The sequence below is a fragment of the Eurosta solidaginis genome, chromosome 3 (assembly GCF_040869045.1).
Source record: "Eurosta solidaginis isolate ZX-2024a chromosome 3, ASM4086904v1, whole genome shotgun sequence".
Taxonomy (NCBI): domain Eukaryota; kingdom Metazoa; phylum Arthropoda; class Insecta; order Diptera; family Tephritidae; genus Eurosta; species Eurosta solidaginis.
Genome location: NC_090321.1, coordinates 261,681,053 through 261,794,884, shown reverse-complemented (window position 1 = coordinate 261,794,884; position 113,832 = coordinate 261,681,053). Strand labels below are relative to the sequence as shown.

Below are 113,832 nucleotides of genomic sequence, written 5' to 3'. Positions count from 1 at the left end.
CGTATAACCGTTAACACGATAACTTGAATAAATGTTGAGATATCTTCACCAAATTTGGTACACGAGCTTATCTGGACCCAAAATAGATTGGTATTGAAAATGAGCGAATTCGGATTATAACCACGCTCACTTTTTATATATACCTGATTATTTAGGGAATAAAACACCTAGAATGTTAAAATTTGACGCGTGGACTGATATTGAGACTCTTGACAAAAATTTTATAAATTTTTTTAAATGGGCGTGGCATCGCCCACTTGTGATAAGATCAATTTTTCAAATATTATTAATCATAAACCAAAAATCGTTAAACTCATCGTAATAAAATCCGACAGAGGTTGCCTTTATTATAACGAATGCTTTGAAGAAAAATTAACGAAATCGGTTAAGGACCACGCCCACTTTTATATACAAGATTTTTAAAAGGGTCGTGACGAATAAAATAAGTTATATCTTTGCAAAAGAGAGCTTTATATCAATGGTATTTCATTTCCCAAGTGGATTTATAACAATAAATAGGAAAACTTCAAATTAAAAAAAATGGGCGTGGCGCCGCCCCTTTTATGACTAAGCAAGTTTCTGTGTTTTGGGAGCCATAACTCGAAGAAAAATTAGTTCATAATAGAACCATATACATATATATGTATTATTGCGCAACCTTGTAACACTATTAAGCACACAAAACAAACAACAACAGTATTTCAAGTGTACAGCTGGGTATGTAATGTTTGGATTCACCCGAACTTAGTCCTCCTTACTTGTTTTTTTTTTTAATTTTGACATTTTTGAATACTACTCTTAAAGAAACAAAAATAGGATTTGTTATTTTGCAATTATGTTATCATTTAAAATCTGCAGCTACGAAAATTAAATCTGCAAAAAAATGTAATAGTGCTGTTACCTGCATCTGTTATTTTATAAACATTGCAGTGGCACTGTTATTAGCAGTTCGTTCAAAAGCTAAAATTTACTGTTGTAAGCTTTTGCGCAATGTACAGAACTTTGTGGTTCTGTGTCGGTTGCTGCCTTCAATAAACTTGCTTGTATTTACACAGTAAATAAAATTCCGAAAATGCCATACTTATGAATATGTGGGCACTTGCTCTGCCCCAAGCATCTCCTTACTTTCGGACGGTTGAGTGCAAGGATCTTCTTGGCATTCACAGCGTATAGTGCTGAGCTAAGTATGAGAAGGCTACAACCTGAGAAGGCCGCTGCTACATAAGCTATTTACGTGATTACTGGCATATTTCTTAGGAAGCATCTGGTGCTTATCTTGAGTCAAGTGGCTTGATCAACTTTTTCCCGCAGAGTTAGATTTGCAGTGGGCGTTCAGCGTCCCACCGACGTTCTAATAAATAAAGCAAAAAGCCTAGGGTTATTAGCCAAGGTTTTTCTTTTTAAGAAGAGCATAGCAAAGTTCCACAATTTGAGGGCATTTACCTGGAATGTGTGTTCAATTGCCTCCGCCTGGCTAATTGAACTTTACTAGCCATTACTACCATTTGTACCTTTAGTATAACGTATCATTTCTTATCGTACAAAAGTTATGTTCATGTTGTTGTAGCAGTGCTTCGCCCCATCCAATAGGTGTGACCTATCACAAATTGTCATCAATAGCCTCTAACAGGAGTCTAAGGAAACTTGCTGTGACAACAGGGGTGGACCATAATGAGAGGGGTGTTAGAGGCGATGCTTGTACAAAGTTATGGTCCTTGGTACCTCATTCAGATGAGCTAACGCACCGTTGGAGAACAATCACGAAGTAGAAAAGCATGCACTCTACGAGAGCCGGGAACCTACATACGAGCACTGCCTCCGATATGATATGCAAGTATGTTAAGCTTGACGGCAGCAACGACGGGAAGGTGTACTTAGCCTCCACGATGAAACATTCCCTTATAGTTACAGCTGATCGACATCGTCGCAGCTTGAAGCATCAGGAAAAGAATGAAATTTATTAGTTATATCTGTATTTAGGCGGTTAATATATTTCAATCAAATTTTAGTACAAATTTTAAACTTCAATATCACTTCCACATAAAAATAGGGTTGTTTTTATAAAATCAAAATACATATATTAAATCATTCAGCGGTCGCCGTGGAGTGATGGTGGCATACGCTACATACCGCAACCAAGATCTTAGGTGCAAATCCCGGTGAAACAAATATGACAAATTTAGAAACAAGTTTTTTTCTATTAGAAGCAAGTTTTTCTATGCGAGGTCGCCCCTCGGCAGTGATTTGGCAAATAGTGGAAGTATATTTCTGCCATGAAAAAATTCTCAGTGAAAACTCAGACTCGACTTGCAGATGCCATTCGGAATAGGCATAAAACATGAAGTTCTCCTACCCGCCAATTCATAGGAAAAATTAAAAAAAAAAAACACGACGCAAATTGGAAGAGAAGTTCGGCTTAAGATATATTCGGAGGTTAACGCGCCTTGTATTTATCTATTTATGAGGTGGGTTTTGTCGAAAGCTGAGGTAACGCTCAGTCAATCCAGAGTTAAGTAAAGGTCCCACAAACCCCTACTGAATAAAAACACAGTATTTTTCTGTTACGAACACACGTAAACACGGCTGGAGGTGTTAGGAGGACAGCAGCTTTCCGTGCCAAGATGGTGGGGAAGCAAAGAGCGCAACGGCTAACGGTCGTCGTAGCATTCTTAATTGCAACCTTTCACAATAAACGGTTTCAATGCTTTTCAAAGCTATTAAAGAACAATAATACTGCGTGCTTCAGCTTTTATTTCTCGAACATTCGTAGTACTCTGTCGAAAAGATCCTCTCATACCTTTTTTACTTACTTCCACAAATTCTTCGCTTCGCTTAGTTTCGGTCCAGCAAAACATCTTTTTATAGTAGCTCACAGGTTTTCTGTGGGGTTGAAGTCAGGTGACTTGGCAAGTTAGCGCAGAGCCTCAGCTCTCCTATTCCAAGAGGTGTACGAAATGATTGGGTTCACTAAGGCGCGTCTAACAGTTGTCATTGACACTGTCCAATGGGAATCCATTCGGTACGTCTCAATATACTGGAAACCCTAAAATGCTGCGAATATATGGAGGATGCTGAGATGGAATCATAGTCACTTTAGTAATTCGTTCGCGACTCACTTGAATCTCCGAAGGATTTATTCAAGGTTAAGATCGGTCTCATTCGAAACTATATCGTTGCTACGTCACGACTCTAAGTAGCTATTGCGTATATCACCGTTATTTTATGTGGTATCACAGCAGATCTTCATGTTAGGTAACATTTTTTTTTAACACTAAAAACACTGAGAACACTTACCTTTTCCCTCTAAACAAGGTGAGATTGAACTGGCCGGTCCATGAGGACTTCACATAGACTGAGTTAGTCCGAGATAGATTTTAACGACCAAACTGAAAAACCCTAGCAAAAATCAGAACCTATGTTATAAAATAATGCCGTCAGTTGACAAATACTAGAAGCTTTCTAGGACTTAAGCCACTTGCTGCTTCTAGATCTGGCAGCTGTATCACTCCTAATAGCTGGAATCGTAGCCTGGCAAGCGCAGGGCACGAGCACAAAACGTGCTTGATCGTTTCCCCCTCCAACCCGCACTTCCTACATCTGCTATAAATGACCAAGCCTAATTTAAAGGCGTGTAATGCCAGAAGGCAGTGTTCAGACAGACTACCCGTCATGAGTCTACAGTCCTCTCTTTTTAATGACAGAAGCAATTTTTTTAGTATAAGGTTGTAAGGTTGTGTAGGTCACATAATCTTCGACACTTTACAGCCCCGCGATTGAATCCACGTCTTTCCCGCTTGGTCGACCATATGCACCTCTCGCCTTCTCTTACACTCGCCAATCTAATAATCTACGGAGCAAGTTTCAAGGGATGCGCCCCTTTCAGCTGGTTCATCTTCTTTTTCATTCCCATCTGTTCCCATGTGCCCTGGGACACAATATAGATGTATGCTTCTCCCTATGCCGATTCTCTCCAGATACTGCTTACACTCTAACACGCATTAAGATGATATGCTATGTGAGATCATCGCCTTAATTGCTGCTTGGCTGTCAAAATAAAAGTTAACATGGTTGCAGTTGAAGCTATTCTCTTACGGCACAGTATACCGCAGACCCTACTCCTTCCACTACTTTGGAACCATCTGTGTACACATGTATCGCGCGTCCATCATTTGAGCACCCTCGGGCCAACCATCCACCTCTATTGTGGCTGTAAGATCTCCCTCGAAGCGCAAATAGGGATTCAGGTATTCTGTTCGTCCTGTAATTGATGACGCTATACTACTACTTACTACCGTATGATCGGCGCTCAAGCTGTCCCGGGGCACTGAGACTGGTTGCAGTTGTTAACGCTATATTCTTTGCTAACAGGTCTGCAGGTGGAATGTGCAAAATGGCATGCAGTGCAGACATCGGGGTTGTTTTCAGGGCTCCGGTTATGCTAAGCATTGATAGTCTGGAGGGTGGGGCCGTGTGTAGAAGTCCACGAAAGTGGGGAAAGCTTCTGACCGCCATTCACCTGGGAATGGCCAGAGCGATTCTTTTGCATGCGGTTCAAGCAGCTCACTACTGCCGGTCGCTTGCGGCCAAGTATCCTCTGGGTAGCCGCTAAACACCCGTTTAGCGGTGAGCTAATGTGAGAAGGCGACAACCTGGCTAGGCCACTCTGACATAATCGGTTTAAGGGCTAGCCGGGGGAGATTTCATCGGCAGCGTCTGTACACCTCTAGGTGCGGCTGCAAGCGGGCGTCTGTCTTGGAGCAAGCGGCTCGCTATATAAACGTGCCAAGTAATATTTTCACCCCCGCTGAGCGGGTTGTGCGCTGGGCTTGGGACCCGCCACGTAAAACCATACTCCAATGAAATATAACAACAAGCCTCGGATAAATACACTCTCTATTGTTGACGACCATGGCAAACGTTTGAAGGACAATGAATTGAGGGCATGCACCTGGAACGTCCGCTCCCTGAATGGGATTGGTGCAGATGCCCGGCTGGTTGATGTCCTCGTCAAAGCAAAATCTGACATCACCGCCATCCAAGAAATGCGTTGAACGAAGCAAGGAAGAAAGAAGATCAAAAATTATGACATACATTGGAGTGGCCATGCGAATAAGCGCAGTTACGGCGTCGGATTCGTGGTGGGAGAGAGACTTTGTCGCCAAGTTCTGGCGTTCACGCCTGTGGACGAGCGTCTCGCCGCTATTCGAATAAAAGCAAAATTTTTTAATATATCATTCATCTGCGCCCATGCGCCGACAGAGGAGAAAGACGATGAGGTGAAAGACACTTTTTATGAACAATTAGAACGCACATACGAGCGCTGCCGCCGTCATGATATAAAAGTCGTGCTTGGCGACTTTAACGCCAGGGTGGGCAAAGAAGGTGTTTTTGGCCCTACAGTCGGAAAGTTCAGCCTACACAATGAAACTTCTCCTAACGGACTGAGGCTGATTGACTTTGCCGGTGCTCGAAACATGGTCATATCAAGCACGAGGTTCATGCATAAAAAGATACATCAAGCTACATGGCTGTCTCCTGATCGAAATACTCGCAATCAGATCGATCACGTTGTGATAGACGGACGGCATGCCTCCAGTGTTTTAGATGTGCGAACGATCCGAGGACGTAACATCGATTCGGACCATTATCTCGTTGCAGCCAAAATACGCACCCGCCTCAACGCGGCTAAAAACAAGGAACAAAAAACACAAGGAAAGCTAGACGTCGAAAAGCTTCAATCACAACAGACTGCCAATGATTTCACAACTCGACTCTCACACCTGCTCTCTGAGGGCACAACTCATCCTGAAGGAATACAGGAGCAGTGGGAGCATATCTCCAAAGCACTTCATACTGCCGCCGAGGAAAAAATTGGTTACCGGCGGCCACGAAAAAACAACTGGTATGATGAAGAATGCCGCGTTGCAACCGAAAGAAAAGACGCTGCCTACAGGGCTACGTTAAAAGCGAGCGCGACAAGAGGAGTGTGTGAACGCTATCGTGAGTTGAAAAGGGAAGCGAGACGCCTTTTCAGGAAGAAAAAAGCAGAAGCAGAAAGGCGCGAGTGCGAGGAGCTTGAGCTGCTAGCCACCAGGAATAACGCCCGAAAATTTTACCAAAAAATACGGCGACAGACGGAAGGTTTTAAGACCGGGGCAAACTCCTGTAGGAATGAAAACGGCGACCTTGTAACTGATGTCCAGAGAGTGCTTAGATTATGGAGGGAACACTTCTCTGTCGTCCTAAATGGAGGCAGCAATTCACCGCGCAGAGATGAAGAACCCGATCCCGCAATCGATGACGATGGAATATATGTGTTCTTTGCCCAGTCCACAAGAAGGGGGATACTGCAAAATGCACCAACTATCGTGGAATCAGCCTTCTTAATATCGCATATAAGGTCCTTTCAAGTGTATTGTGCGAAAGATTGAAGCCCACCGTGAACCGGCTGATTGGACCTTATCAGTGCGGCTTCAGACCTGGTAAATCTACCATCGACCAGATTTTCACAATGCGCCAAATCTTGGAAAAAACCCGTGAAAAGAGAATCGACACACATCACCTCTTCGTCGACTTTAAAGCCGCCTTCGACAGCATGAAAAGGAGCTGCCTATATGCCGCTATGTCTGAATTTGGTTTCCCAGCAAAACTTATACGGCTGTGCAAAATGACGTTGAGCAACACCATCAGCTCAGTCAGAATTGGGAAGGCCCTCTCCGAGCCGTTCGAAACTAAACGAGGTTTCAGACAGGGTGACCCCCTATCGTGCGATTTCTTTAATTTGATGCTGGAGAAAATTATACTAGCTGCAGAACTTAACCGCACTGGAACAATATACTATAAAAGCGTGCAATTACTGGCATATGCTGATGACATTGATATCATCGGCCTAAACACCCGCGCTGTTAGTTCTGCTTACTCCAAGCTGGAAAAAGAAGCGGTAAAGATGGGTTTGATGGTGAATGAGGACAAAACGAAGTACCTGCTGTCATCGAGCAAAGAGTCAGCGCATATGCGCCTTGGCAACCACGCTACTGTTGGCAGCCATAATTTCGAAATAGTAAAAGACTTCGTTTATTTGGGAACCAGCATCAACACTAGCAACAACATCAGCACTGAAATCCAGCGAAGAATCAATCTTGCCAATAAATGCTACTTTGGACTAGGTAGGCAATTGAAAAGTAAAGTTCTCTCTCGGCGAACGAAAATCATACTCTACAAGTCACTTATCGTACCCGTCCTGCTATATGGGGCAGAAGCATGGACCATGACAACAGCAGATGAAGCGGCTTTGGGAGTGTTCGAGAGAAAAGTTCTTCGAAAGATTTATGGACCTCTACGCGTTGGCGATGGCGAGTACCGAAGAAGATTTAATGATGAGCTGTACGAGCTATACGCAGACATCAACATAGTCCAGCGAATTAAAACGCAGCGACTGCGCTGGCTAGGCCATGTTATGCGATTGAAAGATGATGCTCCGGCCAAGAAAGTGTTTCTATCGGAACCCGCCTATGGAAGCAGAGGTAGAGGGCGGCCCCCACTCTGTTGGAAGGACCAGGTGGAAAACGATTTAAACTCCCTTGGTGTAACCAATTGGCGCCGGTTGGCGGAGCGAAGGAGCGACTGGCGCGCCTTGTTGGACGGCCATAACCGTTTAGACGGTTAAGCGCCAATTAAGTAAGTAAGTAAGATAGTCTGCATACCCCCTCTAATTTTTTGAGGGAAGATATTTAGTGTGTGGCTTTCCACCATACAAGAATTCCATAGTATAAAATATGGTTTACAATCGCTGTAAAAACCCAATGAGAAAGAGAAGGTGATAAACCCCACGTACATCCCAGCATTATTTTACATGCATAAAGTTCCGTTGAGATCTTCTCACCCTCTCAACCACATTGACAGCTTACTGTCTAGGATGATTCCTAGATATTTTGTGCTCGCTTTCTCCTGTAGGGTCACCCCTTCTTACTTAGGCCTGGTCCAATTTGCGACCTTGTACCTCTTTGTAAACAAGACTATTACATTAGATGCCCAGGTGTGAATATCCCGAAGTCCCTTTAAACTAAATAATACATATTTTCTTCGCTACTGCATCATACTCAATGCATATCTTTTTTTTTATTTGTAATCAAATCTTTTATAATACATTTTTAATTAGAATAACACATTGAAATGAAAACATGTTTGTTGTTTTGTAAGGGTCAAGAGAAGCCGACATTAGATGGCGGCTTAATTTGTTGTACAACTCTATGACTAAGGGCTTCATTCTATATTGCGAACGATAGCTCAGACGAACGATTCGCCTCCAAACGATTTCATCTAGCAATGGTATTCTTTATCATTTTCGTTCGGCATTTACGTTTCTTACTTTATGTCAAAGAGGAAGGCGAAAGCAATAACACGAAAGCAAATACACTAGCGATTCGACTCTGAGGTGAAACGAATGTTCGTTTTGTAATAGAGAATGAGGCCCTAAATTTCGAAAACCAGGTTTCACATTACAAACGATTTCAAATAACTTCAATATAATGCGAGTTATTTTAAAAATATTTTTAATATATTTGAAAACCTTAGATAGGTGGTTCCCATGATTCAATCACAAGAGGTTTGCTCGACAGACATATTTTTTGACAATTGCAGCCATTTTGCTCCCAAATCCAATTGACACCCGTTACCTGTGTTTTTCTTTGCGAATTTTCGAAAAATATTAGTAGTAGAAATAGGAAGCAATCAGTTTACAAATACCCGACAAGTTCTTAACTGCATAATTCCTTAGAACATTTATTTTAATTTTATGATGAATTTATTAACTATGCCATCATCTATTAGTGTGGCTGAACATAGGTTTTATGAAAAGTACGGACACCAAGGAATCGTGTACTTTCTTAAACCTATGAACATACGAAACCTAAACCAATTCAAAATTCATCGTTCAACGTCAAAACATCGACTATTAAATCGATTCACGTAAAAATGTCATTAGTAAATAATGGAAATGCCATAACGAAATGTACTTATTGGGCATGCTAACTTATTCAGGTAAAAGTCTAGAACAGGAGTCTACTGCTAATACGCGTCCAAAAATATCGAGATAGGTGACCTCGACAACAATAATCCCAAGGCGGAAAAGAAAAATTGTATCTCTGTCCGGAGATATGTGCAGTTGAAAGTTGCCAATTTTCATGTGTTTGTTGTAATGTTTTTGTGCACTGAAAAAGATTTTGTGTACAAAGGGATTTTGCACGCATTTAATTTTGATCCGACCTCATTTGTGGACCGGCCAGAGTAATTTTTTATAAGCTCGGCTGAAGGCCGTCAATGAAACCCGGGGTAATTTTCGGTTTTTCGTCAATATCTTTTGAACGAGCTAGAATATTTGTTTCCGCCCTCGAATTATTGTTATCGAGGTCAATACGCGTCACTTCCCTTGATATTTTTGGGCGCGTATTAAAAGTCGACCTTCTATTCTATTAATTCCGTATGTTGGGAACATTCGTCTCCATTTAAGAATTTGCAGAATCGGTTTATATTTGGAATATTATGTATATTCGGACCTCGTGAGGTAGTATCAAATGAACATATTCCGAATATTCTAAATTAACGGTTTATACGTAACGCTTCCATGAATAATTAACGGAAAAGAGCTTTCCGAAATTTCAGAATAAAAAGTTGAATACTCCCTGTGTAGCGGCAGGACCGCACAAAAGCTTAACTCTTCTGTCAAAGTCAAAGTAGGAATATAAAGTTCTAAGACAATAAACCATTTTCTTTTATTTTTGTTTTTGTAAGTTCATTGCGGCTGCTGAGTAGCGTATCACCACATGTCGGCTGCCTCTCAAAATATTTTTAAAAAATTTCCCAAATCTGGATTTGTCACAAAACCGACCTATATTAGAGTTAAATTGAAGAACGCTTCATCTCAGAATGTTTTTCATTAACTCCCTCTTATGACAAAATGCATTGAACTTATGCTCATGTAGGGAGTTTTGGAAACAAATTTTGAGATAATGCATTTTTGAATAAAATTCTAACGTACGGCTTTCTTCAAACAATTTCTGAAAGAATGACCAAACCAACATAACTTTATCAATTCACGAAATATTTAGTAGAAAATGAATTATTTCCCCAAAAACTTTTGGCATTTACAAATTTATTATCACTACTAATATACTACCAAAGATACTTGTCTACTACAAATTTGCTGAAGGGGATTGAATTACTCCCCTTTTTCTTTATTTCGAAAAAGCAACCCGTCCAGATTTTTCAATTTGGGAGTGTCAAAGATCTGTCATCATTGAAGAACAAACCTCTAGTAATTGAATCATGGGTGTTCCTTTATATATTTTTGAAGTTATTTTTTGAAATAAATGCCAATAAATTTTTGAATACATATTCAGTTTGCAATTAAACAAAATATACGTTTTTTTATAAAAATAAATTTTATGCGTAAGCCAAATATAAGCATTTGCATAACTTTTTAAATATTACTAATAATTAGTGGTGGGATTATTTTCGAATTATATCCGAATAAACGTTATTCGAATAAACGAATAAATTTATTCGTTTCAAATAATCCGGATAATATTTATTCGGATTTTTTATTCGTTTATCCGGATAGTACTATCCGGATAATTTTTATTCGGATAGTACTATCCGGATAATTTTTATTCGGATAGTACTATCCTGATAGTACTATCCGGATAGTGCGCACTATCCGGATACTTGGAATAGTAAAATAAAAGACATTGCGTTTATGTTACGCTCATCGCTTGTGCAGATGAGCATGCATATATATTTATACGTACATATATTTATGTGTGTATAGATGCATATATGCAAGTTAGCACCAACTAAGTCAACATTCGAGCTGACGCTAACGTAAAGAGCTTAGTCAGCAATACGCAAGTTGATGGCTCAAAATACTTAATAATAATTTTGAAGCAAACAGGAAAAGGCCCAGACGCCTGATCAGCAAAAACACAAATATTGTGAACGACATCCGGAATTGAATTGGGAACAACATCCGCCATGCGCCGAACGAAATAATGCTGGCACAGGTAGAATTAAGTTATATTTAAAACTAATTTACCATTTTTAAGTCAGTCAGTTGTAAGCAGTTAGTTGTAAGCAGTTAGTTGTAAACGTTTAGTTTTAATTAGTGAGTAACAAAGTAAGGTCTTACGACCAATAATTAAATTAGTGAATAAATAATAATAAAGGTCTTGAGACCCAAAAAAATTATTTTTTTAGTATCCTTAACAAAGGATGCAATAATTGGCGCCCGAGCTAAAAGGCTTGGCCTGGTAAAGTTATAGTGTTGTAAAATCGGTATAAAGCTTAATAAAGTGCCGCGAAGGAAACTGTTATCAAAAAATTCCAAAAGTGCCACCAGTATAGCATTAACTTTCAAAAAAAGTGCCACAATACAAAAAGTGCCACAACAGAAAGAAAACCGGTAGAAAAAAAACTTTCAATAAGTACCACAAATAATAAAGTGCTACGAAAGAAAAACTATTCCAGTTTATATTACTATAAGAAGAGGCGTGAAAGGGGTAGTGAAAACTTACAAACTTCCCGGACGCCCCAACGATACCAGCCAAGGAGCCACCCCCAGCAACAAGGTATAAGCCAGTGTACCACGAGTACCGCCAGGAAAAGGAAAAAATATACACTTATCGAGATGGAGCTGAAATTAATGTAAGAAAATATTTATATATTTAAGAAAAATATTTAAAACAAAAAATTCAAATCTACTAAATTTTGAAATTTCATCTTAAAAACGCATATTTGAAAAATTTAGAAAGTAATGAGCGAAAAAAAAAAATTTTTTTAAGGAAAAAGAAAAATATTGAAAAATAAGTAAATTTCAAAAAGATTTATAGGAATTAAAAATTATAAAAAATAAGAGAAGTAAATTACTACATAAAAATTACAATTACGAAATTCGAATACTTATTGTGGAAGTCAAAAATTTAAATAATTTAGAATTTAATAACTTAGATATTTCATTTTAAAAGTGAAAGTGCGGAAATAAAAAAAAAAAAAAAAAAAAGAAAAAATTTAGGAAAATCCTTTTCAAGACAATCGTAATTTTTTTTTGTGATTTAAGAAGTCCAGAAAATCAAATCCCTTACCGAAAGAAAAAAATCAAAAATTCCTTACAATGTCGAACCCAAACAATTTGATTAGACCCTCAATGCTTGGAGCTAACCCTCCTGCTGCACCACCAGCACCGCCAAGCGCTAATAACCAAATTTCACCAGACTTGGCCAATATGATAAAAAGCATGATATCCCTAGCCATAGAGGCAAGCGTGCCTAATATAGTACAGAGTGTCCTTAACAACACAACAAATCCCATCATAACTGATCAAACTATAGACGCCCAATTCCAAAATAATATGAGTGAAATGGATAAGATTCCAGATGTTGTACGTTCATTAAGAGAATTCTCAGGAAATGCCTCAGAGTTTAGCTCCTGGAAAAAGAGTGTTGAAAGAATTTTGAGAATTTATGAACCATCAAAGGGCACACCTAGATATTTCGGCATTTTGAATGTTATTAGGAATAAGATAATTGGAAAGGCAGACATAGCTTTAGAATCATACAACACCCCTTTAGATTGGACAGCAATTTCCCGCTGTCTAACTACCCACTACGCCGACAAACGAGACATAGGCACTTTAGAGTACCAAATGACATCTCTCATACAAGGACGAATGTCCATTAATGAGTTCTACCAGAAGGTATACGGACACCTATCACTACTTTTAAATAAAATAGGCTGTATGGAGATAGGTGAAGAAGCAGTTCACCTGTTAACTGAGAATTACCGAGCTAAGGCCCTCGACACCTTCGTCAGAGGACTTTCGGGTGATCTCCCCAGGTTACTTGGCATAAAGGAACCAAAGAGTTTGCCAGAAGCCTTACACCTTTGTCTGAAGCTCGAAAACCAAAACTTCAGGGCATACCACGCGAACAACCAGATGTCTAACTCCCGTCAACAAAGCTTTAATTCTCCGAATCCACGACAGCAGCACTTCACGGTAAAATACCCCCAGCCGCAATCTTACCAACAACTCCAACCACAATCAAGGTTTTATCCCGAACTAGCACACCTACCTCAACCCATATCAAATCCCATTCCACAAAACTATCATCAACAAAATTTGAATCCTCCCAACTATCAGCTATACGCCAACCAAAACCCAAACCAGGTAAATAGATACCAACCACAAAACCCTTTTAACCAACAACACCACGCTCCTCCAAGACCACCTAAACCACCTCAACCCATGGACGTAGACGAAAGCGTCAGGACAAGAGCGGTAAATTATATGAACCGCCCTAAAGCTCAAGAAATGGGCAAACGGCCACCTAATACATCAATGATAAACCATCCCCCTATCAAAGTTCAAAGGAACTTTCACATAAACACCGACGGAGCGACGGATAGCCAACACTACCATAACCAACACTACCATGACCAATACTACCAAGACCAATACTACGAAGATCCAAACGACCACAATCAGAACACAACCTTTAACAACGAAAAGGAAGAACCGCAGGATCTGAGTGATGTACATTTTTTAGATTGAACAGCTCTTCGTTACCCTACTTTAGATGCAGGACGAAGAGCGGCGAAATTTTAAACATTTTAGTGGACACTGGATCTAACAAAAATTATATCCAGTCCAGCTTAGTAACAAAATCAATAGAAAGCGACAACCCCTTTTTTGCAAATTCTGTCGGGGGAAAAATCAAAATTACCCACCACACATATCTCAACCTCTTCAACTTAGAAAACTACATGCTTAAATTCTTCTTGCTACCCACTCTCAAAACCTTTCATGCAATACTAGGCAATGACAGCCTAAAGGAACTCTCAGCGGTCATACATACGAAAGAAAATTTTATGGTTATAGCAAACATAAAAAAAATCTTTTTAAGACAATACAGTGTACAAAATGTTAACACAATACAAATTCGGGACCAACACATGACCACGGAAGAAAAAAACGAAATTAGACAATTAGCACAGAAACACCGTAATTTATTTTCAGAGCCAAACGAAAAATTAACTTATACAACAAAAGTAGTTGCCGAAATTTGCACAAATTCTGACACACCAATCTACTCAAAATCATACCCATATCCCATGAGCCTTAAGCAGGAAGTTGAAACTCAGGTAAACAAACTGCTAGAGGACGGAATAATACGCAAATCAAGATCCCCATACAACTCACCCGTCTGGGTCGTGCCTAAAAAGGACGATGCCTCAGGGGAAAAAAAATTTCGAATGGTCATTGATTACAGGAAACTTAATCAAGTAACAATCGCAGATAGGTACCCAATACCCGAGATAAACGAGGTACTTTCCCAATTAGGAAAGAATCGAATTTTCTCAGTAATTGACTTAAAAAGCGGTTTCCATCAAATTCCTCTTAAGGAATCTGACGTGGAAAAAACAGCTTTTTCAGTGAACAACGGAAAATACGAGTTCACGAGACTTCCTTTTGGCTTAAAGAACGCCCCTGCCATCTTTCAACGGACACTGGACGACATACTTAGGGAACACATAGGTAGAATTTGCTATGTATACATAGACGATATAATTATATTTAGCGAGGACGAAAAAACGCACGCTGAACATATTGACACAATTTTCGAAACTCTAAACAAGGCAAACATGAAAGTCCAGATTGACAAATGCGACTTTTTCAAAAAGAAAGTCGAATTCCTGGGATTTGTCGTCTCTTCTGACGGAATCTCTACAAACCCAGCCAAAGTACAATCAATAACAGACTTCCCCTACCCCAAAACAATTAAAGACTTACGCTCATTCTTGGGTTTATCCGGATATTATAGAAGATTCATCCAAGATTATGCGAAATTAGCAAAACCACTGACATCCCTACTTCGAGGAGAGGAAGGAAGAATGTCTAAAAGCAGTTCAAGGAAAATTCTAATAAATTTGAATGAAAAAGCAAAAGAAACATTCAATAAAATTAAAGCCACCCTCACATCCAAAGATGTTATCCTACAATACCCCGATTACAGTAAAGGTTTCGACTTAACTACAGATGCCTCACAATATGCCATAGGCGCAGTTTTGGAACAGAATGGCAAACCGATCACATTTATTTCAAGAACATTAAACAAAGCTGAAGAAAATTATGCAGTAAATGAAAAGGAAATGCTTGCAATAATTTGGGCTTTAAATTCCTTCAGAAATTACCTATACGGCACAGCAAAAGTTATTATACACACTGACCATCAGCCACTCAACTATGCCTTAAGCAATAAGAACACTAACTCTAAATTGAAACGATGGAAAGCAATACTAGAGGAATATAACTATGAAATACAATATAAACCAGGAAAGGCTAATGTAGTTGCAGATACATTATCAAGGCCATTTGAGTTAAATTCTTTATCAGTCGCGACGCACTCAGACGAGAGTTCATCGCACAACCTAATCCCAGCAGTAGAAGGACCCATAAATGCCTTCAAAAACCAAATTTGGATCTCGCTAGGAGATGAAGACAGCTATCAGTTTAAAATACCATTCCCGATCTATCATAGACACTTAATTTGTAAACCCCAATTTTCAACCGACGATTTAACAGCACTACTAAAACGTTACCTAAATCCTTCAGTGATAAACGGCTTATTTACCTCTGAAGAAATAATTGGAAAAATTCAGGAAATCTATCCCCTTCATTTTTCCAATTACAAAATTCGCTATACCCAAACAAAAGTACAAGATTTAGTAAACGAGGATGTTCAAAATGAGGAAATATTAAAAGAACACACACGAGCACAAAGAAACAGGGATGAAAACAAAAAACAACTAATACAAAAATATTACTTCCCAAAAATGACAGCAAGAATAGAAAATATAATTAAACAGTGCAAAGTTTGTAAAGAAAATAAATATGACCGTCACCCTAATAAACCACATCTACTTAAAACCCCAATTCCACAGTACCCTGGCGAAATAGTTCACATAGATATCTATAATACGGAGAAACGCCTGGTACTAACAGCAGTAGATAAATTTTCTAAATATGCCCAGGTAAGAATAATACAGTCAAAGGCAATAGAAGATATCAGAGAACCTTTGCGACAAATACTCTTCGCATTTGGTGTACCTAAGACAATAGTTATCGACAATGAAAAGTCCCTAAACTCACTATCCATACAATTCATGGTAGAAGATCAACTTGGAATTAAAATCTTTAAAACACCCCCATACGCAAGCACAGTTAATGGTCAAGTGGAAAGGTTTCATTCCACCTTATCGGAAATTATGCGTTGCCTCCAAACAGAACGCACCCATCGTTCATTTCAAGAACTATTAGATAGATGCACATATGAATATAATTACTCCATACACTCAGCAACAGGAAAACGACCTATAGAAACATTTTTCGGTAGACGAGTCTCGATAGACCCAGAACAATACGAGAATTCAAGGCGAGAAAACATAGAAACCCTTCGGAAAAGACAAGAAAAGGATTTAGAAATCCATAATAAAACACGGAAACCCATTAAGATATACACTTCTGGTGACATAATTTATGTTAGGATTAATAAAAGAATAGGATCAAAACTCACTGCTAGATATAGGAAGGAAATTGTGAAAGAAGATAAATCTAGTGTAGTAATTACTGAAAAAGGAAGAATAGTACATAAGAGTAACATTAAGACTTAATATGATTTTAGTAAAATAAGAAACTCCCCCTTCAAAATTCTCTCTTACAGACTTCTCGTGCACCTAGTGTACGCGGACTTTAAAATAATAGATTATTCCAACTCTCAACTTGCAACATTTAATACGGGACAAACCAAAATTCAAACAGGAACTTACAAAATTATACATAAAATAGATCTGGACGTATGCCAAAAGACACTAAATGAACTTAGCCATACCATTAGGACACAAATCAATGAAGGAAACCCCCTCTTGCCCATTCTCAATAATGAATTAAGATCAATACAAGATTATTTGAATAGACTTAAACCAAGGAAATTTAAAAGAGCAATTAATGAACTAGGAACCATCTGGAAGTGGATCGCAGGAAATCCCGACCACGACGACCAAGTCATCTTAGAAAATGAAATAAATAATATAGTTGAAAATAATAACCAGCAAGTGGTAATTAATAAAGTAATTTTTGATAAAATAAATGAAATTACAGCAATTTCTAATAAAATCGCGAAATCCATACAAACGAATGAACACACTCAACATAATTTTGCTACTGAAATGAAATATAAGTTAAAAATTATAAAAGAAGAAATAATTAATATAGACTATGCGATACATTGGGCTAAGGCCGGCATAGTCAACTCCTATATATTTTCAAATGAAGAAATTATGTTAATTAAATCAACATATGAAAAAAACAATTTTACCCTAAGTAGTATAGAAGAATCACTAGAAATCGCAAGCGTAAAAATTGCAACAAACGATAAAATGTTATTTTACATAATAGGATTACCAATAACAAATGAAGACATTTGTGAGTCAATTTTGATAAAACCTATAAAGATAGGAAAATTTATTAATAAAGTCCCTTACGAGGACATTGTAACATGTAATAATAACGTAGTATATGGAATTGAATCTAAATGTAAAGAAAACAATAATGTAAGAATATGTAACCGTAAGGCTATAGTAGACATTAGCAACACTACCTGTGTCCCACCTCTACTGAGAAGCAAGCCAGCTGAATGCGTTTTTGTTAATAACCAGCACATCCCAACCGTAGAAAGCATCACTCCTGGCATCCTACTACTAAATCAATACAACGGCACTATAGATATCGACAACCAAAAAGTAAACCTGACAGGGTCATACGCAATACAGTACCATAATTCCACAGTTCGTATCAATAAACAGATATATTCTTTTAACGAACTACTAACCAGCAAACCACTACCTGCAATTCTCCAGTCAAATGTCCCATCAAAGCAAGAAGAAGAAATCCTAAGTTTGGAAATGATGAAGGAACTCCATATAAATAACACAAATCGTATAAATTCATTGCGCACAAAACACAAAGCAGCCATAATCACAAATTTTTCTCTAATAATCATGATAATAATCTGCCTAGGAGGACTCATATTCGCACCAGTAATAAGAAGACATTTTACAAAGGAACCAGAAGAGCTATCAAGCTACAAAGTAAGCATCCAGGTAAACGATAACAAGGAACCTGTAGCATCCGAAATACCTACCTTAACAAACGAGGACGTTCGTTTTTGGGGTGGAGGAGTTAGCACCAACTAAGTCAACATTCGAGCTGACGCTAACGTAAAGAGCTTAGTCAGCAATACGCAAGTTGATGGCTCAAAATACTTAATAATAATTTTGAAGCAAACAGGAAAAGGCCCAGACGCCTGATCAGCAAAAACACAAATATTGTGAACGACATCCGGAATTGAATTGGGAACAACATCCGCCATGCGCCGAACGAAATAATGCTGGCACAGGTAGAATTAAGTTATATTTAGAACTAATTTACCATTTTTAAGTCAGTCAGTTGTAAGCAGTTAGTTGTAAGCAGTTAGTTGTAAACGTTTAGTTTTAATTAGTGAGTAACAAAGTAAGGTCTTACGACCAATAATTAAATTAGTGAATAAATAATAATAAAGGTTTTGAGACCCAAAAAAATTATTTTTTTAGTATCCTTAACAAAGGATACAATAATTTGCATATATTTTTGTTTGTTTGGGGTTGCTTTGTTAATATTCATTTATTTGGTTACATATATTTACGTAACCAAAGTTGTGCTTGAGGCTTAAGCTAGAAATAGTTATCGGGGTCGTTTACAACTGTACTGATCATAGAACTTTGTTTATTAGTAAACAGGTGTGGAAATGGTAATATGGTAGGGATTTTTGTTTCCCATATACATACATATATACATATGTATGTATGTAAGTTGAATGGAAAATGTTTGTTTTGATATCGTTTGGTTTGTATAAACATCTAATTGGTCGCCATTAAAAAAATAAGTTTACATGTCATTGTCAACATTTTTTGCGAAGTCTGATGGATCAAAAGTTATTTAAGGTCAATGTTAACTTAATGAAAACTTTTGAAAAAATTTCCTAAAATAAAGTTTGAAGCAATCAATTTTAAACGTAACAAAATTCTAGTGGAATTAGTGACTAGTTTCAAAAACGGCTGTCTGTCTGTTTTTGCCGCTCCTTAAAATTTTGATTGTCCTTGAACGCGTTAAACGCTGTAATATAAATACCCAAATGTGCATATAAGCATATTCTAACATATGTACATGTTGTATTCTTGCAGATTCCTTTGAAATTAGATTCATATACAAGTGTATGTATGTGTATGTATATGTATTCAAGAAAATGCGCAAAGGGTGATATGAAATAAGAATCCCACCTACTTTTACGGTTAGTGTGGGTATTATGTTTATTTTTTTATTTAATTTTGTTGATGCTTGGACTAGCTGAGTATTTTTGCTTGCGAATGAAATTCTTTTCTTTTAAATCTTTTGGTTGTTGCAATACTTGTATGTGGGCATACTCGTGTATTCTACCTGCTACTGACTGACCTAACTACTGCTACTGACTGATCACAGTCCTACAACCATAAATACATACGTGTAGGTAATTCTAAAATAAATTTGCATATACATAGATGGAAATATTCAGGCAAACTTTTCCTTCGGTTTTTAGTTGTGGATTTTTAATCGATTATGTATATGTTCTTTGTCTTTCTTTAAATGCCGCGCTTGGAAATTTCGTTAACAATAAATATTAACCAGCATTGTCCTTTTATATCCTGCATCGCATTGTTTATATGTACATAAGTATGTACGTATTTCATCGAATAGAATAGAAAACTTTAACTGCTACTGACTGACCTAACTACGAACGTTACAGCAGATCGCTTAAAAAAAAGATGCGTAAAGTAAAAGAGTTTTACACCTCAAGCAAGAACGTTCTGTTGATCCAAGCATAAATCAAGACATTTAAAAAATTACAATGCCCAGAAGCAAAGTTTGGCAACATTTTACAATCGTGGAAAACACTGGTGAAGCCGCCTGCAATTATTGTAATGCTGTGCTAAAACACATGGGATCCACTACTTGTTTATGGAACCATTATAACTTCAAGCACAAACTCAGTTATGGAGTTGATTATCAGCAAGCAACTTCAAGCAGCAATGCTACTGATGATTTTAGAGAAATTTTGCCACCAAACCGGAAACGGCAGTCACGAGTTAGTACATCAATCAGCAATTCCTGCAATATCAGTCAAGACCGGCAGGAACTGTTAACACAGGCGTTAACAAAAATGTTGACATTGGATATGCTGCCGACGTCGTTTGTTGAAAATGAAGGATTTAGGTCCTTAATGAGTACTTTGGAGCCAAGCTACAAAGTTCCTTGTCGGAAAACTATTCGGAAACGAATTGAAGCTCTGTACTTTGACGAATTAGCCAAAGCTAAAGATGTCATTGGCAAGGTTAATGCATATATAGCCCTAACCACAGATGGTTGGACTTCAAGGGCGTTAGATTCCTACGTCACAATAACAGGTTAGTTGTGTACAATATATCTATTTATGGTTGGCTTGCGGCCAGTCTAATGTAAATAATTTTTTTCATACGTGGGATTTTTTCGAGCGTTCTAAGAGTTATGGCAAAAAATAATTTCTTAAAATAAAATTTTTTATATTGTAATTGAAAAACTCGTTTGGAAAAATAAAAATTTATATTATATATACATTTTTTTTATAAAAATATTTGTCTGTAGCGCATTATTTTGATTCTGATTGGATCCTACATTCAATGAATTTGAAAACAGATGAATTGGGTTCAAGTCACACATCGGAAAACTTGCACAACTTTCTTCTGGACTCCAGAGAGGAATGGGGAATTTCCGGAAGAATATCAGCTGTAGTGCACGATAATGCAAAAAATGTGACAAACGCGGTTCGGAATTTGCAAAGCAAGGAAATAGGCAACGTGGCTTGTGCAGCACATACGCTGCAGTTAAGCATTAAAAAAGCCATGGAGATGGAAGACTGTAGCAACCTCTAAAAAAAGGCATCAAATTTAGTAAGTGCCTTCAACCATTGATCGAAAAGAACTGCAGCACTAGAGAAACACCTTGAGCAACTTGGAAAACCCGCACTGTCTCTAATACAAAGTTGCCCCACAAGATGGAATTCCAGTTTTTATATGGTCGAGCGGTTAATAAACCTGAGACCATCATTGGAAGCAGTGCTCTCAGATAGAGAATTTTTTGATGGTCAAACGGCCCAAAAAATGGAAGTCTTTGAGGGCGAATGGCTGAAGCTAAGTGACGTCTGTAATTTGTTGCAGCCTTTAGAGAAAGCAACAACTGTGTTGTACTCTGAAGCTATTATAACAATATCCTTAGTTCAGCCAATTATAAATAGTTTAGTATACAAACACCTCAGACCGAACTGCAATGATTCCAGTTTTGTAATGGATATCAAACACAAAATTTCTGATGACTTGGTTCAACGGTTTGGGCTTTATACAACGTTGGAAACACGATCCGTCGAACCATGTCACATCGCATCATTCTTAGATCCGCGATATAAGAATTTACTTTTTGAAAGTTCAGAGGAGTTCAGAGCGAAGATATGTGCAACGGCAAAAGAACTATATAAATCCGGCATAAACACGCCGTCAACTTCGGTCGCTCAGGATGCACCAACAGTGATGGATATACTTCTTTGTGGCGACAACATAAACGAAATGCAGGATGAGTACGAAAGATATATTTCAGAGCCTCAGATAATCCACAATTTAGAGGCAAGAATTTGGTGGAAGGATCATGAAAACCAATATCGCTTACTTTCTATGCTGGCAAAGAAATATCTTGCCATACCAGCTATTTCAGCAAGTTCCGAGCGAGTTTTCTCAAGTGCTGGTAATATTGTTAAGCCTTCAAGAAGTAAACTTAAACCATATCTTGTATCAGCTTTAATATTTTTACACCAAAATAAAAAAAGTTAAATATTTACACAGATTTTAGAACTAAGTCATCATCTACATATATATAAATAAGAAAATCAACTTTATGTGACACTGAAATGAATAATTAAGCAAAGATTGTTTTTATTGTAAGTATGTATATAAAAGAAATAAATAAATAAAATTTTATCATGAAATTAAAAAAAATTGTTCACTTTGAACGGCAAAGGTTAAGGTTTTTTGCTTTTTGAATGTCTTATAACTCGAAATAAGCCTCAAAATACTACTGATTATTTGTGATAAGTGATTTGTCTTCTGTTCAATACGGAGTATAGGTACCCACACCATCAAAAAAAAAGAAGATGGTATCCTCATTTTATACTTTCCATTGTTTCGTTTTTTATTTATGAATAAGTTACGCGATGCAGGATATAAAAGGACAATGCTGGTTAATATTTATTGTTAACGAAATTTCCAAGCGCGGCATTTAAAGAAAGACAAAGAACATATACATAATCGATTAAAAATTCACAACTAAAAACCGAAGGAAAAGTTTGCCTGAATATTTCCATCTATGTATATGCAAATTTATTTTAGAATTACCTACACGTATGTATTTATGGTTGTAGGACTGTGATCAGCCAGTAGCAGTAGTTAGGTCAGTCAGTAGCAGGTAGAATACACGAGTATGCCCACATACAAGTATTGCAACAACCAAAAGATTTAAAAGAAAAAAATTTCATTCGCAAGCAAAAATACTCAGCTAGTCCAAGCATCAACAAAATTAAATAAAAAAATAAACATAACACCCACACTAACCGTAAAAGTAGGTGGGATTCTTATTTCATATCACCCTTTGCGCATTTTCTTGAATACATATACATACACATAGAGATACCCACATGCACTTGTATATGAATCTAATTTCAAAGGAATCTGCAAGAATACAACATGTACATATGTTAGAATATGCTTATATGCACATTTGGGTATTTATATTACAGCGTTTAACGCGTTCAAGGACAATCAAAATTTTAAGGAGCGGCAAAAACAGACAGACAGCCGTTTTTGAAACTAGTCGCTAATTCCACTAGAATTTTGTTACGTTTAAAATTGATTGCTTCAAACTTTATTTTAGGAAATTTTTTCAAAAGTTTTCATTAAGTTAACATTGACCTTAAATAACTTTTGATCCATCAGACTTCGCAAAAAATGTTGACAATGTCATGTAAACTTATTTTTTTAATGGTGACCAATTAGATGTTTATACAAACCAAACGATATCAAAACAAACATTTTCCATACAACTTACATACATACATATGTATACATGTATGTATATGGGAAACAAAAATCCCTACCATATTACCATTTCCACACCTGTTTACTAATAAACAAAGTTCTATGATCAGTACAGTTGTAAACGACCCCGATAGCTATTTCTAGCTTAAGCCTCAAGCACAACTTTGGTTACGTAAATATATGTAACTAAATAAATGAATATTAACAAAGCAACCCCAAACAAACAAAAATATATGCATATATGCATCTATACACACATAAATATATGTACGTATAAATATATATGCATGCTCATCTGCACAAGCGATGAGCGTAACATAAACGCAATGTCTTTTATTTTACTATTCCAAGTATCCGGATAGTGCGCACTATCCGGATAGTACTATCCGAATAAAAATTATCCGGATAGTACTATCCGGATAAACGAATAAAAAATCCGAATAAATATTATTCGGATTACGAATACCTGGCGAATAAAAGAGTTTATTATTCGGATAATTTTTATTCGGATAGTCCCACCCCTACTAATAATATAGTGAATAAAAATTTATTTGAAGCCTAAAAGAACAAAGCGAACTAATCACAGCTGAAGAATATTTAAAAATTAATTTTTTTTTCTCGTTTTTTTATTTTTTTAGAAACTTATGCCTAAATGTACACAAACTGATATAATTAAAAAACACATTGATTCATATGTAAATAAGAAAATTTTTTAATTCAGACATATATTTGCATAATTTGTGAGTATGTAATTGACAAATATTAGATCTCTTTCCCTTTCAAGGTTTCTTAGCGTTGCAGCTGAATATTTCCTTTATTTGCAATTTTATTGGCTGCTAACTAAATGAAAATAGAAAACATTAAAATTTCATTTTTATTTTTTTATCTCTTATTTTTTGTGTTTTTAATGAAAATCTTTACTAACAAAAGAGTGATAGTTAAAATATACTTTTTCTATTTTGGTTTGCTTTACATTCTACTTTTTGCAAAATGTAATAAGTCAAAATATTATTGTCATATTTTTGCATGGTATTGAATATTTAAGTGTATATGTGATTTAGTTATTGCGAAAACGGGATATTGTTAATATATTAATACTTTGTCTTACTCCGTTTTTAAGACTTTCTTTGTTTAACTTACATTTGTACTGCCGTTCATAGCAAAAAGGCAATAAAGTTCACTTATCTTGTTTGGTTGATTTTCCGACAGGGTGGATAAATGATGTATATTGGAACGATTTTCCGTCATCCCTTGTCAAATTTGGTTTTGAGACAAACCGGTTTCGACGTTGTGCCATCATCAGTGTCGATTTTCGTTCTGATCTGTTGTTGTCGTTTGTCCTGTATTTATAGTTCGTAGGTATATGAGCAAGTATTGTCAAATTGATGCTTGTGTATATTTAGTTATGTGTATGTGTTGTGTGTTCATTCAGAACCGAGGGTGGTTTACTAATCGATTTGTGTGACTGACTGGGGTAGGTAGAAATCTGTGAGTTTAGTCGTTTGACCTTCTTTGTCGGTTTTTTGTTTTGGTGTGTTAATTGTTTTGTGTTTATTTGTTGTTGTGTGTTTGTCTGTTGTACCGGTGTGAATAAGTTGTTTCCTGTAAACAAGTTTTAAAGGCTCGAATATTGTGTCAGAAATTGTGTTTATCTGTTCGTTTATTATTCTACCGTCGAATGTTTTCTGTTTGTAGATTTCCATGTTTTCGAGTACGTTGAGACGTCGGCCCTTTTCCTGTATGTGAAGAATCCTAACTGTTTTATTGATGTTTGCTGGGGAACATTCATTCTCGACCATGTGATTCGCGAAGTTAGACTCGGGTATAATGTTTGGATTCCGTATTTTTTTGTTGTAATCTCTAATATGTTCTCTGAACCTCGTTCTTATTTGCCGTCCTGTTTGTCCTATGTAACTATGCTGGCATCCGCACGTAAGCTTGTACACGCCGTGGCTGCTAAACGGATCCTCTGAGTTAATGTTAGTTCTTAGTTTTCGCCCTAGATTGTTCGATGTTTTGAATGCTGTTTTAATGTTGTATTTTTTAAAGAAGTTTGCCAATTTATATGTTGCTTTTCCAGTATATGTCATAGTCGTCCAGCTATTATTTTCCTTTTCATTATTTCTTTTTGGTTCTCCATTTGTCCTTCTGAGCTTATCTACTAGTGCTTTTTTATATCCGTTGTTTGCAGCGATATTATATATGACCTCAAGTTCTCTCTTATATGCCTCTTGTGTAAGAGGTGTTCTTTCAAGTCTATGTACCAAGTGCCTTAATGCTGCATTTTTATGCTGTTGAGGATGATTTGAGGTATTGTGTATTATTGTGTCGGTGGCCGTTGACTTTCTAGATTTCTACCTACCCCAGTCAGCCACACAAATCGATTAGTAAACCACCCTCGGTTCTGAATGAACACACAGCACATACACATAACTAAATATACAAAAGCATCAATTTGACAATACTTGCTCATATACCTACGAACTATAAATACAGGACAAAATATAACAACAGATCAGAACGAAAATCGACACTGATGATGGCACAACGCCGAAACCGGTTTGTCTCAAAACCAAATTTGACAAGGGATGACGGAAAATCGTTCCAATATACATCAATAAAGTTCACTTAGTGCTTTTTAGAAATTTGAAGGTCAATAAATTTCTGCGATTACAATTTACTCATTAACTAAACAAATTCTAATTTCAAACTCATATCGCAATTTAAATAAGGTTTTAAATTTAATGTTTACAAAAATTTTAAATTTCTCAAATAAAAATTAAATTTTTTACGATTCCACTTTTTTACAATTTACTGCCTTTTTGCTAAGTACGACAGGGTAGATATTTAGTTGGGTGGCGTTTCAGTATAGATATATCGTATTTTGCTTTCAACGCACAAAACATTACAATTTTTCGAAAGTCACATGTGTTTTTAAGTCTCTTTATTATTAAAAACAAATTTAAAAATTAAACAATTTTTTTTTTTTTGCTTTTTATACCACTGTGCGTTTTTAATTTTTACTTAAGCTGCAGACATTGGTGCCATATCGGTAACCGTATTGGTAACCTTATAACAGCTGCTTCGACCAACCTTATGGGATTCAATGCAATCGATTATTGGTGCCGCTAAGGTCGTAACCGTATCGTAGCCAACCAATTGGTTTTTGGTTTTCCGTCGTAACGATAAACAGCTGATTACGTTAGGGATACGACTACAGCGTTACGAAATACGGCACCAATGACTCTTACTTTACTTAAAAGGCATGGTTCAATTATGTACAGGTTGGCTCATCTCATCAGCTGATTTTATTTATGTCATTGCATGGTCGAAGGGATTGTCAAAAGGAGATGGCAAACTCAAAATGAAACCAACAAATTGGCAACATTTTACTTACACATACAAAAACTGCAAGTTTTATGTTTCCATTCCATACCATTCGCACCAATACCAATACACAGATTTTGACAATTTGAACAGACATATTTTGTTGCTTTACAGATGAGCCAACCTGTATATAGTTGAACCATGCTTAAAAGGTGAAACATTTCTAAATTCTGATAAAACATTAAAAGCTTAAAGCACATTGTTCATTTAGACTGTAGGCTGCAGCTAAAGTTAGTGAAGCATTACCTCCTAATGGAAATCTTGTTTATGCAAGCTTTTGTTTGTTAATATCAAGAAAGCTCAAATTTCAAACATAAATAAAAGAACGCTAAGCAAAAATGTGAGAACCCTTTTTCAAAATTTTCTCTCCATATTTCATAAAGTTTACATTTTAACAATGGAGATGAAAGCTTTAAAATCGTGTGAAACAGAAAATTAAAGGTCATAAATTGCTGGCTAATACTGTGACAAATTTTTTGCCTCGTTATTCTAAAACCTTTACTTCAAACAATAAAAGTTTTAATTTCGATTATATAAGCTTTTCACTAAGTTTTTTTCTCTCCTGTCACAGTGTTGCGACGTTAATAAAAAAAATCAGCTGAAAAAGCTTGAACCTTATTCTCTTTCGTAAGTTAACAAAAAATAGAAAGACTGTTATTCATTTGACAGTGAAAGCTCTTAGAACTACAAAAAAGCCTACTTAAACTTCCAAACTTTATGCCAATAAATAATAGCCCATTATTTTTGAAAAGGTTCAGCACCATAAAATTCACACAGTTCTAAGCTTCGGTAGAGCTTTACAGCAAGAGACATCAAATTTATACGGCTTTTAAAACGACTACCAACATGAAGAAACTGAATAATTATCAGTAAGCTTGTGCTCTCCGAAAGCTTATAAAAAGCTTGCAACTACAAAAACTTTGCTGATTGATTTTTTAAATCATTCTACAACCAACTCTTAATAATAGAGCATTCCAAGCATAGCACAATAGTTGTATAATTAAAATTGGAATCTCCCACAAAAGCTTTCAAGAAGTTTAAGATTTCCTTAAATTATAAAAAAGGCTTATCAGTAGAGAGATAGATTTAAATTTTGTTTAAGCTTTTAAAGTTAAAAATAGCTGTAACGATTATGAGATAAACGAAGCGCCGAACAATTCAAGCAGCGCCAAGCTTCGATGCAGCATCCTAGCAAGCAATGGCTAATGAAGAAGTATTTTTTTTTTTGTTAAGCTTTTAAAGTAATTCCAATATTAAGAGGAATCAACAGTATTGCCAGAAACCTGCTGCCCTTAGAAAACTTCTTAAAATTTTGCTGCGTAAAAGCTTTTAGCTGACACAGCTATCCGAATTGTTAAAAGCTTTGCACTTTAAGGCCTATCTGAAAAGCACGACCGATGAGAAAAAGTCTCAATAAATTTTCACTTATTTTTATTATAACATATTTATGGAAAGCTTTTACTTAATAAAAACTTTGGTAATATCTTAAGTCCAAATTTAACATTTTGCAAAGTCCATTTTAAGCTTATACGATATAATTTACGAATACAGATAATCAAAGCCCTTTACATATCATTTAACAATTATAAGAAGCTTTTATATAATGCATATTTAACTTGCTTTAACCTATTATAAACTTTTCAAAACTTTTATTCATAAGAGCCTAAGGGTTGAAAATTGGAGCTAGAAATAGATATCTGATACTCGAGCTTGCATTATTTTTGATCGGTATAAATTCCTCAAAGCTTTTGATACATTCAAAAAGAGTTTTACTTATTAATATCCATTAATGAAATTATCTCGGAAATGTTTAAAATTTGGTTTTTATTTTTATTTATATAATTTAAGAGCTTTCAAAGCTTTAAGTAAAAATCGCATGACCCATTAAGAGCTGGAATTGAATGTATCGTTCTATAAATCTGTCAAAGCTTTTTATAGATTTATAAAGCTCGAAAAAAAAACTGTTTTGGGAAACTCAAGTCGGATTTCGACTAATATGTACTATATTATGACAAACCTTAATTTTCGTTAACAACAAAATATTTAAAACTTTGGTGAGAAAAAATATGCATAACATGGCGAAGTTGCTACAATTTTTTTGGAAACTTTTCATCTTGCGCATAACCAGAGCGAATTCAGTACAAGGTGATGTATGCTTGACTACTTGTTCATGAGGTTTTTTGTGCAAAATTCGGTACAGCCGAATGTCAGCAAAACGAAATCAAATCCTATATTTGCTTTGATTTGACACTCTATTTTACGGCGAAATGTGTTGAATGCGGTTATTCGATCAGTTTTAAAGCTTTATGTACTCGGGATTCAATGAGCTTTTAATAAATAAATCGTGATAATTGACACAAAGGAATACATAAGACCAAGGTAAAGCTATACAAGTTGAAAGCAAAGAAGCGGAAGACACCCGACTTTGCTGGCAAGCCTACTTTGAATGCGAATTGGCCGGAATAGTCATAGGTGCCGCACGAATGCATTATTGAGAGTACATCACGCACGACTTCGGGACGTAAAACTTTCTCTTCGGTGGTGGGACAAATTCCACCGTTAGCTAGTGTGGCGGCAATAACGGACATAGCTTCGCAGGTTGTCTCCATGGAGCAGCACTGTTGAGGAAAAGAAGTAAGAAAGTTTCGGTTAGAAGTTTGCTGATTTGTTCGTTTTAATATATGTCCCAAAAATTAAAACAAATTTCAGAATAGCATAGAAGAGCTTTTTTCCTTAGCAGAGGGCGCTGCAGTGACGTCAAAGTTCCAATTGATGATGTGAATGGCAATATTTCGGCTAAATGTTTCTAAAGAAAAACGATGGACAACCACTGAGCTATTCAAAAGCGGAAGTGAAAAGAGGTAAAGAGGATTAACTCGGACGAAATCTTGTTTCCAGATGGGAATTTAAGTATGCTTCTCCCATACAAAAGGACAATCCCACGCACCTCGACAGTTAAAGCTCTATTAGCCTATAAGAAAAGCTGAAGCCTAAAAATTAAATGAACTAGTTGGAGCTTTAGATCTATTAACAAGAAAATTTGTATGAAATGACAAATCTTGTAGAAGATACACCCAATAAAGTTCTCGGCTTTTATTACTGATCGATTAGCTCGAACTATTTTAGGACATAAATCATTTGTCTACAGAGACCAGCAAAGTCCTCGGAAATCACCACATGAGTACTTGTGAGCCGAACGAGGTGGGTCTGCCTATAAGTCTATCAGAGAAGCAATAAATCATACCTTACAGATGCTTTAAATGTGATGTGCGATTTCCCGCCGATTGATCTCGTTTTAAAGAAGACAGCGGTAACTCAGGCTTTGAGAGTTCGGTCTCTGGCAATCGCGTACATATAGACAACGTCATATCAGCCACAATGAGTCAAGGAGCGCAGAATATTCCCGTGGTAGGTGTGCCTGTTGTGAAAGACGACTGATTTTCTAGCACGGCGAAGCAGTCCGACCCAATTCATATTTAGCCAGGGACTGCTCACATCCCCAACACTCTCCTAAACCTTCGAGGAGTGTTTTTGTGGTTACAGCTGACAAACTACAAGAAGGCAGGAGAAGCTCGTTTAGAGATTTGACAGTTCAGTTGCCATGTTCGGATTCAAAAAACTTTCGAGGTAGGGATTTTGCAACACGTCCCTATCTATGTGTCTTCCGGACTCGTCGAGTGTGGTAAAGCCCGAGATTTCGACTATATAGAATGCACGTAAAGCATTACTGATTACAAATCGTACCGTTAACAAGATAGCCGTCTTCCCCGATAGCTAGACCAATTTTTGCGCTTTCCAATTATCCAAAATAACATAAAGTCTGGTTGGTCAGTTAAGCCACTCCCCATGAAACTGACCGGAAGCATAGTAACATAGAGGGCAGCGATATAGCTCATGAGTTAATACGGTTAATTCTGCCATTAAAAGCTTCTCAGCTTCTTTGCCTTACAAATGCACTCACGTCACATCAGTTTGTAAGAATAATTAAGAAGTAACATTACGCCAAATTAGAAGGAAAGCTTGGTTTAGATCTGCTAGTGCCAAGTTATTATTATTATAGGAGGAAGTGGTGGAAAAGAACAACATTCTTTGCGAGACTCCCATCAGTGTGCTGGCAGCATTTTTCATTGGTTAATTCACAAGATGTGCATTCAAAATGTTGCATTTCCGCTTATTGAAGTAAAAGGGAATGTGCCTCACCAGCCACAAAACCAACCTGATCGTGACGGGAACTTAGTCATTGGCGGCTAATATAACACATGTGATTGAAAGTTTTAAGGACCACGGTTTTGCGGTCTGAATCAAAGTTATTGAAAGACCTATCTTTATGGAAAATAATGAGGAGAAGATATTGTGTCCTTGGCTTCCGCGAATCCTCGGAGCACTCATCCAAGGGTGGGCACTTTTTTATTCATACTTCATTATTATCATAAATTAGCGCTTAAGAACCTTGGCGATTTTGGCCGTTTCGTAACAAATCACGCCAGTTATCCCTGTTTCGAGATATTTTACGCCAATTGGGAGCACCGAGGGAGGTCTTCCTCTACCTGCCTTTCCCAACTCAGTGGAGGGCTCCTCCTTTTCTCTCGAATACTACAAAAGCTCATCGTCCATGATTCTGAGACATATATCAGGACAGGTATTATGAGCCACATATAGGGTGTGATTTTCGTTCGTAGAGAGAGGACTTTACTGTGTCCCAAAAAGACGTAATCCTTCACACTCTAGAGTTTATGTCCCTCAACAGTGACGTAGCTGCCAAGGCGCAGCAAGTACTTCGTCTTGTCTTCATTTGCCACAAGATCCACTTTTTTGCTTCATTGCCTAATACCAAGAAGGCAGAACTCACAGCGCGTTTATTCTGGCCAATAATATCAATATCATCAGCATACGACAGTAATTACGCCCTTATAATAGATTGTACCAAAGCAGCACACAATCAGCTTCTTTTCGCGCTGTCAAATGCTGCTTTGAAGTCGACGCAAAGATGGTGAGTGTCGATTCTCTCATCATGAGTTTTCTCAAGGGTCCAGCCATTGTTAAGATCTGGTCGGTAGTAGATTTCCCATGTCTGAAGCGCAACGACAAGGTCCAATTAATTTGATGACTATGTGTTTCAGTCTTTCGCATAGTACGCCAGATAGAAACTTATAGGCGATATTAAACAGGCTGATACTGCGGTAATTGACGCGGTTTGCGGAACCGCCTTTATTATGGATTGGGCAGAGTACCTTAAGCCCCAATCTGATGGCATGTGCTCATCCAATCTTATGTGGCAGCAGCTCTTTTTTACTTAAAAACTTCATTCAACTGCAAGCATAACTTGAGCTCGAAATATGAATTCCGGTATCAGTACTGACTCTGTAATGAGCTCAGTAAATTTCCTGAACTATTTAGTTGAACGACTCTTAAAATATATTTACATATGTAGTCCACACCAAAAACTCTTTTTTACTTCACTTTTTAGCTCACCTGAAAATAAAAGTCCATGACTTCCTTTAGATTAGTACGCTTGGGATAGCATTTATTTTCGCGCATATAAAAGCCCAAAGCATAATTACGATCAGCAGCCTCGCGTTCTGACAAAAATACAGCGTTATTGAAACCAATATTTTCACCACCCGACAAGCGCTTGAACCACTGCAAAGTATAATCAAATTTCTCAGCTGCTGTCATATCAGGCTTAATCAAAGCCTGTAACAATGAGCAGGTAAGTATGGCGCCAGCGTTGATCATGGGATTGTGTGGCTTATCTGGAGATGAGAAGTGAATAAAGAAAATTCAAAATTATGATTCTGAAATACAAATACATACAGATCTAAATGAAATCAAATTACACATCTTCACAAACTTACTATTTTGATCCAAGACCAATTCATTGAAATTACGGCCACTTGGCTCTTGCCCAACATACGAATGCACCACTTTCGGTCCCAGCTTCTCCAAGGCGATGGCGTATGTCAACGGTTTGCTGTTAATATAAATTGTGCAGTGATTTAAATCGATTGAAATAATTACGAACCTTTACATTTTAGTTTTCTGTTTGCTCGAATTTCGCAATAAAACAAACAAACAAAGAAAAACAACACAAAATAAGCGAAGTGGCGATTGCAGAAAGGAGATGGGTGAAGCGCCAAAGGTAGCAGAGTATCAGATTTAGTCCAAGATCGCTGGACTTGCGTCAACAGAACAGATTATCACCTAAGCTTTTTAAAGAAACTCGATGAAGATAATTTTCTATAGCGAGATTTTGTCCATTACTGATGCAATACAAATGTTGTTCTGTAAAATGTATAATTAATTCAGAAACAAATATACAAGAAAGTAAGTATTCATGAGTGTGTACTGAATGAAGGCGACGCGTCCGTTTGCGTTGATACTGCTAACATCCAAGCTTTACATGCGAACTCGGTGCGACAAGAGGGCAATTTGGATAGAATTGTAGGGTCGTCGAATGCATGAAGAGATTTTTCGAACACTAGTTAAAATATACGTTTCTTAGCCTGGTAATTACCTGCAACTTTGCAAAGTGAATGGTATGTCCACATCGCCAATAGAGTAGCGTTGACCATCAATCGTACAGATGCTTACACCCCATGACTCTGAACTGTAGCGTGCCAATTGTGGTATGTAATTGGCCACAGCACCATCACCATTTGTTTTACATTTCCAATATATATCCTCGACATCTTTGACAAAACTTACGAAATCGGGTATGATGAATTGTTGACGGAAAGCTTTCGCTATTAAAACGATATTTTGCGCGACGACACTGAAATAAGAAGAAGAAAAAGAAAAGGTCAGTAAAGAGACATTTTAAAAATGTTTCAAAATTAATGATGAAGCTGAGGTGGCCAGAACAAAAATGTGTGATCTTCTAAGATCTCTTTCGAGAACTTCTTATATCTTCTTTTGAAACTCCCTAACTACTTATAGGATGGCTGAGTTTTAACGGATACGACTGATATCAACCTTGCCGATCTGATTCAGATGCAATTAGACTGATCTTTATGATGTACGAAGACTCCGAAACCGAGCAACCGAGCATTACACTAGCCAAATTTGCGGAGTTCGTACCTAACACTAGTTGACTTGATAATTCCAGCCCCTCATACACTTCCACGCAGCTTTATTGAATAGTGGCCTGAGCTTGTGCAATATCTTTTCAGGCGCAATGACATGTGTTGAAAGCGCTTCTTGCAAGAAATACTATCTGACCCAAAGCCCATCTTTTTTAAGACATACTACGGTTGGTAAACGGAACTCCCAACAGAAAGTCACGTCTAGTACGGAAGTACGTCTTGAATAGATTTACACAACTATGGTGCGTGATATGCCCTAAAACACACGTGATTTTATCCTAAAATATTTAGAGGTGATTGCAAGCGAGATGAAACATTCCCAGACTATCTTCGACCACAAGATTGATAAGATCAGTTCCCAAATTGACATTTATTTAACCGCGTCACTATAAAATTACCTAGCTATAAGATTACTGAATAGGATTGCATAAGAATTGGTTATGTTTAAAGGAGTGAACTAGAAAATAATTGTTTTCAGTACGACTCTTTGGCTCTTAGATCCCTTGCTGTACCAGATCCTGTGGAGTATGTAATTGATGCATGCTTTCCTCCTTCTAAATACATCTACAGCTGTGACAGTAACCGCAAAATTCAATGCCAATCCTGGCAGGGGATATAAAAGGCAGCAAATGTAGAGGCGCTGGAATTCAGTTCAGTTTGATTTGAGCTATCAAGCAGTTATTGATTAAGCACGCAATCTATCGGGCAATAGTAGAGTTTCATTTGAGCTATCAATCAGTTTGGTTGTTAAGCAAGCTAGTTGCAAAGTATAAGTGTTATTGTGAAGTACTTTAATAAAGGCCATTTTTCCATTATTCAATAATGGAGTTATTTATTCAACAGTTTAGTGATTCGAACTTAGCAGAAGGGCAAATAAGAGGATTTGCAAGTAAATTCGTTACAATATAATTCCATGCAAAACTATTCATTTTGGACTTTTATATATTTGGATTAAGATAAAAATTATTTTTGGATTTTTTTACCTGAGTCCGATAGAACTAGTTAAACTCGGACTTTTAAAAATAAAAGTTCGGAAATAAAAGTTAAATCCGGACTTTTATTTTTTAAGACCAAAATAAAAGTCCCGCTTGATAACAAAGAAACGGCTTTTTTTTGGTCTTAAAAAATAAAAGTTCGGATTTAACTTTTATTTCCGAACTTTTATTTTTAAAAGTCCGAGTTTAACTAGTTCTATCGGATTCAAAAAATAAAAAATACAGATTTTACTTTTATATGTGGACTTTTATGGAAAAAGTTCGAAAAATAAAAAGGATGCATGATTCGACATGATATTGCTATAAGGATACCCGGAAATTCAAACATTTTGACCAGGACTTTTTCGACTCCGAAAAAAAAATCATTATTTTCCGTCCCTTAACAAAAGTGTGTTTGTGCGCCCTTTATCATAATAGAAAGTTCAATGGCTCACACATGGGCAGAGCTTTCAAGAATAAAAATGCCATTTTTGAAGTCAAAAACGGCCGTGTATACCTTTTTCATTTTGTGGACGCTTTAACCTTTCCAGACCAGCTCATTTGTTCTACAGTTGCATTCAATATTACTGTGTATCAGCACTCATATAAGGCTGATACATAAGTGCTGCTCTACCTGAGTGCAAAATATGCAGCGTTCAGTAGTCGACTTTTGTTGTCGACCCATTAGATCATGGACTTTACTGCATCCTGACTGTTTGGGAAAACTGGAGTCCGTATTGCAGCGACTTTAACTGGCAAGACACTAGAACGATCAGGCAACTTGAATTTCTGGTTTTCCTTTACGTTGCGAACGTGTGGATAAATTGACTTCACACAACTATAGTGCGTGATAGAGAGTTCATAACCTACATTCGTGCCAAAATGGTAGAACGTGTTGAAGTTATTATTCTGGACAATAAAATACTCATGGAAATCTCTTTTGCCCGCTATGAAGTAAAATCTGACGAATTATATTCAGCTTTAAATTCAATGTCAATGCAGGTGTTTTTATATGATCTGTGCTGAGCCCAGGGTTGTTCGCTACCCAACGTTCCAGCAGTGCTTAGTGCGCTTCCAGATACGTGTCATATAAAAGAGCATAGGCTTAATCAAAATTTCGAAGTGATAGTGTACAGTACTAAGGGAGAGGCTCAAAAAATTTCCGATTACCATCGTGCAGCGTAGCAAGAGCCTCGAAGTTCCTCAAGGTTATACTCTCCGGGTAGGTATTGGAGTGCCTTTTCAGACAAATTTTGCTGAGTCTGCCAGTAGCTCGTTTAATGAAAATGTAAAGACGTTTGGGAGCCTTTGCCCTAGGCAAATAATTCCGTGTAGCCTCTGGTATTTTAGTTCACAAACCACTGATAGTCGCCTTGGTGTGGGCTTGGTCTGTCCATGGAAAGAATCTGATCCGAAAAAAGCTAATTTTGCTGCCTGCATTTTCGAAACTTTTTTTTAAATAACAGTTTAATGCATGGATATCTGGGCGAAAAATAGAATGGTAGCTTTCCATTGGTATTGATATCTCATATATCGGGCAATAAGCACCACCTTACATTGGTCGACCAACACTCAATCAAGGTAATTAGTTCGACTATGCACTTCGATGTCATATAGGATCCTCACAATAGGACCTATAACTGTATACTTGAATCGTTTCTTATATTTGATATTTATTATTCCGGAGGAAATGTTTCAGACTTTCCTTCATATAAAGTGCGCATAGTTTTATTTTTTATATGGAAGAAAATCTGAAACATCCCTCGGAACAAAAATTTTCAAAAATCAATGAAAATTTTGAGAGACCTAAAACTTGTACTTTCAAGGACTAACAATTTATAATATTCAAAAAACTCTGAATAAAAAATTCGAAGTTTTCGAAATTTTTTTTCAAAACTGTTTTTGGGACTGGCTCTCATAATTTCATTTACAAAATTCATGGAAGTTTTTTTTTTTAATTTTGGAAAATAAAAAAGGAAAAGTGTACTTGACGACATTTGATAAAAATTGCCACTGCTAATTTCTTGTTCATTGCTGTATATTGAAATTGATAGTTCTTTCTGCAGGTGGCAACACTTTTGAATATAATTTTCACAAATTTATAATTAACATAGGTTTAACTTACCCTTTAAATGTTTCACGATTCAAATTTTGTGTCTCCGCCGATGAGCCAGTCTCATAATTAGACAACTTATGCACTTTCTTTAAATTATCCATCATTTCGCGTACGCGTGGATCAGTGCGCCTAATGCCGGTGGTCTTGAGTGCTGCCAGAAATTTGCCCATCGAAATGAGACCCGTCTCCTCATTGTAGAACATATCGAAGAGTACATCCTCGGCATTGCGCTGTTCTTGTTCGCGATGGCTGTTTTCAATTTGTTCACAATTTTTTAAAAACAAAGAAAGAAAGTAGTGAAATAATTTAATAAAAATCTTGTAGATAGTTAAATTAGTAGTTTGTTTTTATTGTTGGTTAATAACAGTACAAGCAAATGTGTTTAACGTTAGCAAAGTGAAAAGTTGTTAGTTAAAAAATGTTGATATATACGGCAGTTTAGCTAGTATCATTTTGAACGACATGCAAACCTACAAGCAACTGTTCAACGCCTAACAATTGGCATGCTGGTAGGGGTATTCACTAAGTTGGGTAGCAAAGAAAATTTGTTTGCTTTGTTTTGCGCATACACCTTACTTACTCCCCTGACCTAAATTAGGACTTAAATTCTTAAAATAAAAATAAAAAAAGGTTTTCATCATTACCTGAAGGATTTAAGTTGCTTATGAAATTTTCTTAAAAAATTAGCGAGGATAAGAGCAACCAATCAAAATTGTGCATCATTTCGCTAGGCAGATTGCTTTGCCGAATGCTATGCTTGTGCAGCGGTAACATCACAATTTTAATGTTGGTTTGATCAGTAGGAATGAATTAGCCATAATACCCATACAGCAATCGGTATGCATATATAGGTCTCTATGAAAAGAGTTCTTCTACATTTGCGGTTTTATTAATTCATCATTTTCGGAACTAATCAAATTATGCTTCTGGACTGTTCCAGAATTTATTATGTAATGAAATTAATTTGAATACCTTTGGACTTAAAAACATCTCTTTTCAGTTATTCCAGCACTAGGCTACAAATGAAACTGACTTGCACTCATTGAAACAAAAAAACTATCCTTCTTTTTCATAACATAAAAAGCTGTAGATGTCGGGATATAAAATATTGGGTTTACTGTTTTCACAACTCTCCGTATTTGTGCATGGGAATTTAGTTTCATATTATTTCTTATAGAAAAATCCTTTTTTACTTTGCACAACATTTTTTTTCCTGGAAGCGTATAAAGACACTGAAGATGGAAGAACGCCGAAACCGGGCTATCCACCAATCAAATTTTACAATGGTGGCTGGAGCGCCGTGCAAACGGTTTTCTTTGAACATGTTGGACATTTTAAATCATCCCACTAATGTTTAGAACTTTGGATTTGACTTTTTTCTAAAGTTTTTCACAGGAGTTCAGAATTTTGCGCAAATGGTCTAACTCTATTGCATTGCAAACTTGCGTATCATATTTTTACTTACGTATCATACTTTTACAATACACTACCAAAATACGCGGCTATGTATTTGCTACATTGGCAAGAGATCACGTATCTGTAGAAAGAGGTCTTGTGGACTGTACCCATAGGGATTCATCGGTCCGACACTGGCCGAGCAGGCAGAAACAAGTACAATTTGTATCTCCATAAGACATGCTTAAGTAAAAGGCATGACTCCAACCCATATAAAGAGTTCAAAACTGGCTATAACTGCATATTTTTGTGAGACTCATCCCGAATTCACTCAAGACAAATCACACTTTTTGGAAAACGTTAATCGCTCAGCGCTTAATATTTTTTTATGTGTCAAACTTGCGTCTTCCACCAACTGATTCCACTTTGTGCTGGCAAGGAAATGGAAAAGAACCATCCATTTTCAAAAGTGTATAGGAAGTGTGTTATTTGCGCGATTGGAAATGTTACTGCGAGTGAGAGTGGAAGAAGAAGAGGGAGGGAGATAAATGGAATAAGATACATGTGTACAAAAATATGTAAGAGAAATGGAATATAAAGGTGAAAAGAGCGAGCATGGAATAGAAAGTGAAGCCTTACGTACTTTATGTCGTACGCTCTTAAGTATGTCTGCTTAAGTTTATATTAGAAAGCTGTTACGTGTTTGATTTAAATTTAATTTCATGTGGTGGTAGATATTTTATATGAAATTGGATATAATATGCTTTTTGTAATTTTTTTTTTTCAAAACTATAGAACATCCTTTCACTGTTTGTGTATTCGTTCAAAACGACTTTTTAAAATCGAGCTAAAGTTTTTTTTTTTTTTAATATGGACCACTTTGTTATGCACAAGGAAATAACATTATTTTTTATTCTAAGGTTTATGACTAGGGTTTTCTATTTTTTCGGTTGGTCATTTCTCAAATCTTCCAGCATTTTTCCTCTAATAGATCATTTCAACTTCCTGCAAAAATAAAGTTGCTGCAAACAATCTGAAATCAGGTCTGAAATCAGCTCCCCAATAAATTATTTTGGTCTTAACATTTCATTCAACAAAGATTTTCTTCACTTGCGTTATCGATCGATTATATGGTTGTTACTTTATTGCCTTTTTGCGTACTGATCCAGCCGACAAAGTGAATACCCTTATTGTGCTTAAGTGCCAATTGACCAAATTTCAACAAAATATAGCAGAATAGCAAAGAAACAAACAACTAATGTGAAAATGAGTGGATGCATCAAACAAATACAACATTGTAGTCAGATTTATAAATGTATGTAGTACTAGGGTGAACGCTGTAAATGTAAGAAACGATTTTTCCCCCCTTCAGACCATAACACGTTGATCAGACATATATCTTAGCTCTGACTGGAATCGGTTAAAGCATGTTGTAAAGGGATCCAAGCTGAGATGATTCATAAGGACAACACTATTGTTCAAGTCGTGTGTAAGTATGTTTAAGAAAATAGTTACGATACATAATGGCCATAACGATCTATTCACTTTTATTCAACACTCTTTGGGCACTTAAAGTAAGTAGCAGATAGTTTTCAAAAGATTTCACTTGATGATTCTAGTGTCTTACATATTAACATATTGATTCCAAACATACTTCGATGAATACATATTAAATGTTTGTATGTATGTTTTTTTTTTTTAAATGTATGTTAATGGAACTTTATTTATTATTATTTTTTTTTTTTTCGTAGTCAAAAAGTTAAAAAGGATGTAAAAAGAAATTGGCGAATAGCACCACATAATCGCAATAATTTTTCTAATTTATCTAATGAATAAGTGAATGAAGGTGGTAATGAATGAGTTAAGATGATAAACAAATTTTTTTGTTGGTCATTAACGTTGTAAATAGGCACCCTGATTGCAGCCCTGCAGCCAACTGCCAAAGTAGTCAGCAAACATTCTAGTTCATTGACTAGAATTTGATGGGGTTATTCATACTAGTCAGTATATGAATAGTTCATTGGCAAGAATATTGTCAGTCGGACTCAATGAAATGCGCGCACGCTTTCTGCCGGCAATTTTCAATTCATACTACAGTTAACAAGACTAGATGTTGTACAAATCAACGGGCATAGAAACATGTGTACATAACAACTCACCGTTCCATCTGCAGATAAAAGAAGCCTATAGGCCCAGACGGAATAGCTATACCGTTGCTAAAACACCTTTGGCATAAGAGCATAAGCTACCTAACCCATATTTTCTACTTGTCGTTTAAGCCTTTGTCATTTCAGAATAATGGAGAATAGCAAGGATAATCCCACTACCAAAACCTGGAAACCCAGCTAACAATGGTGAGGCGCATCTACTGATATTCTTCTTGCCAGTAGAGAACCGTTGGAAAAAGTGCTGCTTCCTTTATTTAAATGCAAATCCTCCGCTAACCAGCCATTAGCATGCCTTCCGTACAATGGAAATCGCTTCCACCACGCTAAATGCCATTAACACCCAGATAAATTACGGACTGAACCATCTAAAACTCCATCGTTGAGCTGTGCTCGTGGCGCTCGATCTGTCAAAAACTTTTGACACCGTCAACCACTGCGTACTACTCCCAGACATAGAACCTTCACCCCTTGTCTAAAAAGATGATCCGCAAATTAACTGAGTGACCGGCAAGCGTCGGTTCAATTTATGAGCCAAACCTCCAAACCAAGTAAAATTAAACAAGGTTAGGCACAGGTTGGTATACTATCCTCGATTCTACTTAATTTATACATTTCAAAGCTTCCGCAACATGCCCTGGCCCCTTAATAGGCGAATTAGTTTCAGAAACAAATAGTTGCACAACCAGTCTTTCTGTTTTCTTGAACTCACGCGATGCGACCCAGTTAACGATCACTCTGTTTAAGACAAGCAAGGAACAGATGACGTAGATATTGAACAAACACATCGATGGCGTTACACTATCAACTGTTAGTCACCCAAAGGTCCAAGGTATAACACTCGATGGTACTTTTACCTTTAAGGCACATGCCTCCGAAATTGTATATTAAGTGCAAAGCCACAACAAAAACTCCAAGTCGTATGCCGCACAATTTGAAAAGCAGTTGTTCGGCCGCTCATGTAGTACGCGTCGTCGTTGGTTGGTTGCCACACTTAAAAACCTCACACAAAAAAAGGTTGTAGGAGTGCCAAAACACTACACTCAGAACTACCACGGGATGTCTTTTTATGACCCCTGAATACAACCTACATTGTGAAGCAAAAAAGCTCAACTTAAATAAGCATAATGAAATGCCGAATACAGTTTTTGCTGAATTGTCGCAAAGCGGGACATTCCAACAAACAACTGCTTGATATAGCCCCGCCTTCCAGAGAGATAAGGAATCATCACTAAGTATTACGAGATATGGCACCTGCGCACTTAGCCTGTTGATCCAGATAAACATAAGGAGGCCCTAAGCCTAATCCACACTGAGTGGGATCTTCGCTAGATCGTGGCCGGCGAACGCTGTTATCAATATAAAAAATAAATAAATGTAAGGCGCGATAACCTCCGAAGAGATCTAAGGCCGAGCTTCTCTTCCAATTTGCGTCGTGGTTCTCTTGGTTTTCCCTACAAATTGGCCGGAAGGGACCTACATGTTTTATGCCGACTCCGAACGGCATCTGCAAGGCAGATGAGTTTTCACTGAGAGCTTTTCATGGCAGAAATACACCCGGAGCGCTTGTCAAATAGTGCCGTGGGGCGACCCCGCTTAGAAAAATTTTCATCTAATTGAAAAACATTATTTCTAAAATTTTGATTTTGCTTTGCCCGGGGTGTGAACCCAGGGCATACGGTGTGGTAGGCGGAGCACGCTACCATCACACCACGGTGGCTGCATTATCAATATACTCTTGCTTAAATAAGTAGTATGTCAATTGGTATGATATTGGTGTGTATATAATAACTAGCTGGTGCTCTTCGATTTAGGATAATTAAATATGATCTATTTCCTCTTCTTATTGCTATTAAACGAACCAAAAAAAATTCTCAAAAGAATACCTCTTTAGTTTCTTGTATAACTTCCGAATGTCAGTGGCCTTTCAGAAAACTCTATTGGGCTTAGTTTGTATCCCAGATACAGTTTCTCATGACCAACTTGAGCTGTAATTCTCAGATGAGTTCCTTTTTCCGAAACCCCCTACTATTCAAATCATTCGCTTGGATAAGTACCTTGTGCTCATAATCACATTAGTATGCCCCATGTTGGGCGCTATTTTATCCTCATATGCGAAAAATATCGAAGTTACAAAATCTTACAAAGAGAACACACTAAGAAAGTAACAAATAGAAAAACAGTGACTAACTCACTTTCGAAACGCATAATAAATAGTAAAAACTATTGTCAAAACTACATGTGTTAATAATGTGACACAAAAGAGCAGGGGGCAATTCTGGTTCTACGAAGGCAGCACGTACATACAAACATAAATAAAAATTCCATGTACTTTTTTTTTGTAAATCGATGTACTAATGTCAAAATGGTACTGCGCCAGATGTTAAAGTGTCAAATCATATCAAAAAAGTACCAAACAGCTGATTTCCGGCTCTCACATGCTCCTGGTTCCTCCATGAAAGTGTTAAAGTGAAAAAATTTCATTGTAGATTTGCAAGCATTTGACATTTGGTAAGAAAATTTTTTTTATTTAATTTCATATAACCAGAATTGCCACCCAGTTCACATAATAAAAATAACAACAACAACAAGATATTAAAATGTGTAAGGCGCTGTTATGAAGAGTATGATTTCTAACTTTTTTCTTCTTCAAGCAGATAATGTAATAAAAATGCGATGAATTTCATGAAAATAATTTTTTTTTATAAGAATGATGAACATTTGATAAGAAGAAAACTTTCTAAATTTCGTAGAACACTTTTTGTTTTAGGTTTTTTTTTTGTACTCACGGTCGCATCGATAGGTAACGCTTCTGGAAGCTACACCAAAGCGAATTCGTAAATGCGAATTGATAAAATGGAAGAAAACAAAGTACGCAAATACATATAACAGTGTTTAGAAGCATTGGAATATGACCAATTTAAAACAAATTAAAGCAATTGAGACATTTTATATTCATATATCAGTTGTCTTCTAAATGCACATAAACATAAAATAGTTGTAGTGAGAAAATGTTTTAATAAATATCCATTTATAAAAATAGAATGATAAATATAGATTTGTATGTTCAATAAGACGATGTCTACACATAGTATTAAGTGCATTTTTGAGACATAAGAGGGTCTGGAACACACGTTTCAACGCTCTCCCCAGCCTCCACATCGAAACAACCAATAATGGTATCAGGCTGGTCGACTTCGCCCAAGCTCATTAGTGGCAGCCTCTGTATCCTTTTTGCTTTTTTTGAACGAAAATTAGTTCAGAATAGAACGATGTATGTTATATTGGGCAATCTTTTAACCTTATTAACCACACAAAGCAAACAACAACAGCGTTTCAAGTGCACAGCTCCCTATGATATGTTCGGTTTCACTCGAACTTAGACTTTCTTACTTGTTTTTGTTAAACTACTTTTATTTGCATATGTTTCCTAATTACATTTTAACCAAAATATCAAATGTAACAGTATGTGGCTGAGTTCGAAAAATTCCGGGATTGTCTTTTTCGAATCCCGAAAAACAGGGATTGCAAAAGATCGTCGGGATTCGATGCCTTTCTAGAGACGAATATTGCTGTACGCTTAGCAACATTAAGATTTCATGCTTTACCGATTTCATTCAACATATGTCTTGTTTGCAGCTCTCCATTTAAATGAGTATTTTCGATATCAAAAATTTCTTATGCTGTGTCTAACACGCGTCTATGAAGCTACGCCTCGTGTGCATCTTTCCTATTGAAATTTGAAATTTTTTTTAGTCAAGCGCGAAATGGAACAGACTATACCAAGTCCACGAATTTTAGTGATACTTATCATATATCTATGTAAGCCCTTGTTGCCGAGATATTGACCAAAATTTTGACCTGGATGACCTTAAAATGTTTTTCTTCAATATGGAAGGAGCTATTCAGACTAACAAATTAGTATGCATTTAGTTTTGACTGCTGAGTGGAATAATACCCCATATCAGCTGCCGTTTCGAAGACGTTTGAATGACGCCCTATTTTAAAATTTATATCAAAAACGCTCTATTCCAGAATTCAGTTCAAAAACACCCTATCTCAGCATCTTATTCTTTTTTTCATAAACACGGGTGTTTGGAATAGAAGGTAGAACATTTTTCAGACAACCTTATTGTTCTGACCTTGAGCTCGAATCGAACCTCTAATGCTTTATCAATAGGGCGATAAAACAAAAACAATTTATTTTGATAAATTTAATTTGTTTTAAAATTTTCCGAGAGTTGACAGCAACTCATAAACCTTTACGAAATACATTTTATTGACCATGATACAAAAAATGGAGGTAGTTCCATTTAGTGTAACGTTAATCAGTTGACTTTGCGGGGACAATGAGAATTTCACCAAAAACAAACTACCAGATTGAAAGATGTTACGAATTTTTCCAATTTGCATGGATTTCATATTAACGGATACGACTAAATTACTTTAGTAGTTATTTTAAATGAGAATAAAATTAAAATCGAAACGAAATAATATCAGCCTAGAAAAGAGGGTTTTTTATAAGTTTTTCGAGCTCCCGAAAATTGCTTTGGGGGAAGAAAAATGGATCGAAGTATACAAAGCATGGGAATATGGTCTTCCTAAGTGTTCGTACGTTTCCTCAGAACACGTTGACAAAACATACACGTTTGTCAATTGATTGCCCAAAGAAGGTCCCTATTAACCGACAGAGCAATTTCTAAAGAGTTTAGCATTCTTAAACGCAATTTTTATGAAATTGAATGGTCATAAATTGGCTACAAGTCCACATTTTTTATTTATTGTATAAGTCAAGCGTAGCGCTTGAGGAGGGAATGGTTAAACCTTTTTTTAGTGAGAACATTGCACTGTAGCTTTGCAGGTTAGCCACTAGTTATGAGAGTTCGTTTGCCCGTTGTACCAGGGGGTCCCTTGGGGCAAGCCCCGCTACACATTCTGTGCCCTTTTAGCATTGACATGTATGTGGCGTTTCACAAACGTAACAAATTAAATACCTACCACTCACTGCATACTTTGGAGGTACACTTTTTCTCAACATGCCATGAGAAATATTCACTGTAGAGGCATAATAATAGGGGCATGCTAGAACAACAGCATTTTTCGTGTATTTTTTTCTCTCTAAGGGTCAAGCTACCATAAAGATATGAGTCATTAACCCATGTATGAGTCAATATCCACTATTTTGCAATAAAATTGCATGTTTTACTGATTCTCAATCGATATGTGTACACATAAATTGTACTAAAGCATATTATTATTGTCTCAGATGACCATTGCGTTTTCATTCTGAAGGAAATTTCCATCCCAGCAAAGCAATTTAGTCTTAAACAGTAACGGTATGGCAACGCTTCTGGCAATGCAACAAACATTTTGAAACCTCAAAAATCCCCAAATACGTAAAAAAATGTCGAGTGCAACTACCTTCTTTTTTATACCATGATATTGACTTCATTCAGACCAACTCACACTGTATTCACATGTTCGCATTTTAAACGGAAAGAAACTCTTTTTAAATTTCACAATGTTGATAAGATTTTAATTTTTTCTAAACCATTTTCACACTCTTTTAATTGTCGTTTACCTTATTATAGTCGATATGGTGCGTATTATGGTGCCTCGCCGATTTGCTAATGAAAACCCCTCAATAATTTCTTCAATAATTTGTGTTGTTTCTTCTTCTTTTCTAGCTTTGTCAGCTTTCTGTTCTAACTTATCACGCGTTTCATTCTCAGCATCACTAAGCACTGATTTAATTTCGTCATTAACAGCTGTTTTATTTACAGCTACACTATCACTGCAGCTAAATTTTTTTTCTATTTCACACTCTACTCTTTCAAGTTCGTTTGCCATTGTTGTTGAATTCACTTCTTCGTCATCGTTCGATTTGCTATTGTTTGTATCATTTAGGCATACCATGGCGTATGAGTAACTTTTAACAATTTGTATCCTTACGCTATTTAAAATATTTTTAAATATTTCGGAATACTTGTTTATCTCTAATATTTTCATTAGCTTTTCACTTGTTAGCCGTCTTCTTATTCATTAGCTAATGAATTGCATTTCAATGTTGTTAGTCAATTTATATTCTGAATGGCAGTCGGGTTTTTTGGATTTAAGCAAAGCCTTCTGGCACTTTATCCAGTTCGGAGTACTACATAGTCTGCAGCACCCACAAATTCTACATTAACCACAGTTCACAGGCAAATATTAAATTTTGTAAATTTTTGCAGCTCACTGCTACTCTCTTTACTTACAAAGTGGAATATTCATTAATTAGCATTTTCCTTTTATATTATAATCAGCTTATGGTGTTAATTTCTTAATCACGACAAATTGAATATAATAAATTTTTTTTTTTCAAACAGCATTGCAAAATCTTACACAGCTGGGCAAGTAAACTGTAGAGCCTTACTTTTAAAAGCATTTTTTAAACTGCGAGAACTCGCTTTCTTCAAAGGAGCCTTCTAAAATCTTGCATGACTCTCGAAATTATTCTTGTTGACCCGAGAGGCGATCTAAGTAAACGGCTTTCCTATTCCCGAATGTGTCTGCTGTTTTTATATCTTAGATGTGGAAAGTTCAGATTCACACACTGTGTATGAATCCTGAAAACTCATTATTATTATTATTATTATTATTATTATTATTATTATTATTATTATTATTACTAGGCGTGGAAGCACTGCGACCTTTGTGCAGATCTATTGTGCATGACCTTTTAGCCTAATTTTGTATCAGGAGGCTTTTGGTGTATCTAAGTACCTACACAGGATTTTTACTCCATATCACATAGTGTCACACCACCTAGATGGGAGAGTCTCTGCCTAGCCAGAGCGACACATTCGCAGAGAATGTGAACCGGCGTTTCATCCTCCAGCTCACAGAAACGACAAATTTGAGTATCGGAGAGATTTAACTTACTTAGGCGATATCGTAGACCACGGTGTCCCTTATAGTACCCAGTGCGAGTTCTTAGGTCCTCCCTGCTTAGATTAATGAGTTTAGCTGATACTTTCGTTGCCGGAAGTATATACAGTTTGGCCTGTCTTTGCCCTGGGCAGACAATCTAGTGACTTTTGAATTGTTTAGTTTTCCAGGTACTTACAGTTTCCCTGGTGTGTGTCCACAAAAGGGCTTTGGACCGTATAATGCTGCTATACCAATCTGTTTTGCTAGGTAATCTGCATGTTCATTAACTTCATGTCCCTGATGTCCAATTTCTGGAAGTTCGGCCCATATATGCCAGCTGCCGTTCTTCCGTCATCGAATTTCGATCCATTCGTGAACCAGACCCCTGAGTCAGGGTTATTATAGGGATTCCCTGTTTCCCAGTGGATCCTGTCCACAATGGACACCTCAAAGTTCTGTGAGAATCTGAACTTAGGGGAAATTACATCACGCAGTTGTAATGTGTGAATTCCTATGATTGAAAATCCATAGATATTGAAGTAACTCGCTGTGCAGGAAAATTTCTCGCCTCCGCCAGTGAAAACTAAACTATTTTCCTACAACAACTAAGGCATGACGTAGCTGAATGCGTTTGTAACCATTTCAACTATCGTAGGATTGCGGGTTCGAATCCCACTCCCGGGAGAAAAGATTTTGAAGAGATTTACAAGGTATAATCGAAACAGCTGTCGCCTTGTCCGTCCTGATGTCACGTTGTTTAAATTTTTCCCAAATTATTAAATAAATTATAAAAATTAAAAATTGCTTGAAATAAATGTTTTCATACATTTAAAGCAATACGGGCAATCCCCGATTAACGCATACAAATCTCAAATATGTTTTCAAAAAAGTTCGAAAATTCGAGAAAGTTTTACAAAAAATGCTTATTTCTTATTTGAAGTTTTCTAATCAACCAATCAGTTTTAGACCATAAAATATAAATTATAGTGCTTTCAAGATTTTCAGTGATTTTTGAGAATTTTTTTCCGAAGGATGTCATAATCTTCCTTCATACAAAGTGTGAACCTTTTTTGTTTTTTTATTGATATTAGAGAAAATTGCAAAGTTTACAAACGGCGATGGTTACTAGGACATGTGTTTGAACTTTACTTCTTCATCAGCTAGCTTCTAGGGAGCTGAGTATTGAACTCGAAATCTCCAACATTCATACTTTATACTAGTGTAAAGGCCTTTAACCACTCAGCCATATGAATGCCCCGCTGCTCGCTTTACAATTGCTCTCTAAGTATTGCCTTTGTTGTTATTCCTTTATTCAACATTTAAGTACATATTAATTCTATATGCTTTTGAATCCTAATTGTGTGGAATATTTATAGGCGCGCTTAAGAGCTTTTAATAAAAGAAAGTCTAAAATACTCTCCGGAAAAATATATCAAAAATAAATGAGAATTTCTAGAGACTCAAAACTTCTATTTTGTTAAACTAAAACTGAAAGCTGCATACTCAAAACAAAATGAAAAGTTCGAATGTTTTAAGATTTAAAATTTAAAAAATTTCTAAAATTCTCGAATTATACCAAAACGTTTTTGCGATTGTTTTCATAGTTTTAGCTACAAAATCCATGGAAGTTTTTTTTAAATATCAAGAATAAAAAAAGAACTTAATTTACGGTATTTTCAAAAAAAAAGTTAATTCATTGCTATTTCTCTCTTCGCCGCTGTATTTGCATTGCACATCAAAAAAAAAAATTTATAAAGCAGCACATTTAAGACTGTACTATCTTTATTTGATGATCAGTCATCTCTGGACTGTCTATATTTAAATTTTTTTTGTGAAATTAGGATTTATTTTTAGCAACGGCAAGGTGTTATAAAATTTTAAGTGCGGAAAAATATGGCTTATCAATTTGCCAAGTGTAAGCAAAGGAAAAAATAAAAAATTATCTTACTAATACTTGGAAAAAATATAATTCCAGCATTTATCTTGCTCATATAAAAGTAAGTGCGTCAGGTAAAAAAGGGGCTCGTATTTCATAGTCACACCAATAAAATGTTTAGCCGTTTCAGTTATCCAAGATAACGTATTTTTTCTTATCTATGGGAAGTAGTACTACTGGCGGTAAGGAAAACAAATTTCACAAGAGTAGTGCTTATCTGATCATAAAATTTGCTTAATTAAAATTAAAACATGCTAGCGACTGCTCGGAAGCTGAAACCATATAATAAAATCTTGATTTGTGATGGGCGGGAATCAAACCCAAAGAAATCAAAATATTTATGCGTCCTCTAAAAGAAGCGTAGCATTCGGTATGAATATGAATCTGTTTGAAGCAATAATGACATTTGTCTCATATAGCAGTTTGTATATAATTTTGGTAAATTGAACACCTTACTCCTAGTAAAGGTATGTTTAAAAGCTGTCCAAAGTTCTTAACCAATCTTTGTACGATTTTTAAGATATCCTGATAAAGTAGGCGGAGCCCCGCCCTAGGGGTAATAAAAATTTTGCTTCTTACGAACCCTGAATCCGATTTCGCACAAGGAGGTGGATTGACAGCCCCATGAATAATAGAGATTCTGCTTCTGATAACTCCGAATTTATTTCAAATGTGTAGAGTTGGAATTGTACCAGGTAGTTCCCATTTTTTGTAAACTTTGGATCGTTGGCACTCGTTATGAACTAATTTAGGAGCCTGGAGCGAATGCTATATGACATCTAGCACGCTCATATTTTGCCTCTAACATAAGTCTTATACAGGCCTCCTTCCGATATCATATATGAGCCATATTGGCCTCATATACTGCTAATTTTGAGTTCTTTAATGACACTACTTCAGGGCTTTAAGGAAGAATTTTTGACTAATATCCGAAGCAGAAAATATAGGGGAGAAAATTGTTGTGATAAAACTCCCATGAGGATAAGATAGAAATGAAATAAGCATAAGTTGAATTAATTATTTATTTAGAATAAATTATCGCAGAAAAATTTCTGAGTTTTTATTCCGGAGCTGTCTAGTTAACTGATTTTAATATTTTTCGTTTGTTCGTGATTTCAACAAACTGGAGTCATAAAAGACTCTTAGGTGATAGCATTTTTGAAGCTGATATTTTTCATGTATTTCGGACCCATATTGAACTCCAGACTGTAAGCGCTTCGAGAATGTTTACAGGGTACACATATTTACGCAAACAAAGCTACCTATAAAACATGCCCACGACGTTCATAATTTAAGAATCCGAAACGAGTCCAAAATAAGTGGGCAATATAGAAATCAGAAAAGCGTCGAAACGCGTAGGGGGATAAAAGAAAGTTTAATTTTTGCCTTTTATTTAACGGCCTAAAAGCTCCTAACCTAGCTTGCAAAAATTATCATTTATCAAATTTTTATGTTCGTCAAAGCGAGTTTGGAACAAATATTGAAACTTTGTTACGATAATTTTTCATTTTAATACAAAATGAATTACATTTGTACATTATTGTTTCCCTTGCTGTTCTTTTGTTGTACAAGGAGCGACGTTTTTCCGCTCATGGACGCTTCTCGACATTTTTAATGCGACCACGAAGCTGCCAGGCTCTGTCCTGGTGTGTCGATCTACATATGCCCCCAATAAGCGCTGACGGTGCCTAATAAATAGGCCATATAGGTCTCAGATAATCAGAGTTTATTAGAGTTAAAAATGACGCCGGAGAATTCCAGTAGAGTATAATATGATCTGTTTAAAAGCCTTTTAAGACTCGTGTCGGACTCTTATTTAAGCTCAAAAGATATACAATAATAGGCTCATATAGAACGAGCATTGCAAGAAGGGAAATACATTGGTTTCAGCCTTCCAAATGGGCGCATACCGACTATAAACGCTTCAATTTAGATATTTTTTTCCGACTCTTTTTGTCTTAAAATGTTTACTGGGTAAACTTAAATTTTTGCAACGGCATTCATTATTGGCGATATAATTTTTGAAAAACGCTGGATTACAGATTAAAACTAATTCAACCTATAGCGTAATGGATAACTACCCACCGATATAGGAGAAATTTGGTACATTTTGGATTGAATTTGTGTGTCTGTTTCCCATATTTTTCAAAAGATTTTTTTTACCTTCTTTTGTGTAAATATTTGGGTATTTACCCATTTTCACCATATATAAACAATTTACCGGGTATTTACCCTTTCCCATCTCTACAACTGTGTCCGATATAGCAATATATACACAACTTTGGAAAATGACCAATCCCATACCTCCTTGTGGAAGAAATCCAAATTTTCTAGTCATCCCTAAACCATTAGCAAGTTAGGTTGGGTGGGCCCTGCACGGTTAATGATCTTCGAACAATTGTTTCTTACTTAAGTGAACATATGAGCGGATCCAAAGAGATATTTTGGGAGGGAGCTTCAAGAAAAAAATCCGATTTTTTCGGTAGCCACTATGGACTTGATCGGTGGTAGCGCGTAGCGATTTTTTTATATCCTACTTAGGTCAACCGAAAAAACCGGAACCCCCGGTAATTCGCAAATGAGTGTACATATGGGTAAGAAACGACCTAAACGCAGCTGTAGGATATGAGTATAATTTAGTTATTAGAAAGGGCTGCCGAGATAGGGTGATATTCCACTCACCGCCAAATGTCAACATGATAACTTTAACGGATTTTAAACATAAGCGGTTTCACGCACATTTTTCGAAAATTTTCAACATTTATATTTTGAAGAACAACTCACTCAACAGTTCGCATTTTTTCAATTTCGTCGAAATTTTCAATATCGAAAAAGTAGGAAGTATAAACGTTCGACTTCGCCAAGTTATGATATTAACGAAAGAATGAGTTGGACCCAAACAAAACCTTTTTCAATGCTGCTAATTTTTATATAAAAAATTCTACATCTATTTCGAGTCCTTTATGCCATCACAACCAACCATCATAACATCCAAGTACACGCTGGGTATTTAAATATATGATTAATTTTGAAAGAGGTTCAGCTAAGGAAGGAACATATGACGGAAATTAATATTCAATCTCTTGATACTTGTTAAGCTGATGCTTTCTCCAATTAATGGCAAGACTTGAAAATCGCGTTCCCAACTTTGCGTCGTCTTAATATTTAACTAAGATAGAAAAAGAGTAAAGAACACCTAGGTGCGTAATATTTGAGAACTGGATCATTGAAAAACTTGTAGCTTATGCTAAGAGCGACTAAGAGACGTAAAATAAAATCATAGGAAGCGAATTCAACATAACTTTGCGAACTGCGTTAAAAACCATTATAATGTGTTTTAGTATTTCCAAACTGCATAAGACCGCCGTGGTGTTATGGTAGCGAGCCCCGCCTACTGAACCGCAGATCCTGAGTTCACCGTAACGCAACATCAAAATTTTAGATACAATTTTTTTCAATTAGAAAAAAATTTTTCTAAGCCGCGCGCAGTGTAACTTTTTTCACTTTTAGGATGCCAAAAGTCCAAAAAACAATGTTCTCCAATCACAAAAATGTTTTGACATGTAACAGATTAATAACCAACTGTTAAGAAAATGTATACACAACAAAGTAAAAAACCCACGATCACCATGATAAGCATTATGAAACTTGGATAATTGAAACAAGTGTAAAAATCATTTCACAGTCCAAAATTTTTGACCTATTTTGTGGCCACGTGGTGGATTTTTCGATAACTGTTTTGACTTCAAACTATTTTATTTCACATAATTGCGTAGTTTGTAACAGCATTGGTAATTTTGAGGCATTTAAAAAAAATTTTTTTTGGTTTGTTTTAGACAGCCACTAAAAGTTTTGTAAGCTTAGAAAATTTTTCGTTTTCAATAGAATAAAACTTGCCTGATTCCGCCCAATTCCATTGAACGAATACATACACATGAAAGTGAATTTCATATACACCCTTATCGTGAAGTTCACGCGGAAAATTGTTCGCCTTCACTTCTTTTGTTCGGGTGAACTTTTTCCGCCTATCGGCAATTTCGGGCGAACAAAAGTTCACTTCGAAACAGCTGATGCTCTATTGCGAATTGGCAGTGAACAAATAATTTACTTACAATTGTGTAAATTTTGTAACCAAGCATATATTTCCTTAAAATACAACAAAAATATAAATAAAAAATTAATAAAATAATGTTTAGTATTGCACTTAGGTTGGTATTGATTGAGCGCGAGGCGAATATATATGTGAAAGCGATTCGGAGGCAATTAAGGGACAGATCTAATCCTTTGGAGCTAAATGATTCACTGTAAGCTAAAAATTACTATTTTCAGCACTTTTGAATAACAAGTTAATTTTTTTCAATTAGCTTTCGCCAATATTACAGGCTAAACAAGCTGGCATTCTAATATTTGCTAGTTATTCTTACCAACTCGTTGCCACCATTGAAGCAAAAATTTGGAGTTCCACCAATTGTAACGTTGAGTAAATGTCTTCGTTTTATTCGCAGAGGGAAAAAGCGTTGGAAAGGACCATTAAGTGGGTTGTGGTTGTTGTTGTAGCGATAAGGTTGCCCCCCGAAGGCCTTGGGGAGTGTTATCGATGGTCCTTTGCCGGATACAGATCCGGTACCACAGCGCCATTAAGTTGCTAGCCCGACCATTTTGGGAACGATTAATGTGGCCACATTAAACCTTCAAGCCATTCCCTCCCTCCCCACCCCCAAGTTCCATGAGGAACTTGGGGTCGCCAGAGCCTCGTCTGTTAGTGAAACAGGATTCGCCGCGGATAGGTGAGGTTGACAATTGGGTTTGGAGAAGCTATATATTGCGCTGGCAACCTGAAGGGTTGCGCTACACATCCCCTTGAATCTGGTATTTTAGTCCCCTCTTACGACAGGCATAACTACCGCGGGAATATTCTGACCCCCTAACCCGCTGGGATACCATGAAGTGGGTCTTATGTAACCTTGTTTCAGTGAGGTGATCAACATTTTGGAACCGTTGCTTTGCCCACAATGGATAACTTGGCCGACTGATACGTTATGAAAAAATAGAATTTACATACTTAACAATACAGGAGTTTCATTTTTTTCCGCTCAGCTTACGATTATGCTTATTTATTGATTTATTTCTAGTAATAGAAGTACATATAATTATAAGAATATCAAATTTCAAAACAAAAAATTAATTACATTTTGTTTTCCTCTCGTTCGCCTGTAAAATATAAGTGAACAAATTTTGGTTTCCCCGCTGTTCATTTCGCCCGAACAAAGAGTTGCCGATAAGGTGAAATCTTTTTCGAACATGAAAAATTGTTTCGCCACCCTCTGCGATAGGGTGAACAAAAACTGTGAATATTTCCGGGTGAAAATAAAACTCGCGATAAGGGTGATAGTTTCAGATAAAAGAAAAACCCATTGCGAAATTTTGCGTTTTTCTTTGTAATCGCCAACTTAAAGTCTCTATGCTCCCGCTCACGTATGAAGCGCAGTGAAAAAGGAAACTTGTGCACTGAATAGCCTTCATTGTTTGTCATATGAGTTTTCCCATTCTTAACGAGTTATGCACTTATCCCATCAACTTATGTTATGTATGCACGCCTACCTGAGGGTCGTCTATTATGGGTGATACTTCTAAGCAATTGAGTGCCTCGGGAATATACATATGTATGTATACATCACATAAACCTACATAAATTTCGCTCGGAGTTTGAGATCTTAGGTAGATCTTTAAAACTAAGAAATGGGTAAGTATGTTTTTGTTAAGCATTAGCAGGTATTATTTTCCCGTAAACCCCAGTTTCTTATCCTATGACAAGAAATATAATAAAAAGCTTGGGCTAAGACTATATAAATAGAGAACAAAGCTAAAAATGAATCATACCAAAGACGGACTGCATTGAAGTAAAACCAACTGCACTGTACCAAATTTTCCTATACCATCAACTAGTTATGGCTATTTCACGAAATGCACTCTTTGAAGTTTTGCTAAAAAGCAAAGATGAAGAAACGGACAAAGCTATACTAAACCATATTTTGATTATAATTGGAAGAAATGTGGATCATTCAAAATTAAAAAGATACATCATCAAGCTAACTTATAATATTCGTATGTTGTTTTCGATCTGCAAGTAGATTTATTGAGAAAACTCTGAATGGTTATCAGAAAATCTGGATTTTACAGATTATATGCTTGATGTTGAGCCATGCACTTCTCGTGATATTCCTAAGCCGGAGGTTAGGTTAGCCGGGGAGGCCAACAAAAAATTACTCTGAGTCATCTATGCGCACAAAAAAATTAAAAGCTAAGGAAATAATGAACAATGTCGACAATGATCAACTGTTAATGGCAGCGGAATTGAAATTACGATCATCAGGGAAAAGAAACTGAAAAAATAATTGAGAAGTTGTCCACGGCATCACCCTCAAGAGGCACTGCAATCAAAAAGTTCCTACAATCGGAAGAAAATAAGAAAAGTTTGTCACCAGATCAAGCAATTGTGATGATATTTGACTCAAATCTTTCAACATATGAATACTCCCTGATCCGGCTGCACACTTCAGAAGTTAACAGAAAAATATATCCTTCATATAACTGTTTAAAAGAATTTATGATATTCTGAAAAAATAACGATAACGGAAACCTATGCTGAAATTGAATTGCAGTCCCTAATTGATCACAGCTTACGCAGATTGTATCTTGCACAAGAAGAGGTATTGCTTTCTATTCCTGAGGTTAAAGAACCAAATGCAATTATAAAATGGGGATGCGATGGAGCTGAGCATAGCTGTTACAAACAACAATTTTCGGAAGAAAACAAATCGGACACTAGTATGTTTTTCATTTCACTAGTACTCCTTAAAATGTATATAATGGTTAACAAACGAAAAGTTATAGTTTGGAGTAATCCCGCTCCATCTTCCACGAGATACTGCCGCCCGATAAAATTTGTTTTTACAAAAGAAACACGATATGTAATTGCAAAGGAGGTGCAATCTGTCCAAGACCAAATTTCCAGTCTTCGTTCTACAACAATTTAAACAGATAACCTAAACTTACTGGTGAATCAACGTTTGTGTTGTGCATGATTGATGGCAAAGATTGCACCGCTCTGTCGGCATATACTACATCGCAAAAGTGCTACATATGTGGGGCTTCTCCAAAAGATATGAACAATATGCGAACCCTGTCAGAGCGAAATGTTGACAAGAGCATGCTTGCTTTCGGAATTTCCCCTTTACATTCTTGGATATGATGCATGGAATGTATGCTACACATCGCTTAACGAATGGAAATGAAGACCTGGTGTGTGCGGGGCGAAGAAAATAAGGAAAAGAAGAAAGAACATATCCAAAAAAGATTCAGGAAAGAAGTTGGTCTTTTGATTGATATGCCACAAAAAAGTCAAGAACTTGTAGTAACTTGGATTTGGTGCACAGATTGCTGATATCGTCAGACCCATAAACAGTTTGCGGAAAACCCCTAGGTCAAAGCGGCGAGCATTAACGAGTGAAGTAATTGGCTTATTATCTGAGCCAGAGCATGTCGACAATATTGACTCCGACTAACTTTATACCAGTTAAAATATCACTTTTTTTTATAAGTATGTATTTCGATTCAGTTTTTACAAATATACGTACCTATGTTGTGTTTGACTTTGAAAATAAGATTTTTTAAATATTAATCAAAAGCCTCTAAGCTAAAGGTAAGAAATCCAAACAATTTTTATTTATATTCGCACTGGAAAATGCTTTTAAAGTAGAAAATATGATTATGTGAAATTTCACCTTATATAAGGGCAAGGCGGATTACGCCCATTTTTATTCTCAAATCAGATTTAGGTATCCGCAACCACACTGCGAAATTTCAAATGAATTGCTCCATTGGTTTGGCTGTTATTAATTTTGGCATCCTAAAAGTGAAAAAAGTTACACTGTGCGGCCCCTTCGGCAGTGTTTGGCAAGTACTCCGGGTGTATTTTTGCAATGAAAAGCTTCTCAGTGAAAAATCATCTGCCTTGCAGATGCCGTTCGGAGTCGGCATTAAACAAGTAGGTCCCGTCCCCAAAACTTGTAGGAAAAAGAGCACCCTGATTTGCTATTCAGTATTATGAAGATGAACTACGGTTTTTGATGTTGCGTACTTCCAATGAGGTAACATTGGTTGGTGTTGTATAAAATATGCTACACCATTTTGCAGTTCAATGATGCTAGGCCGTTTGCACAAAACCCCGAACTCCCTTATTACGCTATACTTTAAATTTCATATTCTAAATTATCGTTGCCGTTTATTACAATTTTCATTAATATTTCCACTATACCTTAAATATCGAGATATAATTTTGACAAAAGTCGATTTCTGCTGTTGCATGCAAATGCCTTGCACCATATCGATCAACACGGCTTCATCGTACTTATCACGTTCCATATTTCCTTTACCCGCCCGTTCTTTCTCAAGAGTAGAATCACTTAAATTTAATTCACTTTGTCTTATTGCTGCGTTTTTGATTCCTAAAGCAGCGTCGAGTATATTTAACTCTTCCCATGATTCGGCGCGAGGGTTCAAATCTTTGTCTTTTGCATGACTAAAAGCTAGCTCATCGTTCATATTTAAGAAACTTATTGCGCTTTTTACTGATAAAACAAGTTTAACGCTTTTTGTGGAGTTTTATGGAAGTTTATTGGATCTTAAACACAATACAGCATTTTCCTTCCAATGCTAAACTTTAACTAATTTGTTAGAAATTTATTTTTGCTACTTGAATTTCAAAATTTAAACACATGCCTTTTAAAGCTTTGAATTATGCTGTTGAATGTTTTTCTTTTTGTTGTTTGTAAACGTTAATGGCTTTTAACACATTAAAATTTTGTGATATTTAAGCGAATTTCAAATAATCGCACTGCTGATTTTATTTGCATTCTGTTAGCTTTTATTAGCATTGAATTGCCGAAACGTGAGGTCTGCGCACTCACACGTTAACCAATCACAACTTGCAGTTTTTTTTCCCACATGTACTTTTTCTCATTTCTGAAACTCTTATAAAACAGGATACTCCTCCACCAGGGTGAGCATGATTAGTAGACAGTGTACAGAAAATGATGGTGCATTATTTGCAAATTTGATATGCTATATAATAATAATTTACTTTATCATACTGGCTAGAAAATTATAGCTTACATAAGGTATATTTTACGGCTAACTTTAATTTCAGAGGAGCTTGAAGAGATTCATATTGTTGTGAATTTTAGCAGTTTCGATACGTCACTATGCCGCTTTTAAATATATGCTGCACAACCACAGCATTGTAACCAGATGAGACAACAAAAAGCTACACAAACATGTATACAGCAGCTAAGAGTAAATATGACAATACTCACACGCAACCACAGTAACAAAAATAGCAGATGACATTACTCACACATATGCATAGAAGACATCAGCGAATATGAGATGCAGTAGATGCGAGAAGTAAATAAACAACTAATCGAGAAGGCTGTTCAAGAAGAGTCTTAACCAATGGTCACCATTTAGTTGAACAACACAGGCCGACAGCATCTCAGACCGAGAAATCGGACTATATATTTTCGAAGGATTTTGATGTGATGAATCGAAATCTGGCCTCAAAATTGCTCTATCAGCTCTGGTTTTCGAGATATCCTAACCTAAAATTTGCAAAAAACACAGTTTTTGCCCATAATTGAGGCTATGTAGCCTTGCAGATGTTTTCTTTCGCCAAAATTAAAGGATGGTATCTTTAAACACAAATCTTCTTCTTTCAAATGACATTGAGTTTGCTCAAATATCATTTTTTTCCGCTGAGATAACGCATTTTAAAATTTTCATGTTTCTAAATTTTCCTACACCTGAAAATCGATTAAGATAACATAGATATGATATAGTCGATTACTAATTTTCTTGAATTGATACTTATTTTTCTTAAAATTTTCTTGATATCTCATAACACAAGTTAGCTTATCCACTTAACTCCTAATCCACTAATCCCCTCGTATCTCCTAATCCCTAGAAATTTCAAAATGCGATATCTCAGAGAAAAAAAAATGATATTTGAGCAAAATAAAACGCCATTTGAAAGAAGAAGACTTGTATTTAAAGATGTCATCCTTTAACTTTGGTGAAGGCAAGGCTACATAACCCCAAATATGGGCAAAAACGGTGTTTTTTGCACTTTTAGGTTGGGATATCTCGAAAACTAGAGTTGATAGAACAATTCTGAGGCCAGGTTTGGGTTACTCACATCAAAAACCTTCGGAAATATATAGTTTGGTTTCTGGGTCTGAATATTAGTTAAATTTTGTCGGCCTGTGTAATTATTGGCGCCACTTCACACGTACTTTTATTCTGTTTCATTTTAGTTGGCTTTAGTTGTCGCTGAACAAGCAGAGTAGCAACATCGGGTGAAGCTATTGTTTATTTGCGCAGTTGCGAAAAGATATTTTGCAAACAAACGCAGAATGTTTTCATGGTTTAATGTTTGCAGTTTATTTTGTTTAAATTTTTCCTTAGGCTCAAGCAATAAAGTAGTATTTATATGGCATATTTACGAATTACTTTTTGTGTGTTAACAAACATGCGTGCATACGTCCTACCTCATTGACTTCTCATCTACAACTAAACCTCAACCAATAAGTTAATTTTAGTTTTACTCACACAGCCACAGTTTTGGTTTCGGCGACCCTGGTCGAAACTCTGGAAGAAATAAGCGAACGAGGCAACTGAGAGAATAAAAGCAGCGCAGTCTAAGTGATAAAAATCAACTTTAACAAGCTATATATTAAGTTGTGAAGATCTACTACCATTGAAGCTCTGATAGTAAAGATAATTATTTAAACAGAACATTAGCATTTATTTATTGAACAGTTCACTGAATCGAACGATAACAGAAGGCGCAGAACTATCGATAATTTCATAATATTCGCTACGATATGAAAAATGCAAACCCAATATGAAAAACGTGGTGATTACTGCTGCAAAAATGTATAAATAAAGATTTTTAAATACCCGGTCATAAAGGGTTAATAAGGTAATGAAAATGCCAATGTTTTGGCAAAATAGGGTTCAACACTCGCTGAATCGACGATGGATCCCTCCGGGAGAAATCAAAAGGAGACAGGAGCTGCATATGATCCATCAAGCAGGAAAGGCGTGGACAAAAGCGTGGGGTTGCAAAATTTCTAAGATTAGAGAGAGATCTACGATATTACACTCACAAAGTTACTCATGTCTCTGAAGAGAGAACACTTAAGGCGATGGACATACTAACTGGACACTGCTTTCTGGCGTCACATGCTTATAAGTTGTGCTTCGTCAGTAACAGCAGGAGCGCAAGCTGCAGGAAAGATCGGTTGAGCACGTTCGGTGTTCATGTCCTGCGCTCGCCAAGTCAAGGCTCCAGCTATTAGGGACGGCAGAGTTGTCAGATCTCGAGACAGTAATTAAGTCATGTCCTATTTTTGGCCAAGAGGACGGAGTTATTCTATGATAAAAATCCTGTCTCGTGATTGGGGTTGTTTCGTTCGGTCGTCAAACAATTTCTGGTAACACTATAGAAACAAAGATACAGGCTAGAATATAATAAGGCAGTTCAAAGTTTTGTGCATTTGCTATTGGAAACGTTGCAATAGCAAGTATAAGCTACAGATGGTGAACAACTTTTTTATACTCAGTTGAGCAGAGCTCACAGAGTATATTAACTTTGATTGGATAACGGTTGGTTGTACAGGTATAAAGGAATCGAGATAGATATAGACTTCCATATATCAAAATTATCAGGATCGAAAAAAAATTTGATTGAGCCATGTCCGTCCGTCCGTCCGTCAACACGATAACATGAGTAAATTTTGAAGTATCTTAATGAAATTTGGTATGTAGGTTCCTGAGCACTCATCTCAGAGCTATTTAAAATGAACAATATCGGACTATAACCAAGCCCACTTTTTTGATATCGAAAATTTCGAAAAACCGAAAAAGTGCCAAAGACGGATAAAGCGATGAAACTTGGTAGGTGAGTTGAACTTATGACGCAGAATATAAAATTAGTAAAATTTTGGACAATGGGCGTGGCACCGCCCACTTTTAAAAGAAGGTAATTTAAAACTTTTGCAAGCTGTAATTTGGCAGTCGTTGAAGATATCACGATGAAATTTGGCAGGAACGTTACTCCTATTACTATATGTATGCTTAATAAAAATTAGCAAAATCGGAGAACGACCGCGCCCACTTCTAAAAAAAAATTTTTTTTTAAGTCAAATGTTAACAAAAAATTTTATATCTTTACAGTATATAAGTAAATTATGGCAACGTTCAACTCCAGTAATGATATGGTGCAACAAAATGGAAAAATAAAAGACAATTTCAAAATGGGCGTGGCTCCGCCCTTTTTCATTTAATTTGTCTAGGATACTTTTAAAAGGGACGATAACTTATTTCTGTGAAAAAGGGCGAAATCGGTTGAAGCCACGCCCAGTTTTTATGCACAGTCGTCCGTCTGTCCTTCCGCTCGGCCGCTAACACGATAACTTGAGCAAAAATCGATATATCCTTACTAAACTCAGTTCACGTACTTATCTGAACTCACTTTGTATTCGTATACAAAATGGCCGAAATCCGACTGCGACCACGCCCACTTTTTCGATATCGAAAATTACGAAAAATGAAAAAAATGCCATAATTCTAAACCAAATACGAAAAAAGGGATGAAACATGGTAATTGGATTGGTTTATTGACGCAAAATATAACTGTAGAAAAAAACTTTGTAAAATGGGTGTGACACCTACCATATTAAGTAGAATAAAATGAAAAAGTTCTGCAGGGCGAAATAAAAAACCCTTGAAATCTTGGCAAGAATACTGTTCGTGGTATTATATATATAAATAAATTAGCGATATACAACAGATGATGTTATGGGTCACCCTGGTCCACATTTGGTCGATATATGGAAAATGCCTTCACATATACAACAACCACCACTCCCTTTTAAAAGCCTCATTAATACCTTTAATTTGATACCCATATCGTACAAACACATTCTAGAGTCACCCCTTGTCCACCTTTATGGCGATATCTCGAAAAGGCGTCCGCCTATAGAACTAAGCCCCACGCCCTTTCAAAATACTCATTAGCACCTTTCATTTGATACCCATATCGTACAAATATATTCTAGAGTCACCCCTGGTCACCTTTATGGCGATATCTCGAAAAGGAGACCACCTATAGAACTAAGGCCCACTCCCTTTTAAAAAGACTCACTAACACCTTTCATTAGATACCCTTTTCGTACAAATAAAGTCTAGAGTCACCCCTGGTCCACCTTTATGGCGATATCTCGAAAAGGCGTCCAACTATATAACTAAGGCCCACTCCCTTTTAAAATAATCATTAACACCTTTCGTTTAATACCCATATTGTACAAACGCATTCTAGAGTCACCCCTGGTCCACCTTTATGCCGATATCTCGAAATGGCGACCACCTATACAACTACAACCACGCCCTTTCAAAATACTCATTAACACCTTTCATTTGATACCCATATCGTACAAACAAATTCTAGGGTCACCCCTGGTCCACCTTTATGGCGATATCTCGAAACGGCGTCCACCTATGGAACTAAGGATCACTCCCTTTTAAAATACTTATTAACACCTTTCATTTGATACCCATATCGTACAAACAAATTCTAAAGTCAACCCTCATCCACCTTTATGGCGGTATCCCTAAATAGCGTCCACCTATAGAACTATGGCCCACTCCCTCATAAAATACTCTTTAATACCTTTCATTTGATATACATGTCATACAAACTCATTCCAGGGTTACGCTCGATTCATATTCCTACATGGTTATTTTCCCTTATGTTTTCACCATAACTCTCAACTGAGTATGTAATGTTCGGTCACACGCGAACTTAACCTTCCTTACTTGTTTATTTTGAATTTGCCATTTTATATTTTTTTTTGTATTCACAGCTCCTGATTTGCTATGAGAGTGGGAAAAAATACTGGGGTTATTGTTGTTGCGTATTTGCAATGACGTAGCAAATCCATAGTCGTGTATTTTGTTAGTTTGTTGTGCAAATATACTACACCAGTTCGCAAATGCAAGGATGTCAGACCATTTGCATTATCCTGAACTCCCCTTATATAATTGAAAATAGTTTTTTTTTGTTGTTTTATTCATTTTATAGAAGTAAATATTTAATTTAAGGCATGACGTGGCTGAATGCGATTGTAACACTTCAACCATAGAAAAGGCTTTGAAGAGATTTACAAGGTATAATCGAAACAGCTGTCGCCTTGTCCGTCCTGATGTCAAGTTGTTTATACTTTTCCCAAATTATTAAAGAAATATTTAACACCCATCACGAAAAAAATTCTCAAAATTAAACACTAGTCCGTAGTGTTTTGAAACTTGCACGCCGTGTAAGTCAAATTGAATGAGCTGCAAACCTGCGTACTAGAAATATTTTGAAAACTCACAATAAAAAGTGGAAAATTTTGAGCGTAATTGAAATCGCTGCACCTTTTCTATTTTATAACTTTTTTATTTTTGTAATTTTAAATGCGTTTGAAATATAAATTTGAGATCAATCGGAGACCAATCTCTTTAGGGATTAATCGCACGATTCTTGGCAGGATTATTTCTGGGATATATTTCGGAAAATAAGGGCCAATACCTCTAGATAAAATCTGATTTTCCCTCGTAATATCCATCTTAACTCGGCTACTTCAAAATATTATGAAGAATTTAAGAAATAAGGGTCACTCTAATATCCATGTGTTACTATGCGTATCTATTTGCCTACTAAAGCTTCCCCACAGAACAAAATCTCTTTTTATGACTCATAAAATGTAAATCTCTTTAGTTTTAAGCAGTAAACAAATTATCATTTTAAAAATCGTGGGAATTGCTTTGCGGTAGTGACACAATTACGATTACACAGTACTGGATGATATTATTTGGGGTATAAAACTCTGTGAAGAGAGAGAACAAGAATCTAGTAAATAGAATTTCAAAACATAATAGATAGTAACTTGAGGCAGTTAATTGTATATATCATCGACGCCATGACTTTTTGATATTAATCTATTCGGATTCCAAAACCACGAAAAAATCCTCAAAACAGATTCCTTTAGCAAATAAATATTACAAATTTTTATTAAACAAAGGAAAGGCGCAGGGTTGTATTTGTAGGTCCTATTTCCAAGGCTGTTTCTAGATATGTGTATCTTCAACATTTCTTAGACTTTCGATTCCGATTCCGATTCGGATGCCGGAATCGGCAAAGGATATACCTATTACTTGCCCAAAAAACTCAGATAGGCAGGCTATGATTCCTATTTTGCAGCCGTATGGATAGTTTTATTGATAGAAGGTCTTGATGCAGTGTCTGTCGCATTAAAGCCAGTACAGATCCAAGATACTGAGTTACAGAACTTTATATCACTTCCAGTCTTCTTCTCTGTCTTCATGTAACCATAAAGACACTTCCGCAAGGTTTTAGGGAGTATTATCGATGATGATATTGTAACGAATTTACTTGCAAATCATCTTATTTGCAATCCTCTGCTAAGTTCGAATCACTAAACTGTTGAATAAATAACTCCAATATTGAATAATGGAAAAATGCCCTTTATTAAAGTACTTCACAATAACACTTATACTTTGCTACTCGCTGGCTTAATAACCAAACTGATTGATAACTCAAATTAAACTCTACTATTGGCCGCCAGATCGCGTGCTTAATCAATAACTCATTAATTGCTCAACTCAAACTGAATTACAGCGCCTCTACATCTGTCGCCTTTTATACTCTTTGGTTTCCTCGTTCGCATTTTTCTAGAATCTACTAGCATTGTCCATGAGCTCTCAAACTTCTCAGATATATGCATGTGTTAGTGCATTGACTCTCCGCTGCTCGTATACGTACATGGTACATATATGTAGACGCAATTATTTATTCGTTTATGTAGATACATAATGATTGAATTATTGTTGTGAATGTTTGTAGTTTACAGCATAGCGGAACGATACAAGGTGGCAGCATGGTGACATACCTACAAACATTAATAAAAATTCCATGTACTTTGTTTTTGTAAATTCGATGGACAAATGTCAAAATTGTACTGCGCCGGAAGTTGATGTAGCAAAACAAATAAAAAAAATTTATAATCAGCTGTTCCATGCTGCCACCTTGCATCGTTCCGCCATGGTTTACAGTCTCTCGCGCACACATAGGCGTATAAGTAAATGCATCTGTGTGTGACATCTCTCGGCTGCCTTATATATGTGTATACATGATTTGATTATTGACGTAAATATCGTTTAGCATGCCTTAGCATCGCTTTAGTGATGGTATAGCTTAGTGATGCTAATATCCGTGACAATATTTTATCGGTTATTGGTCGGCTAAAAATAAATTATACTAGGCGCGTTTTACCTCTAAGGCGATTTAGGACGAGCTTTTTTACACTTTACGACCCAGCTAAGAAAATGTTTTCTAATTGGCACAACTTTTTCTAAATACATATTTCGATATTGCTTTCCCCGAGCCTTTAGCCTAAGTACTTTGGTGTGGTAAGCGTCCACGCTATCATCTTACCACGGCGGCTACTGCATTCCAGAATTTAGCGCTATTAACGTACTAGCCCGACCATTTTGGAAAAGATTTGATACGACCATATCGAGCCTTCTTGGCCTGTGGACTTTTGTGGCCTCATGCGAAAGGCATCCTTATAGCGGTAGTGCTCAAAGTCCCGTAAAATGTTCTTAAGAATTCATAAGGCAAAAAATTTAAATTTCTATGGTAGATGTCCTTGGTAGATGTTTCTATTGCAGTTGCCAGGTACTGACACGATTGTAAAGCTTAATGTAAAGTAAGAAAAAGTAGGGGCACTGTTGTTTAGAATAATTAAATTAGCCAGTGTAGATAGCAGGTGATAATATTGTGCGATGTACCTACACAAGATCAAGTTATAGGAAAGATTCCTTAATTAATTTTTCAGCCTTTTAACTTTTATTAAAATGTATTTGTATATTTATTTCATTCAACTTATGTAGGTGCTGTATATACATATGTATATTGGCTTTTGGTAAAAAAAGGTAGAAGAGAAGACTGCAGTTAAAGGTGCCCGAGCAGGAACACATGGCGCGTATTCGTGCATTCTGAATAGGCATTATGTTGGATGATTGCAAGACTGGAGAGCCAGAAACCTTTTTATTTAAATGGAATATAAATCATTAAACATTTTGGTAGTAATTTGTAACGGTAATAAACGTAGGCTGTGAATATTTTGCAATTGATTCGCGAGCGTATTTAGTGCTAAAATCTAGTTTACTTTTACATAAATCGCTACACTAATTTTTTCAACTACATAAATATTGCCATATTTAATTAGTAACAATAATTTTGTAAATTTTATTTATCCAATCTAGCTAAATACAGCATACCTTAAATTTTAGCTCATTTGTCTATAATTTTAGTATAATTATTTCTATGACATTGTAACTGTAAGATTTGGCATCTAACTGTTAATTCGGAGCTTAAAATATTTGTTTTAAAAATTGCAAATACTGATTTGTGATTCGAAGCCAGTCACTAACGTTTTGCTTAAAAGTTATTTTTATTTTACTAAAGTTAAACAAATTTTTCCTTCTCATTTAAATCTTGTGGTTTGCTTATGCATCAATCAAGTGCATTACATTTTTATTTTGACGCAATCAATCAAAATAAATAATACTTGAATCCATGGCGCAACGATACAAGGTGGCAGCATAGGACAGCTGATTATAAACTTTCTTATTTGATTTGATACATCAACCTCCGGCGCAGTACGATTTTGACATTTGTCCATCGAATTTACAAAAAGAAAGTACATGAAATTTTTATTTATGTTTGTAGGTATGTCACCATGCTGCCACCTTGTATCGTTCCGCCATGCTTGAATCAAGGGGAATTAAGTCTGTATAGAATCAATTTTTTAATCTAAAATTAACGCAATAATTTTTGCTAACCCATTAAAAGTGTCAAGAAAGAAATAATACATTATACGAACTTGACAATGATTTTGTATATTTGCAGACACGAAATAGATGATTGACAGTACACAAGTTTGCACAGCTATTTGTAGTTTGTGGCATCATTTCGATTTCAAAGTACTTTATCTGTATTATTTTGTTTTTGGAAGATCTGAATGTATGTATGACTTCCATTTCGATTTCAAAGTACTTTATCTGTATTATTTTGTTTTTGGAAGATCTGAATGTATGTATGACTTGACAATGATGAATACTTGATTGTTTTTACGTTACCCATCAAGCTATCGAACAAGCTATGATTGGCAAGGATATAAGCCCAATGATAATCATTGGCTGGGTACTATGCATGCTCAAGAAAAGAAAAATAAGTCTTGAGCTGAAAAGGATAACTAAGGTAATTGTGGCCACTAGAATATGCCCTCAAGGGGGTCTACTCTTTTCTCTTTTTTGGACCTTAGTCGTAGATGACCTCCACAAGGTTATGCAGATACAACACAAGGATACTCGAGGAAATAATATCAAATCACATGCAACAGCCCTGCACTCGTCGAAAGGTGATGTGATAGCAAAGGCTTATGTAACAATTTTAACAAAACTTTTACCCGGAGAAGAAAGCCATCCATGCCAGAAAAATCAATCCCTTGATGGCACCAAAACTCCATTTTCACTGGAAACAAAAAACTTGGAAGTTAAATTGGATCATGTATATACTATCTTAAACAAAGCAACAAGAGGGTTCATTGGCTGCACTCGACTTTTACCATTGTGGATATCATTCAGAGGAATGGAGGATATCTGCCATAATGGAATACTGAACATTTATTACTTTAGTGAAGCCAATAGGCACCTATGCTTTCTTAGTCTAGTAGGAGTCTGATCGAAATCGTATTTAGGCCCACATAATGCATGAAAAAATGCTCATCGACCATTGCAAGAAGGGAATTACACCCATTCCGGACTCATAAATGTGCTCATATTGAGCGTAAACGATCCGAATTAGGACTCTTTTCTGACTCTTTTTTGTCTCACAATGTTTGCTGGGAGTAAATATTTTTACACACAGATATTTGAGTATTCGTGCAGAACGGCAAGTTATTTTTCTTACTCTAAGTAAATTTAAAACTTTTCAAAACATTACGAATTTAACTCCTCATGAAAATCTAACTCGGAATCAAAATAATAACTTGCCGTTCTGCAAGTGGATCTTATAACCCAAACGCCTTAAAATATAACTTTTTTTTTTTTAATTCAGCTTTGAATCTGTGTAGTATGTTAGTTAAGCAGCTCTTTAACAATTAGCGCCGGTTAAATACTTGAAAAATTGTTCAACAAAGCATTAGTAAAAACTGATTAGCTTTTTGTTTTTTTTTTTTTTTTGTTTACCCATCACCAGAATAAAGAGCTTTAAAAAGCTTATACAAATAATGAAATATATTTACCTGAATCCATCCTCATTGTTAGGTATGTGGCTGGTATCGTAGAAGGACAATTTCCGATTGGCAAATACTAAATTTAGCAAAGGTGACGAGCGTAAACGTCTCTGAAAAAAAAAAAAAATAAAATAAAATAGAAAATAAACAAACAAACAAAGAACAAATATATAAAATCGCAAGACAATTTAGTAAATATAAGTGAAGTGTAATAGATACATTTAATGTGATGGAAAATTTTTATAAGCGTAGGAAGCAATCGCTATGGCAAGAAAACCCCCTACAAGAAATACCTTAAAGTTATTTTTATACTCATATGAGCAGAACTCACAGAGTATATTAACTTTGTTCGCATAACGGTGATCCGTAACGGCATAAACTAATCGAAATAGATATAGACTTCTATATATCAAAATGATCTGGGCGAAAAAAGAAATTCATTTAGACATGTCCGTCCGTCCGTAAACACGATAACTTGAGTAAATTTTGAGGTATCTTGATAAAATTTGGTATGTAGGTTCCCGGGCACCCATCTCAGATCGCTATTTAAAATGAACGAAATCGGACCGCGCCCACTTTTTCGATATCGAAAATTTCGAAAAACCGAAAAAGTGCGATAATTTATTACCAAAGACGGCTAAAGCGATGATACTTGGTAGGTGAGTTGAACTTATGACACCGAATAGAAAATTAGTAAAATTTTGGACAATAGGCGTGGCACCGCCCACTTTTAAAAGAAGGTAATTTCAAAGTTTTGCAAGCTGTAATTTGGCAGTCGTTGAAGATATCATGATGAAATTTGGCAAGAACGTTACCACTATTACTATATGTGTGCTAAGGAAAAATTAGCAAAATCGGATTACGAACGATATTGAATATCTTTACGGTATATAAGTAAATTATGTCAACATTAAACACCGGTAATGATATGGTACAACAAAATAAAAAAACTAAAAGAAAATTTCAAAATGGGCGTGGCTACGCCCTTTTTCATTTAATTCGTCTAGAATACTTTTAATGCCATAAGTCGAACAAAAATTTACCAATCCTTGTGAAATTTGGTAGGGACACAGATTCTATGACGATAACTATTTTCTGTGAAAATGGGCGAAATCGGTTGAAGCCACGCCCAGTTTTTATACACAGTCGTCCCTCTGTCCTTCCGCTCGGCCGGTAACACGATAACTTGAGCAAAAATCGATATATCTTTACTAAACTCAGTTCACGTGCTTATCTGAACTCACTTTATCTTGGTATAAAAAATGGCCGAAATCCGACTATGACCACGCCCACTTTTCGATATCGAAAATTACGAAAAATGAAAAAAATGCCATAATTCTATACCAAATATGAAAAAAGAGATGAAACATGGCAATTGGATTGGTTTATTGACGCAAAGCACAACTTTAGAAAAAACTTTGTAAAATGGGTGTGGCACATACCATATTAAGTAGAAGAAAATGACAAAAGTTCTGCAGGGCGAAATCAAACGCCCTTGAAATTTTGGCAGGAATACTGTTCCTGGTATTACATATATAAATAAATTAGCGGTACCCGACAGATGATGTTCTGGGTCACCCTGGTCCACATGTTGGTCGATATCTCGAAAATACCTTCACATATACAACTAAGGCCCACTCCCTTTTAAAATACTCATTAACACCTTTCTCATTTGATACCCATATCGTACAAAACATATTCTAGAGTCACCTCTGGTCTACCTTTATGGCGATATCCTGAAATGGCGTCCACCTATAGAACTATGGCCCACTCCCTCTTAAAATACTCTTTAATACCTTCCATTTGAAACCCATGTCATACAAACACATTCCAGGGTTACCCTAGGTTCATTTTACTACGAGGTGATTTTCACTTATTTTGTCTCCAAAGCTCTCAGCTGAGTATGTAATGTTCGGTTATACCCGAACTTAGCCTTCCTTACTTGTTTTAATTCCTTTTGTTTTCATATATTCTTGCGGCGAAAGCTTAAAAAACATAACTTAACACCTAGCTTTGCAAATTACTTAATGAGCAAAGCACATTAGACTCAGCAACTCTAAGCTGATTTGGTAATTTGTATGCACCTCCCATTGTCAAAGGTCAAATGAGGTGCCAGTAAGCTTTGTGCATGTAACATGAGTCAAGTTCTTTGCTATGATAATTGAAATATTTTGTCGCGCCAAAATTACGAAAGAAAAATTTAGCTCATAAAACAGGAGACGTCTAAAAATAAAACAGTCAGATTTATGTAAATATATGTATGTAGGTATGCTCATGTATGTATGCATATTAGTACTCTTGCAAAGATTTGTAAAAAGTGTAAGTATATAAAGTCAGAGCTTTCACATAAAGAATGTTTACCAGCAATATATGTACAGCAGCGAACAGAAAAATAGCAGTGGCGTTTTTTCTTAAATTTCATCAATTTAGCTCTTTATTTTCGATATTTAAAAAAAAAAGTTTATACAACGAGCCTCAAAAAAGTTTTCAAAAAAATTCGAAATTTCAAAAAAAATTTACAAAAGTTTCGTACTAGCCCAAACAATTTTAGTCTAACAAAGTACAAGTTAAAAGTTTCTCATCATACGCATTGATTTTCGATTTTTTTTCCAAAGGGTGTTTCAGATTTCCTTCCATATAAATAAAATACCTTTTGTTTCATTAAGCGAACATCTGTTAGCAGCCCCAAAAAAATAATTTGTTTTTACAAAAAATAGTTAAAATGAAAAGCAGCCATTTCCTTTTTCACTATAAATGCAATCAAAATAATATGTATGCGCAACTACCCATAGATGTTGCACCTAACCAAATATGTGCCTAATTTCGAAAAAGCCATAGTATCTATTGCAGCAAATGCAGTGAAAACTAAATTTAGAATTTTTTTATGTTTTTCTAATTTTTGTAAATTATTGAAATTAATTTATTTTTTATTGTCATTTGTTACATTGACAATAAAAATCGAAGCACCAAGCAAAGTCGACTGGATTTTTCACTCGATTAGGCATTCAATAAAGCAATAATGAGATAATTAAGAATTTGTATTTTGCATGGAAAATTGAGTTCAATTAGCGCTTTAATGTAGAAAACTTGACTAATTATTGCATTAAGCCTATATGTGAAATGGGCATAAACCTTTTTACACTTAACTTGATTGGGCTACAAAACAGCATACTCAAAAAAAAATTTGAGCGCTCCTGGCAATAAGTTCGAAATTTTTTTAAATATTTTCCGGAATTTTTAGATTTTTCGAAAACGGTTTTGAGACTGGTCCGCATAGTTTCAGCTACAAAATTTAAAAATCCGTTTACCTAAAATATCGAAAATAAAAAATAAAGGTATAGTTGATGACGTTTTTCAATTTTTCTGTTGGCTGCTGTACATACAATAGTTTGGACTGCTCTCCATATGAAATAAAGAAGTGGCAAAAGTCGGCACATGTGTAGCGCGAAAAAATTCTATAACTTTCATAACATTTCTACACCCACGCATTGAATTCTATACGCTGACATCTTATTTGCTGGCCAACAATTAAGTTAATTAGACTGTCACTTTTTATTATTACTGGCCAATAAGTTGTAGTAATAATAATGAGACGATAAAGTAATTGAGCTTGCAATAACACAATTTGAAAAGTGACATGCTGACAACAAAGTATGTATATGTTACAAATCTAATACGTGTAAATAAATGTATTCTAATAGGCTGACGCACAAAACGCTAATGCGAAGCTAAGTACCTAAATCGGAATTAACCGAAACCTGAAGACTGTCGGTAGCTTGCCTGCCTTCACTTCAGATGGCGCTGTGAAGTCTAGATGTATTATGGAGATCAGACTAGCAAAGTTCGACGACCTAGGAGATACAATAAAAATGCCAGGGGACTTTTTAGGCTGGGTGCGAGTTCGCCTAAATTTTAGGTACCTAAACTAATATTCCACTGGAACTTTCCAGCACTGCAACAATTTAGGAAAAAATTGTCAAAACTGTGCGAGTTCGTTTGACAATCTAAATTGTTTGTTTATGCTAAACAAAAAATCAAAACGAACATTAAATTACATATTTACACATTTTGCTATATTTATGCATGTTTGCGCAGCAAAAGCAACGGATAATCCAAGGAATAAACAGAAATAGCAGCTGACTCACGGTAATTGTATGGCCGGGTGAAGAATATTTAATTTATTAGGGCTTCCACTAAAGCGCCAAATACACGACACGAACATTCCCGTTATGTCATGTTTCTGCGACCTTTTCTGTCGTGTATGGTGGTGTTTGCCAGTTCGCGCAAATGTTCGCCAAAAATCAAAATATTTGCGCGAACTGTTCGTGCGTGTATGGCGAAATAGCTCATAATCGTAGTAATTTCTGAACGGAACAGACGTGCGCGGAAAAGTAAAATGGACAATAAAAAATTTCTGAGTGAATTTATTGAAATGTATAAATCTCTGCCATCATTGTGGCAAGTAAAAAGCAAAGATTATTGTAATAGAATTAAAAAGAATAATGATTATGCGACTTGTGCTGCAGCACAATTGTTGTCCGTATTCATCGCTGTCTGAAAGAGAACTAATGTTCGGCCAAAAGTTCGTATGGTGTATGGCCAAAGCTGCGAACAAGATTGCGGAATGTTCGCGGAAATGTTCGTGTCGTGTATTTGGCGCTTAACACAAGATAGTGGGCGTACTACTTATAAGAACTATTTACATTGGGCATATAACCATTAACATATGTTGGACCTTTGAGTCAGGTCAGCTGTATGCGCGGTGTGCCCCAAATAAGTTTTGCTTGGGGCGAAACGTATTAGGCCACTGTTACTGAGAGTTCGTCACACCATCTGATATACAATCTACACTCCTAACACTTCACTGGCCATGAGACACATCCAATGATCTGCATTTTGTTTGTCCAAAGGTACATTTTATTTGTGTTTTATTTTTTTCATTAAAAAAATTGATTTTTGTTTATTCATATTTGACATTTAAATTTAGATTGAAGAGTATACTCGAAAAAATCTAAATATTTTATTTTCCACTGCTTTACCGACATTTTCCAGTGATTTAGGTTTTTTCTCAATTTAGGCTGGGTGCGAGTTCGCCTAAATTTTAGGTACCCAAACTAATATTCCACTGGAACTTTCCAGCAACGCAATAATTTAGGAAAAGGCTGTCAAAGATGTGCGAGTTGATTTGAAAACATAAATTGTTTATTTCTTTTTGAAAAGAATTAATAGCCTTTATATTAAATAATATATTGTTAAATTTTTGAGCTAAAGGCCAATTTAAATAAAAACACAACTTTTTGTATTATAGTTGTATAATTTATTCTTGTCGATATTTCGGCTTTATTCTGAAGCCATCTTCGGGACTAGAGGTATAAAAAAAACAAACCATTAGAACGTATTCATCACAATGTTTACGTATATAAATGAGTAAGTCGCTTATTATATGTATATACGTAAACATTGTGATGAATACGTTCTAATGGTTTGTTTTTTTTTTTTTTATATACCCCTAGTCCCGAAGATGGCTTTAGAATAAAGCCGAAATATCGACAAGAATAAATTATACAACTATAATACAAAAAGTTGTGTTTTTATTTAAATTGGCCTTCAGCTCAAAAATTTAACAATATATTGTTTATTTCTGCTAAGAAAATAATAACAATACGGGAAATTTGGTATTTTTCATGCGTGAAAACGATGAACAGAACGATAACAGAGGTCAATTAGGGTCCGCGTTAAGTACCTATCCCAAGATAGCAATTCAAGAAAATGCAGTGGCTCCGTTTAATAAGGCTTTTTTCCGGACATAGTGGAGCACATGCACAATGACCTTTTCCACAATCTCGAATTCAATACTGTGATGTTGGTACGCCTCCAATAACTTCTTTAGGCCAATCAGTGCACTTGGTTGCCAAATATGTTCAGATTGCGGTCCATATTTGAGAAGGATTCAATTCTTGTGTCACCAACATCAGCTTCAACAAAATTGAGCTCACCATCACGTACAATCGATCGGACCTTAATCGCAGTAGGGATCATCGTTCTATGATCTATGATTTACTTGAATGGACAAGAGCCATTTATTTGCATATACAATATTGAAAAATTAATGTTTTTGTTTTTGAAATTTGACATTTGAATTTAGGTTGAAAAGTATGCTCATAAAAAGTCTAAATTTTTATTTTGCACTGCCTTACCGACAGTTTCCAGTGATTTAGGTTTTTTCTCTATTTAGGTAGACATTTAAGTCAACTCGCTCACAGCCTTAGGTCGTACTTTAGGCAAACTCGCACCCAGTCTTAAATTAACATGACTTAAACAAATTATAAACTTTCCTACTTGAAAGAAAGCATTTTAGAAGTTTTGAGTATCACACAAAACGAGTGTCAAGAAGGCAGTGCAATCGGAATAAAGTTCCGGTCTATTCCAGAGTATTTTATCATGTTGACATTTCTTCTCCTTTTTTCGCTGAAGAGTAATCGAAAAGTTTATGAAAACGGAAAACATCTTTTAGTTATATTTAAAAACTACATAACAGTTTTTAACAATTTTATTTACATTAGCTTCACTTGTAGGTTTGTATGTATACATCTCCATTTGCCATCAAATAATAAAAGACACGTTACGTTAACGCACCTATACCTGTATTTTTAGTTGGTATATGTCCGTCCGTCTGTCTGCCCGTCCGTTCACACGATAATTTGAACAAATATTGAGATATTTTCACCAATATCCGGTATACGGGGTTATCTGGACCCAGAATAGACTGGTATAAAAAATGAGTGAAATCGGATGATAACTACGCCATATTTTTATATATACAGTAGGGCGGGTCGATTTAAAAATCGCTCATTGCTCTATGAAAATCGTATTCTAGGGATCAAAATAAGAAACTATGCCGAAGGAACCATACCTCTAAAACGAATTCTGATGTCCCCCCCTTTGGGTCGAACTTTTGGGTAGGGGCAATTTCAATTCTACCTGCTGTGTCTTGTGGTGGCTTAAAAAAACAATACAAGCAATTTTACGATCTGCAATTGTGTCACAGTAATACCTTCATTTTTTAAAACGGTTGAATAAAAAACCCACACAACTATGTTTACGACATGCAAATGCATCACAGTGATGCCTTGGTTTTAAAAGGGGGTTGTAAAAACGCTAATTTCTAATAATTTTTTTTAATTTCTTTTATATTACTAAGTTAAATTAATTTTTTCATTTACATATGTTCTGACTAAATAAATTTCTAAAGAGAAAAATAAACTCCAAAAAGAAAAAACAGGCATTTCAAAGTGGGATTTTTCAAAATTTGCCCCTACGGCCCAAAGGGGGGGACATCAGAATTCGTTTTATAGGTATGGTTCCTTCGGCAAAGTTTCTTATTTTGATCCCTAGAATATGATTTTCACAGAGCAATGGGCGATTTTTTTCCTTCCCCACAAATCGACCCGGCCTAATATACATATAACAATTTGGAGAACACAAAAAACTGATTATTGGGTAAATAATACACCTAGAATGTGTAAACTGATATTAAGACTCTTTAAGAAAAGTTGAAAAATTTGTTTTAAATGGACGTGGCACCGCCCATTTGTGATAAAATTAATTTTCCAAACATTATTAATAGTAAACCAAAAACCGTTCAACCTACCTAAATGTAGATACATTTTTTTTATTTATTTCTTTCTATTATTCATTTTCAGATGAATAATATATTATAGCGTTTTCTTTAATTTCAATGAACTTTTTATTATTATTGACAACGGCCTTGTGAGAAACAGCTGATACACGGGGTAGCAATTTATGTTCTTTTCATGCACTATAAAAGTTGATACTTTTCAAGGGTAGGAGTAACTCTAGGCAATAATTTTTTTCGGAAAAGAGAACGCTATAATAGCTGAAATTTCATGTAAGAAAGTTGGTACCTTTCCTGGTGGGTAGTGCCAATATATATACATATATGGCAATGTATGTAGAAATCTGTAGGAAAAGATATTGTTGACATCTTTTTTCACTTATGAGAATAATCGAATGTTGACAAATACTTGCATACGTATATAAATTTATACAATGCAAACATTTTAAGTTCGCAATGACCTTCATGCACTTACATGCATAGTTTTACTAGCGGAAACAACTTTTAATTACCAGTGATTGGTGGCAAAAATTTGCACAGATTCAATATCAATTAGTTGAAATGAAAAACAATCAAAAATATGATCAATTAATATTGATTTTAGCCGATATTGAGCTCGTATAAAAAAAAACTATACATATATAAACTTTTATTTCTGACTTCAAAAATAAAACTAAAACTTTATTTATTTGCGGCGGCCGCCGTGGTGTGATGGTAGTGTGCTTCGCCTATCACACCGTATGCCCTGGGTTCACAATCCGGGCAAAGCAACATCAAAATTTTAGAAATAAGGTTTTTTAATTAGAAGAAAATGTGTCCAAGCGGGGTCGCCCTTCGGCAGTCTTTGGGAAGCGCTCCGAGTGAATTTCTGCCATGAAAAGCTCTCAGTGAAAACTCATCTGCCTTGCAGATGCCGTTCGGAGTCGGCATAAAACATGTAGGTCCCGTCCGGCCCATTTGTAGGGAATATCAAGAGGAGCACGACGCAAATTGGAAGAGAAGCTCGGCCTTAGATCTCTTCGGAGGTTATTGCGCCTTACATTTTTTTTTGTTTTATTTTATATTGTGTCTACAGTACATAGTACCTTACGGAGTGATAAAAGCTTACAATATATAATTATCAAAGAAGGGAATATATCATTAGCACAAAAGATGATCTCGATAAGGAAACATCAATTAACTTAGTTGGTGCATTACTCACGAACTTAATTTAGCAGGTATCAACGTAAAAAAGAAAGAAATTACGCATACTTCGTTGTGAAGCATTAAATTCAAACCGCTCCAGAAGTATTGGCCAAACAACTATGCCATTAATAATATTAAAAATATAAAAAAGAGAAGGGATAGATCTTCTTTTATCCAGAGAGCTTAGGTTAATTAACACAAGACGTGATTTGTATGACGGAACTGAATCATCGACAGCGATGCCTGCAATGCACGTTTTAAGAACATTTGTTGAACCCTTTCTATCTTATTAATCGATTGTTGGTCGCAAGGTTTCCAGATGCTAACCGCATATTATAAGTGGGAGTGAAGCAGAGACGTGTAAACAAGGTTAAAGGCGTATGGATCTAAAAACTTTGTAGTGTTATGGCGAACAAAGCCCAATACCGAGTAGATAGAGCCAGATTGTTATTACCATGAAAAGCAAACTTTGCCTCAAAACCAAGATCTTTAACTTCGGCAACCTTCTACAAAACAAAATTGACAATATTATAAAGGGCAGAAGTGGTATTCTAACGCCTAACTTAACGTTTAAGTGGAAACAAAAAGGAGCGGGTCACGCCCATTTTCAAAATTTGTTAAGTTTTGTTCTTAGCTCAACCATACCACAACTGAGGTAGAATATCAGTCAAATGTAGTTAAATACCATAGTTATCTCAAATTTTATCAAGGGTAGACCTTTAGGAAAAGTGGGCGTGGGCTCCAACCAATTTTGATTATTTTCACACAGTCTATATAATTTGGCAAGGACACTAGTCTGCCAAATTTCAATGTAATATCTTTAACAGGTTTTGTTTACGGCTTGTTAAATTTCCAAATTTTCTTTTTCTAAATGTGGGTGGTGCCACGCCCATTAGACTGGGTCGATTTATTAACCGATATCGCGCCATCGATTTTTCGATAGGATTTGGCTCAGGAAAAAAAATTATTTTCGAGCCTGCAAAATTTTTTTTTTTTACTTTTTTTCGACTTTGATTTTTAAGGTTTTTTTCATGACCTACTAAAAAATTTTTCATTTGATTGTAAAATTTTCATGTATACCCTGTCCGACCCAAAAATGTCCGCTAAAAACGTTGGCGATAACAGTTTTTTGAAAAATATTTTTTTTTAAAGAATTTTTTTTTTTTTTTCAAAAACTGTTATCGCCATCTACTGTTAGTAGATCATGAAAAAAATCTTAAAAATCAAAGTCGAAAAAAATTCAAAAAAATTAAATTTCGCACCCTCAAAAATTATTTGTTTTGGTATGCATAGTGGAACTTTTTTCCTGAGCCCAAATCCTAGCGAAAAATCGATGGCGCGATATCGGTTAACTTTCATCCATACAAATCGACCCTAACGCCCATATTCCCAAATTTTTTTAAATTTATGATTTGCGTCATAAAACCAATCTACCTACCAAATTTCGTTATCTCATATCTATTTTTAAATTTTTCTAAATTTTAGATATCGAAAAATTGGGCGTGGTTATCATTTTCAATACCAACCTATTCTGGGTCCAGATCAGCCGGTACACCGAATTTGGTGAAGATATCTCAATATTTGCTCAAGTTATCGTGTGAACGGACAGACGGACATAGCTTAATCTATCTCTAATCCTTTATACCTGTACAACCAACCGTTATCCAATCAAAGTTTTAATACCCTGTGTGCAAGTACAGCTGGGTATAAAAAGACTGAATAGCAGTGGGCCCTAATTGCTCACCCGAGCTACCCCCGACGAGCAACACAACCGTCAGAGGTAGCACTATCAATCGAAACTGCACATTACCGATAAGAAAGGTACGAAATTATCCATTTTAAAAACGATGAATGGAAGCCAGGGCAAGTTGACCCTACTTAACATAATCATATAGGATACTCTATCAAAATCCTTCGAAAAGTCGGTATAAATACAACCAACTGGCGAGCCAACTGATACAAATCCCTGCAGGTTTCGGATAATTAACGATTTGAAAGCGAAATAAATTTTCTCCTTGACAATACTTTCAAAAATTTTAGAAACGTTAGTTAGCTTAGAAATTGGCCTATAACTTCGCACATTGGTTTTACTACCATTTTAAATGAGAGACATTATTGTTGTTATCTCCCCGTCATTAATAATAAAATACACGAGGAATTGAGAACTAAATGCAAAGGATAAGACAACAGTGAGCACCCTTTGAATAAAATTGCTGAGAGTTTATCAGCGTCTGATTGCGAAGATGACTTTAGGAAAAACAAAAAAACTTCACCCGAAGAGATATGCAAGATTCCCAGATTAACTGACGAAGAAATTTCAATACCTTTTCTTGGACTTTTTGGATAAAACTCATAGCCGTTAAAGCAACTAGATTTTTCAAGTTTTCTAGCAACACTTTAAGTTAGGTAAACACAAAAAGATAATAAATCACCGCATAAGACCATGTCTAAAAAAAATTTAATAATAAAAACAAAAAAATTTAAGCACTTCCTTTATATACATGGACAAAAATCAGCAAAAAATGTCTCCTTGTACATATAAAGACATATCCTTGCTACACTTTGATTTTTAAATTTTGACATAGAAATTGCAAAAATATTTATGAGAAGTAAAAATATAAAAGTGGAGCGCACATTACTTGGATTGGAAAGTTGGTGGGAAAGGAGACATTATTAGTCAACTAATTGCGCTCCACTCCTTTAGACTTTTACTTCTCATAAATATTTTTGCAATTTCTATGTCAAAATTTAAAAATCAAGGTTTAGCAAGAATATGTCTTTATATGTACAAGGAGACATTTTTTGCTGATTTTTGTCCATTTATATAAAGGAAGTGCTGAAAATTTATTTTATTTTATTTTTATTTTCTCCTTTTCTTACATTTTATCGGTGTCTGTACATATCTGTTAAGTTTTAGGCTTGTAGCTCAATGAGAACTTACATAAAAATCAATCCCAAAATTCCCTCCGTTCCGTTGGATTTTTCTAAATATCTCAGTCCGTGCACCCCCTAGCGAAACTTTTTGTATTGTGTCACCGGCTGTCACCAACCTCTGAATTAAGCTCTAAATTTTTAGCCTCTAGCTCATCGAGAAGTTACTTAAAACCCGGTTTCAAATTTCCAAATTATTATCTAAGTTTTTCGATCCGTGCGCAACCTAACGGAATTTTTTCTCATTTTGTTCCTTTGTCATGGTGTCTTAAGCTGTCCCTGAGGTTTCATGTTTGTAGCTCAATGAGAAGTTACTTTAAAATCAATCTCAAAACACAAAATTTCCAAATTCTTATCTAAATATTTCGATCCGTGCGATACCTAACGGAATCTTTTTCTCCTTTTCTTAAATTTTCTCTGCGTCTTATCCTATCTGTGAAGTTTTACAGTTGTAGCTCAATGAGAACTTACGTAAAAATCAATCCCAAAATTCCCTCCGTTTCGTATGATTTTTCTAAATATCTCATCCCGTGCGCCCCCTAAGAAATATTTTTGTATCGTGTCATCGGCTGTCATCAACCTCTGAATTAAATTTGAAATTTCAATTCTCTAGCTCATCGAGAAGTTATTTAAAAGCTGGATTGAAAATTTTCAAATTCTTATCTAATTATTTCGACCCGTGCGCCACCTAATGGATTTTTTCCTTTTGTTACATTTGCCGTCTTTCAGTGAGTTTTACAGCTCCGGCTCACGCTCAATTCTCACGGGAATGCTCTGGATCATTGAGAGACTTGAGTAGCAGATGTCGTGAAATTTTCGCACACTTGAAATGTGATAGGCAGATGTCGCCGCTGTTTTTCATTTAACTCATACAGCGAAAGGCTAAGCAGCGACATCTATTTTTGAAAAAGTAGGTAATTTAAAGGCCGCGTTGCCAACCTAAAAAGGAGTAATTAACAAATTATCTGGCTCACAAATTGAACCAGACTTCTCTCTGGATTTATCTGGCTCAAATCGTTGTTGTTGCATTTACATGCAAAATTATTTATCTGGCTCAGGATTTTGCCACCGGATGATAGCTTTTGTCACGGTGTTTCTACGTGTAAAGTTTCACGTTTGTAGCTCAATGAGAAGTTGCTTAAAAATCGATTGCAAGATTTGTATGAAAAGCGGACAAACATTCAACCGCCCTAATATAAAGGAAGTAAAAATAGTATTCAAATACTCATGCTTCGTATATGTATTATTCATGTATGTATGGTATGTAGTTGGGCATTTTAAACCATACCACATGACATCCTAAATGTTTTTGTGCAAATTTATTTAAGCAATTAAAAAAACAAAGGTGTCAAAATTGCATAGCTGAAGACTAATTTTAACAATAAATAAATAGCATATGTTTGTCAAAAAACACTTCAGCTCAAAAAAAAAAAAAAAATTGGTGCAAATTTTGAAAAATATTTACATTTGACAAAGTACAAAAGGCGTAGCCATAAAAACACGCATAAACAAATTCATTTTTATGTAGATTTGTATTGATTTGCAAAATTATATAGAAAGCTTACCGTGTTGTGCAAATAAAGGAATAAAGAATTACTTAAGTACATACAGCGCTGTTCCACGAAATAGAGACACGCACTATTAGGAACCTATGGATTCCGGTTTTTTTTACTTATAAGTAGAAAAGGTATTTTAATACTCAGCTGAGCAGAGCTCACAGAGTATATTAACTTTGTTCGCATAACGGTAATCCTTAACGGCATAAACTAATCGAGATAGATATAGACTTCTATATATCAAAATGATCTTGGCGAAAAAAGAAATTCATTTAGCCATGTCCGTCCGTCTGCAAACACGATAACTTGAGTAAATTTTGAGGTATCTTGATGAAATTTGGTATGTAGGTTCATGGGCTCTCAACTCAGATCGCTATTTAAAATGAACGAAACGAACCACGCCCACTTTTTCGATATCGAAAATTTCGAAAAACCGAAAAAGTGCGATAATTCATTACCAAATACGGATAAAGCTATGAAACTTGGTAAGTGCGTTGACCTTATGACGCAAGACAGAAAATTAGTAAATTTTTGGCCAATGGACGTGGCACCGCCCACTTTTAAAAGAAGGTAATTTAAAAGTTTTGCAAGCTGTAATTTGGCAGTCGTTGACGATATCATGATGAAATTTGGCAGGCACGTTGCTCCTATTACTGTATGTGTGCTAAATAAAAATTAGCAAAATCGGATGACGAACACGCCCACTTTAAAACACATTTTTTTTAAGTCAAATTTTAACAAAAAATTTAAAATCTTTACAGTATATAAGTAAATTATGCCAACATTCAACTCCAGTAATGATATGGTGCAACCAAATACAAAAATAAAACAAAATTTCAAAATGGGCGTGGCTTCGCCCTTTTTCATTTAATTCGTCTAGAATACTTTTAAAGCCATAAGTCGAACTAAAATTTACCAATCCTTGTGAAATTTGGTGTGTGCATATATTCTATGACGACAACTTTTTTCTGTGAAAATGGGCGAAATCGGTTGAAGCCACGCCCAGTTTTTATACACAGTCGACCGTCTGTCCTTCCGCTCGGCCGTTAACACGATAACTTGAGCAAAAATCGATATATCTTAACTAAACTTAGTTCACGTACTTATCTGAACTCACTTTATCTTGGTATAAAATATGACCGAAATCCGACTATGACCACGCCCACTTTTGCGATATCGAAAATTACGAAAAATGAAAAAATTCCAAAATTCTGTACCAAATATGAAAAAAGAGATGAAACATGGTAATTGGATTGGTTTATTGACGCAAAATATAACTTTAGAAAAAACTTTGTAAAATGGGTGTGACAGCTACCATATCAAATAGAAGAAAATGAAAAAGTTCTGCAGGGCGAAATCAAAAGCCCTTGGCAGGAATACTGTTCGTGGTATTACATATATAAATAAATTAGCGATACCCGACAGATGATGTTCGGGGTCACCCTTATCCACATTTCGGTCGATATCTCGAAAACGCCTTCACATATACAACTAAGGGCCACTCCCTTTTAAAACCTCATTAATACCTTTAATTTGGTACCCATATCGAACAAACACATTATAAAGTCACCCCTGGTCCACCTTTATGGCGATATCTCGAAAAGGCGTCCACCTATAAAACTAAGGCCCACTCCCTTTTAAAATACTCATTAACACCTTTCATTTTATACCCATATCGTCCAAACACATTCTGGAGTCACCCCTGGTGCACCCTTATTGCGATATCTCGCAAAGGCGTCCACCTATAGAACTAAGGCCCTCTGCGTTTTAAATAATCATTAACACCTTTCACTTGATACCCATATCGAACTACACACATTCTATAGTCACCCCTGGTCCACCTTTATGGCGATATCCTGAAATTGCGTCCACCTATAGAACTATGGCGCACTCCCTTTTAAAATACTCTTTAATACCTTCCATTTGAAACACATGTCATACAAACACATTCCAGGGTTACCCTAGGTTCATTTTGATAAATGGTTAGTTTCCCTTATTTTGCCTCCAAAGCTGAGTATGTAATGTTCGGATACACCCGAACTTAGTCTTCCTTACTTCTTTAGGCTTAATATTTATACATCAATTCAATTCATAAAATCTAAACCATTACTATTAATTTGTTATAGTGTAGTTTTGGTGGAGTATCCGTTATTGTTGGTACCTGTTAAGCTATGACTAAACTCATAATCCACTAGTAGCTGATAGGATTTGACAGGGATGTGCCCTAAATCAGACCGTTTTAACTACACATATATTTTTTATCATACTAAGATCTGACGACTGTAGCGGTCAGCACAAACTGTGCTGTTGTTTTATCAGAACGAGTCCTCTGCTAGTTTTTTTCGTTAACTCATGAGTAGGCGCACGTTACTGAGACATTCATAGAAATATCATGGAAATGTCATACCTTCGATACAAATCACGTAATTTCTGCGAGTCCTAAACCATCATGTCCTATCGCTATGTTTGGCAATTTTAAAAGTGTTCTAAATAAAGAGGTCGACGTTGGGGGATCTTCGCATAGGTTTCGTCTGACCAAAAAATTACTATTCACTTGATAACTGGTCAATCACTCGGATACAAAAATATAACCCTTTATTCATGTCAAAATTTTTCTCCTCGCGGCAATGCCGAATGCTCTACAGTGCAACACGATTTTCTGTGAAACCGTACTGTGATTCGCGGAGTACAATATACCGCTTTACTAGATATCGAAGCAGGATAGAGTATCAACATTTACGTCAAAACATCTAAGCATCACAATACAATAAAAACCTTACGAGTAGAGCGTAAGGTGACTCTTACAGACAGGTATGCAAACAATTTAAGGAAGACCATGTCATAGGATATGACTTAAGAAATTGTTCCTGACATTATTATTGTCAGAGCGACAATAGGACACTTCCACTACTTTGAACTCTCATGTTCAAACTATAAACGTACCTTGCCTAACTCTTAAATTAAAAAAATGTATCCACTGATTGCTCGATTTTTTTTAATTTCATTGATTTTGAAAGTGCTTGGCTCTATTTCATGGAACATCACTGTAGGCATGCCAATCAGTTTTGCTATTTTAGCTTTTTTCTCCGTTTAGCTTAAAAAGTTGCAAGTTCGCTTTCAACTTTTCCAGAAATTGTTTAGCTCTTTTTAGTTTTTTTAAAGATTTTAGAAAATCTCGATAAACAGTTTGGCATAGATTCGATTTTAAGAACATTGTATGAATTTGGGCTCGAAGTTAAAAATTCGAGGTGTTAAGGAAGGCTTTGCTGGCATTATGGTAGGCAGAAATCGAGGCTTAGTAACTTTATTAAGGCAACATCAACCTAATGTCATTTTCATTCCATGTGTTTGTTTCGAAACTGCTTTCGAGCGAAATTGAATTTTTGATTTCAGAAACATTTAACTGGTTTTCTAACTTCACATGTAGACAAAAGATCTATGCAATGATACATATAGTTATGCTGCGTTAAACGCCGAATCGACACTTTGAAAATCGCATCCACACGAAAGGGAAAACTCCTTGTTTTTCTGTACTTACATCAATGGGCATAGAATTTATTTCAAAGATACCGTTGTGTGTAATACCTATATGACACTTCTTTATTTTGTCTTGGATTCCAAGCTAGAAAAACTGATGAACCTTTATCGGAACTTCAATATACAAAACCAATTTCTACCATGAGAAAGCGAGACCACTATTCCCCAAAACTAGTGAGTTTAACATGCTGTTGTTTATGTTTGAAATTTTATTTTATTTTTTCATTAACATTTTCAACAATGAAATCAATGCAAATAACACGGGAAAGTTATTTCGGTCTCTGATGGTTCACTTTTTTCACAGAAAAGTTGATTTCAGTTATGTTTTCATGCAAAAAATTTTCTAGATAAAAACAAAATTTTCATTTGTCAGGAAAAGAAGAGAAAGAAACACAAACTAGCTCGTGCTTTGCACACAGAGTATATTAACTTTGATTGGATAACGGTTGGTTGTACAGGTATAAAGGAATTGAGATAGATATAGACTTGCATATATCAAAATCATCAGTATCGAAAAAAAATTTGATTGAGCCATGTCCGACCCTTTGTCCGTCTGTCCGTTAACACGATAACTTGAGTAAATATTGAGATATCTTCACCAAATTTCGTACACGAGCTTATCTGGACCCAGAATAGATTGGTATTGAAAATGAACGAAATCGGATGACGCCCACTTTTTATATATATAACACTAGAAGACCCGGCAGACGTTGTCCTGCCCTAAATTTGGCCTATCTGCATACATTTTAATAAGATTTTTCCGTCTAACTCTGCCCTCCCCCCTCTTCACTTTTTCCTAATCCTTTTATTCACTGCTCCCTCCGTCTTTTTCGCTTCATCTATCTCTATCTTCGTCTCATTCTATCTCTTTCTCAATCTCCATCTCTTTTTTCTCTTCTCTCAATTTCTTCTCATTCTTCTGCATCCCTTATTGCCTGTACCAGAGGGTGGTATGTATTTCACTCCAGTCCCAGTCCCAGTCCTTGTCCTAATCCCTGTTCCAGTCCGTCTCTGGATAATATATTACTCTGTACTAAAGCACTCATCAACAGCTTTCATTTGATATCCATTTTGTATAAACACTGCCTAGGCATTCACTGGCCCACGTTTTGGCCTATATCTCGAGACCCTAGTCGCCCAGGGGTATGAAAATCTACACAACTAAAGACTCTCCTGAATTAAAAAAAATGTCATAGTACCTCTAAATCGCGGGCCCCCTCAGAATTTGTAAAAGATATCTTAGTTTTTTTTCAAGTTATCGAATTGCCGGATCTACGAGCAGGGCTTAATCGAAATTTTTCGCGGCGATTATTTTCACATATCTTAGTCTACATATATCCGTCACTATAATCAACCGTTATAAACCTGTGTAGCACAACTGGGCATAAATATACCGTACATTTATATTTCTTGAAAATATTACCCAATAAATGAAACCCGAATTCTGGTTCTAGGTTCTTTGACACAATTTTATAAAGCTTAAAATAAGGCATTCGTAACAACGCTAGGGCATACCTAAAGCAAGCATACACTTTAAAATAAATACATATGGTGTCAATAAGAAGAGGTGTGTCTCGAACAATTTTTTTTTACTTAATATAATTGCGCCTTATGCTGTTTTTCTTTTTCTTTCTTTCTTTTTCGGGTAAAATTACTTTTACGTCATACTTAATTCTTTTATTTGTGTATGAACAAGTGCATACCAACCTTTAAATTATTTCAACTTTTTCTTAAGGATAAGTTTATCCGAAGCTAAGAGGTAAACAGTCGGGACTCCAGTTTTGGCCCAAATGGAGTTAATCTCATTTTTAAACTTTACTCTGTCTTCTTGACTCTCTGGCAAAAGATCTTAGTTCAGGTATTGTAGGCTGCCTACACTTTTTAACTTGACATTTTTGTATCTGCATTTATTATTGAGGTATTGAATTTACTAGTTGTACTAATTTCTCAAGATTCACTTTTTTGGACATACGACTGTTTACCACTTAGCAACAGACACATGGTTTCACTTCTCAGGCTGGTCTACTCTGTTGGACATTGTCCCATTAAATCACGAGGGTGAAGAAATAAAATAATCAAATTTTTAATAGCTTTTTTTACATATTATTAAATTTTGTGTTTACGTCCGGGTTTGTTGACCCATTGAACTGTGTCGTTAAGTGGAGAGATGGAATTTAAATAAAATTAAAATATATTATAATATAGAGCAAAGTTTATAATTTTAACGGATTGCCGAAATATCAACAAATACGTACATACAAACTTATTTAAGTACATCTACACGAACAAAAATTACTTTGGACAGAGGGTTAAGAATACGTGCCCGCTAAATCTGATTCTTTAGACTAAAGTTTGATTGGGTGTACTAAACATATTTTTGTTTTTTGATTTAGAATATGTCAACAATTTGTATTGCCCTTTTCCAAATGTGTGAGCTTTGAGTGAATATACAAAAAAAAAAAAGGACGTGTGGCACTCGGGGACTGCCGCGGTAAAGCTATTGCATATTATCAACTTATGCAATTATAATATTTATGCAACATTTTGTTTTCTTTGATATTAATTCAAGTTTTGTCTTTGATATTAAATCAAGTTATACTTTTTAAGGGTGGAGACCGATAAGAAAATAGCTTAAACATTTTTTAAATATTTAAATTTAACTTTAACTTTCACTTTAACTTTAACTTTAATCTTTACTTTACTTTAACTTTAACTTTATTTTTAACCTTAACTTTAACTTTAACTTTCGCTTTAGCTTTAACTTTAACTTTACTTTAACTTTAACTTTATTTTAACTTTAACTTTCACTTTAACTTTAACCTTAACTTTAACTTTAATTTTAACTTTAACTTTAATTTTCACTTTAACTTTAACTTTAACCTTAACTTTAACTTTAACTTTAGCTTTAGCTTTAACTTTAATTTTAACTTTAACTTTAACATTACTTTAACTTTACTTTAACTTTAACTTCAACCTTAACTTTAACTTTAACTTTAACTTTCACTTTCACTTTAACTTTAACTTTACTTTAACTTTAATTTTAACTTTAACTTTAACTTTAGCTTTAGCTTTAGCTTTAACTTTAACTTTAATTTTAACTTTAACATTACTTTAACTTTAACTTTACTTTAACTTTAACTTTAACTTTACCTATCACTTTAACTTCAACTTTAACTTTAACCTTAACTTTAGCTTTAACTTTAACTTTAACTTTCACTTTAACTTTAACTTTAACTTTAACTTTAACTTTAACTTTAACTTTAACTTTAACTTTACTTTAACTTTAACTTTAATTTTAACTTTAACCTTAACTTTAACTTTACTTTAACTTAAACTTAAACTTAAACTTTAACTTTCACTTTAACTTTAACTTTAACCTTAACTTTAACTTTAACTGTAACTTTAACTTTAACTTTAACTTTCACTTTAACTTTAACATTCACTTTAACTTTAACTTTAATTTTAACCTTAACTTTAACTTTAGATAGAGATCCAATTTTATGTATTTGGCCTGTTGCTAACACCGAACCTTTTCGAACCTTTTTTGACTAATATCCGTTACGGTTTTTTTTATTTAGTCGCCAAGCCCGCGATAAAATCTATGCAGTAGCTTAAAAAAAATTTTTTTAAGTCAAATTTTAACAAAAAATTTAATATCTTTACAATATTGTAACGAATTTACTTGCAAATTCTCTTATTTCCCTTCTGCTAAGTTCGAATCACTAAACTGTTGAAGAAATAACTCCAATATTGAATAATGAAAAAATGGCCTTTATTAATAAAATACTTCACAATAACACTTATACTTTCCAACTAGCTTGCTTAACAACCAAACTGAGTGATAGTTCAAATGAAACTCTACTATTGCCCGCCAGATTGCGTGCTTAATCAATAACTGCTTGATAGCTCAACTCAAACTGAATTTCAGCGCCTCTACATTTGCTGCCTTTTATACTCTCTGATTTCAACATTGCATCTTCTAGGCGCTTCCATTTCCAGAATCTTCTAGTCCATCAGCTCTCAAACTTCTCAGCTGTAACTACAATTGCACGATTTTATAGCTTCTCTCATTGCATACTTTCAGGAGTATCTCAGATATATGCATGTGTTTTTGCATTGACTATCCGCTGCTCGTAAACGTACATGGTACATATGTGTAGACGCAATTATTGTTTCGTTTATGTAGATACATAATGATTGATCTATGGATGTGCATGATATCACTGCTTAGCATCGGCTTAGAGATAGCAGCACCCCTTAGTTTTGCTAATATTCGTTACAATATATAAGTAAATTATGTCAACATTCAACTCCAGTTTTGATATGGTGCAACAAAATACAAAAATAAAAGGAAATTTCAAAATGGGCGTGGCTCCGCCCTTTTTAATTTAATGTGTCTAGGATACTTTTAATGCCATAAGTCGAACAAAAATTTACCAATCCTTGTGAAATTTGGTAGGTGCTTAGATTCTAGGACGATAACTGTTTTCTGTGAACAACGGCGAAATCGGTTGAAGCCACGCCCAGTTTTTATACACAGTCGACCGTCTGTCATTCCGCTCGGCCGTTAACACGATAACTTGAACAAAAATCGATATATCTTTACTAAACTCAACGTATTGGTATACAAAATGGTCGAAATACGACTATGAAAATTGCGAAAAATGAAAAAAATGCCACAATTCTATACCAAATACGAAAAAAGGAATGAAACATGGTAATTGGATTGGTTTATTGACGCAAAATATAACTTTAGAAAAAAACTTTGTAAAATGGGTGTGACACCTACCATATTAAGTAAAAGAAAATGAAAAGTTCTGCAGGCCGAAATCAAAAGCCCTTGGAAACTTGGCAGGAATACTGTTCGTGGTATTACATATATAAATAAATTTGCGGTATCCGACAGATGATGTTCTGAGTCACTGGTCCATATTTTGGTCGATATCTCGAAAATGCCTTCACATATACAACTAAGGCCTATTCCCTTTTAAAACCCTCATTAATACCTTTAATTTGATACCCATATCGTACAAACACATTATAATCACCCCTCGTCCACCTCTATGGCGATATCTCGAAAAGGCGCACCTATAGAACTAAGGCCCACTCCCTTTTAAATAATCATTAACACCTTTCATTTGATACCCAAATCGTACAAACATATTCTAGAGTCACCCCTGGTCCACCTCTATGGCGATATTTCGAAAAGGCGTCCATCTATAGAACTAAGGCCCACTCCGTTTTAAAATACTCATTAACACTTTTCATTTGATATCCATATCGTACAAACACAGTCTAGAGTCACCCCTGGTCCACCTTTATGGCGATATCCCGATATGGCGTCTACCTATAGAACTATGGCCCACTCCCTTTTAAAATACTCTTTAATACCTTCCATTTGATACCCATGTCATACAAACACATTCCAGGGTTACCCTAGGTTCATTTTCCTACATGGTGATTTTCCCTTATTTCCCAGCTGAGTATGTATTGTTCGGTTACACCCGCCTTCCTTACTTGTTTGAAATATATTTATGGTTTTTTGGCGGCCGCCGTGGTGAGGTGGTAGTGTGCTCCGTCTACCACACTGAAGATCCTGGGCTCCCGCCCAGGCAAAACAACATCAAAACTTTAGAAACAAGCTTTTTTCAATTGGAAAAAAGTACGCGGTTATTTGGCAAGCACTCCGAATGTATTTCTTACAAAAAAGGCTTCTCAGTGAAAACTCATCTGCCTTGCAGATGCCGTCCGTAATCGGCATAAAACACGTAGGTACGGTACCGTTCCGCCAATTCATAGGAACAAATAAAAATGCAAATTGGAAGAGAAGCTCGACCTAAAATCTCTCTGGAGGATATAGGGATTAGATTTAGTTCTTTAAATATTCTTTACAATATTTTGAAATTTTAAAAATAAAATAGAAATTTAATTATTTCGATAGTCCCGTCCCACCAATTTGTAGGGAAAATGAAAATGATCACGACACAAATTGGAAGAGAAGCTTGGCTAAATCTTTTCGGGGGTAAATAGCGCCAAGAATTCTTTTTTTTTGTGGTTTTCTGAAGTACTGTTTGAAAACGTGTAGTTCTGAACTAGAAATTATTATCGCTAGTTATAAGCTTCCCTACAGGGTATGTTTATGCTCACACAACACTTTATTAAACTCATTTGAAACACCCCGTCTGCACCACCTGAAGAACTATAAATCAACCGCAGAACATTTGTCTCCAAGACTGAAAGACCCATCATCTCCCGACGCAATCCATGAATACGAGATACACATCAGAAAATGTATGATGAGACACTTATACAGCGTGAGTTTTGAGGCCATTACAATTCCATCGTTAACGAGAGTTATTCTTCACGCTGTTAAACTAAGCATGCTAGTCTCACGGCAATTGACATGGCTTTGCGATAGACTTTCCTGTGGATTGGGCTAAGCATGCTAAACTCCAATACGCGGACATGCGCTCTTCCGACCAGTTTTCATAAATTGATGATTGCTCTTTGGCAACTCATCACAACTGTTTGAACTGCTCTCCCGATATTCTGTCGCTTCCCGGAGTTTTATATTAAGCCGGGAGATTGCCACCCACGCTTCGTCACAATCCGATGACGGAACGTAATTCTGTAAATTCTAGCCTTATTCAGTCAGAATACTTATAGCTGGTACTGTGTAACCCAAAACGAGAGGGAAAGTCAAATATGTAAAGTTTTGACTTAAGTGAAGTAAAAATTGATCATCACAGCGCAATTCTCACAATAAGATGAAACATGTTCTGTAAACACGTAGAGGAACGTGCTTAGTCCCTCGACCGATTGGCAGATTACTTGCATTTTTCCGATTTTTTTTTACAATCCCCTACAGATACATATACATATGTACATATGTATGTACTTACTAAATTCCGATACAATAACTTTTGTTCTACAAAATCAAGTCGTTTAAATATTTGCGTCAATCAAAGTTACGTATTCGATACATTCGTGGTAGGAATGTTATTTTTGCAAATTATAAATATTTAAAATACTTTACCATTTTTATTCTGGTATCGAAAAAAAATTTGAAACATATTGAGTGAATTCAATTTTTCACGTTGAATTCCTATTTCCGTTTAACCATTTTCCGGAAATCAATTTATATTATTTTCTGTTTCTGAAAAGAATATGAATAATTACTCATATTTAGAAATTAGTGAAAATATCTATGTTTGTGTACCACTTTGCCGAAACATGTTCAAATTTTTATATTTCTCTGCGTAATTTCATAAATACTTTTGTTAGCTCAACTATTTTTAGCCATTTCATAGCCCAAAGTCTGTCAGTTGCACAAATAACATTATGGCTCCATCATTATTGTCCATTGTTCACCTTGCCGTGTTTAATTTTTATTTTGTATGCAAATATTTATAAGGCGTGGTTTTTCAGTACAAGTTCAACTCAGGTTGTCAGTTAAATTACCCTGCAAAATGTGATTAGTCTAAGATGAATCCGCAAAGGAGTATGCGACTAATGCCAGTTTTGATCCCTTTGGCCTTTTTTATTTCACAAACTTCGTTTCAGTTTTTTTTTAATATGTCTTAAAATGGGCTACATAGATTTCAAACTGACTAATCCCAACTGTACTCGAAGGGGACTAAAGGGGATCAATTATGCCCAAATGTCGACAAAAGAGATCAATCTTTAGGGATTAATTGCACGATTTTTTGCAGGGTACGCTTAAACTTATTTAGCAGTTTTTTAGTCTACTTTAACTGAAGTTTAAGTCTAGCTTAATGGGGTAGATCTGGCAGGTTTAAACTCTTTTAACCTATCCGTTATTTGCGTTCGTTCGAAATGGCGTCAAATATACCCAAAAAGCATTTGGGCTTGAGTACCATTAGAGCTCATGTTGATAACTAGGCACACTGCTAAAATCTCAAGAGTTGTATCGAAACAGCGGCTCAACTCGATAATCTTAGTGTACTCAGTAAAAGAGGGAATTTTTTATAAAGCAAAAAATAATATTACATTAGTTGTAAATGGATATCACCTCCGGAACTAGATATATTTCGCTAGATACATTTTTTCCATGTTTTTTGGTAAACAAAATCCAGCTGTTGCCGTATCTACAAACTATATAGATAATAAAAAAACCAATGTTGCCGCACAAAAAAGCTTACCCCAAAGGCGGCCTTAAACTGTGACTGAAAAACTGCTCAGTACTTTAATTGCAGTTTAAATTTGACTAGAGTTAAGCAAACTTAGTTTAAGCTTGGCTTAATCAACTACTGAAAAAACGGACCTAAGAGTATTTTTCGTCAAATTTGTTGAACTTCGATCAAATTTGTGTTTGTTAGTGTGGCATGCAAAATAAATACACATACCTCCCAACGTTAGTATATACAATTTTCGTTTTGCTGGAAAGGTTTGTTGACTGTTTAGCAATTTCTATACGTTATATACAGCTGCGAGCACAAAAATAGCAGCACAAATTTATAATTTTTTTTTATGTTCGATACTTTAAAAAGAGTCTTATATGAGTTTTGTAACTGAAACTATGCAAATAAATATCAGAAACGTTTTCGAAAAAACTTTTTTACGTATATAAAGGGAGTTCAGAATTTTGTGAATTTAGTGTTGAAAACGTTGTTATAGCAAATGAAAGCTACAGATCCTGACCAACTTTTTTCGGTTTTAAATTTTTTCTTTACATATTTTCGTCTGTTTGTATGATTTAATCGGGGATTGCCCGTATTGCTTTAAATGTATGAAAACATTTATTTGAAGCAATTTTTAATTTTATAATTTATTTAATAATTTGGGGAAAATTTAAGCAACGTGACATCAGGACGGACAAGGCGACAGGTGTTTCGATTATACCTTGTAAATCTCTTCAAAGCCTTTTCTCCCGGGAGTGGGATTTGAACCCGCACTCCTACGATAGTTGAAAGTGTTACAAACGTATTCAGCCACGTCATGCCTTAGTTGTTGTAAAGTTTTTCCCAATTGCCTTCTTTTTGCATATTTTAATCTTTTACACATTGTATACTTCGCATGTAATTATGTGTTAAAGCTATGCTTGTTGGTACGGCGGTTTTCAAGGTATAATCGAAACAGCTGTCGCCTTGTCCATCCTGATGTCAGTTTGCTTAAATTTTTCCCACATTATTAAATAATTTACATATTCAGACCAATTATAAATATTCTCGCGGAATTTTGTTCCCGCGGATTTTTTTATTCCCGCGGAAAAATTCCTCCAATTCTTTTCTCCTAGGGAGAAGAATAATTGGAGAATAGGAATTTCGAATCTTCGAAGTCAGCTGTTTTGTCAATTGAAATTTCTTATTTTGTTTAAAAAATTGTAAAGTTTAATTATTGTTGCCAATTTGTTTGAAATTAAGAAATAAGGTATAAACAATGCACATTATTGCATTTCATGTGGTGAAATGAGTAATGAATTGGTGCCAAAGCAACATCAACAGAGGAGCATAAGAAGAAGACCGGCGGGGAAACATAAATCCGGCGGAGTTGCCTGCATTCATTCTGCAAAGCAATTTTCTGGCGGCCAAGTCGAGTTGAGTTCGCCTTTCGCCATATGCCAAAATCTATTTAAGCCTTCTTAAAACATCCTTGCGCAATTTCTGGATGTCTGCATCAAATATGCGAAGAGCTTTTCCGTTGCTTATATTTTTCGACTTAAAATAAATAATATTGTGGTTGTTGTTGTTGTTGTATTAACAGTGAGTATATTGTGGTAGAATGTAAATACATATTTTAGCACAAATTTGTACAAATAAGTGTTCTTTCTTAAAATAACCAATTTCCTTTAATGCATTCCGTTTAATTTAACTAGTGAAAAGACTCCTATGAAATGTCAGAGAAATCTCCCTCTCCCTCACATTCATAATACCTACTTTTCTCCTATAACCGGTTTCCGCTTTTTCGAACATTGTTCAGAATAGGAGGAAAGGGAGAAGTGAAAAAACTCACAAAGAATTTTTATTTAGAATACGAGGAATGGGAGAAGGGAAAAACTCGCACGGAATTTTCGTTTAGAATTGGGCTGATTTTCTTTTGTTTTGACAGTTGTTAATTTGCTATTCAAAATTGAAAAAATAAACCACGATTTTTGATGTTGTGTATTTGCCATGACGTAGCAAATGCATAGCCGTATAATTTTTTGGCATTTTATGTAAAAATACTACACATATTATTCTTCAAGCATTTTTAAATGGCAACTCGAAATTGCCAAATGTAGAAAATCGTATGATACCGTTCGGCGGGAATCGTCACAGCATAATTTACAAAAATACAGGAGGCGTTAGTCGTTAATCGATACTGTGCCATCGTACTCGATACCTGAGACGGTACTTATGTGAGGTAATCGGCTATGAGAAGTACTCGTTACTTGAGCAAAGGAGTCGAGTATGTACTCGTAGTTACTCGTATGGAACAACACTAGGCATGGGCATGTTGAATGGGTGGCAACACGAAGGGATACCATCATCTCTAAGCCGATATTAAGCGGTTATTTGTATGTACATAAACAAATCAATCATCATGTCTACACATATGCACATACAAGCAGCGGAGAAGCAGCGGAGAGATACGCACAAACACATGCATATATCTGAAATACTCACAAAAGTATGCAATAATTGGTGGCAGTATTACTCACATAAACACGCGCATATTGCTATGCGAGAAGCTATAAACATGCATCTGTGTTTATAGCTGGTAATTTTATAGCTGGTAACTAAGTAGTAAATTCTAGAAGAAGAAACGCCTAGAAGTATGCGAACGAGGATACCGAAAAGTATAAAAGCAGCACAAGTTGAGGCATGAGCAATCAGTTTGATTTAAGCACGCTATTGGTTGCGAAGTATAAGTGTTATTGTGAAGTACTCTAATAAAGACCATTTAGCATTATTGAATATTGGAGTTATTTGTTCAACAGTTCAGCGATATGGACGTTAGTAGAAGGTTGCAATTAAGCGGAATTGCACTAAATTCGTACCAATATATTGTACCATCGAAGTTTAGATCTGCCGTTAGAATTATCTTCACCAGAAAATCGAAAGCTCGGTGGTCTCGCCTTTCCCCAAGGCTCGCTTGGTTTCGCTCGGGTCAGGGAGTTCCTTTCCAATCCTACGAACAAGAGCCATATATCGTCCGACCATATTTTGCATAAGATACATACATGCTTTTCTCCTTGAGTGATTCACATGTTCCAGTCTAGCCTCCCTTTCGTCGTTTTCCGGACTTTGCGCCAAAGTTGTTGGGTGGTATCTATTCATTTCAGCGTTACGATTACGCTTGCTCCTATAAGCAACTTGCAGCTAATCGCACTAATTCTGAATTAGGGCGGTGCTTTTGCATTAAGAGACGGTACTATGTAGTTCTAATTCTGTCCCCTAGCAGAGATTTCTTAACTGATTCAGTAATGTAGCTCACACTTTAGCGCTGTTAGCACAGGTGTGTCTACAAACTGTTCCGCCCCGCAAGCAATGAGCACCAATTCGGAGGTTGTTGTTGCAGTGATAAAGACACTCCCCGAAGTTTCTTTGCCGGATATAGATCCGGTAACAAACACCATTAAGATACTAGCCCGAACGATCGGGAACGATTGAATATGACCACATTGAACCTTCTAGCTGAGGAAACCTGTAGTGCGAAACTGGTGCTTCGCGTGACTGTCTCCCATATTCGCTGCAGGCCAGTGTTCTTCTTTCCGATGTAGAGCGATACTCCTTGCGAGGTTGTAGTATGTTAGAAATATGCTCACATTGCAAGGTCTAAGATTGCATTCGTAGGTAGTATGTGGAAGAGCCAAGTAGATAGATCATCATATAACACTACTGCTATGCCTGCGGTCGTAACTTGTAACCTGGTACTAGAGACGAACATATATCGAGCCGCGGCAAAGTCGATACACCTCGTCACGTTGCGAATTATTATATCGGGTAGGCTAATTTTTCCAAATGTAGAGCCAAGGGTTCCTTTCTAGCTCAATTTGGGACTAAGTTCGCGAAGAATAATTTTGATGTTGAGGTGGCGAGTACCGAAGAAGATTTAACGATGAGCTGAACGAGCTATACACAGACACCAACATAGTCCAGCGAATTAAAACACAGCGGCTGCGCTGGCTACGCCATGTTATGCGAATGAAAGATGACGCTCCGGCCAAGGAAGTGTTTCTATCGGAACCAGCCTATGGAAACAGAGGCAGAGGGCGGCCCCCACTCCGTTTGAAGGATCAGGTGGAAAACGATTTCAATTCCCTTCGTGTAACCATTTGGCGCTGGTTGGCAGGGAGAAAGAGCGACTGGCGCACCTTGTTGGACGGCCATAACCGTTTAAACAGTTAAGCGCCAATTAAGTAAGTAAGTAGGCTGCTTCTTCCCAGACAGACGCCAGCTTGCAAACGCACATTACTATGAATAGACTCTGCACATGCCGGGGTGGTCTCCTCAAAGCTAGATCTCTTTCTACCGCTTTCAAACGGAATGTTTTCCGCATCTTCCGCCTATATTGTTCACTTTGCCCAGCGTACAACAACAATGACTTATAAGTTGGGATTGAGACTGACCGTCAGTCCGTGACTGCCTGCGGTTCTCTTTTAAAAATACCAGTTGCTTGTATGACAAAAATACAATTGCCGGACTAATACATATAACCCGTTGTGATGTAATTTACAAGTAGTTGACTTGACAACAGGGTATCTAAAAGTATTTCTAAGAATATATGCACCCGGGTATATAATTATAACATAATTCTTATATAATTATAACATAATTCTTCTTCTCTTTTGCAACTGCCACTTTTTCAGCACCTTCTCACACTCTACGCACACACACACACATACTCACACTGCACACACTCACCTCATTTGCAATTTTATCCTGTAGCTCTTGACCGCTATGTCCAAATTTCTCACGATCTTCCATAAAAACATTTTTGTTGTAAAATGATTGCTGTTTTGCCTCCGTTAAATTGGTGGTAGCACCGTTGCTGCTGTTAGTATGATTCTCGTTGATGATGTTGTTGTTTTCGTTGGTGGTGGTGCTGCTACTGCTGCTATTTTTGCCTTTCACTGCTGAGGATTTGCTATTTTTGTTGCCATTCGGTGTGGATTCATCCAAATTCTCGGCCAAATTTACTGCAGTCGCTTTACCACGTTTACTATACACAAAAATGCCATCAACGCGTAATGCATTCAAATGGGAGCTTTTGAACAACCACAGATTTTTAAGTGTAGAAGAACTTTTAATCATAATTTTTTTAAAAGACACTGGCGGCGAAGAAACGTACTCTGAGAAGCGCTTCTGTTTGGTTTCGCGTTTTTTTTGCACTTTCTACGAAAAGAAAGCAGTTAACAATTTAGTTTGGCTAATATTCAATTAAAATAAAATTTTTTTTTCTTTTTTTTTTATTTTTTATAATTTTGTTTCACACCAAAATTACAGCAAAATCACAAACACGAACGCACGCGAGCACAGACTTGCCAGTCGATTTTTTCCAGGTGTGTTCAATTTTATTTTATTTCTCTAATACCGTAATTTATTTGAGTAGATTTTTACCTCTAAAAAAATTTATTTAAACAAACTTTTTTTCTTAAATAGCACTCCTTTAAATAAGTAGGTAGATATATTTGGCTGCTTTTAAGATTGCGTCTGCTTTGCTATATTTACTTAGCTGCTTTGGACAAAATGAAACGGTTATATTCGCTTCTCACGTACGACTGAACGGCCGGGTGAATTCTAGTCGCTCTTGTATCTAACGATACCAAAAAAAAAATTGAACAAATACAAAACACCACATGGGCTCTTTGGTATACTCGCAACGTGCGTATGATGGATGAGTTGTTGGTGGGTTGTTTGAATGGTTGGCTGGCGGGCTGGTTATCGGCTGCACGTCACAGTGGTTGCAATCGCAAACCGAAAATAAAAATAAAAAATTATGTTAAAAGTTAAAACCAAAATTTGTCACTACTTTTATTTGCAATAAACGCCTTTTCAAAACAATGGGACTTCATTTCTGAGTAAATGCGATAGCCAGATGGTGCTAAAAATAAAATGTTTTCAAATTTTTTTTAAATCACTCATAATGACCATTCGCACGACTTTCTTATAGAACAAGTAATAATGCTTGGTTGTTTCCAGCCTCTGTCATCGAGATTCTGTTCGTCACGAAAACGTTGTTTCATTAAAAAAAATCATGAAATGCGTTGCAACGAGTCACTTTAATCAAAGTTAACGTTAGCCAAAAGGTGTGTAAAGTGCTTTAGATAAATATAATAAAACAATGGACCTAGCGGTGAAGGATATCAAGGCTATTTGGAAACAATAATTGATAATAAAAGTAATGTCAGCTTAGACATCCGAAGAGAATCACTCTTGCTTACTACACTATTTCCAGATGAACTGAAATTTGAAAAGCGTAAATTGGATTTTATAATAGTCAACTGAAATTAATAAAATATAAATAGAATAATCAAATGGGTTGAGTTCTTCAAAACGTTAATTGGATTTAAAAAAAATCATATTTGTGCTTTCTGGAATCCGTTCATTTCATCATTAAGTTTTTCTTAAATATAATTATCTACTGTTAGCTCTTGGCTCAACTACATGGTTGGCTCGTCTCATCAGCTGATTTTATTTTTTTATTTCACTGGAGTAGAGATTGTCAAAGAGGAGATGGCAAACTCAAAATGAAACCAACACATTGACAACATTTTCACACAAAAACTGTTAAGTTTTATGTTTTCATTCCATTCCATTCGCCTAACACCAAAACCCACATTTTTACAATCTGAACAAAGGTAGTGTTGCTGCTGTAGAGATAAGGCAACAATATAGTTGGGCCATGTGTAAGCTATTTAAAAAAAAAAAACATGGATTATAGAAAAAAATTAATGGAATTTCATATTTTTTTAAGGCTATGTCAAAATCCAATTTATGTATTTTAAAATCCAAACCATGTTTTCTTAAATTTAGTTAACTATTCCAAAATCTGATAGCATATCTCCACCTAGGGCTTTAACTATTAAGATTTATTAAAACTCATACATATTTTAACCTGTACTGTCTACATTGAAGTTTTATTTACGTTTTATTATTTCATATTGAAAAGATATAAAGTGAAGTTTTCCAGCCACAAAAAAAAATTTACATTCTCAAATTAAAATTTCACATGCTATGCAAAGAAAAAAATCTGTATATTCTATTTCGAGACATTAAATCACGCCCAGCGGGTTAGGGGGGTCAGAATATACCTGCGGTAGGTATGTCTGTCGTAAGAGGCGACTTAAATACCAGATTCAAGTGGCTTTGTAGCGCAACCCTTTCAGGTTGCCAGCGCAATATATAGCTTCTCCAAACCCAATTGCCAACCTCAACTATCGGCGACGAATCCTGTTTCACTAACATAAGAGGCTCTGGCGACCCCAAACTCCTCATGGAACTTTTGGGTGGGGAGGGAGGGATGGCCTGAAGATTTAATGTGGCCATATAAATCGTTCCCGAGATGGTCGGGCTAGCACCCTAATGGTGCTGTGTTACCGGAGCGTACCGGATCTGTATCCGGCAAAGAACCATCAATCGATAACACTCCCCAAAGCCTTCGGGGAGAAACCTTATCGCTACAACAACAACAACAAAACATTAAATCCTTTCAGACCGACCTTGACACCAAACGGAATTAATCTCTATTTAGTTGGGAAAAACAAGTGGACTAAGACTTGATCCTAAAAAGGGCGCATCCCTTGAAGCTTGCTCCGTAGACGTCCCAATTAAACTGGGCGAGGTTAAGCGAAGGCGAGAGGTGCACATGATCGACCAAGCGGGAAAGGCGTGGGTTCAAGCGCAGGGCTGTTAAGTGTCCAAGATTATGTGCAGGTCTTACAACCTTAAGACTAACAAAGTTGCTTCTATCATTAAAAAGAGAGGACTGTAGACTCATGACAGGTATTCTGACTGGACACTGCCTTCTGGCGTCACATGCCTTTAAATTAGGCTTGGTCAGTGATAGCAGATGTAGGAAGTGCGGGTTGGAGGAGGAAATGATCGAGCATCTTCTGTGCTCGTGCCCTGAACTTGCCAGGCTAAGACTCCAGCTATTATGAGTGATACAGATGTCAGATCTAGAAGCAGCAATTGGCTTAAGTCCTAGGAAGCTTCTAGTATTTGCCAAGAGGACGGCGTTATTTTACAACATGGGTCCTGGTTTTTGATAGGGTTTTTCAGTTTGGTCGTTAAAACAAACTTCTGGTAACACTACGTACTCAATCAGTCTATGTGAGGTCCTCATGGACCACCTAACCTAACGTAAGACTTGATCCACCCTGGTGTTCCAAGTTGACGATATTTATAGCTAATAACGGTTTACCAGCAATGGCATAACAGTTAAGGTGCTCAAGGTCTCAGTTAACGAATTAACGGACATACAAATTCATAAGACAACAAAACCTTTCTTATGAACATTTTTTTCGTATTCATTCTAAAATCTTAGCAAACTCCAAGTCGACAGTATATAAACCATAACCGACGTAAGGATTCACTGAAAATATTTTTACAGCTTAATTTTATAACAACACCCACTGTATAGTGTTGAGTATGCGGGCAGATATGTAAAAAAAACGTAGACTCAATTGTACATAAGACTGTAGTACATATTATGTATTTATGCATTTATTTACTCCATTACATGTTTTTCCTCCCGGCCAGCCTAATTTAGCATGGAATTTTTGCCCATCAGCAGAGATTTCTTACAATTTTAGCTGCCTATTTCTTTCACCGCACACGGTTTACAAGTTCATAAGTAAGTTTGTGTATTTATGACATTTTGCTGTCAATTTGTATTTCACTATTGCTCATGCCCGCTTCGGAGCAGCAAATCTTGAGCGCCAAAGGCCTCAGTATGTTTCTCTCGAACTTCTACCCTTTTAAATGCTCCAAGTAAATAAATAAACGCTCAGCTCTCGGCAACTTTAGCATAATCAGATTACGACATGGAGAAAGGCTTTTTGCCGGCATACCGTAGAAAGGAGTAAGAACATCAAACTTCTAGTTTGTGGTAACCTTAAGAAAACGAAAAGTGGATAACAACGGCGCACAGTGGCATTCTTGCATGATTAAGACGCGAAAAATTAATAACTCACTGAAAAATGAAACCAAGTATATATGTTTGTATGACTTATCCCACTTCAGTGAGGATAGGCGAAGGTGGTGGGGTTGGACCCCCTCCAAAAATTTCGAATTTACCCCAAAACAAAAACTTTCTTATAGCCTTATATCGTTCTTTTATTCACAATTGAACATACCTATATTTAAATTTCTTCTCTTCTTCAAGTCATGAAGCAAACTTTCCAAGAAAATTAACTTCGGTGTAATTCACTTGAATCCATCTCATAAGAAGCTTTGATAAAAAAAATTCGAACTTTACTGCAGCATTCATCATACAATCTCTCATATCTATTTACTCCCTCCCTTAAACAGTACACACATGGTCTAAAAGCCGTTTATCCTTTTGCTTTTGGCCACGTTCGGCAACCCACGCCTCATACCATTCCCACTTTGTTATCGTCATTACATCAAAACGGGGGCCTACGGGCATGAAGAATCATTTGAGTTATATGTAATAATATTGAGTCATAGCAGAAATACAAAAATTATTGTGGTTTAGCGTGGTTTAAACTTTTGGCAGGCTTTTCTTTTCACAATTTTATATATTTTCAGCACAAAAATAATACATATTAAAAAACTCATAATTTCGTAAAAAATACTCAGCCAAAAAACTTTTGAACACTTGCAATTATGTGTAGACTAACCATAAAATATTTTAGCTTTTGTTTCACCACAAAGATTTATTTAATTTTAAACCACGCGTTATTTCACTTCTGACAATTGCACTACATAGCGCGTCATTAACAACTCACAGTTTGACAGCAGATTATTCAATGAAGAACAATAACTATAAAAATGCTAATTATATACTGTGGACATTTTAAAAACAAACTGCATTCAAATTAAAAAAAAATGATTTGAAAAATTTTACTCTTTCGCGTCTAAACCAAGCAGGAATGCCATTGTGCGGCGTAGAGACTTGGCAAATTATAGCATACCCTTGGGCGGTAAAAGTAAAATTAGAATGACTTGGAATTAAAACCAAAATATTTCAAACTGTAGGACCAGCCCAAGGGCTTTGAGGCAGGCTAGCCGCATTGACCCTAAATATGCGGGAAAGAGGAATATGGGATATCAATGTACCTCGAAAATATAAAGGCAATAATACGAGTGAGATACTGCGAAAGAGAGGGGGATGAGCCATCGATAAATCCATGGGAGTAAATTTTTAACATTTGGCCTATTTGAAGAAGTCATAAGTAGTTAACGCTGTGATATCAGCTCCCGCAAGAGGGTGCGCTGCCCAACAAAGCGTATGGCATATGACTGCCATAAGGTGAAGATCTCTAGAAAGGGAATCACTTAGTTTCATTATGAGGTTGATGCGGTCCAACCGGGTAAAACAACTCCATACTTTGATTTAACGTGGGCTTAAGTTGGTATGAAATAAAATATCGCGACCTTGAAATGGCTAGAGGGAGTTGTTCTGAACCATCAAAAGCAAAGCAGAAACGCCCTGTCAAAGTCCGCCGTTCCTGTTGCAACGTCAAAGCCCAAATCGACACGGGACTTAAACGTATGCCATAGGTATTTGTTTTTTTGTTTCTGTAGTAAATTACAAAAAATTAGCAGCAGCTGCATTTTTTAGGAAAAATATGTGCTTTATTTAGGAGACGCACTAGATGTTATTATTTTCTTCTCTTCTTTTTATACTCAGCTGAGCAGAGCTCACAGAGTATATTAATTTTGTTCGCATAACGGTACCCCGTAACGGCATAAACTAATCGAGATAGATATAGACTTCTATATACCAAAATGACCTGGGCGAAAAAAAGAAATTCATTCAGCCAAGTCCGTCCGTCCATCCGTCTGCCCGTAAACACGATAACTTGAGTAAGTTATGAGGTATCTTAATGAAATTTGGTGTGTAAGTTCCTGGGCACTCATCTCAGATCGGTATTTAAAATGAACGAAATCGGACTAAAACCACGCCCTCTCTTTTAATATCAAAAGTTTCGAAAAACCGAAAACGTGCGATAATTCATTACCAAATACGGATAAAACGATGTAACTTGGTAGGTGGGTTGACCTTATGACGCAGAATAGAAAATAAGTAAAATTTTGGACAATGGGTGTGGCACCGCCCACTTTTAAAAGAAGGTAATTTAAGTTTTCAAGCTGTAATTTGGCAGCTGAGTATGTGATGTTCGGTTACACCCGAAATTAGCCTTCCTTACTTGTTTTCTAATAAAAAGCTTAAATCTGACAGTGAAATGTCATAAATGAATCAAAATGTATACAATTTTGCGATATTGCGCGAATTATATTTACAATGCCTATCACCACAAATTTGCTAATTAAATCGTTACTATGTTAGAAGGCAATTAAAAACTCCCGTTCAAAAAAAATGGAATTTTTTAATTCTAACAAATTTTACTTTAATATTTTTAACTAAATACAACTTAAATCCGTGACAATTTTAAGGTAAGCATGAGCGCTAATTATTTTATACCCAGTTGTACGGATAGATTGTAATGAGAAGAACAAAAGAATACGCAGAACTTTTTTGAATTCGATATTAGTCCGTGTAGAAAATGATGTATTTGTATTATAATTTGAAAAAGTTCATATCTTTGTTTCCAAAACCAACAAAAATTTGAAACAAAAATTTACGCCATTAGCGTAGTAATCAAATGTTTATAATTTATAGCTTCTCCAGCCCAATTAATTTAAGAAGAAAAAATTATAATGTAACTGATCATTCATTGTTTTACTGAAACGATGCAAGCCAATCTCAAAAAGTGAACATTTGAAGGACCCAGTAGGCTACTCCATTCAAACAAAGTCTTGCTTTTACAGAAGGTTCCGACTTAGACATAAGTGAGGTGGACAGGCTCCGTCTGACCGCCGCTGAGTTGTCTCCTAGGGAAAATCGACAAATATGAGAACAGGGCAACGGACTTGCTATGGACTAATAGGGTTGACTGCGAAGTCTCAAGGTCCTTATGGTCATGCTTGGATAGGAAGGGCACCAGCTTCCTTCTCAAACTGAACAAATCTATCGTGAGGGTACTTACGGAAGTGTGGGTATCACCCACGCACACCCTCTTAACTTAACCTAACCTAAAACTTTCTTGCCATCATTGCCATACTCGGATTATTGGAAAATTTTGTAAACTAAAGCTGCTTTTCATTCCTTTCGCCTGCCTTAGAATTATGCAATTTTACGCAGGGGACAAGAACAAAGCCTCGAGAAAAGTATTTAATTTGAATATGGTTTGTATTTAACGTGCGTTGCTGTTGTTTGAGCGGTTGGACAGCAAAGTATGGAAATATGGTTCACAGGGATACTAGCATATACGGATCACGATTAAGTAAATGTTTTCAAGCCACACTTTGTACCGAATCCAAAGCAGACCAAGTTACATGTTACATTAAAAACTGGATATATTTGGTATCTTTTTAAAGAGTCGAGACTTTCAGAGATAATTATTAAGCAAGTGATGGTTTAAGGTCAAATAATAGACCAGAAACTCTAAGAATATAAATATATGCAAGGCGCGATATACCTCGGCAGCAATTTAAGCCCAGCTTCGTTTTAACTTTGCGTCGTGCTACCTTTTAATTTCTCCTAAAAATTGGTGGCACCCACATATTTTAAGCTCACGCCAAACAGCGTCTGCAGCAGATGAATTTTCATCGAGAAGCTTTTCATGGCAGAAATACACTCGGAGTGTTAACCACACTACTGCTGAAGGGCGACCACGCTTCGGGTTCTTTTTATTTCCAATTGAAAAACTATTTTCCAAAGATTTCGATTTGCTTTTCCCGAACCGTGATCCCAGCACCTTATGCGAAGTTTTCAAAAACAATTGGTAGTTCTTGACAAACCTCCAAGTACTTACATATATTGTTCTTTGAGAGGAAAACGCCGCATATTTGCTGTCTATTAAAAATACGTCTATTTTGGACTTTTTTTCTCAATTCCAATTAAAGGCATTGTCAGTTGAGATAGGGCGTTTTTGAAACAAACTGGATTTTCTTTCGAACTTCACTATCCAATACATTGTTGCACAAGGCCTTTAAACAAATTCTAAGGCGGGACGTTTTTGAATAAATTTTAAAAGTATAATTCGTTGGAAGGGTGTTTTCTATTCGACAGTCAAGAAGGGTCAATCTATCACTCAAACATCGATGGACACGTCCGATATCATTGGACGCCGTGATGTCCTGGGTACAGAACATCAAAAATTTTTAAAAAAATTATTTCAATTAGAAAAAAGTATTTTTATGCAGGTTCGGCCCTCGGCAGTGGTTTGGCCAGCACTCCAAGTGTATTTCTGTCATGAAAAGCTTCTTTCTTATCAGCGGCGGATTTAAGTTTAGTGGGGCCCCTGGGCACCAATGATGTGGAGGCGCCCTTGTAAGGGATTTCAAAGAGAAGTAAATAAAAAAGACGTGTAGGTAGTCAGGTTTATTATATTATTTATTACCTGTAATCATAGGAAGCGTTTCCGTGCCTTTTTTTTTAGAAAAACATTTTATTATATCGTCAATATTAATATCACGTACCATGTCACGCTCCATGCTTATAATAGTTAAATGATTCAATCACGGTTTGGATGAGATATTTTTTGAAAGTTGCGGCACTGCGAGTGCATTAACAGTTAATTACAATTCTATTCTTCGCGTAAAATTACCCAACGGCTCTTCGCTGCTACTATGGCTTCAAAGGTTGTGAAGCTCATGTTAAAAAAAAACATTTAAAATTTCTTTTTTATTAAACATTATTTCATAAAATAGGTGAATTGATAGATTCATATTAAATAAGATCTCATAATATTTAAAAGTATATGAGAATTAATGAAATTAATAATTGAAATTGAATAATTAAGTTTTTTATATATCGAATTATGTATGACATATTTAGTTTAATTACGATTCATAGGATGGAAAAAGGACCTTGATTTATGATTTTATACTGGCAGTGGCGGATTATTAGGGGGCTCCATTATGGTTCTATTGGTTCGAGATCCACCGTCTGCAGGGGGCCTCCTGTGACCTGGCACTCTCTAAATTATTATTTGTTAAATCACGAACAGGCGGCGGAGAAAAACTATACAATTATAAAAAAAAATACTTTGTTAAACCACGAAAGAGTGAGAGAGAAATATTATGTTTTGTTTTTTAATAATTTTAAAATATTTCTCCATCTTTTATTTGTTGAAGTATTGTTTTTGTATTATAATTTCATAGTATTTCAGACTTCTCCCCTGCCTGTTACCGATTTAAGGGTTAAGAGTTAGGGTTTATTTATTATAATTTATTAGTATTTCTCCCCCGCCTGTCTGCGCCCGGTAGGGCCCCTTCTGAATTTCAGTCTTGAACCTCACGCAGTTTTAATCCGCCACTGTTCTGTGGAGGCCCCTACCTTGTGGGGGCCCCTGGGTACGTGCCCCAAGTGCCCTTATGTAAATCCGCCGCTGTTTCTTATTGAAAATTCATCTGCCTTGCAGTTGCGGCTCGGAGACGGCATAAAACATCTTTGTCCCGTCCCGCCAAGTTGCAGAAAAAAGTAAAATGTAGCACGAGAAGCTCGGCCTAAATATCTTCGGAGGTAACTCGCGCAGGTATTTTTTTTGTATTTGCCATGGGGTGGAAGAAAGAGTACACTATTATTGCTATTACCCAATACATCTTTGGCAAGGAAGTATGAGTTCAGAAGAACCTAAAAACTAAAGAAGAAACTAAAAATCTGAATTTTTTTCATACCGAACTGGCAGCGGGGTATACAACTTTCGGTTTCATCCTAAACTTGGACCCACATAGATATGTATCTAAATAGGTACATATATATCTGGATAGGCACGAAATTTCGCAGCTGTACTCAATAACACCACGTGAGCTTCATTGGTTTTGTCAAAAGCCACACTGTGCGAATATAATGAGAACTTCTATCCGAAATCTCTGAGCTATGTACATATTTGCTCTGTGTTCATATTTTCTATTATACATATCTGTATTACCAATATACGCGTATATATGTACCTACTTTATATACTTAGTCATACTGAGCAATAACTCACGTTTTTTTTTTCAAGTTCCTTTCAAAATACAACCACCACAACTCGGCCACAGCAGCAAAACCAGAGCAAAGAGACCACGAACTCTCAACGCCCATTCGGTATTTTTTGGAGGCTCGTTTCTTCACGTCACATGACAGAGCATAAGTACATGTTTCCGTTTATATGACCCGTTTTGATCACTTACGCATTTGGACAGCTGCCACATAGATTAAATGCCGTCACGTACCTGAATATACTCACAGATACAGTGGTAGTTAAATGTATTCGCACAATATTTAGATATATAATTATAGTATAACTGATTTTGGTAAATGTTAGGCTTTATATAAAGAGGTAGCTTCAATAGGGTGTTTAGCCCTTAGTATGAAAGCTTGGCCTGCACGTTCCGATGTATCCCAAATGGGTTGACGGTCTTTCCCATATGCAGCTGGCCGTATAGAGTCGTCAAACTCGAAGCCAAACTTATCAAACTGTTTGTATGGCAGTCCATCGGCCTTCTTAGTCGGCGCATTCCTACAAGGACTATCAGCAAGACATTTTAACGGAAGTCTTGCAATTCTGCCTGGCTGAGATCAAAGTGGTGCTAATGCTGGAAGGGTTTGCTTCACTGAGCGCTCGTAGGGATGATTCCTTTAGAGCGGGACGCTAGCCAAAAAAATATATCCAGATTGAAGATAAAGACTCAAGTCTCTTTTGATAGATCGAACTAATCTTTGATATCTATATTTACTAGCAGGGAGTTGGCGAAGGATTTCGTAGAATTTGTCGATGTCGTTGATTGCTCGCCGGTACCCAGGTAAAATGGATATCTTAAGTATTCTCGGATCTCATTTTAATGTCCCTTGTCCGCCTTTACCATACTAGGGTAGAAGGCTGATCTGACGTTGACTTGTATCTATTTTAACGCGGTAACGCGGGTTTCCGAAAAATGGTTATCCGGGACTCCATTTGAAAGATGACGCATTAGTGCATCTTTTATCCCACCAAATCGCATGACGGTTTACGTGCTGTTAGTATTGTCTGCAACGCATGCCTGTGCTGGAAACTGACAATGGCGGGGGTAAATTGTTGCTGGGATTCATTTACCTACATACTTACTTAATTGACGCTTAACCGTCTAAACGGTTACGGTCGTCCAACAAGGCGGTCCAGTCGCTCCTTCGCTCCGCCAACCGGCGCCAATTGGTCACACCAAGGGAGTTTAAATCGTTTTCCACCTGGTCCTTCCAACGGAGTGGGGCCGCCATCTACCTCTGCTTCTTCGGTACGCGCCATCGCTAACGCGTAGAGGTCCATAAATCTTTCGAAGAGCTTTTCTCTCAAACACTCCCAAAGCCGCTTCATCTGCTGTTGTCATGGTCCATGCTTCTAAGTGACTTGTAGAGTATGATTTTCGTTCGCCGAGGGAGGACTTTACTTTTCAATTGCCTACCTATTCCAAAGTAGCATTTATTGGCAAGATTGATTCTGCGCTAGATTTCAGTGCTAATGTCGTTGCTAGTGTTGATGCTGGTTCCCAAATAAACGAAGTCTTTTACTATTGCGAAATTATGGCTGCCAACAGTAGCATGGTTGCCAAGGCGCGTATGCGCTGACTCTTTGCTTGATGACAGCAGGTACTTCGTTTTGTCTTCATTCCCATTGTACCTTCGATATTTCACATTTATTAAGAGCCTCCTCTTGTTCCTGCATCTATTCCCCGCGTTTTCTTATGAGTAAAGTTTTTACTTGCTGATTATTGGCAGTGATTTGATGGACTCTTTACGCGAGCATTAGTCGCTAGTGTAGCTGTCCATCTGCCTCGTAGTTTGCTTTCTTAGCGGACTATTTCTTTTCTAACGACCATCAGGCGTCTTGATCCGGCTGCTTTGTTTTTTTTTTTTTTTTTTGCTTCCCATAGCCTTTTTCCTCCCAGCGATAATAAGTCGATGGGGATTGGTGTTGCAATGACTTGTACGGATGGCCCTGAGGCAGTGCGATAAGCGAAGGCTACTCTCAGAGATGTTGTTCGCTTTACAGGACAATACAGGAGATTGCATTGATTCTTCTTGTCTTTAGCCAGAGTTCTGACGCGTTCAGTAAAGTGGATATGGTGATTTGCTTTTATAATGTTCGTCAGGAGTCTAATTTTATAGCTAAGCAGTTAACCATTTTCTTTGAGCCTACACTACCTAAGGTTTTGAAGTCAACTTCTAGGGGTATGTGTTTTTTTGTTATATGTGTCTACTATTTTTTTTTTCTGCTGTGGGCTAAAGTCCGCCCGAGTTGTACCATTCTTTCATGCGTGTCATAGCTTTCTGCGTTCTTCTGTGTTTAGGGGTATAATGGCTGCGGAAATGTCGTTTGTCATAGTTGCTCATATTCAATAGATCATAGATGATACTTGTGACATGCGACATTCAAGGTCCTCGGGCTATCTAAAATTCGGTTTATGAGTATGCGATCTCTAAATTGGCTTCTGATAAAGATGCAAAGACAGAATTTCGTCTTGATTTGGTGGCACCTTACTGCTATTGTTACGCTATAGAGGACGTGCGCATAGAGTGCATATGTGATGGTTCTACTGCTTATTATTTAACACTGCATTACGAGGCCGCAGGAGCTAGTCTTCCAGCTGTATTGAGCATTCATAATAGCCCGTATGCTACTCCCCAAAACCTTCCAGGAATTTTATTACAGCTACCAAAAGATTACCAAATCCGTTATATCTTTTATTTCTTTCCCCAGTAAAACTTATGCAACTGCGTCAGAGAGCGGCATCTTTTAAGCTCCTTATTAAGAACAACACTACTAAAAGGCTCAGTAAAAATCTACTTTCGGAGTCCACATGCCTGGTTTTATGACTAAAATTACAGTTTATGATAAGAGGCTGTTGGAGAGGAATTATAAGGAGGCTGAAGGCAGGAAAAAGGGAGACAGGAATGGTGAGGAAAAAGAAAATAAAAAGAATAAAAAGAACATCGATCTAAGCTGGCTTACCGAAATTCGACCATCGATACCCTTCGGCGCGATATTTCAGTTCGAATTCGAACGCTCGACTAGACCGTTTTGGTTTCCGTACCTTGATATGAGTACTTTAGTTTTCATATTTCAAAAAGAGTTAGGAAAAAAAATATTTTCTGTTGTGTATATTTTTTAACTTTTCATTAAAAAAAATTATTTTATAAATAACACTATACGACAAAATCAACTTTTTTTCTGGATATTGGACCAAACCCACTTTTTTGTAGAGATTGAGGCTTAAGTAGACAAAGTAGGTAGGTACGTGAAATGGCTGCGACCCTGGTCGCCCAGCTATTTAAATCCGTTTTGATGTCATGTAACTCGTCTAAAAACCTACAGAATGTTACGGTCAATGTATTGCAACCAGCCAGAGTTGTTGATAAAATTAAGAATATTCGGGATTACTATCACATATAACCCTCTAAGGTCTTCTAGAAACCGGGTTCCAAAGGAACCTTAGCCGGGCTCTAGCTAGAGCCGTGCATTTACACATAAAGTGTTTTACTGTCTCTCTGGCATTTGAATCTTTGCAGCTTCTGCAGTAGTCGTTATACGGAATGCCCATCTTTTCCGCATGCGTACCTACTGCCAAATGACCGTTGCAGACTGCTATCAGTTTGCGTATGTTGGCCCTGGATTTGTTCAGAAGACTTCTCATCCTCTTTCCATCATAGTTTTGCCAAATGGATTTTGATATTGCAAAGGTGGTGATGCTATTCCACTTTGTTTGTGCTTTCTTCAAGTAGAAGCTTTGGATATTCCCCTTCGCTACTGCTAAGGGTATGCCTATTTCGACACTGGTTATTTCCTCGCTTATCTCCGATGAGCCCTTACGTGCCAGCTCGTCGGCTTTCTCGTTACCCTCTATCCCCCTATGACTCGGGACCCAGATAACGGATAGTTCTAGATTGGCGGATAACTGGGATATGAGTCGCCTACAAGCCCACACTAATTTTGAGTTAATGTGTGGCGAGGAAAACGCTTTTATCGCTGCTTGGCTATACGACAGGATGCAAACTTTACCAGCTATATTCAAACCCTTCAGTGATTTGCAGGCTTGCCAAATCGCGAGGATTTCTGCTTGAAACACGCTGCAGTGTGATGGGAGTCTGAATGATGCAGACAAATCTAGGGACCCACAGAAGACTCCGCCCCCACTCCCCTAAAGCAGCTGTGAGGCAAGTGTCTCGGCCCCCATGGCACCAACGCACGTAGTGCGCTGGACTTTTTGCAGGCTGGTGAGCTTGTAGCTCTTACTTAGAGCTTCCCACCAGACTAGTAGACAGTAGACAAAGTACTATCTCCGTTTTTCGAAGTTAGCCTCCAGAAAATAGATATTGGCTTTGGAAATTCGAAATTCTACATTTTCAAATTTTATTTTTTTCTTTTTTGTTAACGCGTTCAGCAAATTAAAAAAGTAAAAATGTGGTCGTGGTCCGCTCTTTTCCCTTATTTGAAGGGCTGAACTCTTTTTATAACAGCTGTTATACGAGGTGAAAAGTCAGACAGTCCCATGGTAGTGGCTACTACTTTCATGTCTGCACATACTCTCCACTGGAATTGCTCGTACTGTAATTTTTCAAAAAAAGAATTCAGCCATTCATTGCTGAACGCGTTTACAAAAATAATAAAATTTCGAAATCTAGAATTTCGAACTTCGAAAGCCGATATCTATTTTTTGGAGGCTAACTTCGAAAAACGCAGATAGTACTTTGTCTACTTAAGCCTCAATCTCTACAAAAAAGTGGATTTGGTGTAACACCCAGCCGGCTGTTGCACAGTGGAATCTCAAAAGCAATTCGATAGCTAATTAAGTTTTAATGGGTACGGCGCGACCATATTTCGCATTATGGAAAGCGAAAATTATCATTTCATACTCGTTTTTGTTCGATATCGAATTACGGAAAGCCACCCCTGAATTGTAAGAACTAACGTTAAATACATTGTTTCTTTTTTAATAGAAAATTGCATTGTATTGTTTTCATAGTAAAATGTATTATCTTAAAAAACTACTTAAACCTAAAGTCTGCAGCTGCTAAAAAAGACGTTAACA

At 36.2% G+C, this 113,832-nt stretch overlaps 2 protein-coding genes across 2 annotated transcripts in view; both read right to left on the bottom strand.

Annotated features, from left to right (window-relative positions):
• Window positions 1-22,097: 22,097 nt before the first annotated feature.
• GLS (Glutaminase) lies at window positions 22,098-99,315 on the bottom strand. The gene is made up of 9 exons (XM_067777231.1): window positions 98,452-99,315; window positions 68,750-68,850; window positions 43,204-43,233; window positions 36,864-37,103; window positions 33,197-33,454; window positions 32,538-32,653; window positions 32,155-32,435; window positions 29,074-29,300; window positions 22,098-22,107 (listed from the first exon to the last, which is right to left on the bottom strand). Exons 1-9 carry the CDS (start codon window positions 98,839-98,841, stop codon window positions 22,098-22,100), a joined length of 1,653 nt encoding a protein of 550 aa, XP_067633332.1. The 5' UTR covers window positions 98,842-99,315.
• A 14,412-nt stretch (window positions 99,316-113,727) lies between these two features.
• Window positions 113,728-113,832, bottom strand: part of Nup188 (nuclear pore complex protein Nup188) — an 11,988-nt gene continuing 11,883 nt past the window's right edge. Inside the window, exon 11 of the mRNA XM_067776179.1 lies at window positions 113,728-113,832. This exon is cut by the window's right edge and continues 1,029 nt beyond it. The gene's annotated coding sequence lies outside the window, so the exon portion shown is untranslated.

Bases quoted from the DNA above. Each gene is read 5' to 3' on its own strand.
- GLS (XM_067777231.1), bottom strand. From the start codon at position 98,841: ATGATTAAAAGTTCTTCTACACTTAAAAATCTGTGGTTGTTCAAAAGC. The intron at 43,234-68,749 runs GTAAATATATTT...GCTTTGGTGTAG, and splicing joins AACAATGAGGATGGATTCAG to CTTCCAGAAGCGTTACCTAT. The intron at 33,455-36,863 runs GTAAGTTAAACC...TTCTTATTTCAG, and splicing joins AATCGTGAAACATTTAAAGG to TGTCGTCGCGCAAAATATCG.